At 33.0% G+C, this 121,896-nt stretch overlaps 2 protein-coding genes across 3 annotated transcripts; one reads left to right on the forward strand and one right to left on the reverse strand.

Annotated features, from left to right (window-relative positions):
* The first annotated feature begins 48,636 nt into the window (after positions 1-48,636).
* Pex16 (peroxisomal biogenesis factor 16) lies at positions 48,637-52,419 on the forward strand. The gene has a single exon (XM_088224371.1). It carries the CDS (start codon positions 48,969-48,971, stop codon positions 49,950-49,952), a length of 984 nt encoding a protein of 327 aa, XP_088080497.1. The 5' UTR covers positions 48,637-48,968; the 3' UTR covers positions 49,953-52,419.
* A 5,427-nt stretch (positions 52,420-57,846) lies between these two features.
* Positions 57,847-120,629, reverse strand: fry (microtubule binding protein furry). Of its 2 annotated transcripts, XM_088224382.1 has the most exons (51): positions 120,438-120,629; positions 114,603-114,698; positions 113,499-113,899; positions 113,215-113,411; positions 112,770-112,985; positions 112,552-112,675; positions 112,255-112,476; positions 111,928-112,162; positions 111,226-111,847; positions 110,946-111,129; positions 109,067-109,275; positions 108,414-108,610; positions 104,380-104,578; positions 99,178-99,354; positions 95,164-95,337; positions 94,555-94,725; positions 94,308-94,457; positions 94,056-94,219; positions 93,781-93,956; positions 93,581-93,691; positions 93,164-93,318; positions 91,942-92,105; positions 90,926-91,048; positions 90,708-90,841; positions 90,355-90,459; positions 90,113-90,247; positions 88,772-89,061; positions 87,726-87,870; positions 86,145-86,320; positions 85,853-85,969; positions 83,842-84,011; positions 81,925-82,005; positions 81,027-81,296; positions 76,689-76,855; positions 76,130-76,379; positions 75,929-76,048; positions 75,733-75,836; positions 74,309-74,524; positions 73,325-73,522; positions 71,216-71,524; positions 70,654-70,785; positions 68,510-68,854; positions 67,660-67,734; positions 64,528-64,710; positions 62,469-62,633; positions 61,833-62,150; positions 60,916-61,152; positions 60,220-60,360; positions 59,973-60,124; positions 59,139-59,269; positions 57,847-58,112 (listed from the first exon to the last, which is right to left on the reverse strand). In XM_088224382.1, the coding sequence occupies exons 2-51, from the start codon at positions 114,688-114,690 to the stop codon at positions 57,988-57,990; spliced, it is 9,450 nt and encodes a 3,149-aa protein (XP_088080508.1). In that variant the 5' UTR covers positions 114,691-114,698; positions 120,438-120,629; the 3' UTR covers positions 57,847-57,987. The 2 variants fall into 2 exon arrangements, with proteins under 2 accessions (XP_088080508.1, XP_088080509.1); XM_088224383.1 differs by lacking the exon at positions 95,164-95,337 and having other exon boundaries at positions 75,929-76,379.
* Between the last annotated feature and the right edge of the window lie 1,267 nt (positions 120,630-121,896).

Below are 121,896 nucleotides of genomic sequence, written 5' to 3' on the forward strand. Positions count from 1 at the left end.
TGGTAAAAGGTAACCTTGACAGAACAAGAAATCCAAACATCATTTTTTATGGTTCTTTATGGAGGTAAGATACCTCAGCGGGCACCTGGACAAGACAGGTTTGTTTCTGGCGCACGCAAAACCAATTTCCACGAAAGCTTTCTCCCTGTTCATGAAAGTAAGAAGGATAAACAGAGTGAATTGGGGGTATTGGGGGTGCTGAAATCCGTACGCTCTATAGAAGAACCTACGAAGCGCAGCTGACATACGCAGCTCCGAGTCTCTTCTAGGGATGTGCAAAGAACCCTTCTGAGTGGGCTACCTCTGTTAGCTACGACGAGTGCCTACATAACCGTATCCACTAACGTTCTACCGGTTTTAGCTGAAAAACTTCCGCATATTTTTAGATGATGGAGTCAACGTCGGTGAAATTACTAAAAAAGGGTTAGGTGGTGGATTACTTTGACACAACTTTACAGTTTCGAGAGGCAGAAAGACTAACATCCTAGTTTCAACGAATCAAGATGAAGACGATGGAGGTCTGGCAGAATAGGTAGGACGCTGCGATCACGGAAAGGTGGACATACTTCTTTTTCTCGGACATCTCAATGAGACTGAAGTTGGGTATGAGTTGCTTGAACCACAACATGGTTCAGATGCTATCGGTACACGGCAAGTTTGGCAAAAAACTTTTTGATTTGGGACTAGTACATTGTGCAGCGTGTGCTTGCGGTGAACCCAGTTAAAGAGCGTCCCATATTATGTGGAATTGCCCACTCCTGGTCTGATATGATGGTTTGTAGTCTAAGTAAGGTGCTGAGACCTGATTAGTGTACCGAGCTAGTGGCAAATATGTGCAACTTGAGGGCATTTTTTGCATTTGTGGAAGGGTGATTTCAAAGGTTGGACATGTTGGGGGCCTTTCAATCTTGACCGAGGTAACCCCCTGGCCTATTGGGCCTGTAGATACCAGATATATTTAGGAATGGATCCATGCTGGTTGAGGTGCGGAGCTCATGTCCATGCCGGTGGGGTAATTATCCTTTACTAAACAGAGTCACCGGACGTGTCTGGAACCTGAGGTTTTTTATTGCGGGTGCCCCTCTCAGTGGACATCTTTTGCTGAGAACTTCCCTGAGAAATAAATATACGTCTCCTTTACCGATTTCGCTTGATGAGGTAAAATTTTTCAACAATCACAGTTTGAGTAGGTATGAGTGGTGGTAAAAGTTGGTTTGCAACCAGTAGTCTTTGGGTGAGTCTGTTTCTTTTGGGTGGGACGCTGGTGACCAGCCTTGAGGGTCATCTGGGGGTATTCTGGTGCTTCAAAAAGTAGATACTAATATTTTCTATCATTTTTTACATAAAAGGGTTTGAACTGGGTAATGAATTTATTTATTTTATTTATACTTCCCCTTTTCCCTACCTTGTAGACGATGAGGGGCGCTTTAGAGCGACAGTGAAAGGGACATTGAAAGTTGTCAGTGTAAATATGTGTTCGCGGTTTTTCTTCATGAATTTGGTCAGTAGAGGAAAAAACATAATCAATTCGAAGTTAAAAAAAAATAAAAAATTCTTGCTTGTATGAGTGAATCCGAAGAAAGGAAAAAAGAGAAAATGGGTTTACTGATGCGGGTGAGATTCATATGGCCAATTTTTTCACCTTTTATGATTCTTTTTATACCAGTAAGTGTAATCAAAAATATTTTGAGTATGTCGAAATGATTGTAGATAAGGCTGTATTTCATTCTCTCAGGAATTCGAATTTTCCCAAAGGAGTGAAATGTATAATATGTTGAGAGAAATGCCGTTTTTGTGATCTACATTATTTTCAGAAGGTGATTATTACAGTTTTTTTTTGTATGTCTGTTTTTAGCAGAACACAGAATCGACCTTACTGCACCCGATAACACTAATATCTATTTTTTTCCAAATTGTTTACTAGCTGCTTTCTGCATAACTACGTTCAATTACAGGTTACCGACGAAGGTACATTAAATTCTCTTACGAATTTCCTTTTCAGACATAAATATCGATTTTACTTTATACCGTCTCGATATGTACCCGTGAAGATAGGGTATGTAATCGCGACCCTGATCACATATTCCTCATCATACACATAGTAACATAGTACACATAACAAAATTATTTTTTTATTGATATATATTACGTTCAAGCTCTTTTTACCCACCAAAAATAAATATGCTAATTTCATCATCATCATCATCATTCACTTTCTGCACCCAATGGTGCATGGGGCACTGCATTGGTACACTAATTGCAGCGTATCTTAATCATTTTGTTTAATTAAGGTAAGAGGATCAGTGTTACGCTTCAGGTACCAGTCCTGGAACTATGAAATATTTTTAGCGGAAAAACATCCTTTTAAATAAATATTTTATCAACCATGTCTGGAATCGAACCTGAGACCTCTTGCATGACAAATGCGCTCACCATTACACCACGAGGCCGACAAGCTAATTTAAGTTTTTTTTTTTTAAATTATAGTACAAATTTTGACAAATTTCTTTGACCAGGCTGTTTTTTAGTTGGCTGGAATATATTTATTTTAGCAATAAGCCCGCAAAAGTGCTTGTAATTTGTATTTTAAGTTCAATAAACACATTATGCAGCGAATACAATAATTATTTAAAAATTCCAAAAATAAATATATCTTTAAATGTCACTTTTCTCCTATCCTCACTTACCCCCGAAGTGACTCATCATATAGGAAAATTTCCGAGTGAGATTGGTGTGAACTTTTATTTTTATTCATTTATTTAACTTTTTGCACATAATGTTAATTGTACGAGTGCATTAACAATCCCAGTCTACATAAAATTATTCACGTGGATAGCAGAAATCATCCTTCATAGGGTGAATTGCCAATAATAATTTATTTATTTTTTTAAAGAAGTGTAAGTAACTCTCCAAGCACAAGAGCTAGTCTCTTTTTTGGAGAGTTACAGATATAACATTTACTAGATGTATAAAAGTAGATTTGTATTAGAATTTAAAAACACGTACGTAGGTACTATTTATAAAAATATATTGATTGATAAAATAAAAAATGATTAACATGATGAGGAATCTACCTAACTTAATCATTATAGAGGCGTATGAGTTCATTTTTTGCGCTCAAATTAAGCACGATTAAAAATACTTGATCAATAAATAACTCAGATTGCTCAATTTACATTAATATTGGTAGATAATCAATACATGTGTAATTTGTGTTGATGAGTTGGTCCAAATTTTTGTAGACAATAACTGGATTCAACCCCCTAGGGAGTTTTCAATATGAATTCATTACGGAAGAGATTATAGAAGAATGCGCATTTATAGGGCTTATGACCTTTCTGAAAAAATGCTTACTTGTTTATTTTTATTACCTTATACTTGTTTTGTTGTATTGGCAAATAAGCATTTCAAATAGACATATTTTTATTTCTTCTTTTTTCGCGAAAATATATGCTTGCTTGATTATTAATTTAACTAAAATTCTTCTTTCTTGCCTACCGTAACACTTTATTTACTTTGTTTGCTTTACATAATTTATTTTATAAGCTTATATCTTTGCATTTTTTGTTTATATGCTAACTGTTTTTTCTTGCATACCTTTGTTATTTTTGTTTTTTTTTTTACTTCGTATAACTTTTTATTATATCCTTTCTAACTAATTTTACATATTTTTTCTGTGTATTCTGTTTATTCTTTAGTATGTTAGCTTGTATTTTTTTATTTTTTTTTTGTAAATGCCCTTTGGGCATTAATGAACAAAATAAATAAAATAAAAAAAATTGTCTGGTTTGAGTAACCACTTTACACTCTGCGAAACATTCACCATTCTTCCAATCTTTGAACATCTATATTCATTTATTCTTCCATCGGTTGATCTTTGTGAAGTTAAGGAGCTAAAACCTTTATTTATGCGGATGATGTGAGAATCTGACTGAATTGTTCTTCATCTCTGTTGTAATACTTTAATATTATTCACTCCCAAGGAGATTGAATTCTTGCTTACAAAAATTCTGACAAACTCTAAATGTTGATAGTAAAACTAGCTGGTCCAAATAGAAGTATAAAAATGAAAAACATTTTTAGGCGTTGCATAGTATGTAGGTGAAATAATTCAGTCAAAATCTAACCCGCATCAATAAAAGTGTCAGCTTCTGAACATCATAAAGATAAAAAAATTGAAGAAATATAGATGTTCAAACAACAAAATTATGAATGTTACACGGTGTGTAAAGTGGCCAATTAAACCAGCCAATAACATGCCATGTAAATGCCTAGATTTCTTTATTCCCTTTTACAAAATATTCTTCATCCCTGTTGTAATAAATGAATAATATATTCAACAATGTTTGAGTATGTCCAAATGCTTGCAGACTGGCTGGATTTTCTCCTTAGGGAGTTGTTCATATTTAAATTTATTTCAACAGAGAGGGAAAACGTTTTTGAGAAGGGAATATGGAAGTCTAGGCATTTACAGGGCTTATGACCTGTCATTGGCTGGTTTAAGTGGCCACTTTACACACTGTGTAACATTCACCATTCTGCCCATGTTTGAACATCCACATTTCCTCAACTCTTCCATCTGTTGACTTTTGTGAAGTAAAGGAGCTGAAACCTTTATGATGTTGGTGAGATTCATCCGGCTGAACCAAATCACCTACTAGGCAACGCCTGAAAACAATTTTCCAATTTTTATACTTCTTCTTTTACCAGGTAGTAAGTAATTCAACAATGTTTGAGTATGTCCAAATGCTTGTTCTACCGCAAAAATGTGGATGTTCAAACATAGGCAGAATGGTGAATGTTACACAGTGTGTAAAGTGGCCACTTAAACCAGCCAATGACAGGTCATAAGCCCTGTAAATGCCTAGACCTCAAAAACGTTTTCCCTTTCTGTTGAAATGAATTTGAATAATATATTATTTACAACTCAATAATAAGAAGATCAGCAAATGTTATGTTATCAAATATTTTTTTATGCGTATTCACTTGAGAATAAAGCTATTATCCTATTTCATATTTTTAATACTTTTTAGTACTCGTAAAAAATATGTTTTTCTGAAAATTTCTCTGTATATTCCTACATAATCCATACAATATTTTATAAGGTATATTTCAGTGAGATGTTTTCCGACCTTTAAATTAATAACAATATTTTAGGTTCTTCTAATTTTTGTGAACAAGAACTGGATTTAACCGTCTAGTGATTTTATTCAACAAATGTTTGCGTTTTTATGATTTACACAAACATTTCAATTTCGAATGCCATTTTTAACGTATTGTGCATAACTTACTTTTAGAAAATGGGAACCAAGTTGCGGTAGAGGGCCTGCGAACCTCGTACCTTTGATTCGTGGATCCGCGATACTAGCCACAAAACCACAACCTGATTTGATTAAGATTAACTCATTACAACATAAATGAGACTAACATTTTTGAGAATGTAAAATGGATGTCTGACTATGGTTGAATATCCACATTTCTTAAATTCTTCCAAGCGTTGATTGTTGAATGGTGAATGTTACACGGTATGTACAGTGGTCACACAAACCAGCAAAACACAAGTCATTACCTCTGTATATGCCTGGACTTCCATATTTCTTTTTTAAAATGTTATCAATCTCTGTTTTAATATTTTTTTGACGACTAAAAAAGTATTGATCGATTTAAAGTTTTTTTTTATATTCAACACAACAGGAAAAGGGTGCTTATCATATTGGTGAATTCAACAGATCTCACCGGAATCGAACCCAAAATCCTTATGCCAGAAATTATTTTTCTAATTTTATTTTGTTTTCTCTTTACATTGTATTGTATCTAATTATGTACTCTAACTCTAATGTATGGGAGCGAAATATGGAATTGGAAAAATGGTGATGAAATTAGGTTAAATGATGTCGAAATGCGATCCCTCAGGCGAATGTGTGGTAAAAAGATGCATGATAATGTCGACAAATGTCGACATCCGTGAACTGTGTAAGGCTGAGACATGCATTATCGACAGAATCGAGAAAGGGGTGCTGCGTTGGTTTGGACATGTAGAGCGAATGGACAGCGAAAGAACGGCTAAAACGATCTACAATGCGAATGTTGATGGATGCAGAAAACGAGGAAGACCGAGAAGACATGGCACGATCAAGTCCATCAAATACTTGAAGATGGACATGTCAAGAGTAGGAATAATCGGCGTGCGTGCGTGAGAAGATGTATGAAAGTATAGGAAGCGAGGTCTGTATGCAAATATAGAGTGATATGGCGGCGTTCTATCCTCTCTGAAACGGCGTGATGGTTTGTTTCTTGTTTTTTATTTGTCTATACCTACTTCATCATCATTTTTCTCCTTTACGCACCTGATGGTCCATAGGGCATTGCATTGGTACACCAATCGCAAATTATCTTAATCATTTTCTTGTCACGTGAAGCTGGATGATCACCTATTTAAATCAATATTTCATGCCGACCATGCCGGGAATCAAACCCCAGACCTCTTGCATGGCAGGCAAACGTGCTTATCACTACACCGCGAGGCCGACAAACTGGTGCACTTACTTTGTGGTTATCATAGAATAAAGTGGAAACACTTTGTTTTTGGACCTTAGAGCTATAACGCGGTTTCGCTATAGAGCCGCCCATCCAGACAAAAATCATTCTAGTATTATCAATCACGAAGTTAGTTATAGCTTACAGCGAAACAGTGGGCCGTAGGTACTAAGGTCGAGAATTAAAAGCACAGTGACGAAACCGTCAACGGACGGTATACGGACGATACGTCTGTTGTTAAACCGAACTTGTCTGTTGATTCTAGATTTAGTATACCCACGCACAGGCCAAGCCCCATGTGAGTTTTTTTTATTTTCATAAATAAAGTGATAATTATTATTAATATGTGGGCCTCATGGTGTAATGGTCAGCGCGTTTGCCTACCATGCAAGAGGTCTCGGGTTCGATTCCCGACATGGTTGAAATGAAATATTTATTTATTTGAATCGGGTTGTGGTCCTGTGGCTAGTGTCTCGGACTCACGGACCTATAGTTCGTGGTTCGATCGACTCTACTCCAACTTTATTTCCATTTTCTTTATTATTTATTTGAGCTTGAGTTATTTACAACTCGTTGAAAATGGCCTTAAAAATGGAATATTTGGGTAAATCATAAGAACGCAAATATTTCTTTTTTTCAACAAAAAAAGGGTGTTTTCACATCAAAATATTTCATGATCCCTGGACTGGTACCTGAAGCGTAAGACTGATCACATTATCTATGTGTAACAAAAACGATCAAGATACGCTGTGATAAGTGTACCAATGCAGTGCCCTTTGCACCATTAAGTGCGGAAAAGGAAGATGATGATGATGATATTATGTTTAAAAAATGTAAACAAAATAAAATGTAAATATATAAATAAACCGAAAATTTGCAAAGCTTTCGTTCTATGCAATAGAGCGAAATGGCATCTCTATAGCTGAAACACATTACTCTGAGTTTAAGACTGAGTGTTTTTTTTTAATTTAAATTTTCCATCTTAATTTTGATTTCCCTAATATCGTATTCGAATATTTAATGTAATTTGTTTATTTACATCACTTAAAACCAAGGTATATTAATTTTTTGTAGTCATATATTTTGTTAAAGGCATTAAGCAGTGTATAATAAAAAAAATAGCAATTTGCTTGTTGTAATAAATGAATTTACCCGTGTTTTATCTGTTTATTTGACATTTTGACTAACAACTACTTATACCAGCCATATCCACGCGATCATTCTGCACGCATATTATTAAATTTATTAATCATATAATGATTATTTATTTTATCCCTATCATAATAAATATCCTGTTGACATTTTCTTTTCAGTTCGTATTTCGTGTCGACAAATATAAAATAATAATGCATTTTATCAAAGTTAGTAAACAAATATAACTACATATCGCCGACGTAAATTTAAATATATAAATGGCATTTTTTAAAAAGAGAAATTAGGTTAAAAACAATTATATATCATTTCTTTTTATGTAAATATAAACGAAAAAATATTGTACAATGAGAATCGGTATAAATATACTATTTACATCGAGAAAAATGTTTTCCTCGTCTTGAATTAACTTTTTGCCTATTATTATATTTAAAATTACGATTTTTTTATTTATAATTACTGTTTTTATATTTTGTAAATAATGGTACACCCTTATGTGATTGTACACATTTCAAAGGCAATTTAATTTTTAATTATTGTCGAAAACAAAATCACACATTTTAAATAACATTCAACACACGAGTAATTATTAAATCAGTTTGTAATATCTGTTATGTAATAATCTGCCTGAGGCATTAGTAAGAATATCAATTATATCCCTTATCTGAATACAAAAATATTTATTAATTTACTTTTGAGAAATTACCTTGGGTGGACGCCCGCCATTTTTTCCATTGGCTTTGTTTTGGTAACTTTCTAGGAGAATCTTGGATCCGAATCTCTGCAGTGTTTTTTTCTTTTTTGGCGGTTTTTTCCCTTCTTCCGAACTCATTTCACAAATTAACAGAAGTTTTAACAGAAGAAGCTAGTTAACTTTTATATTTTTGCATTGTAACACATCACATACGGGTTGTTAGGATTATTAGTTCGTTCATCATGGCACATTAGGGTGGCCCAACATAGTAACGACACTTATTGACATAATGGTGTTGATGGCGTCTCCACTTTTGATTGGCGGAATTATTTCAGTGAAAACGTGGTGGACTATTTATTCCAATTCCACGCATTCATTTATAGCTTTGAGTTTGGGATTATTAATAATATACATCCGCAATTAAAACATTCAACGTTTATCTTTAAAACATTTTACATACAACCGGATTACCTACATATAATGTTTATAAATTATTACAGTAAAAAAAGTATCTTTTTTTTTTTAAAGTTTTTTTTTATGATATTGAAAACATATTATACATAATTATATACAATATTCCCAAGGAGATTTTTTTTTAAAAAACTCATTTAGGGACATACAGATAACAATTTTTTTTAAAGACGTTTTTAAATTTTAAACTATTATATTATTTACAAAAGCAGAAAAATTAAAAATTATGATATACTACAAATTAAAAAGGGTATGAAAAATACTTGAAAATAACAAAATAAACAGAATACTAGGCATGGAAATAAATTCAAAATAATGTTTACATTATGCAATCTGGGAAAGAAAATTGAAAAAGTTTAAAAATTACATGTATGTATATATACATACTGAACTAGTACAAAATAAAATCATTTTTTTAAATTAATTTTTAATCAAATTGATACGAAAAAAGTATGCGACAGGTGTAATTTTTTAATTAACGTTTGTGATCGTCATAAAGAGATCGAAATATGGAAATCTTCATAAAAAAATTGTTCACATTTTTATTAAATATGGGTAAATCAATTATAGTAGGTTTGACTTGTGAAATCATAATACCATTGATGCAAATGTTATTTTTTAGCGCATTCGTATTTATTATATATTTTCTATAATTTGGATTATTAACATATATTTGCCTTGGGATAATGTGCATAACTTCATTTTTGTATGCCTCAATGTTAAATGCCCAAAGGCAGTACCTTGTGCACCAATTAAGTGAACTATACATACACGAATATTTAAAACGTAAAATACATATCTTAATTTCTTGCAACAGAGAGGGAAAATATTTTGAGAAGAAAATATGCATTTACAGGGCTTGGCTGATTTAAGCGGCCACTTTATACACAATGTATATTCACCGTTTCTAATATAAATAAGCATAAGCATGTAAACGTAGTATGTATATTGTATATGTATGTGTATGTGTTTGTGTGTATATGAGTATGCGTTTTTTGTAAGTAAGGTCATTTATAGTGAAAAATGCACACGTTTGTGGATGAACAATAACAATATAGGTATTAACATAAAAACTTTTTTTAAAACCGTGTTTTTATGAAAAAATCAAGGTAATTTCTAAAACAAATTAAGTATTTATGTTTCGTTGTATTTTTAATGCCGTTATTTTACCATTCTGAAACGTTTAAACGTGATTTTTTTTACATGCATGTACATATGCACCTAAAATGTTATTTTTCAAATATATTTACCCTTTGATAAAAACATATCATGTTTGAATATCCATATGTGGTCAGTTCTTTTAAATGTTGATTTTTGTGAAGTTTAAGAGATGAAAAGTCAAAAGTTGGAATAATCGGCGTGCGTGCATGAGAATATGTATGAATGTAGAGAAAGCGAGGTATGTATGCAAAGACAGAGTGATATGGCGTTCTTTCCTCTCTGCCTACCCCTACAGAGAAATGGTGTGATGTTTTGTTTATTTTAAAAAGATGAAAGCTTTATTGATAAATCTGAGATTTTTTAAAAATTAATTCATAAGCAAAGGTAAAGTAAAGGTTTTTTTTATTCTAATACAAAATTACGTATATACATCTAGTAAATGTTATAAATGTTACTCTCCAAAAAAAGAACTAACTAGCTCCTGTGCTTAGAGAGTGACTTGCACTGTTATGGTTGTTTATTTATTAGAATTTATACGAGTTTAATTTTAAATATATGAGTACCTACATGAGAAAAAAAAACTTGCGATGCGATATAAAAAGAAAAACTGTAAATAATAATACATTAATGATAAATAAAATAGAATACAGTTTTTACACGGGTTCAAAAAAAATCTTTAAATTTAAATTGAATTTATTTTTTTATATATATGTTTTAATAGTTTTTAGTTCATTAGGGAGACTATTGTAAGTTTTGATACCATTGAAGACAAAGCTTTTTCACCATGACTTGTATAGAATTTAGGGATTTAAATATTATTTTGGTATCTGAGTGACTTATTCATCTCAAATTCTTTTATTTTCTAACAGAATTATGTCTACTACATGATAGAAAATATTTATCAAATTTTATTTCTTGGACCTGTAGGTGTTTTAAGTTTGAGTTTCAGACCATATTTTGAGTTAATCCTAATTTTTATAGACAAGGATTCGACTTAACCTCCTAAGGAATTATTAATATTAATATAACAAAACAAAAAGCTTTACATTCCAGGATTTTGTGTTTCATTATCTATTCTTTGTCACCTGGTAATAATTTTCATGATTAAGACATTCATTGTGTCTTCTCCAGCGTCTTTTTATCATTCAACATGTCAGAAATCAATGAAATGATTAAAAAATTTAGCCCATTTCCATGTGTTATAGCAAATGTGTCCAAAGAACCTAAAATCAAATTGTTAGAAAAATAGTCCATCAAAATATTCTCTCTCATTATTCAGCTCATGGTCCTGCTATATATCCTTGAATGATTTAGGAATTGTAATTTTATATGAATATATACCGAAAGATATCGATAAATATACCCATCACTATACTTTGAAAAACTATACTCATCATGGTGGAGTTGTTGTTTTCATTAAAACTCAAATGTCATATACTTTATATACTTCATCTCAGAACAGGCTGAGCCATGTAAAATGGAGACTATCCTAACATGAGAACGCTCAATATTCAGTTTCTATTCACTAGTTTTATAAAGATTCCCTGGTAGTAATAAGCCAAGAATAATGTAAGAGCTAAAGGATGAGACAATTCGGCAGAGAACCTCAATTGAACGTAGTTATGCAGAAAGCAGCCAGCTTTAGAAAAGTGAAACTGAGATAATATGACCTTTGTGAAAAGAGTGAATAAACAAATCTCCACAACAGTTGGAATGTTTTTGACTTTAACAAATGATAAACAAGGAATATATAAGTGTTTTTTTTTACATTACAAACAAGAATTTAATTATGTATTTGACCAGTTTTAATGATTTTTAAATTCGTTAAGATTTTCTAGTGCTGTGAGTGTTTTCTGCAAATTGAGAAATACCGTTTTTGTGATTGATACCATTTTCAGAAGGTGATTAAAACAATTTTTTGTATACAAGCGGTCTGGCTGTTTTTAGCAGAACATAGAATTGACCTTACCGCACCCGATAATATCAATATCTCATTTTTTCAAAATTGTGGACTGCTTTCTGCTTTCTGCATAACTACGTTCAATTATGCCTTAGCGTCATTGGAAATATGGACCATCGGATAGGGGTATGCCACTGAAGCCGAGGCGAGCATTTGGCCGATATTTTTTTCACACATAATTGTCATAGATCTTTCTATCATAATAAAAAAATTTAGATAATTCTCTGAAAACTTTCTGTTTTATTTACAATTAACATCGTGTGTTATGGTTGGACCACCCTATACGAATATATGCAATAAATTTATAAAATAAAAAAAAAATAAAAACGAAATATCAATTGTGCAATCAAACTGTTTGTTGATTCGACAAAATTATTTGCTTTATACAGATCTCCGATTAATTCAAATGATACTCTATTCTTAGAAAGTCTCAATCTTATTCTACTAAAAAAATAATATTTAAAAAATATCATAGTAATGAGAGACATTTACAAAAGTATTATAAATAATATACACTCACAAGAAAATTAATACCTCAATATGCTTTATTTTCATGGGCTTTCTTCCTCTATTAAAGTTCCCGCCCGGGAAGTAAAATTGTCTTCTAGTTGTTAGCACTAGCGGTTACGAACCTACTACCTTCCGCGGTCCGGGGAGAATCTGTCAGCTGCTCATAGAGGAAAATTAGTCCTTTGATTTTAACTGAAATCTACTCAATTGAAATCTACTCATGTCTCAAATAGGAAACTAACATCTCCACCCATCAGGTCATAAACCATGTACATGCCTAGAGATTTATATTTCCCTCTAAAATAAGTTTTCCGTCTATTAAAAAAAATATATTTGTTAATCTTGATAAAATCTTGTCTACAAACATTTGCGAATTATCAAAATATCATCATCACCCATTGGTGCATAGGGCAGTAAATTGGTATACAAAATGCAGCATATTTCTATCTTTTACATGAAGTTAACGTCACCAGCGTCCCGCTCCATGGTCCGTATTCTAAAAGGAAGTTAAAATCTGTACCTCAAAGGCAGACGGATGCAAATCCAAACGTCAAATGTTTAACACAAGCTTAAAGAATCTACTTTCTCTATGTGATGTTTAAATAATGTATAACATTAATTTGTATATTCAGAATCTTAACACATTGATTCATTCATTATAAGACTTAGATTTCTTCAAAATCAATGGACACGATCATAAACAGAAGACAAAAATTGAAATGTCATTTCATCGAATTCTGGATTTGCATCCGTCTGCCTCTGAGGTGCAGAAATGTATCTTTATTATATCCACAAAGTAAAATTAAGTTTTCGGTATGAAAAATAATAAATTTACATTTTTTTTTCCAAACATGTTCAATTACGGGTTATGAATGTTTATACATTTTTTTTTTTCAGTTCACAAACAGTAAAAGATGTCACAATAGAAATACAATTTATAAAATAAAAAATAATAACACTAAATATATTTCACTAATTATATGTGAACACCAATAGTCACAAAAGAAAAATTAAAAATTATGCATAGACTAAAATTTAGTTTTCATTATACTCGTATGTTGTTAAAGCAGTTATTAGAATTTATGTAAGATTAATTTTAATAAAATTTAATTTAAGATAGATGCAACTTATACAATCGAATATAATTTTACTAGATTATTAATAAAGTTTTAAGGTAGTAATAAGTTTTTTTAAATGTATATCAATGAATTATAGTGATAATAGTCACAATAAAATAACATAAATAAAAAACAATACGTACTCTTATTTAGTATATCCGTTTAATTATTGTTGTACATGTTCGTTAGGGTGAGTATATATATTTAGGGTGTGTGAGGGTGTGTGTATATGTGTATGGGTGTGTGAGTATTGTGTGCATGCGAGAGTGTGTAGTGAATATAAGTGGACTTATTGATCAATGATTATAAAAAAAATGACTGTTTTTTTTTTAAAAAAAACCTTGTTGTTATATGTTGTTTTTATTATAACAAATATTCCATTAAGAATTCTCGGTGGAACCATATGTTTTAGGAAAATAACATTAACACAAGGTGAATGAGGAAACGAAGAAAAAAACTTAATAAGAACGCTCCGGCCTAAAATCATACATTTAGGTGCGTTAATATTGATGTTAGTTTATACCGTCTCGATATGTACCGTTAAAGATGGCATTTATAATCGCGGCGCAGAAACAATGAAATATTGCAGTTCGTACAATTTTTTAAATCAATATTTTAGATCCACCCTGGCAGGAATCGAACCCAGGACCTCAACTTAAAATATTGACTATGCATTTATCATTTATTTTAAATATTAAAGTGGTGTACTTATAATATAATCTTAGGTTCGATCTAATCATAACATTAATCATGTTAAAAATATATTTTAATCCATAATGCTGAATATTTCATTGGTGGGGTAGTATTTGGCATTATAAAGATTTAAAATTAAATGCCAGTATAAGGTTTGTACGAGTATATAAGGTTATATATACTTCTTGCTACTTGCTACACGCCATTGCTCTAGTATTGATCAAACAAGTTGCTGGAATGGCATTCCTTAGTTACTTGAAGAGTGGGTATCTAAAGGAGGATAATGTTCTGATCCAACAAAGTTTTTATATTCCGGTAGAATATAAATTATAATACAGTATCGGAATCTTAACTATCTTTTTCATTCTGATTCGATGTAAAATATATGATTATTAAACCTTTATACACATATGTATAAAAACGTGCATATTGCCTTAGAGCAATTTCTTTCTATCTACCCAAACTGTTCAGTTTGAAAAAAAAATGGTAGCCATGGGGATGTATTCTAGGTTTATTAATAAATATATATATTCTCTTTTTTTGTCAAAACCGAAATTGACTAAAAATCTACACTTAACTTTGAAAAGACTTAAAAAATTTAATGAATTTTCTACGCAAGTAAATATGTATACTTCTTTTATGAATAAATGATATGAATATCAACATTATTTTGAGTTTGTCCTAATGTTTATAGACAAGGACTGGATTTCAGCCCCCGGGGAGTTATTTAGATTAAAATTTTATAATAGAGATGGAGGACACTCTAGAAAAGGAAATATAAAAGTCTAGCCATTTATAGGGTGATATGTCAAATATAGACAGAACTCTGAATGTTACTCAGTATGTAAATTAGCAATTTTAGCCAGCCAATGATAGAACATAAGCCCTGTAAATGCCCAAACTATCATATTTCCTTCTATCAAGTGTTCTCCGTTATTCAAATTATGAATCTTTTATTGCTACTCAATCACAATGGCCCCTCTTTTAGGTAATTATCGACGCGATAAAAAAATGTTATGCATAAGTGATGGTTAAGGACTTTTAATTGACGTATTAAACATTGTGATAAACATATCACAACACAGATGAAGAATATTTTAGAGAAAGGAATATGGAAGTCTAGGCATCTACAGGGCTTATGACCTGTCATTGGCTGGTATAAGTGGCCACTTAAAAGACTTCCATATTCCCTTCTCAAAAATATTCTCCAAGTCTAGGCATCTACAGGGCTTATGACCTGTCATTGGCAGTGTGTAAAGTGGCCACAAAAACCAGCCGCAGACTTCTATATTCCATTCTCTAAAATGTTCTTCATCTCTGTTGTAATATGTTAATATCAACAGCTCACTCAGGGGATGAACATCTTAAGGGGTTCAAAATGTCATAAGATCGCAGTGAGTCAAATTTGCTGGAGGGTGCGATTTTATAAAACAATGCGAACGCCCAGCATTCCACCGGAAACACTACTGACTAGTCCAACTCTTTAGCGTCCGCGTCGCAAACCCTGAACAATGGGATCACACTCATAACGGTGTGATCATAGCAGATAGCGGGAGGGTGAAAGGCGAGTTTCTGGTGCCTCGAAACCAGAACCAACCAGCTAAGGGAAGGTAACCCCGACATAAAAATCCACCAGAGAAGGCAACGAGAAACCACTCTGGTCATCTTTTCCCAGGAAGAACATCAATTAACAGTCGTCCTGGCTGCAATATAAAAATACAGAAATGAAAAAAGGACAGAAATGCTTTCGCTGCGGTGATCACCAATGTCGGGGAGACCCGAACAGACACCGGATGAAGAAAAAGGGGGTTGAATCCAACCCTTGTCTACAAACAATTGGACAAAATTAAAATATTGTTGATCGAGACAAACATCTTTAATTGACCACTAGGGGTGGAATTCTGAACCGCCCTCGCGGCCATAGAAAACACTTTATCTCGTGTATTTTGTATGTAAATATACGAGATAAATGGATTTTCTACGGCCGGGGGAATGTTTGTAATACCAGCCCAGGTGGTTTTTAATTAAAGTTTTACAACTTAAATTATTGTTTTTCTGCTGTATAAGAATGTACAATTGTACATATATGTATGTAACTCGGAGTAATAATTCTCTAGAGAAGCCCTTAAGCTCTATTGCATAGAACAAAAGCGTTCCAAATTTTAGGTTTGGTTTTTAGTTTAACAACAAACGTGTAACGGACGTTTTCGGTTAGCGCGTGCAATTTCCAACCAAAATACTTACGGCCCGTTGTATTGCTGTAATCTGTAGCTAACTTTGTGGTCAATAATCATAGAATAATTATATACTTTTTAAATTTATTCAAAATTGTAAATTTAATATGGGATTGCCCTGAATTATTATCTCTCATCAACTTCAGGGTGCCTGGAAAAATGACTAGACAGGTGCCACCGTTTTGTAGCAACAATTCACGGACAGTGTATACATGTAATGCCGTATTAAATAAACTTCATGAACTCGGCAATAGTTATTCCCACGTATCTGATATATTTAGTGTAGGGTATTGTTTCTATAGAATAAACCTTTTGAACTTTTTTAAAGATGGCGAATGGTAATTATATTTATTTATTCATGAATTTCATAATATTCACAGTTTTTTGTTCGCTTTGCCCAGCTGTATGAAACAGTATTTATGATTTTCTTGTTGTATTACTGTAGAATGTTTTATTATTTAAACTTTCTACTAAATATGCTGAATAATTTTTAGGTTAATTTTTTTAATATAAATCTTGGATAATTTTTAGGTTTATTTTATTTTTTATAAAACTTGAAAGAAAAAAAAAATTTTTTCAGAAAATTAAGCCAAATATGTAGTATTATAAATGTTTGTAAAAGGCAGATTTGCCGTTTATGTTAATAAAATAAAACAAAAATAAAATGAAAAATAAAAAACAGTTTTTCTCCATATGGCTGACTCTATTAGGTTAATACTCTAAGGTATGTACCTACATTAGTTATAATATTATAACATTAGTAACTCTACATGTTGATGTTTTAACTAATTATATTTATTTTCTTCACAGTTTTACGTTATTATTATTATTATGGAAAACTTATATGGCGCCATTTTCGTAATAAAATACCTCAAGGGCGCTTTACATAGTGATTCTTTTAAATTTGTAATTTAATTAAAATAATTTATTTTGTTGTCACATGCTACGGATTTATTCAAATGATTTAGAGAACAAGTGGGTTTTAAGTTTTTTCCGAAACATCACTTCACTTTCACAGCCTCGCACCTCTGCTGGAAAAGCATTCCATGCCATAGGGCCTGCGACTGCAAATGCGCGTTCACTAAATTTAGTGCGCTGTTTGCGTAGAGGTATAATAACTTTTCCTCTCGCCGTAGACGTAGCTGATCTAATCGTGAGACGCCTGTCAGCTAGTTCATCTGGAATTCATTTATCATTTATTTATTCATATATATGTACATTACAAAATAAAATATCTTAATTCATACATATAGAAATAATTAGGTAAAATTAGGTATATATAAAAAAAAACACATTAGTATACATAATATCCAAAGAATAATATGTTAAAAAAGTAAGAGAATCTTATAACGAAAAACTCCCTCAGAGACGTTAAAAATGTCAATGTCCAAAGTGATATTGTTCAACATAGAGATATAATGGAATGGAATGCATAGTTCCCTTAGATATTCCGGAGCAGAGTTGTGCAGTGACTTATACATAAGCCAACAGAGTTTGTATTCGACCCTCTGTGGAAAACGTAACCAGTGTAGTTCTCGAAGTAGTGGAGTGATATGACTGAACTTAGAGATTCCGAAAATAAGTCTCGCTGCGGCATTCAATACAGATTGTAGGCGAGTCATTTTTTCAGGTCATCATATATCATCACTCACCTATTCGCAACTAGTAGTGCGAAGAGCACGGCATTAGTAAAGCAAATGCAGCGTAGTTTGATTATCCGTTACATGAAGGTAAGGTGGTCAATCTCACGCATCAGTTATCAGTCTAGGACAGTGAAACATTACACCTTTTAAATAAATATTTCACAAGGACCCTTCCAAAAATTGACCCGCTTCAAAAAGGTTGATGAGACAAAGTTATCTCCACCCGATTCCTTTTTCAGGATGTTTACCTGAGAGCAACCATCGTGGCGAAAACACTTGTCCGGGACTCTGGTTCAATTTTGCACAGCGAAGGATTTATAAATGCACGTCCAAAATATATTTAGCTACGTACCCTTGCGTTGACGATGTGGAAAAAAAATACTAATACAATACTATTATATTAACAAATACGGGTATACTCCTATGCTATAATCACAAACAAACATACGCCGTGTTATAGGCAGAGACGACAGAACGCCATATAACTCTGTCTTTGCAAACACACCTCGCTTCCTCTACATTTTCTTATGCATGCGCACTGATTATTCTGACTTTCTTCCGATTCTTCAAGTATGCCATGTTATTTTTGGTCTTTCTCCATTTCTGCATCCATAAAAATCGCATTTTAAATCTTTTTAGCCGTTCTTTCGCTGTCCATGCGCTCAACACGTCCATACCAACTCCTTTCTTGATTTTGTTGGTAATTTTTATCTCAGCTTTACATAATGCACGGATCTAAACATTAGTGCACCTATCGTATTTAGTTTTACTACTCATTCGCCTGAGAGATCGCATTTCGACAGCATACAGCCTACTTTCATCTATGTTTTTCCGATTTTTACGTTTTTTCCGATTCCATACTTCCCTCCCATACATGAGAGTTAGCATCAAATCGCGAAGTTTTATTTGTTAATTATGTCTTCAAAAATCATTTTTTTAATGTTCATATACTCGTAGATACAGGTAAACCGAAAATAATTTTCTTTTGCTACATGGATTTTTTTTCTTATATTAATGAAAGTCTTACGAAAACACGCAGACTTTGTATCCAGTTAGGGCCGTGTGTTAGTTCTTCAGCAATATTTTATAAACAAACACGAACAAACTTTGAAAACAAACGAACTTTGAAAGTGCTTTTTAATAATTTATTAAGGGAACAGAAATACTCATTTCTAATCATTATTAACTTATTTTTCAACACTATTCGGAAATATGATAAAATAATCACGAAATTTTATTGTACTTGGTAATAAATCATCGTTTCCCAATCAAATTTCGTCCTATTGGTTTATTAAACAAAATAAAACCTTTGTTTTTTTACATTAACATTCTATGCTGCGACTTTACATCTAAGGTTTGGTCGGAGGACTCCAAGATCACCAGTCTGCTGGACGAATAAGCGAGAGCATCTGCCAGATCACCTGTTTCGTCTAGGTCAACATCTTTTTGTGTAGCTCGCCCGACCTGCACCGTCTGCGGCAAGTGTCCAGTCCACAGCGTTCTTAATACATCGTTAGAAGTGAGGGTTCCTGCAACGGTTTGTAGGAGCCCTAAGAACTGCGACGGTTGCCTGTCTCCAATTTCTTCATGCTCCAGCAGTCAGCGAGTTTTTTGTTCCTGGGTGGAACTGAGGCAACGGATTAGTTCCGTCTTCAACAGCTTGTATGCCCCGTTGTCTGAAGGTGAGTTGATGATGTCACGAACTTCTACTGCTCTAATGCTCTTAGGATGTATCCGAACTTCGTCCTATCGGTCGAGATCTCTCGCCAAAGCTCGATTCTGCTATACTAAACTACATCTCTGCTTGAATCGCGGCGCTATACTGTTTCAGAGGTCCGCGTCATTGGTCCAGCCCCTGTCGTTTATTTGAACATGTTATCGATGATTAAGAAAAAATCACGTTTAAATCAGTGTGTTTTAATCAAGTCAGAGTTATCAATGTAGGGTTTATACATGTAGATAAAGCACGGGAGCTGATACCCAGTTGGAGGTGATTGAAGAAAACGATGTCATGTTTTGAGTGTATTTATTACATGTCAAATAAACAGAATAACTGAGAGAGTAACTGCGTTAACTTTTCACTTGATTAAGCGAGTAACCGTATGAACTGACTGACTACTATATAATTACTATCCATTGTTTACTTTACTTCCTAGTGGGGACTTGAGGTTGTATACTATTTTTCTATTTGTCAGCAATTTGTCATCAGTAATTTGGATGTTTTGATAATCTATTGTTTACACTCAAGAAATGTACAGTTCACCTTCTGCACTGTCTTCCAGATGATTTAACATCATAATTATCATTTCTTTTTCATACATAATGGTGCATAGGGCACTGTATTGGTTTACCAACCGCAGTGTATATTGTTTTTTATATATTTTATGATAAGAAGAGGAAAAGTTTTACGCTTCCGGTGGCCTATCCAGGGACTATGAAATATTCTAGTGTAAAAACCACATTTTGCTAGTGGATGCGATGCTATAAAATGCTGCGAACTAACAGTTGCATTCCACTGGCAACACTACTGACTAGTTCAACTCGTTAGTGTCTAAGTTGTAAACCCTGGGCAATGGAATCACTATCATAACGGTGTGATCACAGGAGATAACGAAAGGATGAAAGGCGAGCAGAACCAACCAGCTAAAGGAAGGTAACCCCGACAAAAAAATCTACCAGAAAAGGCAATAGGAAACTACTCTGCTTATATTTTCCTAGTCGAGAGGCAATCGTCCTGTGTATAGCTGTGGAATATAAAAGTAGCGCAGGACAGAAATGCTTTTGCTGCAGTGATTTAAACAAATAGTTCGTCGACCATGTCAGAAATATTACTGAAATAGGTACGTGCTAATTAAAACATTTTTTTTGTTATCTTAAGACCAAGTAGAGAGACTTAGTAGATATATTTTTTTTAATTAATATTTGTTCCTGACCAGAGCCGGAGCGCCGCTCCGCTCAGATAAAAAGTACTGGAGCGCCGCTCCGGTGCGCTCCGGCCCGACTACACCACTGTGTAAAAGGTACTTGTACCGTATACGTTGGGGAAAATAAAACCAGAATCATTAAAATCCGCTCTAAATATACATTATTTTTTTAACGTTATTCCCGACATGCGAGAATATTCTATTCAACTTAATACAGTACTTCGGTCTACAGACCAGGATGCAACGTCCCAAGTGCTTTTAAAGTATTACGTTCGTACAAGATAAATGTCATGTGTCGTGTTACAGCCGGAAAGCAATTAAGAAACTGGGAGAAAGTTTACTACGCTGAACTTCACAAGAGGATTACGTTGAAAAATAAAATAAATCTTTTGTCTGTCCCCTTTTCCTGTTTCATTTAATATTTTATCTGTATTCGATTTGACGTTGACGGCTTGATTTTGACGAATTAATGAGTTATAAATTTATTGCAACCGAAAGAGACCACGAGAAGGGAATGTGTCTGGACATTTCCAGGGCTTATGACCTGTCATTGCCTGCTTTAAGAGGCCACTTCACACACTGTAAAATTCACCATACTTATGTTTGAACATCCAAATTTCCTCAACTCCATCTGTTGACTTTTGTGAAGTTAAATAACGGAAACCTTTATTTTTGTGGGTAACATTAGTTTGGCTGAATAAGGAAATTCAGTACAACGAAGAATTGGAAATGAAAGTGTTTTCTTACGCGCGGTAAAAAATATTGCATTTAATTGTAATTGTTTGAACGACTGCGACGTCACTAGTTCTCCGGAATCAATAAATAACAGAGTACTGTGACATTTCCGGTTACCGGGAAGCAAACCCACAAGTCACTCTCTTATGATAGAGAAAATCCAGAAGATGTTTCTGAGATATCTCTACATGAGAGAGTGCGGGTATTATCCTTGGCTCTACCCGACCGAGTTTCTCCAGGGTATGCTTGGCAACACAGTTTAGACACTAGAAGGAATGTGTATTTGACTACACATTTTTATTAATTAATTTTATTTTTTTTATTATTTTTTTTTATTTTATATTATTATTTTTTAGCACCACAACAGGCCAGGAGGCCCAATTATAGTGGTAAATTACATCACGGTACACCCAGGTTTGAGAAAAACTGTATTTGAATTTTTATGTTCTCACCGAGAATCGAACCCGGAACCTGTGTGTGAGTCAAGCGTCTTGACTACTGCACCACGGAGGCCACCGCTTATCGATTGTTGCGCGGTATTGTCGATAATCCTGAGATTATGGTGATCATTGGTTTGTATGTTCCTGATAATTACCTAAGAGAGCGTCAGAATAGATTGTTTCATATTCCGAAATACAGGACCAACCTGCCGATCGTTATGTTTATTGGAAGGGCTACCGCTATGCTGAACAACATCGCTCTGGATTGATCTGTTCCATGTATCCGAAGGGGTTTTCCGGAGCAGGATTCTCCTACTACTTTGACATGAGTCTCTTTCGTGTATTTTTTTATTTTATAAAATGTACGTATTAAATGTATGTTTGTAATGTATATGTTATATTTGAATTGACAAATCAGAACAAATCACCGTAAAGAAATTGTGACGTCACAAGCGGAGAAATTTAAAAATCACTAAACTTAAAAATATTAAGCAGATAATACGAAACACATTTTTTTTAATTGGCTTAATTTGATAGTCTATTTATTAACAAATAAGAATTAAAAAACAACTCAACCCTCTCGTTATTTTACCTACTACTGAAAATACTTTTCAATATCTATACTTCTTTTTTACCAGTTATTTGAATCAACATTATTTTGGGGATGTCGAAATGTTTGTAAAAAAGGTTGGATTTTACTCTCTTTGTTTTTTCTAGACTTCCCAATTAATAATCTCAAATATTTCAACATTGGGGCAATTTTCAACTCGTTGAAAATGGAAATCGATTTGGAGTAGGGTGGGATTCGAACCTCGATCCTCTGATCTGTAAGCCCGCGATACTAGTCACGGGACCACAACCCGATTGTGAATTTCAATGGACCCAGAAAACGAAGACCAACATGGCATGATCATATTCAACGGATACATAAAAAATGGACATGTCAAAAGTCGGAATAATCAGCTTGCGTGCGTGAGAAGATACAGATATGTTTGTGAACATAGAGCGGTGTGGCGTTCTATCTCTACCTCTATGGGGAAATAGCATAATGGTTTGGTATTGTCATATTTATTTATTTTATGTTATTTGGGATTTTTACAGCTAATACATAAAAAATAAATAGAAAAATATGAACAATACTAAAGCCAATAAAAAAAACCACTGTAAATGTAAAAATACATAATATATAAGAAAAGAGTTTACGTAATTGTATGTATGTCACGTTTTTATTCATGTGTGCGTATGTGAATGAGTGTATGTGTTTGTGAATGTGTATGTGAATGTGTATGTGAATGTGTGAATGAATGAGGGAGGGTGCGTGTGTGTGGGTGTGTAACTATAAAAAAAATCTGTTAATATTTAAAGCATTTACTTTGTGGTCAATCATTTTACTAAATGTTATTAAATATTTGCATATAACCACTTACCGACTTTTCTATGTCTACCGGTTTCGAGACGTATCCATCTCTTCGTCAGGACACCAATTAAACCGGTAAGTAGAACCGACTAAACCGGTAAATATAAAAGTTGGTTATATACAAAATAATTCCTTTAATTTAATTTTAAAAATCATTTAAAACTTGTATTTATATTGAAAACGGTACAGGAAAGATCTTGGTAAGAAGTTTAATTAAATAAAAAAAGAAAAAAAGATCTGACCTACCTACTTTTGAAACCTTTTTGAAAATATTTTAGTCATGTAATATGAAAAATTGTATTTTTAAGAAGTATGGTAAATTTCAAAACTTTACTCTGAAAAAAAAAGTTTTTTTAAATTTAATTGATGAACACACACACACTAAATGAATAATGTGCAACGAACCCCATATAATACGTTAGGTAACCACAAAATGCAGTATACAGTGTAATTCCAACAATAAAACAAGGTAGGTACGACAATACGCGTACGTCGGTTTAAAACGAACATACAAATACATATTATATACACCTATAAAACATATCAATAAGAATAACATATATATATATATTATGGCGTTAGATTCATTGTTTCATTTAAATTTGTTAGGGAGGAAATCCATCCATTTGCAAGCATTTGGACAAATCAAATCTCTTTGTTTTTTTTTGCATTCATATTTTTTTTCCCAAAAAAATAAATATTTGCGTTCTTATGATTTACCCAAACATTTCAATGTTGGGGACATTTTAAACGAGTTGTAAATAACTCACTATTGGAAAATGGAAACCAAGTTGTGATAGAGCAGGGTGTGAACACTGCTAACCTCTGATCCGTAAGTCCGCGACCACAACCTGATTCTTTTTTAAAACTTCAAGGGGTAGTATTTAAATTATCGAATATAAATTCAAACTAAGGGTGTCAAAAATACTGAATATGGCGTACTGAAATACTAAGTGGGCGAAAGACTAAGGGCGAAAACAAATATTGAGAAAACCTAACATATATTATTTTCACCCACTCAGTATTTTTTCGCCCACTCAGTATTTTTTTCGCCCAATTCATTATTTAAATTTGGACACTTAGAATTTTAATTACATATACATGTGCACTTTGGCGGACTTATCGCTAAAATAAATATCTTCCAACTAACCAAAGAACCGACTGGTAAAAATAAATTGGTCAAAATTTGTACTTTAAAAAAACTTCTGTATGCATACATGTACTTGTATTGTGTCCGGCAGGATGTCCGCCGGAAGACTAATAAAAACTAATAATACAATATTAAATTCATTACAGTTTTAATTTAGTGGTCAGATACAGCATGTACATATAAACAAAACAAAACGAACAAACAAACCATCGCCGTTTCCCCGTAAGGGTAGGCAATGAGGATAGAACTCCATATCACTCTGTCTTTGTATACAGATCTAGCTCTGAATTCTGACATGTCCATCTACAAGTATTTGTTGGATTTGGTCATTCTATGTCTTTTTCGTTCTTCATCGATCTCTGCATCCAACATTCGCATCTTAAATCTTTTTAGACGCGCGCCGTCCATTCGCTCTACTCGTACATGTCCAAACCAACACAGAACGCATTTTTTTTATTTTGTCCATAATGCCTACCTCGGCCTTACATAATATATGGATCTTGATGTGCACCTATCGAACACAGTTATACAACTCGCATTTCCATTGCATTCATCCCACTTCCATCTTTGTTTTTCCAATTCCATACTTCGCTCACATAAACTTATAAAAATACTTATGCCATACACATAATATGATGAAGAAAGCGGGATTAGGTAAAGAATTTAAATGGACACAAACATAGGATCTAGGAATGAGAAGGAACAATAAAGTTCGTGGAAGTTAGGGTTCTAAGAAAATGTAACAACATTTCAGGCGTTTCTTAAAAGTAGTCAATGAAGACGTATGTACGAGTAACTCTTTCCGATGTCTTGCACCCTGAACACAAAAGATATTGCTAAGGACTGATGTGGTATGTCAAGAATTGGAACAAGCTCTCTTCTGAGAAAAGCGAAGCTATAGACCATGACCAGAAAGCTAAAATATAGGTACAAAAAAATATATTTTTTGTTAAATTTTAATATGGTATTTATTCACCGTGATCCTAAATTAACATATGAGACTATCATTGGCTGTAGTAATTAGATTTCATAAATTAATAATTCTCAAGCTGTCTCAAGTTTCAATACGTGAAATATTTTTTTTCTCATCACCTAACTCTCCAGGGTTGATTCTTCTACTAATCCACATTTGAACATACTCTAAACATTGCACGGACTTGTGGGTCAGAGGTCCAAAGCTAGAATCCTTCTCAATATATCAAAACTTTATTTCCATTTTTCTAGCAATTATTTACGAGTTACAGAATTGTGTTTTTTTTTAAATAAATTAACATTTTTTTTATCGGCGTACACGGCACAAATGCCCTCAAATATTTCAAATTGGGGTAAACACACTAGGTTAGAATACAAATTATATTCCATTTTTATTAACAACATGCATTTATTTATTTATTTGTTCGTTAACAAATTATTATTGATTTATTTACATTTATTGAGACACAAGTTTCAACACCATGGGCCCTTCGTAAAGGATAAGACAAGTAGTATACTTAAATAAAATCTAAGTAGTACAATAATAATATTATATATAACATCATTAAAAATAGCACATAAGTATAGAAAAACAAATTAAGACAAATATTTTATTTACGTAAAACAACCACCTCAAATTATTGAAAAATCATTAAGGGGTTTCCAACTCAAATCCCTCCCCCTAAAGAAAATCTAGTCCCGAATCTCTCTCTCGAAAATTCATTTTGTCCTTGAGAGCTAGGCTCTTACAAAATATTCCATACTCTCGGTGCGATAAAAGAGAGGTGCCTTTGAGCAAAAGTGGTGCGGGTTTTGGGTATTACATAATGAGGAACTTCAGCCCTAAGAAAAATTGGAAGCAAAAAATGTTTTCACCGAATCATTAAATTGTACGGCAAAGTTTCTTGAAAATGTACGAAAAATATTTTGATAAAATCGAACTACTTTGAACGACGTCACTAGTTCATATGAATCAAACAATAATAAGAGCGCTGTGAAAGATATCCAGTTTACTTACCGTCTACGGACCAATCGACAGAACTGACCGATAATAAGCGGAAGAGAACCTCTAACGTCACACGCGGAGTAATTTCAGAAATACAAAACATAAAAAAACCATCGCGCTGATGTACGATTTATATTTTTTAATGGCTTAGTTTATTAGTATATTAAGAAATAATAAAAAAAATAAAAAAACTGAATTTACTCATTCATATTATGTTGAAACCTCGTTGGAACATTTTGCTGAGACCTCTCCTTATTGTTGGACCAGAAGTGTGTCAATGCTTATTTCAGGAAAAAAATGTTTACATCCTGTTCCTTCATACACTAGGCTAACTGTTCTGGTGGATATGTTGGAGAGCAGCGAATTCGATCATTAGCAATAATTTCTGTCAAATTATGAGAGGGTTTATGATAGGCGCCGCAGCCAACTATTCCATGGGGTTCAGTGGATTGAAACTGAGCAAAACACACGCTACAGAGAATGCTAACCTCTGGAGTGTCTTTAAAAAGGCAGAATACATGACATATTATCTCTGTCAACCTAGAAGCCAGTTACTGGACCTGAGCCTCCCAGCGAACGCAGATTCCTATTAATGATAACGCCGAGGTATTTTATGGAATCTGCCCGTTGCAGAAGTTGGTATGCTTTACCAGAGTAAATGACTAGATTGAGCGTATTGCTTGGTAGTTTACTGTTATTAATACAAAATATCAGATATTTCGTTTTATCGATAGTTTTAGAAGATTATCATCTTACCATTGTTTATATGCCTATGCTTATGAATTATTTGAAATGATTTTCTTTTTAATTCATTTTATCACTCACTAGTTACTTAATTATCCGCGACCTAATCTTAAATTGTATTAATTTATTTACGCATAAAAAACCAAACGCATTTCATTAATAATATTATATGGAGTGTCATTGTATCGCGAGTATATGATTGCGTGGGTGTATGTACGTGTGTTATATGTGTTTGTATGTGACAATGCGTAATTAATAAATAAGTGGACTTTTTGCCAACTATAATCGACGGTTATCAGATATAAATGACCTTTACGAGGAAACTACCTTATCAATCTAAAAATAAAAAAATGTATTAATGTGAAAATTGTTATGGTCCAAAATCCCAAAATAAAATAACAAAAATAGTAAATACCTTTCGGTAATGTGTACAACAAATGATAAATACAAAGCTACCCTCAACGTCTGTCATAACTGGTGTCTATTATCAAGGTTTATCCGTAGGCGTTGCTCATTTTCTGTAATATAAATGTGATTGTAATTGATGAATTCTTCGCAACATTTGATAATAACACTGTCAGTCCTGGTTAGTAAACATACCTCTTACATAAACACAATTAAAATTAACTTTATGCAAAGAATAAAGCATTTCTTCACCTGCGATGTGTTAGGACATAAGTTTAGGTACATTAGATATCTGATAGGAAAGCAATGTATCGATGAGATGCTAGATGAAGTTAGTAATGGTAAGTCTTCTGACCTTATTGAGCTCATCTTCAGTGGTTTGGTTCGTCTGCAAAGTGGGCTCCGGACTAGTCATCGCGCAGAATCTTCTCGACGACTACGCTATACAGCAAAATCACTACCACTAGGTTGTGCAGTAGCAAGATGCGATTACAGGAATGTGTGTTTAATAAACATGTTACGAACAGGATCAGTTCAAAACTACATCGAGGTTCTTCTGTCGGCGAATTTACGGGTCATGGCTTTGGAGGTAATAAAATATCGTTATGGTTTCTATATTTTGTTGACTAGATTAGCAATTTATTTGCGGCAAATTCCTCCCTTCCTTCATATACAAACATTCGCGTTCACTGGCGTGCATTGAGGGAATTTTCCACACATTTTTATTCCTTCAAATTACTCCTTTTATCGCTTTTCTACGTTTATGTTCCGCAAAACATTGGTATTGAAAAAGTCGCTAATAATAACACTAAATCATGTCATGTTTTATTGTTTTGCTTAACCAGCTCATTTAAATCATGCAAAATGTATATAAAAAAAAAAATTGAATAAATAAAAACAAAAATGTATTAATGAAATAATTTGTTTCGAGGATGTCTTTTGATTATATTATTTCATTTTAGATATTAATATTTTTTTGGATAAGCATTTACATTACTTCCACTTTTGACGTATATATGTTTACACAAAATAACATAATAAACTTTGAAATTTGCTTATTTTAAATAAGATAAAATGAGATCAAACAGCCAAAATACACATTACTTTATATTTAATGTTTATTGTTAAAATATTTCTTTAAATACGAGGTAAAATAAATTTATATCCTCAGTTTATCATTTTTTTGTTAAATTTTCACCCGCCTAAACGAGATAATCAAATTTTGTATAAAGTTTCTAGAATCCCAAACAATTCGATATTCCTTTCATCGAAATAATATTATGTTATTTTGAACCATTTTAATAAATAATACAGGTTGTGGCGTGGCAAGCAGGCACGGCACTACTCAAGAAATCTGTTTTCCTTTAATTTTGCATATGTTTTTTCTTTAAAATGATCATATGAACCTTGTAACATCTTCAAAATTATTGTTTGTGTGCGCAAAAGTTCACCATTCAAATGATGTCTAGTTTTGTTGGTGCAAAATTGAAGCCGTTGACGAAAATTTCCCCCGATCTCTCCAACATGTCTGTTGATTCCGGCGATGATTGACGAATTTCAATCTTCAATACATTCTATGTGCGAGGTTTTGTCTCATACACATGTTCCTAGTATCTTCTTGAAAATAAGATACGAGTGGATAAATCAGGTGACCTCAGGGGCCGTTGAAATAATCGAGCCTTTGAAGATGGCGGCTAAACACGAGTACTGTTTTTTTACAGAAACTTCTCGCGCTCCACCCTGTGTGAGATATTTTAGAACCAAAGCTTTTTCTTAATGCCACCTTATCAAAATTCGATTGAATATTTAATACCTTGTTTGCTCGCAAGGTAATTTGACACTGTAGACACTGTTCTTATGTTTTGTTTCTTTTTAATATTCACACTTGAATTGTAAACGCATGTAAAGCATTCAGAATTATCTTAAAATGATTGGTTATTAATTTATTTTAATTATGAAGTTATAAATTAGAGGAGGCAAATGTTGATTTACCAATTTATTAAAAACATATTCCGAATGAATATGTTTATAGTATTTTCGTTAGTTATTTTTATCCAATTATTACGATTGAATCGCCTTGTTTATTGCAACATAGATAGTGTGGATATAATGCAACAAATGCATATTTCTTGTAGTAAAAACTACTTTGTTTTTAACAACTGGTTTTTAATTTTTCTACCTATCGGTTTCAAAGCTACACAAACTTCTTTATCACAATATAATTAACTGATAAAACATTGATAAAGAATCTTGTGTAGCTTTGAAACCGGTCACTAGAAAAAAAATAAAAAATTAGTCGTTAAAAACAAAGTTGTTGTATATTTATTTTATTATAATGTATAACCCTTTCTTATTTTAGTAGTAAGATTCCACTTATAAGCAGTACTGCATTCGTTATATCAAAATAATGCCTTTTTATTTCTAATCATCACTAAAAAAACGTTATTTAGTATTAAACACGAATAAACTTGAAATTCGCAAATGATTGAAAACATGTTTTTCTAATTTCTTTAGCCATTCGAAAATGTTCTTATAACGGATTAATTTTTATATCAAATTTACTTAGATATTTATAACGTTTCTTTTTAAAAAACAGACAACTATGTTCCAACTCCATAAAAAACATTATTTCGTGTCAAGTTAAAACAAAAATACGTAAAATTAATGATTATAAACAATCGAATTCAAAGAAAATTAGATAACTTAAAAATACAATTAAAATACAAAACTTAGATTTGTTAACTTACCAAAACTAAGGATAATAATTATTTATTTTATATACATTATAGCATACAATTTACTGCGAGGAAAATCGTGCTTAAAAGTTGTCTAAATACTAAATACTAGCAAAAACTGATAATATTATGAAACTCTGAAGTTTTGGAAATATGAAATAGAAAATAAAGGATAATTGAATTAGACGAAATCGGAACATCCACCACTGATATCCCTAATCTAAACACAACGACCCAAAGTTTATACAACCAAGACATGCAATCTGTATTAGTAACTTTTAATTGAATAAAACATAGATAAAACATATCGTTTGGATTTTATTGATTTCTACCTGGCGTATCTATGCACTGTATTATAGGGAACGCAGACGGGGAAGCGTGGTAACTTATTATGTTGAATGTAGGTATTTTGGATTAATTTATTTTCTTAAATGATATGTAAATATAGCAACTAAACCAGTTGCTTTTTGTTAACAACGCTATACTATTTAAATTGTATTCATGTCTCCGTATTGCAAGAGAACTACATGATTTTTTTTGCCGATGAACACCGTATTTTGCCAGTAAAACTGAACATAAAAATCGAATGATACCAGAACCCTGGATGAGTATTCCAACTCGATAGATACTCTCAGGTAAAAATGCCATAAAATGAAAAAAATGGAGATAAGTCCACCTCGTAGTGTAGTAGTAGGCACATTCGCCTACCATGCTTGAGGTCCCGGGTTTGATTCCTGGCAGCGCCGACGTGAAGTTTTTTTTTTAATGTGGTGTAAAACCCCAATATTTCATTATCTTTGTACTGATACCTGAAGCGTAAGGCTGATCACCTTATCTTCGTGTAACAGATGATTAAGGTACGCTGCATTTGGTGTTCTATTATAGTGCCCTATGTACCTATATAAAATTTTTTAAAGTTAGTAGTTTTCGTTAACAATTTTATAGTTTTAGCACAGATTTTATTTTGAATTATATTTTTGTACTATTTTTGGAAATAAACCACGTATTTTGGCACTGAAACTGAACCGAAAAGTCAAGTGATACTTATATTTCAATTTTTGAGAAGGGAATATGGAAGTCTATCCATTCACAGGGCTTATGCCCTATCATTGGGTGGTTTAAGTGGCCACTTTACACGCTGTGTAACATCCACCATTCTGCCTATGTTTGAACATCCACATTTCCTCAACTCTTCCGTCTGTTGACTTTTGTGAAGTCAAAGAGCTGAAACCTTTATCATCTGGGTGAGATTCATCCGGCTGAACCAATTCACCTACTAGGCAACACCTGAAAACGATTTTCCAATTTTATACTTCCTCTTTTACCAGGTTAAATATGAATAACTCCAGATGATGAAATCCAGACAGTCTGCAAGCATTTAGACATCTTCAAAACACTGTTGAAGTGATACTTATATCAAAATTACCAGTGACTGGTTTCATCGCATTTTTTATTATTTTTTTTATTTTGTCTTTAAATAGTACAAACATAATAAATGAATGCCCTAATATTAACATTTAAGACATCTTTGAGATCAAAACTAGTATTTATGTGTCCGGTTGGATGAAAAATACAAATACTCGATGGGTGTTTTCGACACGATGGCTGAAAATATTAAAAAATGGAGATGAGTCCACCTTTGTACTCACAAATTGTTGGCGCATTCACCTATCGACGTGAATATTTTTTAAGGCTAATCTACAGCCCAATTATGTATAGTTCGATACCTTGTAGTTAGAGAATGCAATGCCCTATATATTACTGAGTGTTGATATTATGAAGATAAGTATAACTTACTCTTAATAATATAACACCAATTTAATGAAGATATTATGTATATATGTATAAAAATAAATGTAAAGCGAACTACGAGTTTACACTGTATAAGAGAGGTAGAAACGTTATAATTAAAATTAATATCGATGTTTTTTGTTGATATTTCTTGATAAAACTCCATAGTTAATGATTTTGATAAAATTATAAATAAACTTATCAATGAAACTTCTTGGTTTAGTTTTACTTTTTATTATTTTGACCAACGAGCGCTTTCGCCTAAGTGGGCATCTTCAAGACTGGACACTAGTCTTGTCAAAATAATAAAAAGTAAAACTAAACCAAGAAGTTTCATTGAAAGGTTAATTTATAATTTTATCATAATCATAATTAATTATGTATGTAGTAACCATTTTGTAATTTTATACTTATTTTATCAAAAAATATAGAAATATTATTGTTTGAAGGAAACTCTTGTATTTTCGCACTAACAAAATGGTCCTTCAAACCAAAATATTTCAATCCAATTTCTATTATACAATTATTGATATTGAAAAAGTATAATATATTACAATTTATAATAAATTTCATGTTTCGTTTATTTCGGTTATATTTAAATGCCGATTAAAAAGTTTTAAAAAAATACGTATAAATACTTTAAAACAGGACCATGAGAATGGTATATAATAAAATAATTACAATCAGGAATTAAAAAATTAGAAAACAAATTAAATAGATATTGGATAAAGACGATAAATATATTTAAGATTTAATTTTTAACACTTTAAAATATAATTTTTATATTACAAAAAATATTAATGAAAAAAGACTAACATCTAAATATACAAAATAATAGATAAATGGAAATATATTAATGAAAATGTATGATGCAATGCCTGAAAGTATAAAAAATAAAAAAAATATGAAAAAATGTAAGAAAACGTGACATGTTTACTGTTGTAATTTAGAAGATTAAAATATTAGTGTAAATTGTATTCTTGTAAATTGTAAATTGTATTGTGTATTCTTTAAATTTGTTGCAACAGAGGGAGAAAATATATTTGAGAAGGGAATATGGATGTCTAGGCATTTACAGGGCTTATGACTTGTCATTGGCTGGTATAAATGGCCACTTTAAACACTGTGTAATATTCACCATTCTGCCTATGTTTGAACATCCACTTTTCCTCAACTCTTCCATCTGTTGACTAAACCAGCAAATGACCTGTACGTTTTAAAATTTACTTTTTAATATAATATATCGTCGTTGCACATCAAATATGGGCCATGTGACTCGGAGCACATTCTAAGAAAATCGATAAAAACGATGTAAAAAAAAAACTAAGCCGAAAATAGCACTTCTTTGTATGAAAAAAGTAGGAAAAATACAGTGCTTTTCAATAAAATAATATGTTTATTTAAAATACTAATTGTTTGATGCCAAAAAGTCGCATTTTTATGATTTACTCAGAATATGCTCCTAGTCACATGGCCCATATTTAACGTGCAAGTAGTATAATTTTTTATTAAAATATTATTTTTTTATTTATATCCCTACAGAGATGAGGTAGAATTTTTTCAAATTCAGGATTATGGATATTCGAGCGTTTACAGGGCTTATGACCTGTCATTGGCTGGGTTAAGTGGCCACTTTAAGTACTACAACATTCTCCATTCCGCTTATTAGCGAATATCCACACCAGGTAACATTTTTGATTTTTGTATTTATGTTACGAATTGAGAAACCATCCACAAGCGAGTTGGAGCGCCATCTATGTATTGATATTGAAGTTAAGTATTTTAATTAAGCAGATTACTTTATTTTATGTAGTTAAGACTCTTCCGAGTTAAATTAAGTACTAGTAATCGCCTGCAGATCGCCTGTAGGGATATAAATAAAAATATATACCTACTCCCCCTTGGGAGAAAATCCAGATTTGTGTGTGTACAAGTACACGTACCAAAAATAATGATATTTTTTATTGTTTAATCGTAACTGCTTTTAATCTTTTCCCTAACAACCTATTTATTTTGTCCGTTTTCTTAGTATAATTGAAGAAATATTTTAATTTACTCCTATAGAAAGCAGTTTTATTAATCTTAATTCATTTTAGTTACATTATTTCTCACTAATTCATATTATTTTTCATTTGATTTATTTGTAGGAGTATTTTTCCATCTTTTAAAAAACTTATCTCTTTTTTGTATTTCTTCTAATAAATCATTTGTGACCCATTCTTTAATAGCATAAGGTCTAGTCTTGGGCTTAAATGTTTTGTTTTACTTTTGTTATAAATTTAATTAAAACAAACAAATACTTTATTATCTACAAAACAATTTAATTCTTCTTTCAGAGAGTTCCACTTATATTTCCTTATTTCATTTTTAAATAAATTAGATAAACGATTAACATTGTTTTTTTGAGGCGCAGATTTATTTTTAGCAAACATAATTATAATTGCTAAATTTGAATTAAACTTTACAGTAGATACTAACCTACTCAATAAAATATAAATAAATGCGGGATTGAGAACACTCAGTCATCGAGACATATTTTAACTGCCTTTGTTTTTTAAGCAATGCAACAAACCACGCACCTTTAGCCCGCATGTGTCGGGAATATAACATGTACTGCCGAAATAACCAAAACGACATATTTCATGATGAAAATTCATTTGAGATTCACTCGCAGTGAAATATTGAAAAAATCGAAAAAACTATAAAGATTATCAAAAGATATGGAACACGACTTATACGATGTATAAAGAAAAGTGTGGAAGTTTCTTAAGAATCAAAGAAAACCAGTGAACGAATACACACAGACAAACACAATTCCAACGACTCAGGAGGAACAATACTTTGAAAACTTATACGCAAATACAACTAGACAAGAAAATCAAGCCATCGAAGCGACTACAGAAGAGACATTTATAGGAACTGAATCTCTAGCTTTTATAAAGGAACTTACAAATAGAAAGGCTCCAGGAATTGACAACCTTACCAACGAACTAATTAAGTACTCTGGCCAAGAATTGGGGAAGGAAATACATAAATTGTTCAATAAATTTTTGTTTGACTGCACCATACCACAAGAGTGGAGAACAAGCATCGCAACACCAACTTTCAAGAAAGGCTAAAGGATTTTTCCATTCTACTATTTAGGTGTATCCTTATTGTGCACAATGCTTAAGCTGTTTACAGGTATTATTAAAACAAAACTGAAACGAACGATTAATAACAGAGAAACTCAACAGGGTTTTAGGCGAAATCGATCCACTATCGACGCGATCTTCATTCTAAGACAACTAAAGAAGAAATCAATTGAATATAACAAAGAAGCATAAATATGTTTTGTCGTTCTCACTAAGGCCTTAGATAGGGTGTTGATAAAAGATGTTGTGAGGATACTTCTGGAAAGAGATATATCTGATACATTAACTAAGATCATTCAAGATCTGTATACCAACTGTTGAACGCTTGATTCCTTCGACCTCGGGACTATAAACAAGGCCTGACCTCTAAAGCTCGAAGAAAATAAGGAACGTTTAATTTTATGTAAACTAATTGACGTTACTGTTTTAAGGGTCAATCCTGGAATGAATGAAAGGGGTAAGGACTTAAGATTTCCTCCCTTTGGCACTGGCCCAGAAAAACACCATTTTCGTTTGCACAAATAACTTTTTACGTTTTGTGTAAGTTTTTGATGATTCGAATCACTGTTGCGCTCGTGGTACGTTTTTCGTTGTGTGTCCGCGCGTATTGCTTTCTTGACTCGCCGTCAGGGAGGGAGGTATATTGGAATTCAAAAACAAGGACCACCGGAATCAAAGGAAGGAATGGCTTGACACTAGAATAAAAAAATAATTAATCCGAAACACCAACTTTAAAACAAAAGACAAAGCTAATAATGAATTGTCTAAAGAAAAAGCACAATCAGTGGTATTAAGCAGGGAGATAGAGATAGGATATAAGTCCTTTTCTTTTCAACCTCATAATGGATAAAATCATAGAAGAAGTAGCCGGCTTGGGACTGGGTTACAAAATGGGTTACAAGATCATCAATCTAGTAGGTTATGCAAATGATGCGGAAATAGTGGCTGAATCTGAGACAACTTACAACTTACTTGTTATACAAATTCCATATTGTATCACAAAGGTTCAATATGTCTATTTTAGTTTCTAAAACAAAAAAGTTTAGCTATAGCAAGATATAAAAGATGTAAACTGCTTATTGACAATGAATCGATAAAACAAGTGGCAAGCTTCAGATATTTAGGAATTGATATAACCAGAAATTTGTGCAACGAAGTCTGAAATTAAATCAACAAAGCCTCTCAAGTGTCAGGATGTCTAAAAGAGATCACATAGCCAAAAAAATTTGCGAATTGACAGCAAAGTTAGAATATATAAGACATGCGTGAGACCCATCTTGACATATTCCATAGAAACACGAGCGGACACCACGAGAACGAAAAACCTGCTAAGAACATCAGAGGTGAGAGTCCTGAGATCAATTACCGGGAACGCTCCGTGCGACCGGGTCAGAAATGACTTTTTAAGGGAAACGTGCGAAATCGAAGATATGGTGCAATTGGGCAGATCCCAGTAGAAGAGTATGAAGAGATCACATAAATGGAATGAGCAGCGATAGACCAGTGTCCATAGCAGCTAAAGAATTGCCTTCCGGACAGCGCCCACCCCGAAGGGTAGTTGGACCTCATCACAGGAGACTGAGTTGCGTAAGTAGAACAGATCGTCAGATCTACAAGAAGACAAAGAAGATGAAGAAAAAAATATTTTTACACACTAGTACATATTTTGCGCTTTGTTAAAATAAGCAAAACAAAAGTTTTAAAAATATTTCATGTTTCTTTGGCAATTGAGAATACTTTGAGGCATATATCACATTCCAATTTTCTACTGTATTTTTATTATATTATGAAAATTTTGAAAAACTAAAAACTACGTGATTTGTTATTTGCAGGAATTTATCAAAATACCTTGTAATTTTTTTAAAGAGGGTGAGTTATAAAGGGTTAATGTAACCGTGCTGTAATTATATTTCTGAGTTCTGTCCATTAAGGTAATGGTTTTGTCTATATTTTGATATCTTTTTTCTCTCTACCTATTACCATATAATATTATGTCTTTTTTACACCATATAGTGTATTATTAAAGTCTTTATAAATGCCCGTTGGGTGAATATACATATAAATAATAAAAAATAAAATAAAATTGGTCAAATGGGTTTTTATTACACAATTTCTTGCGCAAAAAATATTGAGTTGTGAAAAAAAAAAATACTTGATGTAATCCAACATTGATGTATATCCATAAATACCCATACATCATACTTTAATATCATCGTTTCAATGAAAAATATCTTTATTATATATGTACATTTATAATCACTTTAAAAACATTTTCATATGCTTGATACATATCACAACAGAGATGGAAAACCTTTTTGAGAGTGCCGGAAAAAAAAAATACATACGTAAAATATCATTATTATATTCGCAGTTGTTTTTCTACTTCGTACACGATAAAAAGCCATCAATATTTGATACTTAGCCATTTGCAAATTAACTCATGTTAACTCGAATCAGACCTTCGAATAAAGCACAATATTTTAATTGTGAAATTTTTAACATACCTTTTAATTCCGTCGGGTTGTGGTCCCGTGGTAGTGTTGCAGATTTCAGATCAGAAATCCGAGGTTTGCTCTCCACTCTGTCCAAACTTGATTTCCAATTTGTATCGCAATTATTTTTGGAATTAAGTATATGATTACAATTTCAATACTTTATTGAGATTAATTAAATGAAAAAATTTAATTTGTTTTTGATTATCACACATCATTCAGTTATGTCACTAAACACTGTTATATGAAAGTTCTTATAGTAATTAAGTTTAAAATGAAGATAATGTTTCATTCATATTTTAACCATTAAAACTGTATTTTGATCTTGGATCTTAAGACAATATATTGTAGACAAACAATAAATTAATAAAAGACAAAACAATAAAATAATAAAGTAAAAGTTAAGTAAATGCTCGTTGTGTTTGATAATCATCAATCGAATATTTATCTATTTAAATATAATTATATGCTGAACATTATTGAATTACATTCAAAATAATGATATTCATGCTCGATCAGCAGAAAAATTTAGACTACCTATGTGTTGAACTGGTAAAATAAATTAATGTTTCAGTATAGTCAAAAATATTTGAGCTTTTCCATGGTTTTCTATTTTTTAAATCAGGATGTAGAACTAGCGGTGTATATTTCCCACAAATTTCCCAATACTGAATTGCATTATTCAATCTTGAAAAGCTTTCATTTCTCACACTCTCCTGAGCTGGAGTGTGAATTTCACAATCCAGTACCAGTCGCCACCAGCCTATATCGCCATTGGCCTTAGATTACTGCATCGTTCTAAATCTAAACTTTACTTTAGAAACTACTTAACTTACTATTTTTAGAATTGTGTTAGTTTAGCGATAACTGTTAGAGAAACCTTTAGTGGAACTGCTGCGGTGTGAAAATATGACCGAGTATGTTCCGTCAGATCCAGTATTTTGTCCACTCAGGACGGTTTTGTCTATTCCGGGTAATTTTGTCTGGAGGAATAAACTAAACTGACAAAACAGATCAACACACATTATTTCATCATTTGTTTTATTAGATAAACGGCATAAACTATTTTTTTATTTTTTTAAACTAACACAATCATATTAATAAAAAAACGTAATAAATAACAACAAATAACAACACCAATTATGGACTTCATATAGAAACAAAAATATAAAGAAACAAAACGTACAGCTCGCTAGGGGTGAAAAGAAGCGGGATGGGAAAATAGGGAAGGAAGAGACGAAGAAAAAATAGTAAGTAAATTTAAAACGATGAAAAAATAAATAAAAATGCATTTAAATGTACATATACAACATACATACATACATATACATACACACACACATCCATATATATACATGCATACATACAAACAGGGCGTTTTTTAAACCCTGTCACATTCGAAACCACGATGATCAGTATGAGCAAGAACATATATTGGCACATTAAAATTAATTTTTAGAACAAATAAAATTTAAAAAAATGAAATATTTAAAAAAACAAATGGTTGTTTAATTCTGCAGGGGAGAAGCGAAGGGGGCGCAGCCGCGTGGTTAACGGTGTGACAGACTCCTCCCTCCTCGTTTCTCTTCTGCAGAAGTTAGCAACCATAAGTTTTTTTTAATATATATTTTTTTAAATTTTATTCGTTCTAAAAAAATATTTTAATGTGCCAATATGTCTTCTTGCTCATACTGATCATCGTGGTTTCAGATGTGACAAGGTTTAAAGAACACCCTGTATACATATACATACATACATACACATACATACATACATTTACACACATAAACATGCATATATATACATATATACACATACATACATACATGAACATATACGCATACACTAAAGCACATACATACTTTCGCGTGCATATTTATAATTAATAATAAAATAATGAATACTAATAAGTAAAACGATAAAAAAAAAATAATACCTAAAAATGTTGCTCTTATGACGTCTCTATCGCAATTTTGATATATTTTTTAAAACAGTATTTTTTTTCGTTAAAAAGATCAATGGCGCTAAGTTTTCTTTCATATGACTAGCATACTTGATAAATGTATTCATTTTTACCCAGATTCGATTGTCGAAGAGATGTTGAAACAAGATGACTGAGTTTACTATTAAACCTGGGAATTCTAAATTTTATTAGTGATGATAGTTCAGCAGAATCAATTTCGTTATTTAGGATTTTATATAAATACGCCTGCTCTTGAACAATTCTTCGATCTTTAAGAGAGCTAATTCCAAAGTGTTTTGCTGCATCTACATTATTAGGAAAATCATTGTTTGTTTTGTCATTTAAATGTTTAATAAATTTGTTTTGGATTTTTACAACACTTTCGTGAAGAAACATATTTATGTACAAGAAACCGAACAAACGAAACATCAATACATGCAGCAGATACAAAAAAGGCCAATGAAATAATGGTAGGTATGAAGTATATTCAAAAACACGATCTACTCGTATATATAAGACTTCGAGCCATGCGTATCCTTCTTCATATCACACTGTGTTAGTGGTGGTGAAGAGATTTATGAAAACCAGAAAGATATGTCCCGAGCATTCCAAGTTGTGCGACGAATTGACTTATCTACACTCCTGAGCCTCGATTACGAACGCTATTTTCATCGGTACATATCGAGACGGTATAAACTAACATGGATATTTATGTGCGAAAATGTGCATATTTCTATGAAAATTCAAGGTATCTTCGTCGATAACCTGTAATTGAAAACATTTAGAAAAAAAATGCAAACAGATTCAATTTTTCATACAAAAACTCAATTTTACTTTGTACTTCCTGGTAAAAATAAAAATTAAACATTCACTATGGAACAGATGCAAAAGATTACCAAAAACTAAACTTTTAAAAGGGAATACAAAACATATAGAAATAAATTAAACAAATATGTGCTCAAAGCAAAGAAAAACTATTATAATAACAGGTTCTATGGTTGCGGCTCCGACATAAAATCTACTTGGAACGAAATCAATAAAGTATTGGGACGAAAAAATAAAACTGATTATGACGCAGTTATTAAAAAATATTTCTTACAGAAAAAAATGAATCTTTTTAATTAATAATTTGCTGCGCAAATGCATTATTAAAACCAGTGAAATTGAGTTTACAACACAACACTTTCTAAAAAAACAAAGCTAAAACTTGACAAATAGTAAAAATTATAAGCACAATGAAGAATTCTAAAACAATCGGTATAGACAATTTAAGAATATGCAATATCAAAAAATATGTCTCGGTTTTAAGTCATATTTACACACATTCAAAATATTATTTTACAGACTGGTGTGGTTCCGAAGATGTCTTAACATAGTATAATCAGACCAATTTACAAAGGGGTGATCACTCCATTGTAAACAATTATAGACCGATTTCACTTTTACCTGGCAGTAAAAAAAAAATAGAAAAATATGGATGCATTTAGATATTCGTTTTTTTTAAATATACGTCATTGATCCTTATCAATTCTTTTTTTTTAAACAGTTGCCATGACTTGCTATAGGATTTCGCAGATTACACAAATAACAGATTAAATATTTTATATCTTATATTTTATATCATGTCACAATACATTTTACCGATTTTTCAAAAGATTTTAAGACTATGTCATTCAAAATAAATGTGTATATTAGAGTCAATTGGTATAGGGGAAATTTACTAACCATTTTTTTTTTATATTTAAAGGAGGAAAATGAGCATAATGAAGAATACGTTAAGTTCACCGAGGGAATATTTATCAGGAGTGCCTCAAGGATCCATTTGGGTCCTAAACTATAATTTACGTGTCTATAATTTGTATTGTGAAGTAAGGTGATTATTTGCAAGTGACCCCGCACTAGTCATTTCTAGTAAAAAAACCTTTTAGAATCTCAAGATATACTGCAAAATGATTTTAACAAATTGCTAAAGTAGACTCATGACTATGGTCTTATTATAAATGCAAAAAAAAACTAAATGCTTCTACATTTAATTTCTACAAGAATATGTTTTGCCTTATATTATTGCTCATTGCACAAATTCCTTACATGATGGTATCTCTAACCCGTGTAATTGCGAACTTATAACATTTGTAAAGAAGTACCTACAAGTATTTAGGTATTTTATAGATTATAATTTTGAATGGGATTGTAAAATATTTCAACTTTGTGATCGATTGCGGACTCTTGTGAGTACTTTTTATAAGATATATTTTTTTTGCCTAAAAGAACTTTTATTTTTTTTTCCTTAGTAGAATCAAATACATATTATAAGATATAGATATCTCCTATCAACCTATACAATAGTTACTGTTACAATTTAATACATTTCTTAGGTTTTCATGGCCGTCCATGTGCACGATAAGTTTTTCTGGGTTATTCTTTTGGTCGGTGTACTTTTGATCAATCCTCAGGTGGACGCTGTAATGCGTTCCAAAACGTGGGAAAGGAGTGTGAACGATACTCGGCATCGTAACACAAAATAACTCACTGTGCAAGTGTTACAATTAAAAAAAAATATAATTTTAAAAAAGGAACTGACAAAATTTACTATTCTAAAAATTAATCTACTCACCTTTTCAAATATCTTAGTGAATTATTTAGTCATTTTTTAGGACAAAGAGGTAATAAAATAGGTATCCATTCTTATCCAAATAATAGCGATGAAACTAAATGTATTTAAAAATGTTTTATTGTCTGAAAAGCTTTTATGTATATTATTTTCCTTAATTAAGTCATAATATTGAATATGAACCAACTCACCCCAAAATAATTTTAGCTTAAAAAATTGAAGACTCGGTACACCCATTAATTATTTGAAACTGATTTTTATTACCCCAATCAGCCTAACTATTAGCCGTTACTATTTATGACTTCGATTTTGATCAAATCATTTCATTTGCGTGAGCATGCGATGCAAACACATTTAATAATCTGAAGTCTGGAAGTTCGGCGCTACGGGAAATTGAATATGAAAAATGTTTTCTTACGCGCGGTAAAAATTAGATCATTTAATTGTACTGCGAAGTTTCTCTAAAATGTACGAAAAATTTAGTAAAAATGAACTACTTTCATAGATGTCACAAGTTCTTCTAAATCAACCAATGATAGTGTTGTGATAAATTTTTGATTTCCGGGAAGACAACCCAACAATCAGGACAACTCACCGAAGGTAACTAGTGACGTCACGCGAGGAGTAATTATAATAATAAAAAAATGCAAAATTAAAAAAAATCGTAGCGATGATAATACGATACTCAAAAATCAAAAATAAGAATTTTTGGCTTATATTGATAGTCAATTAACCAGCAAAAAATATTTTAAAAATCACTGATCTTCCTCATTGTAGGATTCGGAAACTGACTTGTTCTTCGTATCATAAATTGGATCACCCGATAGGATATATATTTTTTTGTTTTAAAAAAAAAAAATGTGCATCTTGTGATCTACGCAAATATTTCAATTGGACCACAACCCGGTTCCGATTCTTGGTTCAGGACTGTAATTTTGGAAATGAAAGATTTTATATTCATAAATATATATATATTTTTTTTTATAGTAGCTCTGTTGTTACCGCTATTACATACATAATATTGTGAATAATGTTATAGATTGTTCTTTAATTATTTTTACATACCTTTTTTTTTATATGGGAGATGCATTCTTTTTTACCTTGCTTATAATATACAATGTTTATATTTCAAAGGCGGATTTTTCTGCAATTATATTTCTTTAAATTAATCTAAACTGTTGGGATCAGGAAGGCTATACCAACGGGGCTAATCTGGAACTTCTCAGAATTTGCTCATGTGGAGAGGAAACCACTTAATACTCTTCAGGAGAAGCCGGCCTGTTGGCAGTAGTCAACAGACCTTCCGTTCCACTAGAAGAGTGTTCGATATTTTGTTCCCTACTTTGGTTTATTAAACCAATTGCCTGCACTATTTTGACCATGTATGATACTACCTCTAGTGTGAGTTCTTTATTACCTATCACCGATGGGATGTCGCGTAGATCTTTACCCAGGCTTCTGCATCGCACCTCCAGCTGTTGTCTCTGAAAGCTAAAAAGGGGGCAATGCATCATTAGGTGAAGGACTTCTTGAGGAGTTTCATCGTCGCATGGGCAGCTGTCGATATCGGAAAGCTTGAAACAATGCAGGTAGCTCATGAACCCACCATGACCCGTAAGCATTTGGGTGAGTTCGTGGCCAGCATTCTGCATTCTCCTGAAATCATTGGCATGGAAAATGGTAGGAAAAATACCTCCGGTAGTCTCACTCAAATAACGATCGTTCCAGAGTTGAAGGATCCTGCTTCTTATTTTCCTTTTGGCAAAGCTGAGCAGAAAATCGGTGAAATCGGGGGCTGTCTTCTTGAGCATAGACTCCCGAGCTTTTTCGTCAGCCGTTTCGTGGCCAAAGGTTCCGCAGTGTCCCCGTATCCAGCCGATGTACACGTCCTGGTGTCTGCATCGTGGCTTCTGGATATCTGTTATGATGTCCATTACAATAGGGTTGACCGAATTTCGGTCAGTTATTCCATGGACGCCAGACGTTATTTTCTTCCATCTGTTTAGTGGCTTCTTCAAAACATAGACCAGGGCTTCTATGATCGCAAAGAGTTCCGCCTGAAACACGGAGCAGAAATCACCAAAAAATATCATTATAACACAAATGTAAGGTAAAAAAAAAGCAATCTGTTAATTTCTCTAAAATTTTATTGTGCACTCGGAAATATTGACACAACAGAGTAGATAAGTAAAATGTGATTTAATAAAAGTAATTGAATTAATGAACTTTGAACTTAAAATGTAAAACAAATTTTATTTTACATAAAACGGATATTTTTATATCATGTTTAATAATATTTGATGTTTTAAAAATAATTTCGGTCAAATGTCCACGATAGAGTTATTTAATCCGAGATCCAATTTTCATTATTTCTCTCATTAGATGAGCAAATTGGGTAAAAAAATTTACTACCCTGGCAACACTAACGAAATGTTCATTTTGTTTCTTCGACAATCTGACAGATGGAAAAATAATTAAATATTTAAGTAATGCATTTGTTACATACACATTCATTTGCTAATTACACATGAAATGTGAGTGCATCCTGTTTCTTTAAGATCCTAGTAGTATTTCTACACTTTAAAAGGACACAACGCGGCATAGTTGAATTCAAATCAGGAGTTGCGTACTGCGTACTGAGCGACGTCTAAAAAGAAACTTCTGAGTCAAAACGTAAACCTACTCATTTATGAGTAGTTTAGTCGTCTTCTGTTTGATGTGCGTATGCGGTTTCTGGACTATTCTTAATTCTATGCCATCAATCATAGAATTAAGAATAGTTGCATGAATCGTAGAATTAATTTAATTATATGGCATAAATATAAAAATAACAAACAAAGGCAAACATTTGATTTCCGTGAAAGAAATTCAAATATTTGAAAAATCATCAGTTATCTCAAATCCCTCCCGCCGAGAAAAATCCAATAGGTACCGGAACCCTCTTTTGAAAACGGGTTTTGTCTTTTGCTTGGTAAATGTAAGATGGCCTTTTTACACTAAATCCTTTCAAACAAATTATGCTCAGGGGTGCTATTCTGAATCTTCTCGCCGGGATAGAGAAGATTTCTAAGTGGGGTTTTTTTGCACGCGACTACACTTTAGGTCATAAACGTAATGACAGATCGCAAGGCCTGTAAACACCTAGACTTCTGTATTCCCTAATCATTCCTTTGTCCCCGTTGTCTATTTAGAGATTCCGTGGTACACAGTGCAGGTACTCGTAGGTAGGTACGACAGTTGTTTGCTCTGCATTAGTATTTTGTTAAAGGTTTAAACAACGAACATTCTTAATAAGACAAATAAAAGTGTGAAAATTTACAGAACAGTATCATTTCATTTCTGGAGTTTCGGATACGAGCCGCGTTCAAAATTTCGCAAAATTCAGTAAATTGTGTGGTGTTCTTTAAAAATGGATTCCGCTAGAGACAGTGAGGCGTCTTCAGATTGCGAAGCCGCCGTAGATGTGGATCTGGACAGTCCCAATCAAGACAGCGTCGAGATGCCAACAAAAGTAGTCAGTAGAAGACGACCGAAGACGCTTCCGAAGGTCATCGGAGCGCGAAGAAGGAGGTCACGGAGGTCCAGGTCACGGAGGTCCAGGTCGAGGAGGAGAAGGCGGTCCCGAAGACCTCGTCGGCGTAGGAGAGTTATGTTTCCCGACGAATAACATTTTTAAATTTCCGATGTATCCATTTTATTTATTGGACAAGTGTTCGCAATGAAATTGTTATTTATCTAAGTCCGCATAATAATAATTATATGTGAAGGAATGATTCCATTTTAAATTGTGACATGTTTTATTAACTATGTAGATAAGCATTTCAAAAGAATGTTGTCAAATTTTTGTGTTCCGTTTACGTTCCGCGGTTAATAAAAAAAAAGCTTTCATATTAATAAAATTGTTCGATTAAAAAAAAATGTATTTCATTCCACAGTTTTGTGGTAGGTATTATTGCTGCTTGGAGAAGGTCGTATAACTTTTTGAATCATTTTAGTCGGGTACCAAAATAAAATAAAATATCCAAATCCAAACATTAAATATTACAAATTCATAAAGATGAACGGAAGAAAAACATTGAATCGTCGAGATACCGTAATATATTGATATATACATACGTATATATTGTATACGTGTAGGTATTAGAGGGTGTTCGCTGATCCAGAGTTGATTAAATCCAAAAAGTAAAATCCAGCCTTGTCTACAAAAATTTCAACACACTCAAAATAAAGTGAAAGAAGTATAATTATTCATAAATATTTTCAGTAATAGGTGAAATAATGAGAGGGTTCGGTGGTTTTTTTATTTTTTTCTTATTTCTTAATACTATCAAATCAAGCCAATTAAAAACAAATTGTATCGAATTTTTAGCGCTATGATTTTTAAAGTTTAGAAACTACTCCGATTGTGACGTCACAAGTTTTCTACGTTGACTTCTGCTGATTGATGAATTAGCTTCCCGTGAACTGGAAATCTATCTCAACTCTCTATCATTGGTTGATTCACAAGAACTATTGACGTTATTAAAAGTCGTTCATTTTTATTCTTATTTCGTACATTCTGGAGAAACTTCACCGTACAATTAATTTCTCTAATGTTACCTATGTTATGTTGTAAAAATACCATTTTTTGCAATAGCTATTGCTACTACTAGTTAGCCATAAATTTTAGCATGGTGCTAGAATGAAATGGATTCGGCGACGAAACACAAAATCAGCGTTTCTTGCTTTACATCAGGTCAGAAAGTTCAATTACAATGCGGTAAATGAACGGACACTTAGGCTGGAGGAATATAAATTTTATTTTTTGTGATCTCACCGGGAATCAAACCCTCCGTACGTAAGACAAGCGTATTAGCCATTACAACTATAGACCACGGGGACCGTAATTATTTTATTACGTTTAGTGTAAGTCTGCAGTACATACTTTTTTATTATTGATTTATTTAAAATCGTAAAATATTACCAACCTACCCCATTAATTTATTTAGACAAGTACCATTTATTTATGAGCGGCTTTTTAATATTTTTTTGCTGCCAGTGAAGAAGTCACGTCGATCGCCTGTAGTTTTAAAATATTTATAAAATTGAAAAAAATAACCTCAAATCTGCTTATTGGGAAAACAAAATACAATTGTACCAAAAAGTAAAATCCTGTTTCGTTTTTATATCGAGCTTTATTCATAGTACAATAAATTACGTAAAGAAATGTCACGTATTAGGTACTGTGTATTTTATTAATTCTTGATAAGAATAATTACGAAAAAAAAGGTAACACACAATTTTTAACTAGTGTTTTTCAGTATACCTGCGTTAAATAATGTTAATATTTCAAATTTATTAAAAAGACTTGTAGTGAACAATGATTTTAGACAATTTTTACAAAAAAAAAATCTTGGAATCCTGATTTGGGTTTTGGGGTTTTTTAAATAACTTTAATAGGGCGTTTTCGCAAAACATGATAAAAGGCACTAATAGAGGAGAAAGAACCCCAAAAACCCTTCCATGGGTTAAAAAAATTAAATAGAATGTACCTCAAAAAAAACAAAATACATTACTGCAGTATTTTAGATTTAAATCCAATAAATAAATACCTACTTCTATTGATTGTAATTTTTTGCCGTAATAGATTTTGCCACTGTTTTACTCCATCCTATTTATTTAAATCGTTGTAATCGTTGTTGGATTAATAAAACGTGAATAATAGCAGAAAATATTCATGGGTTAAAAAAAGCGAGGTATAAAAATAATGTCACTCGAGAATTTTGACAAATCATAAATATAAATGATATCATGCAACACCGATCTACATATGTAGATCGGTGTTGTATCATGTCCCGCAGAATCGAGGGGGCTGGGGCATATTTTCATGCTTTTTGTCTATGGTTTTATGGTTTTTCGTTCGAAATAACTTTAGTCTATGGTCAATATATTAATCTATGTCTGTTGGTCAAAAGTCAAAATTGTACTATATAATCTGTGAGTCAAAAGTCAAAATCGGTCAAAATAATCGGGGGAAGAAAGACAAAAGAGACAAGAGACCAAAAAACAAGTATACAGTATGTATAATGTATAATCCGTGGACCAAAATACTTTCTTTCTCCCTAGTATTTGTATGACTAGTGTATTATATTTTTAATCTGTAAATCTTGAGTGGCAGTCGCTAGTATATATATATATTTAAATATAAATGCCTGGCGGAAAGTCTGGTTTAAAGTGCACGTCAGATACACGAAGTTCGAACACCGCCGTTTTTCGATAGTTAAGTCATTTTCAATCATGTCGACGATAAATGTCATTAAAGAACTATTGAACTCATATAAACAATGGGTCATCGCTAATCCTAACATCATTACCGACGTAGAATCTGTTACAAAATGGGTTTCCTATTTCCTAGCAGGAAAAGTTAACAAATCACCTATAGTGTCGGAACTCATGTACTCCTTATCTAATTTATTCGTTTTGTACAATGACACACTCATCCTTAAATCGCGACCCGAATATGGAGGGAATAAAAAGAGAGCAGCTCTGAAATACTGGATGACAGTTCTCCACTATAGTGAAGTATTTATTGAAATGATAGCGCGTCACAAATGGGGAGTTCGAGGTAAATGGAGCGCAGCTACTACAGTACAAGTTGTGAAATGTATTGCTAATTTGGTATTAATCTATTTTTACAAAGAAGTACCAGTACAGCATCCTCCGATGCCTGGTTTGATAAGGAAGAACTTTAACGAAGGAAATGTACCTCAAGAAAACAGTGGATTTAAGTTGAAGAGAAGTGGCAGAGTATTACGTAAAGTGCAAGATGCTCCTGTTGCTCAGTTGAGAGACTGGAAACCTTTGAGTGACAACCTCTGGATACAGGTTGATGCCACCACAGCGAATGTGCATTCCCAGCGGCTAGCCGAAACTTTGTACGTCCTGAAGCCTCTTCTCCACCTTATTTCTGTCGCATCCTTTGGCAGTGAGTCCTGGAAGCAGTGGATGAGTTCTCTCGCTCTCGACATGACCAGCATGTCCATGTATTCCGAGGAACTCAAGTCTCTAAACTACGAACAACGTGTAGAAATTAACCGAAGAAAACTATGCCTCCTTTATTACTTGCTCAGATCACCCATGTACAACAAATACAGCGGAAATATTGATAACTTTTTACATAGTGCAGCGAAAAATGTACCATTAGCTAGTATAATTTGCAACCCTATTTTGCAGTACATTTCTATATGGCAAGATACTTACTTTTATATGTGGTCCAACTAACTTGTTTGCAAGTACAGTAGGGCCTTGACAATCCGAACAGGCAAAAAACAGTACCGAGGCGTCCGGATTGTGGTCTGCAATACTTTAACGGTAATAAAACTTATGCTTAACTTTAGAAATTTCTTTAATTATCAAATGACAACCTTGACAATATTAACAATAATGAATAATAAACATGTAGGAACGCTGCGCGTTTGAAATGAAGCTAAAAATACAGAAGCATAAGGAGTTGTCTTAAAAACGTCTGTAATACTCTTCTGCTTATGTTTTTCCAACTTAATTTCAAAAGTACTGTCTCTTAGTCGACAAAGAAATATATCTTTGTGGCTATCTAATTCCTTATCTTCAGCCCATTTCAAAGTAGTAATTAATGTTCCCGCCGCTTCTGAAGGTAAAACTTTTTGGAAGCGACAGCTTCATGCTTTCATCATCGTCTTGCTCATTGTTTTTGTACATTGCTGCTTGCACGATTTCCCACTCCATCCGTCAGGATTACTGCGATCACAGGATAAGCGGGGGCCCGGATTAGCGAGGCCCTACTGTAATTATTTTTAAAAATCTTATTTAGCAGGTGTTGGTTTTATTGACATTACTCATTAATATTGCGGCGATGATCTTAAAACAGATATGAAACTCTATTGCGAAAACCCTCAAAGCGAACAAACAAAAAATATTTGAATGCGATTTTTGCTTTATGTCAATCATGTTTATTCATTTTGGAAAGGACACACACACAAAATACCTTTCTTTCATACTTTGCAAACACAAACGAGAAGGGAACTTAGTGTTGGTAAGAATGTACATAAAATTAATATTGGCCAACTACAAAATGAACGCCGAAAACATCCTGTGTTCTTCTATAAGTAATAAATAATATGAGTAAACTTAGATCAGCTGAATCCTAACATGGTGTTGTGTAAATTATATGTATTGTATTTTACACTTTCATCGGGTTACATTTGGTGATATTATTTTATGTATAATTGAGATCCCTATTAAAGGATCCAGCTGTTAATTTATGTTGCAAAAAATCAAGTTGTAGTCCCGTGATAGTATCATGGATTCTTATATCAAAGGTCCGAACCCCGATCTACTGCCACCCGATTTACATTTTCCAGCACAGTTAAGCATTTACTACTAGTTAAAAACGGCTCCTGAATTGAAATATTTGTTTAAAACATTTTGGCACTGGGCAATTTTAATTTTATCATTGAAAAACACTTCCTTCAAGTATACATTTTTATTTTCTACTTTTACTTAATGAGCTCTTGTATGAGTATACTGCAATATACTTCTTGTTTGACATTCCATACATTTATGCCATATTTGTTTTTTTTCCATATAAAATTCAAGGATGTTCAAATCAAACGTGTAAAGGTATTGAAACTAGAGCAATTGGAAAATTTACTATTTTATCTTCATAAATTTAAATCAGTTTAGAATCATATTATTAACTCTAGGAAATACTGTGACATATTACAAAATTGACTTATACTTGCATTTTATAATATAGAATATAAGATAATTTTTTTATTCAAAAGCTTTAGTACCATTAACTTTTATATTTAAACATCCTTAACCAATTTAATAAATTATTTATAGTAAATACTTCTATGTTATTATTTATATCACTACAGAGATGGGTAGAATTTTTGTTTCAAGATTATGGATATGTTATATACTTCTATGTTATTTATAAATTCTACTAACATGAATAAGGAAAATGTGTTTTTTTTTAAATTAAATTTCATTCCTGTGTTATTTATTAACTAAGCCAAAACATTTTTTTAAAACTTTTATGTGACTTTTTCAAAAATATAACTTTTTTATCATAAAACTAGATTTTTTTACTGTGGTCAAAAGGACATTTATGAATGGTGAAATAATTGATAAATAATTATGATGATATAGTTTTATGAATCGGGTGGTGGTCCTGTGGCTACGGTGTTGCGGACTCATGGATCAGAGGTACAAGGTTCGATCCTCACTCTACCCCAACTCTGTTTCCATTTACTAATAGCGAGTTATTTACAGCTCGTTGAAAATGGCCCAAAAATTGAAACGTTTGGATAAATCAAAAGAACAAAAATATTTATTTTACATTTAAAAAATGTGTTAAATTTTTCACCATTGGTTTTTTTTTATATATTTGAGAAGTTCCGCTGTACAATTATATTTATTTTAGAAATAAGAGACCAGTTAAACACATATTGACTGCGTGTATTAAGTACTATGTGTCTTGTATTACTACAATAAATCATGCCGAACTCCACCAAGAACTTTCACTTAAAAATTAGAATATTTTATACAATTTCTATTAAAACTTAAGTTCCTTATACTTATCTTATTTATCTAGCGCCATGGGAAATATTGTAACATATGTGATGTTATGTGCATTTATAAAAATATCTGTATTTAGAAAATATTTTTATATTCAAATAATAAAGTATGTAAAATGTTCTCATGAGATTGTTTTATTTTTTTATTTATAATTTATACTGAACGTTTTTGATTTTTTAATACCTACTATAATTTTTTATTATCATTAATTCCTTCTTACCCGCAGCAATTATTGATTATTAAAATAAAATAAAATGTTAAAACATGCAATAGTGTTTTGTGCTGTTAGCACGTTTCAGATAGCATTGCAGCATCCGTCTTCTGTGTTGATAGTGGATGCTACAATGCTTTTAGAGCAATCGGTAAGTTTATGTATAAATGAATTTTATCCGGCCAAAAGGAGCTGTGTATTTGTGGAAAAGGGGATAACGAAAGTGCTTAAAAAAAGTCTGAATTTAGCTATTTAAAGGATATAATAAAATTTATTTGTTCCATATGATTTCTGAAAAACTTAAATTAAAGGTAATATTAATAATAGGAAAGTTTATGTTTTCAAAATTAAAACGGAATCAGTTTTTCAGTCATGGTCATTGTGATTGCACTCACCTACCTTCCTTCGGGAAATATATTATTATTAGAGGTGAAATCAGACACCACAAGAAAGATGGTCAAATTGTTAACCTAATAACCTGTATTAGGATCGATATCAGAGGGGTGAAGAATTAGCTTCTGAATAAGATTTTCATACTAAAATTCCATCTTAAAATGCACGCACGTGCATAATATGCTAGACTCGTTAGGCAAATAGCCTTTCCACCGTTGATAAGTATTATAAGTACTTATCAGCAACCAACATATTAAATACATACTCCGAAAACCATATTGGGAACCCGTCCACATATGATTTTTTATAATTCATTTTTGTTCAATATAATAAAAGCAAAATATACAAACTTCAGCACTGATATGAAATTGAATATTTTATTTATTTATCAAAATTTATGTAGATGAGAATATTTATTACGACAGAGATAGAATATTTTTGAGAAAGGAATGTGGAAGTTTTGGCATTTGCAGGGTTTATGACCTATTATTGGCTGACTTAAGTGATCACTTTACTCAATTTTCCCTTCTCAAAAATGTTATCCGTCTTTATTGTAATTTATGTCGATCTTGATAACTCCTAGTTCCTGGAAAATAAGATGCCATATTAGAAAGATAAGAGATAATAAGATTTTCAATAAGAAACTTCGCTGGTCTGTCTTTATACCTTATCTTTATGTAATTTAATCATTGTTGACTGTATGTTTCTGTAAAATAAATATCAGTATCAGATTGTAATCAAAATGATGTTGCAGTTACTGTCATATGGTTAAATATGATAATATAAACATGCAAACTTCCATAAAAAATAAGACTAGAGGCATTTTCAGAAGTGCCGTTTATGCAGTTTGACCACATTTTTTTTCTCTTAGGTATCTTGATTTTTTTGAGTGAGATATAATAAAAACTTCGATGTTCTTTAAAATCAATTGAGTTAAATATGGAGAAGAACACTGCATTATGATGCTACAGTGTTCTTATATTTTAACTGTCAAATGATCAAATACCTAAAGAAATACTGGGCATTATATTGTTAATATACATTAAGCTACGAGCATTAATAAATTTAAAAAAGTTTGTTTTTGCTCTCCTGCAAAATGGGCGATTTAGACCATACCACAGTGTACTGTGGGGGTGAGAATTATTATCAAGTTATGTATGGTTCCAGTAGTTCGGGTGATGAAGATTTGCAAAACATCAACTTCATAGACATGATAATACATTCATAATAGTAACATCCTACAGCGGCGGGTGGTGGGGTGCGAGCAGCATCAATCATGAGTGGGCCTCAACATCGAAAGGGGACCATCCAACTGGGAGGACCGCTTCATCGGACAATTCCAGGAGCCGTTTCTGGGATTAGCGACAACTAAAATAATATGTGGTTAAAATATTTCTTATACCACAGGAATTAATTCAGGTCTGGTATTCTGAATCTTCTCTAGAGAGTTGTTAATATGGGGATTTTAATTTTTTTAATGCAACGACACTGCTTCATATAATGGCCACACTAATGATTAAACGTCAAATGATCTACAAAACTGTTTAAAAAACGGAAAAAAACTAATATGGTTTGGTCAATTCAACCTGACTTAGTGTTTTGAGTAATGCTTAAGGTCGCAATAATGTTCTAAATGAAAATCAACATGTTTGATTTGACGTTTAATCATCAGTGTGACCAGATATGAAGCAAAGTGTAAACGCATGCAAAAAATTGAAATCCCTAAATTAATCACTCTGTACGGGGGGGGTAGAGAAGATTCATGAATATTTTGATCATAATAAACTACATACACTTTTATCTTGTTAAAATGAAAACCAAAAATACTCATCTCTCTAATTTTGACCTTTTAACATTTATTATCAAACAGGCCAAATAAATAAATAAAACTTTACTTAATATGACAAAATGTATTATTTTTTAAATTAATAATTAAGTTATTACATATAAAGGTTCATTAATAAAACAATCATTTTAATCCAAATCTGTTTCATTATTAGTAAGAGTACATAACATTTTGTTCGTGAGCTTGGAAATAACATACATACACATAATATGAGATCCATTATGAAGAGGATAAAAAAAATATTTAAATCAAATTTTCACAAATTATAATATCAAAGACAAACCTTTGTTTTAAAACTTATTTCAATTTCTCTAACCCATTGTCTATGTTCATGTCAGAAAAATGTATTCATTTGAGGAATGGGTAACAATCTCAGGGTAATAATGCGTAACCTAGAGAGAAGCCCTATCACTATGTTTCATAAAACGCAAGCGATGTTGGTCTGTTGGTTAGCAACCAATTGGTGGCCATTTTGTTTTATTTGACAACATAAACATAACGGTTCGATCGGATGCTTTTGTAGCTATGCTTGGCTTTGTTTGTAAATAACTTGAATATTTACGTTATAATAAATAAAAACTGACTATGGTGAATTGCAGTATATTTGGTTGCAGGTTGGTTAAAGGAATCAGTTTTCACAGGTAATTGATTCCGAATATTTTCCCATGATTTACATTGATTTTTGGCATTTATTGTCCCGACATGTGTATTATGTTGCTTAAAAACTTTCCTTATATTTACTTCAGATACTATTTTTTCTCAATTTAGGGGATAAATTTTTGAATTAAAGTATATTTACTGTTGATAATGACAGTTGATTATGGGCAATATGTCAGGGCCGCACTAGGCAGCCATATAAAGTTTGAGTTTTTATCGAGTAGAGGTCGATTAAAATTTTACTAAAAAATAGCAACGTTAACCTTGAAATCGCTTCTAAAATGATGTGTCTATTCAGGCCGCTAGACTCGCCGTTTCGGAGATGTGACGGACAAACAAACAAACTCAACACAGGACTTTGATTCAATGGAGTTGGGATTTATATCTTAATAAATATAACATAAATATATTGTGAATAAAAAATAAACACAAACATGTATTTTCAGTTATATAAAATAAATATAGGCAAATTATTGAAAAATATATTGGAATAACCCTGCAATGATAAATACACAGGCACATATTTAAAGGAATTACAGTGCAAATTAATATCCATTTGGTAATTCTCGACCGGAGTATAGCCCATTGTTTTGCTGCGAACTGTAGCTAACTTAATACCCAATAGTCATAGAATGGTTTTCCTACGTTTGGGCTCCTCTCTAGGTTACGCATTATAACTCTGAGGTAACAATACATATTTACACAACTAGTATTTATAAATAATTCAATGCAATACATGTATTAAAAATTACTGAACACGTTTTGAATTTGGTGTGAAACATTGAGTTGTCTGTTTCTAATATAGTCTCCGTATTATGCAAGAACCCAAAAACTTCAAATATAACATTAAAATATGCTAAAATCATTTTATAACTGCACACAGGACTACAGGCATTAAATATTTTGGATATACATTTTGGAATTGACAAAAATATATGTATACCTACTTTATTTATCAGGTCTGGACTTTAGACCTTGCCACTCCAGTGAGCGGCGACAGATATGACCTTGTCAGTGAGTATACATGACCAAAAGAAAAAATCCCGCTTGTTAAGGTAACAGGTTATAGAAACAGACTGCTCATTTCAAGCATTATCGAGAACTCTGATAATGAAGACTTATTATAATAACAAATAGTAAAAATAAATTAAAACATAAATATTATGCAAAAACCTTGCAATACTTTGACGCAAGTAAATAATAAAAAAATATTTAAATAAAAATTCATACATTCCAAGCTTGCTTGCGTTTTGAGAATGATTACAATAGTATATTTTTAGAATAAACAGTTCTAGGGAAATTATTATAAAAAGTACCTTATGCTTTATTACAGCAGGGCAAATATTTATTGTTTCAAATGCGGTTTAAATTAAAATACAAAAACAAGATAACTGAAAACATTATGCTATCGATGAGGACTTTCTACATTGTAATGATTGAGAGCTACAAATCATAAGTAAAAAAAAAAATTTTTTGAAGTATGCATGTCCAAATGTTTCAGAATGACAAATGTTACACATGTGTAAAGTGATCACTTGAACCAGCCAATGATAGGTCATGAGCCCTGTAAATGCCTAGACTTCCATATTCCCTTCTCAAAAATATTTTCCCTCTCTGTTGCAATAAATTTTGAAAAATATATAACACCTTTTATCTCTTCTCGGTTGAAAATCAAATAGGTTTTAATATTACAATAGAGATGGCGACCATTTATGAGAAGGAAATAAGGAACTCGCAAGTATTTATAGGGCTTATAAACTATTGTTAGCTGGTTTAAGTGATTACTGTACACACGGTAACATTCCCCATTCTGCCTATGTTTGATATCCATATTGATGTGGATTATTTACCACTAAGCAATATCTTAAAATAATTTTATAGTTCTTGGACCAATTCTTTTTATCAATAAATGTCTTTGGACATACTCAAAATATTTATGGATTTATAATAAGCGACTGTAGTTAAGTAAGAGATGGGTGCTTAACAATTGTATTGGGATTCAAAATTCCTTAAGAATATGACAAAAATATAAAATTTGTAGATTAGTTCACCTAATAGTGTCGACAAGGATTCTGGAAGCACCTGTGCGTACAATATTTTCTTGACATTCCACTTTGTATGATTTAACATACATAAACTTGAACTGCGCTAGTTATTGAGTCTCAATTTCATACAAATTAGACACCAAGAAAGATTTGACTATTTCAAAAACCCTGCAATATTTGAAAACAAGAAGATTTATGTAGTTACGTGCATGGGCTAACATCACACTTGTTCTTTAATTTATTCCTAGCCTCTATTGATAACATAAATGAATGTACTTATATTTATTAAACTAATTCATTTTTATAAACTTTGTTGAATCTTTATTCACTTTTGCCCCTGAGTTATTATAAAAAAGGTGCTAAATACATTGTTATTTATTTAATAGTAATATTAACAAATAAAAATATTTTTTACTAAAATATTAAATATAATATACCCTGGACTGGCACCTCAGACATAAAACAATAATTTTGTTTGATATAGAATTAATACAACAAATTATTGTAAGTGCCGTCAGATGCAGGCAGAAATGGGTTTCTTTTTTAAACACTGTGGATTCGGTCTGTGTGTGGAGCTTTCAGAGCAGTGGAAACTTTAAACAGATTCTCCAGTAAATAGGATAGGTCCTCGGCCATGTCTGCAATCGGACGGGTGATCACAACCATATCTGGAATCAAAACGTCAAATTCAATACCTAACACTGACTTGATTTTTAATTTACAATTTGAATAGTGATTTTTAAAATGGTCCTAAGTCAAGATATATAAGTAAAAATACCATTGTAATCACAATAATTGATAATCGTTTTTTAAAACTCGACATTCACTTTGAACGTAATATTTCAGGAGAGGATTTTTGTGATTCTCGTCAAATCACGAGTACAATCTTTGTGTTAAAAAAATACACCTTACAACTAAGCCTGAAGGTAATTTATAAATAGTTTATAATTTTATTTTATGTTTCATTAGCACCCAATAAAATTATTGAAATTCGATACACAATAAAATATTGTGTTAAAAAAAAATCCACCATCAATTATAAGCTGCATAACCAGTAAGAAAATGTGTTCAATAACTGTCACTAAGTTCGAAACTATAAAGCTTCAAAATTTCACATAACTCAAAATCCCCTTAAAAATCCTTAATTCAATAAGCATTTATGATAGCAAATTACCAAAGTGTATTTAATTGATCTGATTTCATGACTCGAGTCTTAAATCACTTTGACGTGTCATATAAAAAAAACATCACTTGATCTGGTAAAAACGGACAAAACACAAATAACTGTTTTTCTCTGAACGATCTTTTTTGTTAAATTATATTTTTTTACTTGAAAATGAAAAATCACTCTTAAATTACATATTTGAAAAAAAAAACATCTTTTTGATTTTCTTGAATTGAAATAACAATCACTACAGACCATCACACCTTTTCCTCGAGGAAGTAGGCAGAGTGATTAAAGTGTGCTACATAAATGAACACCACACATACTCGGTGTCCTGTACATTCATGCATCTTCTTATGTATTTCGCCAATTATTAACATGGCCATTTTAAAGTATTTGTTGAATTTGGTCATGCCATGTATTCTACCTTCTTCATTTTCTCTGTCAATCAACATTCACATCAATTCAACATGAATCAAATTCAAGGTTGTTAACAACTAACTAATTTAGAAATGTGTGGTGTATTTACCGGGATGGTTTGTGAGTAAAGCTTTGCAATAAATATGGAGTAGACTTGTAATATCGTCTTCTAAAATCTCTCCTTTTTCTAAAATACGTTCAGCGTTCCGTTCTCTAATGAAGTTGAGAGCAGCATTCCACCTAAAATATTAACATACAACAATACATAATAAACACAATGGATTAATGACTTTAAAGAAGAGATATTATAATATTTTAGGGAAACAATAATAAGTGACAGTTTATGCAACACGCTTGGGGGTACAAATTTGGCCTCAATTGAGGCCTGTGAAAATTGGTTGTCCGAGTTTTTTGCCAATATAGACAAAAGCTTCTACGAGAGGGGCATTATGAAGTTGGATTCTCGTTGGCAACAAGTTATCGGACAAAACGGCGCATATTTGACTTAAATCAGATGATTGTAACACTTTTTATAAAGCATTTATAGAAAGCGAAAAATACAAAATTACTTTGTCCCCAACCTTATATAAAGTTACTTACTTAACTATATATAGGTCACATTAATACGGTATTTATTGTGAATTAATACGGGCTAAATGTGTCATAAATTTGTAGCAATTTCATCATTTACTATAGATATTTCGTGTCAAATACCTATAGAATTTATTTGTATTTTAAATGTGAGTTTGAAACCTGAATACAGGGTATTTTATAAACTTATTCTATGTAGATTATATTTTGTTCTAATACATTTGATATTGCGGGCTACATACACATGAGACATACTCAAGATTACTATGAATCAGACACAATATGTATACAGGAATTCAAGTGTTGCACAGATATGGTGGTAAGTAGACAAATGTTGCCATTGCAAACTTACCTTTGTTGGTTAAGCAGCAAAACCAATGTGGAGTCATCACACGGGTGAGAAAGGGTTATTGGAGGTGGTTCACTCCCCCAAAATCCTTCAGCTCTAACACAGTTGATTAGAGCTTCTCTTACAGATACTACAACTCCGCTACCATCTGCTGCCTGTAAAAATAATCAAAAATTTAAAACAACAATACTTGTTAATACTGCTATGTTTTATTCTCAAAGTTTAAAAGTTAATTTCGTGCATCACTTACATTTTTAGAAATCGCCGAATTGTATATTGCGAGAATCATTTTACTATTTGTCTCCAGTAAGAGAAGAAGTTGGAAGACCAACTTGTAAAGTCCTTTGCCCACTTCGTCACATAGAACAGAGCCTCTAGCACTCTCCACACACTAAAGTAAAACAAAATACATTGGTGAATTTTAAAAAACAAAACCATAATTAGGTACGTCATTGCTGAAATCAGATTTAAACTCTTACTAAAATTTTACAACTTACAGAAGGAAAAAAAATAAAATATTTTAATATAAATAATAAAAAAAAGTTCAAAATGCATGTATTACATTTTTAATGATGCAATATGAAACAGAAATTTAAAAAAGAAACGCCTGGATTCTAGAGATATACGAAAATTAGTATCCTCTACTGGTATCAAAAAGCTGCAGTGTAAGTAAATGATGAATTGACATTGGATATAGACATACGTCATGGAATTTGGTAATGTATCCAAAATAAAACAAGTTTATTGGATTATAATTCTACTTTATTTTTTATAAAATATACAAAGGGTATATTGTGACGCGTTTCGTCTTGTTAGGACATTTTCAAACAAACTCTATGTTTCCTGTTGTCCTGATTTATGTTATGATTTAATTTTCCTAAATAATTTATATTTAGCAACATTTAATATCGTCACATGTAACATAAATAAATATTATTAAAATTACCTCATGTGCGTGATCTTTTCTATCAAAGTATGTCTCCAAGTGTTCGTCCATCTCTAGGGTGGCAAACCGCAAAGTATCGTACAGTTTAGAATCTTCCACCATCTTGGAACCAGCCCAGATCAGGGGAGGCTCTTCAGCATTTAACAGCTCTACAACAGCAATCAATGCGCTGCCAACGCCCACCGACAAATATCCGCTTCCTTCTTCGCAGAGCGATACGGTTTTATTTATTACTTCCTGTGAATACAATAATATTTGCATAAATAATTTGTATACATATTTGTATAATTACAAAAATCGAAATGAAATCTGTCCCACAACAACTGACATACTTCCATCTTATTCAGCCGGCCTTAATGCAGTGTATTTTGATCATCTGTTACATGAAGGTAAGGTGATCATCCTCACGCATCAGATGCCAGGTGTCCAGGAATAGTGAAATATTGGAGTGAACCACCATTAAAATAAATATTTCGCATTGACTCTGTCAGCAATCGAGGTTAGCGAACGTCCCAACCACTGTACCAGAATATTTCATAATCCCCTGGACTGACACCTGAGCCCCGATTGCGATGAGAAATTCACATAGTCTACAAAGCTACAAAGTAAAAATCTAATTTTCTGTATGAAAAATAGAATATTCCAATTTAAAAGATAAATAAACAAGTTTAATTACAGGTTACTGACAAAAATACTTTAAATTACCGTACAAATACAAATTTTCAAACAGAAAATTAGATTTTACTTTATAGACAATTGAAGATAACTCTATTAACTTCCCATTGTAATCAGGGCCCTGAAGTGTAAGACTGGCCATCTTACCTTTGTGTAAAAAGGGTATCAAGATATGCTGCGGTTGGAGTACAGATGCAGTACCTTGATAAAGTTTACTTCGGAAAACAAAATGAGGAAAATACCTTGAGAAGAGTGTTGAGTCTGTGCATGAGCGCGGTGGGCTGTGCTTGAGTGGAGCTGCGAATGAGGGAGGTGACGGCCTGTTTCCAGGCCTCCTCCGCCGGGCTGCGGAAGGTCCCAGTGGATAGGGGTCTGCCTAACAGGCCTGGGGACACGGCATTACACGGGGTCACATCCCCGGCGCTGGAGCCACTAGACATGGAGTGAGTCCGCGTCCGGAGGGCCAACATCCCGTGGGGTGCGGACTCTTGCAGATACTTCTCGTACAGATGAGACTCTGAACCAACTTCCTCGTCTGATGATTCTTCACCGCCCACAATCTACAAAAGCAGAAATGAAAATACAAATTTACAGTAAACCTCGTTTTTACATTCCTCTATTTTACGTGTTCCCGCTTTTTACACCGAAATATTTCGATCCCATTTTTTTCGATACATTATTATTCAAATATTCCCCCCAATTAACGTTTTTTACGTTTTTCATAACCCCGGTTTTACATACATTTTCAAGGAACTTTGCCGTACAATTTAATGCTCTAATTTTTACCGCGGGTAAGAAAATATTTTTTATGTCCAATTTCACATAGGGCTGAACGTTTCTCATTGTATAGTATACTACATTAACATGAAGCAACTAACCTTTGACTTGGGTGTCAGCAACTGTGCCGGTGGCTGCTGCGGTGGTGGGGGGTGAGTGGGTGTGGTGGATCCGCCTCCTCCCTCAGCCTCCCCCCCACTGGGCTCCCCGACACTGCCGACGGGCTGGCGACGGACACCCCAGTTGAAGTTATCTGAACCCTCACCCTAAGTATTAAAAAAAACATTTTCACTTATTACAGATATACAAATAAATTCAAATATCTTATTAAGAAACAAATAAATGCGACAGAGAGAATACAGACTTTCCACACGAGACATGTGCTTTCGAGAAACAACTATGGAAAGAATCCAATAATTTACATGCAGATTATTTTCTATTATTTTATTAATTGTTCACACCCATAAGGCTTTTACATACATGGAAGTTATATAAAACATGAGTATATTATAAACAACATAAAATTTAAAAAATACAATATAAAGCAATAAAAGATAGAACAGTGTTTAGAAGTAAAGTTGGTATAAAAAAAGAAGATGAGTATATAAACAACATGAGTAAATTGAGTTTTGTCTATGAGACTCAGACACGAAACAAGTTGGTATAAAAAAAGAAGATGAATATATAAACAACATGAGTAAATTGAGTCTTGAGTTTTGTCTATGAGACTCAGACACGAAACAAAACTGCATGCTTGTAGCATGCTACGGCACGCTACGGCATGCACAAATTTTCTTTGTTTTTCATGAGCAAACATCCTTTGGATGGATACTTTTCCCTTTTTTTTTAAATGCAGAATCTGTATCTCTCTGGCAACCTCTCTACACCTCTCCACACATCTTCCCAATGATCAGTGTCAATGCAAAAAGCCTTCCTAGTGTTGGTGCCGCTCGCAATTGACCAGTCGGACCACCGCAATTCCATCAAGAATGAACTAGGTTAGTGGCATCCATTCCTATTCCATCTCATTCGTTGGGGTTGTGACCGATTGACACTGTATACCACATATCGAGGATATTTACTTATTTCATTAAAATTTAAATACAGTCCACTCCGCTAAATAATATCGTAGAAGCCCTAGGGCTTTGCCCCCCGCTATTTTTCTCGCCCCGCATCCGCGTGGGAATTTGTTTTCCCACCATAATGTCCTTTGGTATTCAGCTGTCCTCCGTGTGACTCACATGACCGATACATCGTAGGCGTCTCTTTTTAAAGATCGCCATCGCCGAAAACACCTGAGTGTGGGTTAGTACATCCGCATTTGTAACTTTGTCCTGCCATATCACACCAAGAATATACCGCAAACATCTTAAAAAGGCATTAATTTTCTTTTAATAGTAATCACTAGCAAATGCTGGTACAGGTATTTTCACATTCATTCTCACGTGCACCAAAGTCCGCAAAAAAAGGTCTGTGAAGAATCTGCTAATGGAACACAGAGATAATCCCAACTTCTTCCAATTTCTTACATCTTGCCAATGGCTGTCTTTAGGTTATGCAGAGTTTTAATATGACAAGATTAAAAGATTAAAATTTTATTGATGTCGTTAACCCTTTCAAGCCTCGTGTTTATTAAAATATAAACTAATTTTATGATTTTTTTACTCCTTTACCTAGAGATATTAAAAAGCAGCAAACTTATTTTATTCTAGTCGGCATTACACAGAAAAGGTTCTTTTTTGTTTGACAGCTGGCAGCTAACTTTTTTGTTTTGGATCGAATTCCTGTGGTCCTTCTAAATGATAATTAAAGCAAGTTAGAAATATATTTCACTAAAATTAAATTATTTGATCAAATAAACATGCATTATAAGAAAATAATACATGTTTCATGAACTTATTTGATTTATCATCAGTTTGACACCCAGTATTCATTGAAAATTAATGTTAAATCATTTAAAAAATGGGAAATAAATAAATTAAAAATTACCAAAAAAATTTTTTTTTTTTCAATACACACATTACATAAGATATTTTTTTATATCCACAGGAAATAATTCAGATATAAAAGGGTAATAACACTGGTCATTTTTTAAAGAAAAGGCTGTTAATATAAACTAATTATAAAATAATAGAAATCTGAATATAATCCCGAACAAACCTCAATGCTTTCACTCTCGTACTCCAGAAAGTCAAAGTCTTTAAAGACTCCGAAATGGTCAGGAGGTGCATCGTGGCTGCGTGATCCTCCGCTGAAGTCTCCGTGAGCTCCAGACACTTCCTCCAAGCTGGATGCCATTGAAGACTCTCGCTCCAGCAATTCTGAACTTTGGCTAAATATTACCTGGAATTCAATTACATTAGTCAATAGACTGAATACAACTAGTAAAAAACTTTTATAGATTTATAGAGCCAGTTTTACAAAACTTTAAACTAATATCTCAAAATGATGTTTTTGTAGATTTCTATTTTGGCATTCACTAAATTTGGCAAATTAGCAGTGATAACATCTTTAATTTTATTTAAGGAAAGATATCAGCTTTAAATTTATTCATTTTATATAATACAATTAATAAAACACTGCCACAAGTTAGTAGTGAAGTAGATGAATGAACAAGATCAAAACGTGTTTTTTTTTAATGTATTTTTATTTATTAATATATATTATTTTTGTACAATATACATAAGAGGTAAAACAGAATATTAAAAAAATTAAGAATAATTACATAGCAATGAAAAACATATTAACAGTAAGAATAGTAAATGAAAAAATCCCACAAAGACATGGCCTGTTCGTGGGTATACAAGTAATGTATATGAATTTTTTGCTCCCATAATAAATAGACAGGTATAATATTTTTGTAAAATATAAGAAAGAGAAAAGAAAATATTCGGTAAAAGATAGGAGGTACTTTTTAATTTGTAGTAATTAAAAAAGGAAATAAAAAATACAAAAAACAAAAATATTCCTAATTACTGAAGGGCAACAAAATACACATGTTTTCATCATCAGGTCGTAGACACATACAATAATATGATGAATACGTGTATTTTTTTAAAAAGCAGTTATTAGTAAATAAAATAAATTCAAAATAAGTATAAGTACGACCATCACACCGTTTCTCAGTAGAGATAGAGAAGCAGAATGGAACTCCATATGCGTCTATCTTGACATACATTCCTGGCTTCTTCTTCTGCTTGTATCTGCTTTTGACATGACCAAACAAGAAATTTTGATTGTGCCTCACTTTTCTTGGGCGTCCTTGTCCTATATTACCATTTATTCTCGCTATATTTATATATTTCTTTTACCATTCTTTTGTTATCGATTAGTTCCACATGACCTAACCATCGTAGTAATCCTTTATTTTAAGAATTATATAAGTTTCAGATACGCATTTTTGTCTAATTTCATCATTCGTAATTGTCATACATTGATTTCCCGCACATTCATTTGAGACAGTGGTCGGCAAACAAATTAGTCAAAAGAGACAAAGATCAGCAGTACAACCGGTATAACAATTAGGATTTCTTTTGAGAGCCAAATTTCTTTTCATTTTAAAGCGTTTCCTCTTAGACCCAACGTACCTTCTTACGCAGTAGAAGATCTGCGATCTCGTTACATTGTGTTGACAATATTGATCACCAATTCCATAACATTGAAGAAAAAAAAACTGGAAATGTCTGCGTACAAAGCGCTTTTTAATGAATGATGGAATGGTAGTTTATCTTGTGATTAATTTTTGCCTTCAAAATTAAACCGAAACCTTTTTTTGAAATTGAAACAATTTTAGAAGTTTAATATGATGTTTCTCCGTGCATTTAATGACAGCATTTGCAGTATCCGAACCATGTGTTTGATATTTCAGTGGCAATAATCCTGAAAGTATTTTCTTCAGGAGCCGTAGACAAAAACAACCTAGCAAAAAGTTAAACTTGCACTGTGTGAGATGTGAGCCGCACTCAGTGGCTAAACAGCCGAATGTAGCTCGCTAGCCGCGGATTGCCGACCACCGGTTCAAGGGATCACAATTCAACCGCATTTACTCGTGTTCATCCTTCCACTGCCAGTTGCACGTTTCACATCCATAATATATACATCTCCAGGATTAAAACTCAATCGGTCTAGCTTTAATTGAAATATGTATTTTTATTAGCAATCGCTGTACTTGTACGCAAGCTAAATGTCTTATTTATTTTATAACAGAGTTTATTATATTTTTAAATACATTACTTTTGACATTATGGATGCGATTGTTTATTGGCCTGTTTCTCGGGGGTGATTAAATGTGAGTGAAATAGCTTTGAAGAATTTAACTTATTACATTTATATTACAATAACATTCAATAAATGTACATACATATAAACCTGTGCAATACAAGTGATATAATATAATGTTACATAAAATAACGATATATTGTAAAATGTGCCATTGGCTGGTAAAAAAAAGTGTATTTTAAAGCGTGAATAGTGTGTTAGTAAACATGTATAGTGGTATGTGGATAGTATAGTCACAAAGACAAGTCACTCAGTGCAGCGTAACTTCATAAAATAATATTTATGAATAGGTAATCATTATCATGGAAGCAAGTTTAGCTGTCCACTGTATGAGTTTCCAGTAATAGGATACATTTTTTGGTGATTGAAAAGACGGTTCATTCTATTATACCAAACAAACTGAAGTGATTTTAGTGCAGATAAACTATACATTAAATACAGGACAAATTACATGGCGTTGCCAGAATGTTAAAACTAATTATTGCGTTGGTGAATATAAAAACATACATCTCTTAAATTTTACATTAAATTTGATAAGTTGAGTTATTTGATTAAATTAAGCTGTTCTATAACCGAATTATTAATCAATTTCGTAGTAGATTTTTATTTTCTAATTTTTATAATAATTTTCAACGGGTATTTGTAATATATTCATTTACTAAGTATTAAAAAAAATCCTAACGCAACTTAAACCGATACTTTTAGACAATTCCAAAAAAAAAAGGTAATAAAACAGACAGACATTACTTCATATTTTTTTTCTTTATACATCTTTAAAAGAAATATGTTTTTCTATAGTGACAGATAATTTGTGGATCTATCTATGTAAATGATTAATTTCTCCTTTTGACGTGTTTACCTTTGAATATATAGTGGATATAAGGTCATCCTATGGAGCAGCACCAAGTGTAAAAGATATGTTAACAAAGAAATACATATGGTCATCACAAAACTCACAAGACACATGGGTACAAACATTGCTACATATATAAATAAAATAATATTTGAACTTACAGATGGACTCTTTGGTAATCCGACTCTTTGGCCACAAGTAGTCAAAAGGTTAACTAAGCACTCTCTGACACGTGCCTGAAATCAAAATGAAAAATAATATTTTATCAAATAAAAATTATAGGTGATATTTATCTTGATCAGTTGTTACTTGTAGGCAAGATAATTAGACTTAGCTTAGTATAAAAATATCGCAATTAAAAAAAACATTACTTTTCATCAGTCCGAATCATTAAATATAAAAATTATTTAAAAGTACCTGTCTAGGCATTTGGGGGGCTTATAGTTTGTTCAAATGATCACTTCACCATTCTGTCTATGTTTAAACATTTTAATTTCTTCAAATCTTTATTCAATTAATTAATGTGATTTTTAAAACAATTTTTTTTACCCATAATCTTAACTCAAGTACACCATATTTTTATAAATTACTTTAATAAACTGCTTAAAAGCATTTTTTGTAACACAACAGGACAGGGGGCCCAATTACAGTACAGAACCTTGAGAAAAGTCATATAACAATTTTAATTACCTCATCAGGAATTGAACCCGGATCCCTCCGTGCGTGAATTCAGTCTTAGCCACATGGCCGCCAATCTTAGTCCTTTAATATTCTATATTTGTTTAAATAACCTTGCTAAACTGTTTTAAAGCAATTTATTGAATCAGAGAGGGGAAACATTCATGAGAAGGGAATATGGAAGTCTAGGCATTTACAGGGCTTATGAACTGTCATTGCCACTCTTAGCTTGTCTACAAACATTGTTTTGTTCAAGCAGTTTTCTTATGTAAGATGTTGATTTTTGTTTAAAAAAAAGACAGCTGCTTTATTTGATGTAGTATGATGACTAACCTGAGACATCCACGGTCTTTTCCATCCGCTAATATTTGTTGTGTCAGCCGGAGACAGTGACATAGATCTCCTGGGAGATTGGCAGAGAACACTTTCCAATGGGGCAGTCTCCCCCGAGTCTGTTTGCTCATTGCAGCCACTGATCGAGCTGTTGGGACCCTCGTCTGTGGCAGTGCTCACCGAGCTAGGGCCACTTCCGGCATTCGATCTGTCTCCCCCACTCTTCTCTGGCGTAAGACTGGCGAGGGAATTAGGACCGGTACCTCCCTTGGCCAAGTACTTGCGACCAATCACAGGAGTTTGAGAGAGATCGAAAGTGAAGTCCATCGTTCTGCCTGGCAACTCCTGAAAAAAATTAATAAAATAAGAAATTAAGATCTTACATACTAATTTGAAATGAACAAGTCATAAAAGGGATTGTGAGGGTGAAACTCCGTTAATAAATGGTGTACATCAATAATATCACATCAATAAATAAAAAATGCCAGAGAAAATTCTATTATATAAGAAGCAAAGCGCTTTGTAGTATTGGTATGCAAAGAGTTTGACAAAACTATTTGTTTTTATTTTATTTTTTAACTGAACCCTTAAAAGGTCCTCATTGCCTTTAGCACGTAATTTTCCAGCAAGGAAAATAATATAAATTTTATTATATTAATTTCCTATAAAAAAAGGCATTTTATAAATTGACCATAATTTTACCTTTTTTATATAGTTATCTAAAAATGTTGAATTACTTATGCTACATTATTTTTATTACCTGATTTAAAAAATAAATAAAAATAAGAAAATATTTTATATTTCAGATTTGACTCATTGGCACTTGACCAAATTGGTGAGTTGTCAACTTAATGGCGAAATGTTCTTGTGATTAAATTCATCATCATACCCTTACCCACATTTAATGGTCCATAGGACACTGCTTTCGTAAACCAAATGCAGTGTATCTCAATCATCTGTCACATAATGATCAGTATTACGCTTCAAGTGCTAATCCAGAAACAATTAAATATAGCAGTGTAAAACCACCTTTTATATCAACATTTCATATCAACCTTGCCAGGACCAAAAGCATTTTAGGTCAATGCGCCAACCACTACACTAAATGGCGCATTGAATGGTGGAATTATCTCTGCACCATTTCCCTTTTGCTTGCCAGTTTGTTTATAAAATAATTAATCATACATTGGCAAAAGCATCAAATGTGTTATGCAACGCCATTTTATTAAAAAAAAACACCATCAAGTTGAAAACACCTGTTCATAATTCTGGTTATATTTCACGCAGAACTGAATTCTTCATCCCCTCAGTGACAAAGTTATTAAGTTAGTCAAAAATAATATGATACAAAACAAACAAACCATCACACCCTTTCCCCGTAGGCAGAGAGGATAGAATGCCATATCACTCTGTCTTTGCATACAAACCTCGCTTCCTCTACACTCATACATCTTTTCATGCGTGCATGCCGATTATTCCGACATGTCCATCTTAAAATATTTGTTGAGTCTTTCTCGGTCTTCTTCGTTTTCTACATCCATTAACATCCGCATCGTAAATCCCTTTAGACGTTCTTTCATCGTCCATTTGTTCTACATGTCCGAACCAACGCACATTAACTGAACTACTACCAATGACTTACTAGGGAAAGCCATTCCATTTCTCCACAACTCGGTTTGTCGGGAAGTTCTTCCTGGGGTTGGATGAGAAGGAGATAGTGTTTAGTTTCAATGTAAGATGGCGGTTTTCATTCATAGTGAACATTGATTCTAACTTGGGTACATTATATTGCTCAGTTAAGATTTTGAACGTTTCAATCACCACGCTGCCTGCTCTCTTCCAGTGAACTTAACCCGAGCTCCCTTAAGCGGTCCTCATATGATTTATTTATTAGAGAAACTACCATTTAATTGCTGTTCTCTGGACTTTCTAACAACTCTATGTCTCCAGGAGTGGACAAACATGTTTTATAAATTTTGAGGAACAAAACAAATTTGAACACCTTTATACATAGTTTTACCACATATTCGCATTTAATATCATATTGAATCAATTTATGGCTAACAGTGTTCTAACACTCAATATTTTGAACTGTTAATGTTTGAATTGCTAATCTTTAAACTATGAATGTTCCCAGTATGTACCTTCTTGATCTGTAGCTCTGTATCCATAATAGAAGTGGAATTGGTGTCCCAATGAGGTGGTACAACAAGCGTGGAGCATCGAGTCACCACCAGTTTGAGTATTTTCATTGCCTCCTTGTAATTATTGCCACCCTAGAAAACAAAACATATAAAATAATCATGAGGCATTAGGGAGCAAAAAAAGACAAAATAATTACACTGTTGAGTAATACATTCATAGGAATTGTTATGTTAAGTTAATAAGCCATTATTCTTTTATTATACATAGAAATAGTTGAATTTTTATGATTTACCCAAATATTTAAATTTTTTGGTAATTTTTTTTTTTATTGAAAAGGAAATATTTGTGTTCTTATGATTTACTCAAATATATCAAATTTGGGGCCATTGTCAACGAGTTGTAAATAACTCACTATTAAAAAAGGAAAATCAAGTTGGGTAGAGTGGGGTCCGAACCTAGGATCTCTGATCCAAGAGTCCACAACACTAGCCATGGGATCACAACCCGATTATTGAGCTATATTTTTTTATTCAAAATATGACTATGTAAAATTCGACTTACGTCAACAAATTTAGCTATGACGCGCAACAGATCAGCATTGATTGGTTGGGCGGTGCCAGAATTGAGATCCATGTAATGCAGCATACAGTGCAGGACTGACAGCACAGGTAACTGGAGGCACGGAGCCCCCCTCTCCAGCACCTCGACCAGGAAGGCTAGCATCTGCAGACTGAGGTGGGCGTACGTATCCCATAGGTACTTCACCACACACTTGGTCCACTGGAAGCTCTCTTTGCTGAAGGTACGCCGGCTGTACAGCGTCATAACAGTGGCCAGATTCTCCAGTTTTTTGCTCTTCTCAAGTGACACCTAAACAAAAACGTTTGATAAAAACATGTAAAATTATTATTTCATTGGAGTATTAAATCAAGATTGACAGATACATCATCGGAGATAGAGAACCAGGGAATTTACTTGGCTTATGAAGTACGAGGTGTATTCGGAAAATAACAGGAATTTTCATTTTTGGAAAAATGAATTTATTTATTCATTTACATTAACGTTGTCGCCTTCAAAATAGTCCCCATTAGATATTATGCACTTGTACCAGCGCTTCTTCCAATCCTCGAAACACTTCTTAAACTCGATCTTTGAGATAGCCTGTAGCTCTTTCAGCCATGCGCTTTTAATGTCATCTATGCTTGTAAAATGACGGCCCTTTAAGGTTCTCTTTATTTTTGGAAATAAGAAAAAGTCACACAGAGCCATATCTGAAGAATATGGATACTGAAATATCGTTACAGTATGGTTTTTGACCAAAAATTCACAAACTAGCAATGAAGTGTGAGCAGGTGCATTATCATGGTGCAAAAGCCATGACTTTTTTTGCCACGAATCCGGGCGTTTTTTTCAGGTTGCTTCACACAAATATTGTTGAACTTGTAGGTAGTACTCCTTATTGACCGTTTAACCTCTTGACAAATGCACTATGTCATTAAAATCGAAGAACACAGTAAGCATCACCTTCACGTTCGACCCCACTTGTCGAGCCTTTTTAGGTCTTGGCGATCCAGAATGCCTCCACTGGGACGATTGAGCCTTAGTTTCGACGTCACATCCGACTGTTATAACATGTTTCAGTAATTCTACATCGTCGTTGACTTCATTTAGTGATGCCTGAGCAATTTATATTTGCCGCTGTTTTTGTTCAGACTTCACCAATTTTGTAACAAATTTTGCATAAATTCTCGTATGTATTAGTTTATAATTTTTTTAAAATTATATATACCCAGGTTTATCATTCCTTTTCCACATATAATGGTGCATAGGGCATTGCATTGTTACACCAATCACAGCGTATCTTGATCATATATTTTTTGTTACATTAATTATTTATTTATTTAATAATACACAGAATATGCAATTCCATGCTTGCACAATTATTCACTTTCATGTCCCAACTTGCTAAAAAACTGCGTATCGGGACTCATATACTAAGATTAATAAAAAGATAGATCTATAAATATTGTGACAGATATCAAAATACAAAATACATAATTAAAATTAATATATACCAAAAAAATATAATACAGATAAGTTATTTAATAATACTTGGTATATCAAAATGAAGATAATGTATCTAAAATGTAATTTAATTCTTTTAAAATTTATGACGGTAAGCTAATCAGTCTTACGCTCAAATGCCAATCCAGGGGCTATAAAATATTCCAGTGTAAAAACATCTTTTCAAACAAATATTTCATGTCAACCATATTGGGAATCGAAACCCGAGACCTCTTGCACGGTAGGTAAATGCGCTAACCACTACACCACGAAGCGGACAATACTTGTCGCATTTAATTATTGTAATATCACTGGGAATCGAACTAGGAACCACCGTGCTAGAGGCAAATGTCTAAACATTGCATTGTGGGATTGCCAAATATGTTTGTCCAAATATTTGCTGTAGTATCTCAGAATATTTTTTATCAAGATGGGTAGGCATTTCAACAGACGAACAGGGATGTTTAAACACGGACAGAATGGTGAATGCTACCCAGTTCATAAAACTAATAACATGAACCAGTTTATGACGGGACATTCAAATTCCTTTTTAAAAATATCTGTCATTTTTAATTGAGATATCCTTTATTATAGTGAGTCGCGAACCTGGGCAATGTGGTGAGCTGCCCTAACACAAGTTTCATTGGCATCTTCGTAATGAAGCAGCATGTACGGTAGGAGAGCTACCACATTCATGGGAAAGGCAAGGCACTGGGTCGGGTCGATCACACTCAGTTCTAGCAGAGGAGTCAACTCTGTCAGTAGTCCAACCACTGGCTCGTATGTTGTAGGGTGTGTGCAGCCCTAAAAATAAAAATGTACGATAAATAAATATAATCATTCTCCAAATCACAATTTCTATACTAAATTAACATAGCTCATGTTAATTCAAAATCCCTGCCCTGTATCTACTAAAACCACCAACAGGAAATAAAGGAGATACTTAAACACTATTTTTTTATTCCAAAATCCACGTCATAAATATTTTATAACTGATTTTGATTTTGAACTATAAATTACAAATTGTAGAAATTGGTCACATGTGAAGATGCCGGATATCAAAAACGGGCAACTTAACTATCATAATTAATTTTGTATAATTTATACAGCACCATTTTTGTGAAAATCACCACAAAGGCATTGTAGGCATATTTCCTCTACAGAGTGTATGGATAGTTAGAATTCTAGCCATCGTTTACTTTTTTTTATATATTTGACTATGAACTATTTAAATAAAAATATAGATATCGATGGCAGAAATCTGTTATGAACGTTAAGTTAAGTAGGCTTTTCACTGTCAATATAATAATTGTTTACAGATAGGAGCTAGACAACAACACGTCTTGCAGCTACAGAGTGCATGGGCGGTTGAAATTTCTAGAATTCAGTTAAAAATTAGGAATGAAATAATTTGACAGTAAATTTTATTTACATAACATGGAAGCCAGATTATCAAATGTCTTACCGAATGAACGAATGGAATTCTAGCAACTTAAAAAAGATTTCAATAAATTTATAAAAAATATACATTGAATAGTAAGTTTGTTTAGATACATTTGCTTCACTTCTTTTTGCTAGAAATATTTATACCTTGAGGAGCAGGGCGTGGAGCCCGGGGAAGTTTTGCCAACGCAATTGTGATTGTAGGCGGTCAACGCGATCGCGAGCATCAGGACGGTCGAGGGGGAGACGGTGCATCACTCGTGTTAGAAGACCAACACCGAGCAAGAACTCATGTTCATAGTCAGACTCCAACAATGACACTCCAACCCAGAAGAGGGTCGAAAGGATTGTTAACTTATCATCCTGAAAATACAAACAAAATATATGAATTCAATAAATTATGCACTGGATGGCATCCACCATTCAAATGCTATCAACATATTATATAGTATTGTGTTTTCCTACTACCATTTTTTGGTGGAACAGCATTTTAACTGAATCTATGTTCAGTACATATATTATATGACTGAATCTAGTATAGTACAAATGTCTCTTAATCCAATCCACCCGGGCGACTCACTAGTGAGTCGCGAGTTTCTCCTGCGATAGCTGAATGAAAACATACTAGCCGAAAGTGAAACTTTGTCTCTAAAAAATCTCAAATCATCACACTACTGATATCTTGCATCATTTATCTAAAATACAGTTCCCAGCTGATCAAACAAAAGTTATAAGACAAGCCATAATTCTGATTTAATCGATGGCAGTTTTAAATCTTCCCGCGCCATTGCGAAAGTGGTGACATAAGGGCGTGTTTTAGTCTGATAAGCAGCGGCCTGCAACGACTCCCAATCAAAGTATTCTTTGCTTTTTTGTGTATGTGAAGAACTACATATAATTAATCGGTTCCATTTTATTATTGAGTTTATTTTATTCAGAGACGTTATAATAAATATAATATGCAAACAATAATAATGTGGAGCCTGTTTTTAGTGTAACATGCTTTTACCTAGTGAGATATTTTAGTATATCAGTAAACTTCTATTATTGTGTTTTAAACTTTTTAAATTTTATTTATTTATATTTCCTCGTAAATACAAAGTTTGCTTTTTAGTGTCGCGTAGTAAAAAAACTGAACATTGAAATAATATCTTTAATAAGGTATGGTGTTTTTTAAAAACTGTTTTTTTAAGTCCCAAAATTTAAAATGTCGGGTCCCGATCTTAACAGTGATGAAGTTTTGAATAATCTAGAGTCAATAGACTCAGATTTCAAAATGAGTGAGGGTGAAAATAGTACTGAAGCTGTTAAACCCGATAACTATGATTCCGATACAATCACTGTCAAAGAAAGTTATGACGCCTCGTGGATTGCAGGCCCTTTTATACCCATAATACACGAATTTGATGATTTCATATCAGATTGTACAACAAAGCTGTGTAATTTTGATACCTTAATACCAATATTTTTAGAAATTTATCATAAGTCACAGGGCATTATCCAAACTCAGATATTTTATATTGAAGAAATAAATTTTGTATAATTTCTACTAATTTCATACAAAAAATTACCTGAGTAGCGGAATCTCCTAACATCTTCAGTGACTGAGCTGAACGAGAGCGACAAAGATTGGGACAAATTTTATTTGAAATCTCCGCACAACCTCTGCCTCTTTCTGTGAAAATGAAATTTTTTTAAAAAAGGATAAATAATTTATAATAACACATGCACATATAGATAATATCAAACAATTATATTATTTGTTACCTCCTTTAGTATCATTTGTTGAAGATTGCGTATTCTTTCTCATACAGTAAGACACGGAATAACTAGTGCTTCTTGTATGGTTTGTCATACAACCACCACAACCTCCAGGCGAACGTTTCCCTACAAAATATTGAATATTATTAATATTGTAAATAACCATACAACACCAAATAAAAAACCATTTTTGAAAATAATTCTCACCCCCAGATGACAGCATATTTCCCTGTGCATCTTTATTGTTGAGGTTCGGAGTTGACTTGAATATCTCCCTCATAAAATCTAAAGGTCTGAAGTTCGATTCGAGGGAATCAACGGCCGCTTCGAGGGTCAAGAGAAGTTCAGTTACATATCCTTGCATGTCCTCTCCCTGTTCAGCTACTGTCTCCACAAGACGAGAGAGGATATCGGACACCATGCGACCTGTCATAGCGACACCAATAAACCGGAACACCTGGAAATATATATCATGTTTAATTTAATCACTAAACTTATTGCAAGAACCAACGTACACTATTATATTTTACAATAGACCTTCTCAGGTCGCAGTGACACCGGTAGCTCATGGAGAACTCTCACCTCAAACAATATAAAATATGATATACGCTTTATATTTATACGCAATAATTGTACACTTATGCAACGCTTAATTCAGTATTATACATTACGCAAAATTGCTAAAATACACATTAATATTTATGAATTAATTTTTTGTAATTAATTGTGTTACAGTTAGTTGTTTCGTAATAGTGTTGATCCATACCTGCAGAGATCGGCCAGCATAGTGTCTCGAGGAGCAGGAAAGTCCCAACTGCAGAGCAGTCTGAGCCCAGCGTTCGCTAACGAGGGCATGAGGAAGTGACTCTCTGAATACTTTCAATACATGCTGTAGCAATGTGTTCAGTTGACAACAACTGCGCACACTCCAAACTGAAAAATTCATTATCCTGTAATTAATAATATCCATAAAGGCCAAAACAGCCTACAAAATTTTTATATATTTATTTTAAAAATTATTTTTAGATCATAAAAAGATTTAACATTAAACAAATTTGAATGAACGAATATAATTTACACGGCGCAGAATTTAACATTGATATTTTTTAGAACAATATTGTTACTGTGAGCATTTACGAATGCTTATGTCGAGGATCTAGCAGAGCAAAAGCCGTAATATTCAACCCTTTTTCTTTTTGAATATTGTCAAAAAAGATCAATGTTATCAAACCAATTTTTTTTATAAAGAATCATATTAACCCTTACCGATCCAATGTCGATTGTCATTCGACATAATTTTTTTTCCATATATCATACTTTAGAAAATTATAGAAACTAATTTATTCATCAAAAAAAAAAAAACTTGATTTGTAGTAAAAACGAGATTTATTTTTGAAATGTACATAGTAATGGCCTTACTATCTATATTTTATAATTTTCCAAAATATGATATTTGGAAAAAATCTATGTCGATTGAGATTCGACATTGGACCGGTAAGGGTTAAAAAAAATATTTTTATTGCACATTTTGAAAAGATTAAAAAAAATATAACAATTTATTAGCAAAAAATATCAAAAGTAAATTTAAACAGTGTGATAAGTAAATTTTGCGACATTTAGAACTCTGGGATAATGCAGCAATTTCATTTCAGCACAGAACTCTATGCACCATCGAGTGGATGTGAGGGAAAGGGGCAGGAAATTATGAGGTTTAATAAAGTGTGTGCAGTGCATCGTGTAAGGCTGCTGTCAATATCTTTAATATGACTATCTAAATCAATTACTCTTTTAGAAAAAATAAAAATGAGTATTACGTAAATACAAAATCTGTGCTTATGAATATTTCAGTTATGAGCCATACCAAAGATATCTTCAGCTAAATAATTGTATAGAAATAATGCATACAGTACAATAGATAATAAATACATGAAGTTTTTTTTGTCAAGAGGAAATTTCAAAGCGTTCGCAAATCACATAATATCCTCATTGCAAATCCATGATTCCATATGCCAAATTTGTAGAATGAAATTGATATTATTATTTTTCTAATGCACAGTAAAACTACTAGACTAAAAATGTTTGCACACTTACCCTAGAATATATGTTTAAAAAAATATATATTCTAGAAAATGAGAGATGGATTTGCTGTGATGACATTTAAATTTATCTTAAAAATATTGACATTGATAATTATTAAAACAGCAAAATGAACTAATCAACCATCGTAGAAATTCTCCAAATAAAACTAATATATCTTTTAGAAAGAACTGAGCCACGAAATAAAAAGGTGACTAGTTAAAAAAAAATACATGTTTCCGTCATGGTACTGACATTTATTCAGCTAGGTTAATAAAATTTAAATAAAGTATTAATTACCAGATACATACGAGTATGTATGCTACAATTTTTAAAAGAAAAAGTTTAAAACTAAAAGAAATATTAGGTATTTTTCACTAAGTATTTCTACCACTAAGATGATTTTATGATGAAAATGAATATATTAAATTGATATATGAATTTTATACTTTTAATGCACAATAACTCAACTAGATAAACTTAATATATATGATTCAACAATGTTTTGAGTATGTCCAAATGGGACGTACACAAAATATTGTTGAATCAACTAACTGGTATAAGAAGAAGTATAAAAATTGGGACATTGTTTTCAGGCGTTGCCTAGTGAGTGAATTGGTTCAGTTGGATGAATCTCACCCACGTGATTAAGTTTTCAAATCTTTTACTTCACAAAAGTCAACAGATGAAAGAGTTGAAGAAATATGGATGTTCAAACATAGGCAGAATGGTGAATGTTACAGTGCGTAAAGTGGCCACTTAAACCAGCGAATGACAAGTCATAAGCCTTTTAAATGCCTAGACTTCCATATTCCCTTCTCAAAAATGTTTTCCCTCTCTGTTACAAAAAATTTAGATTAATATATATGATTTACAAAATTAATTATTCAATTTCTGTTGCCTAGTATGTGTTTTAAAAATGATTTAATTTGCCTTAGTATTTAGAAATATATTATTTTAGGTACTAGTTAACCTAGATATATAATTCGTATAGTGTAAATGAGCATTTTATACAATGATTTATTTATGTGTGTACATACATAGTACCTACTTTTTTTTTCTTCTAAATGAACACAACGGGCTGGGCACAACGGGACCACTTTGAACAAATTTATTTTTAACCGGTTAAGTGCCATAAGCGTGTTAATGCACTCTCCGTTTCTATGCTAAGAAGGCCGGCTACGCTAAAATAGCACGTAAAGACTTGCGCAATTGACACGAGGAATTATTAAAATTATCAACATGACAGCGGTTCAAATGGGAGCTATGTTTGACGTTTAACTAGCATCAATAAACCCGGATTGGCACTTAATTTTGGGAATCCCATTTTTAGTATTGCGTATTGTTTTTTGACGACAAACTTAGTTTGTTGTAATATCAGATGGTTTTATTTTATTATTTTGCTGCAGTTTTATTTTATATTTATTTTCTTTGTATTGTAAATCTATTATTTGTGTTTAAAAGAAAGTGCGTTTTATATTATTTCTCAATTTACAAGAACATTTATTTCGATTTTATAGTGGAATGCGCTAGTTTGTGTTTGCTTATTAAAAATGTTAATTTTTTTATCGGGACCTGAATACGATGTGATAACGGTTTATTGCCAGTTTTTAAAAATAGTTTCCCGTACTTAAATAATAATTATGTATTGCTCAAATTTAACTTAGTTAAAAATCTTGTTTTCTTCTTTAATTACGGACTCAAAACGGAAGGCGAATATGAATGTGTGTATAAAATGTATGAAGATATCATATACGAAATAAATAATTAATGTATGAGGCAAGTGACAATCCTGACATTATGTGAAAAATTTAATTGTGTTTTTCTGAGGCAATGGTGTCTTAAATGACACATTGTCTATTTATTTCGTAAGTTTTAAAAATCTTTTTTTTGCCATACACGTTTTTAAAACAATTATTGTGGGTTTTATCTTTTCTAAGATGCTTAAAATTTTGCAGCCTGCTGGGAACTGCCATAACAATACCTAGAAGCGCAGAAAAGGTTAAATACTCCAAATATAACAATAAATCGGCATTTAAGACGACTCAAAAATATAATTTTTCATTCATCAGTCATTATTTTAATATATTTTATTTATATGTAGATCTCAGACGCATTTATTAGCATATATAAAATTTAAAATAAATACACTGGAATCTCTTTTTCTCATTCCACACTGTACCATGTAAAAAAAATGTATACTAAACAAAGAAATATAATAATAGTAATGATAGTTTATTAACAAAATTACAATATCATTATCTACTACAATTTTTATGATAATAGATATCTCTGGATTATGTGTAGCCTGCCTAACTAGGTACAACCTGTTTAAATGCATCTTTTTGTGTAGAGCTAAATAAACAAGACATGAGTACCTCTAGGGAATTTAGTTTACGATTTTACAATTTAAATTTCCTTTTCTTTTTTCTGATTTTTTAAAAATTAAATATATTTTAACAAATGTTCTGACTTCCCTCTACCGAAGTCCAGTAACCAATTGTTTTTAAATGTGTTAATAATAATAATACTATGGTAAATAAGTTTCCTTGCATAAAAATCAATTCAGTATTTCAAAAAACTGAAATCGTTTACTATTTAACATTAATTTTATTCAAACATGACAATAAAATACTAAAAGTAACAAACATTTTTTTATATCGTCCCAAGTTAGTAAAAGAATGATGTAAATAATTCCAAAAATGAATAGCATTATTATATTACTATTACACATTGTTTAATTAATGTTCAATAATATTTTTTATTGAAATTTTGTAGTGTTATTTTAAAACTATTATTTTGTTAAAAAGAAGTTCCGGTTCATACAGATAAAATAAGCGCAAAAAAAATATTTAGAGCAAGTACATAAATACGCTTTTATAAAATAGCATCGTTAGATTTTCTGCTTAAAATTGTCATGTTTACATATTATATTTAAACAATTTTTCTTGCACCACAACAAGTAAAATAGGCTTGATTTTCATTGAGCACTAGTTACTAAGAAACAATTCCAAAAACAAGTACTCACCTTTGGCTGTGATATCCTCGTAGTTCCAAAGCGGAGTGTTGTGTGGGCGGGTGGCAAGGAAGTGGATGAGAGACTTGATGACGTCGGCAGTGGGCATGTCAGGGCCGGGCTGGGGGGCAGAGCCTGGGGCAGGGCGCACCTTGCCTACCTCTATCTCCGTGGCAATACTATCTGAGGACTTATGCACCTCCACACTGGGCGCACCCTTAGCCTGCTCCGGGTCTGCTGTCACTATCACAGGAGGTAGAGAAGGATACCCAGAACCCTCGCCTGTTAATACAAACATTCAGAAGTTAATATTATAAAATAAAACTTATTTGCGTAATGTGGGTAATTGAAAGGAGGGTGGTAAGCGCCGGGAACAGGGTTGATGTGCACTGAAATCAACTTTGCCAAATAAATATTTGTCCAGGAGGCGAAATTAGGCATTCACAATGGAGTCCCGGTGCCGACCCTTATGTATGGAATTGTAAAAACAAGGATGAAAGTAGGCTGAATGCTGTCGAAATGCAATCTGCATGTGGTAAAACTATGTATAGGAGCACAGATGTCGAGATCCGTACATTATGTGAGTAAGGCATTATCGACAAAACCAAGAAAGGAGTTCTGCGTTGGTTTGGATATGTAGTACAAATGGACAGCGAAAGAACGGATAAAAGATTTACAATAAAAATGTTGATGGTGTTACTAATATTTTTAAATTCTAGAAGTCAAGTACTTCGATTCATTGCCAAGGTTAGTAAAATTTGTCATTTATCCAACTTGAGATAGTGGACTGCCACACCTAGCAACAATTTGCTAAACTACAACTAGTTTCCTTTTTGGAAATGCGACATCTGACAGTTAGCGGCAAGGTCAAAATAAGATAAAAATTAAAAAACAAAATAAAAACATTTACCTTCTGATTTCTCTTGTCCATTATTACAATTAGTATTGGCTAGATTTCCTTGAAGGTAGCTATCAAACACAATGTCAGGCTCTGAGGAAAAATTAACTTAAATTAGTAATGCAACACGATAAATAAACAAATTTATAAAAACAACGCAAAAAAACAATAAATTATTGTTACAACCTAAATTCAGATTATACATGTTATTGTTTTAGTATTTTTATATTTTTTATAAAAATAGGAAGGGAATGTAGAAATCTATGTTCATGATCTGTCACTGACTGATTAAGCGATGGCTTTATATGCTGTAAAATATTTACCATTCTGCCCAAGATTGAGTATGTCCATTTTTGTCAACATTTCTACGATCAAACTTTAAATGACAAACTGATATCTTAATTAGAGATGTCTTTCTTAACAGATACCTTTTGTTACTATCCGGTATCCGGCTTACCCGGCTCTTTTTTATTACAGCACAGTTTAATGGATGTGACAACCGCTGGTTCTGATATCCCTTATCCCTACTGATCCTTTAATGCAATCGGTGCATGTTTGAGGTAGTTGTCGCATCCCTTGAACCGGGCATGTTATACAATGGTGGATGATTGTGAAAATGACAGTGTACGTATTTTAGTATTTGCATGTTAATGTAGCGTAAACAGGTATGTCTCGAAACCAATAGACATTCAAAAGTCAATAAGTGGTTTATAACATAACAATCCCTACAATCTACTACATTTTTGTGGTAATAGATTTCTCTGGATAGTGTATAGTCTGCCAAACTAGGTACAGCCTGTTTTAAAGCAGACATTTTTATATGGAGTGCAATATTTTAATAAAACATAACTACGTACTAGTGTATTTATCATACAAGTTTAATTATCCATACAATTATTTATCAATATGTTTAAGTAATTCTTCTGACCTCTCTCCTTTAGAAGAGACCCAAACCCACTAGGACAATTTTTTTTTATATTTCTATATATCATATTATTAGCACTATGATTTTTTCAAGTTTTGTATTTCTGAAATTACTCCCCATGTGATGTCTCGAGTTATCTTTTGCTTCTTCTCAGTCAGTTCTGCCGATTGATCGGTTGACGGTAATAAAAAACCGAAAATATTTCATAATTCTCTTATCGTTGGTCGATTCTTAAAATAATAATAATAATTAAACATATGTTTTATTATTTTGTACATTTTTAAGAACTTTGGCAGCACAATTTAATGGTCTTGTTTTTATCTTGTGTTCCGGACGCGTAAAAGTCGAATAATTTAAAATAATACAATAACTAGAAAGGATCCCCGGTAAATGTATAGAACTGATGGCTGGGCTCTCAATAAAGATAAAATGGTCACTTTCGAGCCTGGCCTCAGTATTACCGGGGAAAAATAGCTAGGTTAAAATGGATAAAATGTATAAAAATATATTATGTAAATGTCATGTTGCGCGCGTCGCGGCTGCCGACGAAATGGCCCGTACGGGCATTGAGCGCCCGTATTTACGCCACCTGCGGCCGGCGGCATGTAGCGAGTGGCGGGGAAAGATTACCCCCACCACTCCGAGGCAGCCGGCGCGGGTGGGATGGCCGACTCACGGAGCCCGACGCGCACCGCTTTATAAGGCGGTCAATTGGAAATATTAAATCAGTTGAGTTCCTAACTCTGAACAGTTCACACGTGTTTTATTCCGTTCTCCGTTCTCTTGCGTAAGAAAACATTTTTTGTATCCAATTTCCCGTAGGGCTGAAGTTCCTCATTAAATCCGGGTCATGGTTTTACAATGTTCAGGAAATACATGGAATATTTTGGGTATACTAACATTTAAAAACTTAAGTTGAAATATTTAACTACGAAGATAATGCTTTAAATATAAATAATACAATTTATTGTTGGTTAATTTATTATGCATATGAAAAAAATTACCTGTGAATGTGTGCACCACTATAGGCAGAGTGGGGATGGGTAATCCCAGACCCAACCGTGAGGTGTGGCTGTTGAGGAGAAGTCTGGCAACCGTGAGGTGATCGTTGTGAGCCGCCACAGCAATAAGAAGGTTCAGTAGGAGTTGGCGACAGTGATCGTGAACAAGGGCTCTAGAATTTTAATAACTCAATTACTCATCATCATCTCCCTATCCACACCCAGTGGTGTGTACAACACTGCATGAGCACTTCGATTACCTTACATCCGAGGTAAGGTGATCAGGCTCAGAGTGAAATATTATAGTGTAGAATATAGTTTACACAAATATTTAACTTACACTTAATCAGGAATTAAACCTGACACCCTAAGCATGGTAGGCTAACACGACACTCGCTACACTACGAAGAAAACTTATCTCTAATGAATTTTATTTTTAGAATTTTTACCAGTGAGTAGTCAGCGGTCTAAGTCCAGGCTCTATATAAAAATTTGCAATTATTATTAAAATAAAAACTTCGTCATAAATAATTACATCATCCTCCTGCATCCACAAATACACACATTTATGTAACAGCTAATGCCTTCAACAAAAATAATAATACACACTAAATACAGCTATGCGAAAAAACAAAATGTCAATTTTTTTTTTTTTTTTAAATACCTCAAAACAGTAGCAGATATAGATATAATAAAAGAAACTATAAATATTTATAAATGAAACTTAAGTATACATAATGTATCAGGTCATGTTACCTGTTACTTTTCAAATGCATATTTTTTTGTTGATAATTATGACGTCTAGTTTTGTCGTTTTTCCGATCGAAGAACGATCATCATAACTAGTCACTCGTTTGCCTGTGATTTCCAACCAATGGGAGAGTTGGAACTCGCGCTCCTATTGGCCTAGATACATGACATAGCTACTGAATCAAGTCCAGAAACGTCACTTTGGGTAGACAGACACGGACGGAGGGCATTTTACGTCATGTAATGTTATGATATATATTTTATAAATAAGATATTGAATTGACAGAGGCAGAATATCATACTGTTTTCCACCTTCCAGCTTGAAAAGTTTCAATTTTCATTTTTAAAAGGATAATTTAAATATTTAAAAATTTCCATAATAAAAATGTTATATTTGAAGCACGAACTTTGTGGTTATTCATTATAATAAAATAAATAACAACTTTGTTTTTAACCACTTTTTTTTATACCGACCGGTTTCAAAGCTATACAAGCTTCTTTATCAAGGTTTACTTAACTAATGAATTCTATCCGATCTTATTTTATCAGTATTATGCTGTGTATGGAACTAATAACTCGAGTCTTTTTGTTTAGTAATGTGAGATGGATACGCTCAAAACTAGACAGGAGTGGACTAACGGAAATATTGTTTATTTGGTTATTTATTAACAAATTACAACAGGGATGGAGAATACCTTAAATAAGGGAATATGGAAGTCTAGGCATTTACAGGGCTTATGACCAGTCATTGGCTGGTTTAAGTGGCCACTTTACACACTGTGTAACATTCACCATTTTGCCTATGTTTGAACATCCATATTTCTTCAATTCTTCCATTTGTTGATTTTAGTGAAGTTAAAGAGCTGAAACCTTTATTGTTGCAAAGAGATTCATCTGACTGAATTATTTCTAAGCAACGCCTGAAAACAATTTTTCAATTTTTAAACTTCTTCTTGGACCAGTTGGTTGCAAAAATGCACACAGAAAAAAAACATTTTCAGTCAAAAAATTTTTGAATTGATGTTTCATACCAACCAAACCGGTAATCGATCCCGAGACTTATTGATGGTAGGCAAAACCATAATTTATTTAGCGCCGTTTTCGTGAAAAATCACCTCAAGGGCGCTTTACAATTGTATACTTAAACTTACATTCTAACTTAACTAATTAAGTATGCGTAATCCATAAACATAAGTGAACCATGGAATTATATTTGTTTATTCTTTTGCATTTTTTTTTTTACTAAAAATAATATTCCATTTACCTGGTGTGATCAAGACCAAGGAAGATAATATGGAGCATAAGTGGTACATGAATGGACCAATCTAATTCAACTCCATCTAACACCACATCGCAAAGTAACATGACTGCCACGTTGCATCTGAAAACAGAAAATATTTTTTTACATTAAAATGTCATTTTTACATTTTCCTACTTTCAATGCCTGATTTTAATGAATGATTTCAGGAATGTCAAAAATATTCCTTGTAGAGTTTTGGGGGACTGGATAAATATTTTCATACACTGAAATGCAATATATCAATAAAATATTTTACCTGTGGAACCCGGAAATAGGTTGAGCACTGTCGGGAAGATATTCAGTAAGGGGTGCAAAGTAGCCCCCAAACTCTGGCATAGGAAGGGGATGAGGTTGAGGAACATCGAACTTCCCATCCATCATCAGACTATGCACGGGAGTGCGCTGGCTAGGGAAGTCTTCAGATGACTGGTTCTACAAAGAAATATACAAATTTCAAGTTTAATTTAAAACATTTTTTGCGCCAAAACAAGCTGAGGCGTTATGTAATTCACCAAACCCAAGCAGCCAAACAGTGGTTACAGAACACTCAGGTTTAAGAATAATCACATGTGAATTATTGGGATCTCACCGGGAATCGAATACTCTTGTGCATGAGGCAAATCTTTGCCATTTAACCAAGGAGCCATTCGTATGTTTATATTTGCTGTAATTCATTATTACAATTATTGAAACTTTAAAATTGTAGCATTGCTAGTAGTCAAAATGGCAAATATTGTCATTGGAGGCCATATTTGGAGGGTACGAACTATAAGGACAACTCCACCAAGAGTACAAGAGTAGTAGTACCTCAAAGAAGATATAAACTACCAAAAGACCGAAATAAATTGAGAAGGAGTAAGAGTGTTACTAACCAATCCTGGGTTACTATTCTGAATCTTCTCTATCCCCTATAGAGTAGTTAATTTGGGGATTTTTATTTTTTTGCATGTGACAACACTTTGCTTCATATGGCCCCACACTGATGATTAAAGGTCAAATGATGTTTAAAACTATTTAAAAAATTGAAAAAAAACTAATACAGTTTGGTCAATTTAACCTTATTGTGTTGTTTAGTGTTTTCAGTAATGCTAAAGGTTGCAGTATTATTTTTTTATGAAAATCATTATGTTTGGTTTCACATGGTCATATTTATTTATTAAACTTTTTGTACATAATATAAATTGTTCATTGGTAGGCTTATTGCTTAATGGCAATTTTTTCCAACGAACCAATAAAATAAAAGTTTTATTTTGTGTTGCGAGTACAATAGGACAAACTTCACCCACCATTCTCCCCTCCCCTCCCCTAGTGAGCATCCACAGAACAGCTAATAATTATGCTGAGCTGTTGGACTTGCTCCAGACCACTCCTGATGCAATTAAATTAGCTATCCTTTCCATTGAATGGCCATCCCCTCAATTCTCCTTTTTTAGATTTCTATTCATCTTTACTTTATTTCTTTTTTCTTTTTTAAAATTATTGACATATTAGTGAAATAATTATTATTTTATTTTATGTCAATTGCTATAATACTTTATGTACTATTTAACTAAATATTGTTAGAGTCCTCTGGGTGTTATAATAAAATTTAAATTATTAAAATCTAAAGATATCCATAGAATATCCATAAAAAAGATATCCGTAATATTTATTTAACGTTTAATCATCGCCACCCTGATGTCACCCATGTAGCAAAGTGTAGTCACACGCAGAAATCCACAAATTAATCACTCTCTAGATGATAGAGAAGATTCAGAATAGCACACCTGGGGATTGAATCAAGAAAAAATAATTATTTTGACTGTTTTAATGTAATGAATAATATGCAAATACTTACTAAAGTGGCATCTCTGTCAGAATTAGGTGAGCTGGGTTCTTCTACAGTCCTCTGTATGACTGGAGTGAGGGAAGTACGAGCTGGCTTCTCTGCCACTGCAGCATCACACGGGCGAACTGCCGATCTCAAGACACCCTCTTTAGACCTACAAGAGTAATAGAAAACACATAATCAATATAATCTTTCCCGAAATTATAATTGTGTTCGATAGAATAACAGAATGTTAGCAACCCATAAAATTAAGTTTTTCATTTTATAATAAATTATTACCAACCATTTCTTGAAAGAAAAGAAGGTATGATATTGTTACGATGATTTAATATGATTTTTTTATCATTACGAAGCAATAAATCCATTCTTAAAAGTTTAGATTATATCTCCAAATAAGCAAACAATAGTATGAAAATAAGGGGGAGAAAATTAAGAAATTTCAGAAAAAAAAGCTTAATTTCGCCATTATTCTTTATTTCTGAATAAGCATAACACTGAAATTTAAAAAAAAATTGTTGCAACAGAGAGGAAAAACATTTTTGAGAAGGTAATATGGAAGGCTAGGCATTTACAGGGCTGATGACCTGTCATTGGCATAAGTGGCCACTTTACACACTGTGTAACATTCACCATTCTGCCTATGTCACATCACATCCATATTTCCCTTAAATAACTCCCAAGGGAGGAAATTTAGTCTGTCTATAAACATTTGGACATACTCAAAACATTGTTGACTGAGATTTTTGTCTATATGTTACAAATATATCAGCATACTCAATCAACGATTCAAACACATTATATATTTTAATATTACATAGCAACTTTACAATACAGCTCTTTGTGGCTATACAGTTAAGAATTCAAATAAAATTATACATAAAAGGATTGGTTTTATTATATTTAATGAGTAAAAATTTCCTGGAGTCCCTACAATTCAAAATGTTATTACTGTTTTGAAAAAAAAAAAAATATTCTTTGATCCTGTAAAAATACAATACTCTTACGAAAATCAGCCTATAACCAACACATTTTAAAATAACAAAACATTATCTTACGTCTGCTTAATAGGATCTTCTCCGCTGTGCCTCTTTGTGTGGATAGTTCCTTTTTCTACAGTGAGATCGCCGCGGGCGCCATTGTCCCCACCCGCCCCCCCTCCACCGTTGGCCGCACCACCGTCCGAGTGGGAGGAGGCCTTGCGCATGCTCGTCAAGCGGTAGAAAGGCGGTGTCTCTGTCCGCTCTATCAAGCAGTTCAACGTCTCCACCGTCTGTAGCTCTGTCATCATCTCATCCAGAAGGCGTTCGGAGCGGGAACGAGCCAAGTATAGGACAACCCGCTTTGCCTGGAAAGAAAAAACATAACATCGATATTTGTTTATAAATTTTTACAACCCACATTAATTTATATAGTGTAAAATGTCATACCGCAAAATGAAAAATGTTTTTGATTTTAAAAATATACCACCAACTTGTTGGAGCGGTCTGATTCAAATTCTGGCAACCTCATATTGCATAATCGTCATTATCATTTCCCTATCCACACCCGGTGGTGCATAGGGCATTGCATTGGAAGTCAAACAGTGTATCTAGAACATTTTTGCTACACGGAAAGTAAGGTGATCAGTCCTACGCTTCCAGTGCCAGTCCAGGAACAATGAAATACAGCAGTACAGTGCAATGCAGCACCTTTAAAATCAACATTTCACGTCCGCCCTGCCAAGAATCAAGCCCAGAACCTCAATCATGGTAGGCAAATGAACCAACCACTACAGAACGAGGTGGACTTATATCCACTCGATTTCCTTTTTCAGGATTTTTACCCCAGAGTAGCTATTGAGTCAAAACACTTTTCTAGGGTTCTGTTTTTTTTCACGGTTCTTTTTTACAGAACTGTATTATTCATCCGCTTGGAAACATTTTGTGTTATATATTTATCATATTTAATCAATCTTGCCTAAGTAAATCCTATAAAAATAATTCATATTGTGTGCACAAATACATTTTTTGTCAATAAAAGATAAATGGGAAAACGCATTATTTTGGCTGAGCACACAATGCTTTCACCAGCACAAATTTCAGAGTTTTCCATTTAATTTTTTTTTGGTAAAATTAACATAGGGCAATATTCTCGTACTTATTGAATAACAGATTTGAAATTTTACCATGCTTTCTTATTATTCATTGAAGAAACCACAAGATGGCATTAATGTGTTCTTTGTTCTTTGTAATACAAAGCACTGCCTAGCAATCTGATGCAGTGTCAACTGTAGTAAAATGTATGTTTATGATAATCTATAATATAATAAAGTAGGTACTTCTTATTTGCCTATATGAAATGTACGCCACTGTTTCATGCTATAGAATTATAACTAAGCAAAATGACTTTTTACTCACATAAGGCAGAAGCTCATTTGGTGCCATTCCGGAGATGATAATAAGGTATCTCATAATAACCTTGAGATTGTTAGGCCAGCATGCACATAATGTGGCCCAGAGTTCTTCAATTTCTTTAGGGTGGTAATCTGAAAACTGTCGACAAAATATTGTTACAATATATAATTAATTTAAAATTAAACTCTAGTGAATGATTGTTGAAGCTACAAATTAATGTTGATGAATATTAAAATAAAAAATACCTTAGCTGTGATATAAAATAAGTTATTTAAAACCATTTCTGTGGCTTCAGCAGAACCCATTCCTTCTCTACGACTTCCTGTTCTTGCTGGTTCAGATGTATAATACTGAAAATAAAGATTATAAATTTATAAAGTATCACTATTACTTAATTGCACACAAGCTAGAAGATAAGTCTGGTGAAAAAGTTACAATAAAAATTGAACATAAAAAGTTAGAGGCCAATAATCAACCCTATGAGATTTTTCCCACCAATTGAGGCCGGGCTGCTGATTGGCTCCAAAGTATTAGTAACGTTAATAAAAAGTTTATTTTAGAACTAGTTGACTAGATCAAATGAAACATTTGTGATTACCTGAAAGTAGGACAGTGGATTGGCAGGTGGGACATTCGGATCCACGAGTTCAATATTGACCAGCCAAGGAAGCATGTATTGGGGCAGAAGTTGCCTTACTTCAGACCTCGCTGTTTGGAATCTATGAGTGATTTCTGTCAATGAAACAACGTCATATCATTATATTGTCATTCGTCGGAGAGAAATTACAAAGTAGATTTAGACTGGTACCAACAGACCTGAGAACATCGGCATGGTCAACTCGGGATGAAGTTGAGACAGTTGCCGGGAAAGGTAAAGCTGGGATCGGCAATAAGTTGTCGACAGCAAAACATCCAATGTTCCTTTTGATTGATCTGAACCTGTCCACAAAAATATGTACATTTAAGATGGAAAATTATCACTTAAAAAGAGCATTATGTATAATATTTTATGATTTAGGTAATGATTAACACAAATTTTAAATTATTACTTGCAAAGCAAGCGTGTTTGAATCTAAAAGTACAAGAAAACGAAACTAATTTTTAAAAACACTCCAATTTGTTAGTGAAAGCCTTTGATGGAAGTTCATTGTAATTTATTTTAGAAATAAAAGTCGAGTAATACTTAAATACACTGATTTTTATAGTAAAGATACCACTCTTGAAAATGTTTTGAAAGAAAATAAACTGATCACTGGTTATTCCAAATTTGTAAATTTGTGACTGGTTTATTCACATTCGAGACATCTTTTGCTTATAACAAATTAATTTTTAAGGTTGATTTTTCATTTGGCTGCTACATAAATACATTTAATTCTAAAAACAGTATTGAAGACTAAAAACGTAAACATTATTATTTTTTTAAATTAATACAGTTTTATAGCCAAGTTATTTTCTATTTAACTAATTTTAAAACATCAAATCAATTTCAAAATCATAACAATGGAGGTATGCAATTCATGAAAAATTATTTTTCTGGGAGATAAAATAAAAGTTTGATATTTTCATCATTTATAAATATGAATTCAGCCATTGAAAAAAATATGAAATCATATTGAAATGATATAAGCTTACATAATACCCATATCACCAAACAAAAGTTTTAAAACAGTCCACATCATCTGTTAAAAAAAATTCTCACACTTTCTTTAAACTATGACTTGTATAAGCTAATATCGTTAGTAATTACAAGATTACTTAAATTTATAATATTTATAATCCGATAAATTGAAACACAAATAAAATTGTAAGTAGATGTAACTGTATTAATTTACCTGTAGGATCCCCATCGCTGGGAAGTGGGTTAATGTTACCAAAGAACCTCTTGTCTAACAGCTGGAGGAGTTGTAGTGCCGTCTCGTGGACTAAATCCCTAGGGCAACCAGTGCACATGAGAGTAACGTTTATTACTGCTGTGTAGTGGTCACAAGGATACTCCCTGAATGGACAAAATAACAAGTTCATGAATTAATCACTCGATATAAATAAAGCCCAAGAGCAACAAAAAATGTATAAAAAGTCGTTATATATAAAATATTTATTTATTTAAACACTTTATATACATATACAGTTTACTTGTGCTAGAAAAATGGAAATCGAGTTGTGGTAGAGTGGGATTTGAGCCTGGGACCTTTGGTCCGTGAGTCCACAATGTTGTGATATATTAGAAGATTAGTTAATTTGTAAACCCTTTCCTGGTAAGACCACATCCACTGAAATTTTTAATATAAAAGACAGTTTTTTGAAGAAAACGACATAACGTGGAATACAGTAATCCCCCCTATAACGTTGAGATAGGTACCACATTACCGGGGGGAACATTATAGGGGGTTAATGTTTTTAAATTGTATTTTTACATTTTAACCAGCACAAATGACTTGACTTGCGTGACGATTTTGGGTGACGTAATCTTCCCGAAACTTGCGTTAATTACGAGACCGAGATACGAGTGGCACTCTCCACATTGCTCCCAAGATTTGATAAACTTTGTGCCAATAAATAACAACAACTCTCGCATTCAATTTTTAGATTATGTACCATCCTCCAAAATTAATATACGTGAACGCATATGTTATAGCATAACCTTGTTAGTATTCTGTAAATTGTAATTTACAGTTTTTTAGTTGTAATAAAGTTTTTATTATTTAAAACCTGTCTATATTATTTTAACTATAAAAAAAGATAGGGAGGCGCGGAAAAAAAAAAAAATCGGAGAGGCGTAGTAGCACAAAAGTTGGAAACGGCTGCCTTAAGGCAATTTCTTCCTACCTACCCAAACCAATCTGAGAAAATCGGTGGTATGTGAACATATTGTAGGCATATTATAATATTTTCATTATAAAACAAAACATTGATGTACATTTATATTTTTTTTAAATATTATGTGTTAAATTAAATTAATGTGTGTCAAGGAATATTATTTTAAAATATAATTTTGGGTACCGCCGAACTTCCTTATTGAATTGTTCTATATCAGAAATATATGAATTTTTATACCTAGTACTGAAAATTGTTGCAAGAGCAAGGAAAGCACCGTCAGCTACTCTAGCCTCTCCAGTGTAACACTTGTCGATAACCCAATCCAGCAATAGTCCTACATCGTGGTTCATGTCTAGCAGGAGAATTATTGTCTCCTTTCCCAACTCATATATCTAAAAAAATACCATAATATGAAATAAACATTCGCAGATATTTAAAAAAACATGTAGTTTTCAAAGATTGCTTTCATCTAGTGACATTTTTTAATAAAACTTCATTCATTTTAATTATGAGTAAAATAGAATTATTAGTTTTAAAGTGCTCAAAACTAAAAAATGTACTTTACTTATAAATTTAATATACTTTTCGATTAAATGCTTTGCTCTTAAAAGATAACCAAGTCAAAGAAAAATTATAGTAAAGCACGGTTCATACCTTTTCATCTTCTGAAGCGAGAAGTTGATGCAGCCAAGGATAGAAAGAACCGTCTTCAACCAAACTATTTGGAGCAAAACACGGTCCACAATAAAGAAGAGCACTCATTGCCTAAAATGTACAAAAATACAATAATTTATAAAATTGTATTTTAAAAAGAGTAAATATAGAAGATATAAGTAAGATTATGTTTTATTAACCTGTAATGCAGCAAACTGTAAGGTCTTATCTGTATCGGTGATGGCGATAGATTGCATCACATGAGGAGCCGGAGAAAGGGGACCAAAAAATTTGGCAAAGTTGCCTGACCAACTAGCAAATAGTAGAAACAGATTCTTCCGCAAATCTTTCTTTAGTAGTGTAGTATACTTCTCCACTAAAATACAGAACAAACCATAATGTTTTTAATGGCTGAAATATTTATTATAAATTTACTTAATTAAAGTTTTCATGTCTAATTATAATTAACACTCACGTGGGAAACTTCTGATGGTTTTAGTTACAAAATGACAGAAAATCAGCTTGATTTCCTGGACAGCTGGTGCATCTTTTTCAGTTTCAGCTTCCAAACAAAGGCGAGCCCCTTCAATATATTCTACAAAGGAAGGGTGTAGGGATCCATTCTCCAACACATTAGGACTGAAACCGAACCATATCCAATTAAATAACTTTTAATACAGACAGAAATAAAAAGCGATTTTGGAATGTGTATTTTATTTTGCTATACCTGTTGGCAAAGGTTCCATTCTCTGCAATTATTTGTAAAACACGTCCTAAATGTAGTCGAAGAGCATCTCGTCTACGTCGACGCCTCATGTTTTCCTGTTTCCTATCGACTGCCTCGCGTATCAAACTCAATAGCTCTTCCATTAGGTCTCTGTTTTGGAAAAAAAAACTAGTTTGTTAAAGTAACCGACAGTATGATTTACTAAATTAATGCATTGCATATATATATATATAAATGTTTGACTTACTTCAGTGCATCAGAGTTTATGTGTCCTATGGCATGAACGGCAACATCACGCACATCTGATAACTCACATTTGAGTAATGGTACGGCAAGCTTGTAAAGGGCGCAAGGAGAAGCACCTCCTCCGGGAGATTTGCTATCACTTCTCTCTCCACTCAGACTGTCAGGAGATGAGCTGTAATGCAACTCGGAATAATAAGACCTCGGTATTATTACACTTCAGAAAGCTCACTAGACTATTCTAAAATATAGTAGAAGTAAATATTACACTGCCCATTCATTTATTTACAAATTATAAAATTATACTTGGAAAGCCTCCATGTATTTTTGTAGAGACAATATTTAATTTGATCAAAGTCATCTTATTGATTCGTTCATTTAATTTGATTACAAATAAGACAGTAAAAAAAACTCAACTCAACATAATTTTTAAATTAATATCTAATAAGCTTTAATTACAGCATTATCAGGTTTTATAAATATTAATATATTAAATTTTACTACGTATATGTTTATAGAAGACTACAACACATAAATAAATAAAAAAGTTACATGCATCTAGATTAATCATCCCCATTATTAATTATGTCGGTAAGAATGAACATGCGTTTACCTCGTCCGTTTGTGTTGTTTGTCTTTGCGTCCGTAAGAGAGGGGAAGTGTAAACCGGCCCATTGTAGTGTTTTGAATGCTCAAGTTTTCCAGAGAAGTGCTGAGTGACTGTCCAGTATTGTTACTTCGGGAGGAACCATTCTCCGACCAGGTTTCACCTGACTCTGCTGTACCACTGATTCCGAATGCATGCAAAATATCTTAAATCATATACCTACTGTTGTTAGACACCTCCCCTTATCTCATAACCACTAACCCGAAGTGTTACTGAGGAAGGTGGTGATTATTTTATACAGCTTCAAAGGAGTACCTACTCTTATTTAGATTGCAAGTATTATAAAATTAAATACATACATATTTAGGTGTTCATCGTCCGATTCAAAATTTTGGTTGGGGAATTTAGGAAAGCCAGATTAATTTATGTCTTACTATAACTTTACAACACAATTAAATATCAAAATTAAATTTTAAATGCCAATAAACCAATTACATGCAAATTTACACCAATCAATATTGTTAAAATATTATCATGATTATTTATAGGTATTTCAACTGTTGAAACTTTTTAAAAACACCATTGTAAATTGAATTATTGTAATAACAAATTGTCGGAAAAATCACTGAGAAGGAATCAGATGTGTAACTATGTAATAATGTCTCTAAATATTATGAGTAGGATATTATTGACCAAAACCACTTGCAGAAATATATTAAAACTGAATTTATTTATGCAAACATCTATGCTTAGTCAGTAAGGCTCCAAAACTTGAGCAATGGGGGACTACAATTGGGCTATTTCGATTTTTTTATTTGAAAAAAAAAATCTTTTTATTTATTTATCAACTGCAAGATACATTATACACTTATAATATTTCAATTATAAACAACTTAAATCCCACCAAGCCACTTTTTGTGGCATGAAATTCATCACTCATTCCCCTTTTATCTTGATCACTTATTAGATGATCAGTCTCTCGCTTCAGGTGCCGGTTCAGAGACTATGAAATATTCTAGTGTAAAAACACCTCGTTAAATATAAACATTTCAAATCAACCATGTCGGGAATCGAACCCGAGACCTCTTGCATGGTAGGAGAACATAGGCTAAGCAAAACCATTTTCTAGATAAAGTTGAAATTCCACATTCTTATATGATCTTATATATCTTATATGAAATTATCTCCTTAAATTTAATTTTTACTAGATACATTACATAGGGTGATTTTCACTGCAAAATTTCATAGTCCTTGGACGTAAAGCGTTGCCGTTTGAAACCCTTTTTTTAATCAGCAATCGCCCCCCTAGACCGCCTCAACACCCCCCAATTTTCTATGGGCCTTCTAACGCCCCCAGAAGGCCTTCAGCGCCCACAAGGGGGCGTTGCCGCCCCCTTTGAGAAAAACTGAAGCGTAAGACTTCATCTTGCTTTTATTTTAAAAATGATCAAGATACGCACCAAATGGATGTGGGTAGGGAAATGATGATTACAAGGAAGTTGAGATTGTTTTTTTTTTATTATTTGTTTTTAATCACAGCACACAGATGATGACCCGAAATGCTTCGAGTTGACCAGTTGAGCTGATGTGTATGCATTGTGTAGCCTAAAATGCTAAAGTGTTAAGTACAGAGTGAACATTCGAAAAACTCAACTGTTTAGTTACAACTGGGCACAGACCACTGCAAAATGTTGATCAGTGCTAAAATGCTCCAGCACACAAGGCGTTAGTGTTGATGGTTGCTATTCACAAATCTGGGTTTGAATTGGTAGAGCACCTCCCATATTCACCTGACATAGCCCCCAGTGAATTTGTATTTGTTCTTAAAAAATCATACTTCTCAATGAATTTCCTACATATTTTGGTTTGATTCTACACTTTGAAATAATACAGCAGAGTGCTGTATTATTTTAAAATACAGTGTAATACCCGATTGATTATTTTTACATCAAAATTACTGGAAAAATACAACTACACATGTAGCATATAATAATTTGCTGTCCGTATATAAGTTTACAAACTTCAATTTTTTTTCAATGACGCAATACACCCCTTGAAAATAAATTCAATATATTACAATTAACTCGCAGAATTTGTTTGCATTATGATAGAAAAATTGAAAAAAATATATGATGAGGATTTCATTGATGTTGAGTATGTATAATGAAATTTGAAAATAATGTGGACATTTACATAAAGCCAATAAGAAACAAAAACTTTGCACACAATTTGTAGTTAAAAATCAACAAAATGTACTGTGAAAATGTGGGTGATGACTACATATTATATTAAGTACAAGTAAACGTTGTTTTGCGCCGGTTCGATTTACAACTACGTGGGATTCCCCGTTTCGGCCGACACCAGACGACAGTAGGCGCTGCGATTCTAATAGCAGACACACTTTTACACATTGTTTTTATTATGTTACCGTGTACGCGAACAGCCTGTTGTGTGTGTGAAATTGTTTCCGAGTTAGTTTTCGTTTTTTTTAAGAAGAATAAAAGGTATGATTATATTTATTTTATTATTATAAAAATTAATAGAATATTCAAATAAAAAAGAAATCAACAATCAAAGCAAATGAAATTGGATGCTTTTTAAAAAAAAATAGGTACCTAACCTAACCTTATATCTTCCATTATATTTGTGTTCATTTTACGCCGATTTTTTAAGACGGTGTCTCTCGGAACATAACCCCGGTGTAAAACAACGTTTACCTGTATTTGTAAAATTGGTATTTATTATAAGAATCGTGTTGTAGCCCCGTGGTAATATTACGGACTCACAGATTAGAGATCTGAGGTTTGAGCCCTGCTCTAACACAATGAGGAAGTTCAGTGGTTTTTTTTTTTTTAAATATTTGTTAATAGACTGTTGAACTAAGTCAAAAATTAATTTTTATATATCGTATTATCGGGGCTACGATTTTTAAAAGTTTTGTATTTCTGAAATAACTCCGCGTGTAACAACAGAGGTTCATTTCCGCTTATTCTCATTCAGTTCTTCCCATTGGTCCAGAAGCGACAAGCAGACCGAAAATCTTCCATAGCTCTCAGATCATAGGTTGATTCACATGAACCAGTGACGTCATTTAAAGTAGTGCGTTTTTATCAAAATATTTTTTATTATTTTTTCTGTACATTTTCAAGAAACTTTGCGGTACAATTTAATGGTCTAATTTTTACCCCGCGTAAGAAAACATTTTTTGTATCCAATTTCTCGTAGGGCTGAAGTTCCTCATTCGATTCCCATTTTCAATAATTCAAATATTTGGTTAAGAATGTGAGTCTATTTTTTTTAATGCCATGTTCTGATTTTATCAGGTTTCAATTAATAAATACAATAAATAAATGCAGTGAATTAATTATTAAACAATTATATAGTATAAATAATAGAAGATGAGCTTGTGGAAACTGGCAAATTTATTGCCATTAAGGTAATTCCAGTGATTAATGCATTACGTGTAATTATTGATAGTATACATTTTAAATCATGATAAGTAATAATAATAATAATGTATTATGTGGATAACAGTATGAACCAACTAAAGCATTCCGTTAATACATGCATTATGTTAGACAATGTACTAAATAGTGAGCTTACAGTGAATTTTATACTGACACATCACAAAAGGTTTTATTTTAAAAGAATATCATTAAATTATTGTGGCGCTATTTCGAATTATTTGGTAAACGAATATTCTTCTACATTTACGTTTGAAAAAATATATTAACTAGAATAGTGTTTTTTATTAAATTAAAAATGCAATAATTTTACATTCACATACTTTAAGACATCTAAAAATATTAGTACTGCAAAACACATTTTCACATTTGACCGAAAAAAAGATAAAAAGTAGATAACTTTGTTTCAGAAACTTTAAAATTATTACTAGGAAGCCTCTGTGTAGTGCCGTAAATTGAAAAAAATTACTAACATGAAATTATGATTAGCTGTTATTATTATCAAGCGATGGAAGCCGTTAATTCACAACAGCTAATAACTTTCGATAAAACATACCTGAGACTTAGATCTGGACTTGCGCAGCGGACAACGGAACTCGGAGTAGCAGGAACAACGCGAAATGCCAAGGTTAAGTAATTCTTCCATACATGCATATACATGTCCCTTTCGTTGGCCGGCTTACGTGGCGCCGTTGCACTACGTAGAAGTGAGGCACGATTGTCACTTACAGGTCTAAAAAAAGCACAAATAATTTACAATTCCGATACAACATAATTTAAATGGTAAATTTAAGCAATATGTCTAGAAAAAACATATTTTTAAAATAGTGTAACGTCACCCGTGAAATATTTTACATATTTTGTCGCGTTGGGGAAACAAGGTTCTATCTGACAAAATAAGTATTTTTACATTGAACTTGTATTATATTTATATTTAAATATCGGTTCTATCTGCATAAAATTTTTAAAGAAAACTTAAATCAATTTTTAATTGAACATAATTATGCAGAAAGCATCCAACCCTCAAAATGAGTTTAATTCCGGTTTCGATAGCATACTACGATATCTTTATGTGCTGAAAACCTCCAAACTCCAAGTGCTATACTTTTTTGCCAATTAACGAAATTTTAAAAATATATATAAAAAGAGCCGCAGAAAACAGTCAAACCACTTGAACGTTTTTAAAGTTAATATAGCAGTTAAAGCCGTGATGTGGGTTAGAAATTTCTTTAATTGGCAAAAAAAGTATAGCACTTGGAGTTTGGAAGTTTTCAGCACATTAAAATAGCATAGTAGTATGCTATCGAAACCGGCATTATTCATTTTTAGCATTTTGAGTGTTGGACGCTTTCTGCATAACTATATCCAATTACTTTAAGTTTATTAAGACAATATTAATAAAAAATATTAGATAAAACAATGTCTTCATTTCAAACTTTCATGTCTCAGAAAAATTATGAATCTACATAGGACCTTGTTTCCCCAACGCGGCGATTTGTCTTGTCTTTTAAAAGCAATACTACCTATTACAAAATATTTATTTTTTTTAATTTATGCCAGTGTTTTTCAGTGTAAAAGTAAAAGATGAAAACTGGCAATCTGGCGCTACCCCCCTAGGACCTTAATCGACCTTCCATAACAGGGCAAAGTTGGTCCTGTAAATATTTAAAACAATGTCTTATTCTATTATTTATTGAATATATAAGATTATTTCTGTTTCCGGGCGAATGAAGAATACAATTGTGTGTAAAATAGAACCAGAATCCTGAATGAGTGATTTTGACTCAATGAAATCGAGTGGTAATAAGTTCGCCTAGTAGTGCAGTGGTTAGCGCATTCGCCTTGCATGCGTGAGGTCCCAGGTTCGATTCCTTTCGATTTGCCAGATGATAAAAATACACTGCGTTTGGAATTCCAATACAGTGCCCTATGCACCATTGGGTGATTGCACTGCATATATCAAAGTTTAAACTTTAGATTTGTTTATATGTCATTTACCAAAAGACTGCTGGCATATTTGAACATCGTACTAGTGAAACCTGTCAAAATTTACTTTCAAAGAATGTAAGATCTGCTAATGTAGAATAAAATATTTAGCAGACGGAAGAATGAAGGAATTGTCTCAGTTTAAATCTTATTAAAAAAAGTGTTATGTAAAACGTGAAATAAAAAAATTAAAAATTAGTAACATTAATATCCTTTTTTCTTATAGTATATGTTATGCGTGCATAGTAAACAGTTAGCAAAGTTATTCATGTCTGTAGTACAAACATTATAAATCAAAATGATGTCTCCGAGAATGTTTTAGTATATTTTTATTTTTTGTTATTATTTTTTTTAAATTTTGATTTCAAGCAAGAATATTGCTTGGCAGTTTTCTGATCTAAGATGTAATTAAAAGCTTTTTTTACTTAATTTTTTAATGATAAAATATTTTTGAAAAAGTGCAAATGTAGACAAAACGAATTACTGTAAATTTTAACTTAACACATTCATGGACACTTTTTTCTAGAAGAATTCACTTATATGGACACATAAATCAGGTTGTGGTCCCGTGGCTAGTGTTGCGGACTCACGGATCAGAGGTCCGAGGTTCGAACCCAACTCTACCCCAACTTGATTTCCATTTTCTAATAGTGAGTTATTTACAACTCGTTGAAAATGGCCCAGAAATCGAAATATTTGGGTAAATGAAAAAAAACGCAAATATTTCCTTTCTAAAAAAAAATATCATAAAAATTCCCGTTGTTTGGAATGTTTCACATCTGATTGGACCGTAGTAGATGGTTAGAAATAAATCTTTTTTGACCATACTGAGACACTTTTGTTGCTGACTGTTTCTTATAGTTCAGTTTCACGTAAGCTTTAGCTGATTTTTAACTTCTTAACCTATTCGACGCGACAAAAATATCCCCGGCTACGTTCACACGCGGCAGTCCTTTTGCCTAATCTTATTTATGACTTTAAACAATAATAACGCTCATATTTTAACATCTTGTGTTAATGAAATCATCACAAAGATTCTAAAGTACGTTTCTAAATGTAAATAAACACCTCAAACGTTACTAAAACTCGATAAATCATCGAAAATAATCTCCCATACAAGGCCAGCGTCGCCATAGCTAGACTACATAAGTAGATGCGTGCATATATCATATAATAATACGTACCGCATAACAGAGCCATGCGCGGGTACCGCAGCAGACTACACCGCCGGGCGCCGTTATAGTTTTTATAGTAAACACTTGAAAAGGTCTTAGATTAAAAATAAAACACTTAAAAATACATAAACAACGAAATGTCTTCTATTATAACTGTCAGAGAAATCAGTATTTTTTTTTGTCATGATATATTTGAAAACATTTGTCAACGCACAGCGGCACATTACACTCCGCACACAAAAATTTGGTTTGTTTTCTCATTTTCGGTTTTAGTTTAGAAGTGGCACAGACACGACATCTTCGACGGGGGTTTGGCACTTTTTCTGTTGGAAGAATTTTAACGAGTATATGTTTATTCGTTATTGATGAGGATGCTCGAAGTGGGTTATCGCTTGATGTTGTAGGATGGAAAATATGGGGTACAACTTTGTGATATTTTTTCACTAATTGTTCAATTACTGCCAATTGGAAATCGGCCAAGCTAATTTTTTTTGATTTTATTGTTTGAAACATAATATGTGCATTTAACAAATAAAGGTCGATAATATGAAAAGCAACTTTTTTTTACCACTTAACTGATTTTCTCATGCAATTCAAGTTGCTAAGCATCATGTCTGCTTTGTCAACCAGCCCCATGTTTTTATTGTAATCTAATACACATTGCGGTTTTAAAAAAGGTTCTCCTGTTGTCCTATTGGTTTTCCCCGATGACGCCATAGATTCATCGTGAAGTGTTGTAAGCATGTGTACTTCGCGTTTATCGTGCCATTTTTTGCTAGTAATGGAGACTGAGACTTTGATTGCACTTCTCCTTTTTTCAGTTTTTCGAAAATTGGCATATCTTTTCTGTGTTTTCGGACGGTGCCACAGGGGTTAGCTTTTTGGTCGTGAAGATACTTAAATAACTGGGGACTGGTATACCAGTTATCGCACCATAAATTATGACCATTTTCAAAATAGTCCGATAACACTGTGGTTACTACAGCACCCGTAATACCGAGACCGTGCGTATTATCGATTTCAGTTTCAGCTCCGACGTATATAATAAAATCGAGAATAAAACCCGTTGTGACGTCGCACAAAACAAACATTTTTATGACAAACCTGTGACGTTTCGAAGGGATGTATTGTTTAAATAATAAACGACCTTTGAAAACAATAATGCTTTCGTCGATACATAGATTTTCAAAGGGCATCATGGTTGCTTTAAAAAATGTTCTGGTATGGTCAAGAAGAAATCTAATTTTATAAAGTTTGTCAGTCGGTGTTTGGACATTACTGTCACTAAAATGGAGCATTTGCAACAATAATTGGTACCTGTCTCTGGGCATCGTCATTTCAAAAAACGGAGTGTGAAGTATAAAGTTTGTACTCCAATATTCTTCTATCGTCAAACGCTTAATCCTCGTCATTGCGAAAGTTATAGCAATGAAAACATACATTTCCGAAACTGTTGTGTCCACCCATTTGTGAATTCTCGCCTTTTCCGTAAAATCAACAGTGCCCATTTTGTACTGATAAAACTTATTGGATTCGTTAACTATTTTTGTCATAATTTCTCTATTAAAAAAATGTTCAAAAAAGTCTAGTTCTACGGAATCTTCAGTTAACATTGTATTAGGATTAATACCTGATGCGAAATCATCGAATTCGTGTATTATAGGTACAAAAGGGCCCGCAATCCACGAGGCGTCATCACTTTCCTCGACAGTGATTTCAGTATCGGAATCATAGTTATCGGGTTCAACAGCTTCAGTACTATTTTCACTCTCAGTCATTTCAAAATCTGAGTCTATTGATTCTAAATTATTCAAAATTTCATCGCTGCTAAGACCGGGACCCGACATTTTAAATTTTGGGAACTAAAAAAAAACACTTAAAAAATCAATTTCTAAAAAACACGCACCATAACTTATTAAATATATTATTTCAATGTTCAGTTTTTTTACTACGCGATACTAAAAAAAACACTTATAAATAAATAAATACGAGAAATAAAAATCAAAAAATTTTTTAACGCGATAATAGAAGTTTACTGATATATACTAAAATATTTCACTATGTTAAAGCATGTTACACTAAAAACAGGATGCACATTATTACTCTTTGCTTATTATATTTACTATCACATCACCGAATGAAATAAACTCACTAATAAAACGGAACCGATTAATTATATGTAGTTCTTCACATACGCAAAAAAGCAAAGAATACTTCGATTGGGAGTCGTTGCAGGCCGCCGCTTATCTGAACTAAATACCCACTTACGTCACCACGTTCTCAACGGCGCGGGAAGATTTAAAACTGCTGTCGATCAAATCAAAATTAGGGTTCGTCTTAAAACTGTTGCCTGATTAGCTGGGAACCATATTTTGGATAAAAGACGCAAGATGTCAGTAGTGTGATGATTCGAGATTTTTTAGAGACAAAGTTTCGACTCCAGTTAGTATGTTTTCATTCAGATATCGCGTGAGAAACTCGCGACTCACCAGTGAGTCGCCCGCGTACAGGGCAAGTTCACGGTGGCTCACCGGTGAGTCGCCCGCGTGGATTGGGTTAATCTGATCTGAAATAAGTACATGTAATGTTCAACTTACGTGGGGTCAATGACGACGTAGAGCGCATTGATTCTTGCATACAGTATGGGCCAAGCATGGTGTACTGCAGTGGGACATTTAGATGGTAGTCTAGTCCTATCCATGAACCCGAACAACAGAGTTCCCCAGGGATCGGAATTCAGAGGAGGATTGGTAGAAGCTCCTGCTCCAATTTTACCATTATTCTCATCATACAGTCCTGTAAATCAAAATATTCAGCTAAAATATGTTTTTTTTAAACATTAATTTATTTATGATTTATTAATCTCTTGGGCGTGGATAACACACTGCGGTGTTTTGCCTATTTTTCCTTTCCACGTGGCAAATACACCGCTGTGTTTCGGAGGAGACTTTCGACCTTATTTTCACTGTAGTGAAGGCCAGAATCTGTCTGAGATATAGATTAAAATTACAAGGGCGGAGGATTGATAATGAAGCTACCTAGCGCTAGACGGCAGCACAAACACAAAAAAGATTAATTTTTTTCCAAATTGGGATCTGTCAAATAGCAGCTGTTAAAATGTGACCCTAATTCATCGATTAGTTTATTTGTTGTAGTCGTTTGAAGTAAACAACTTTTGTGTTTCTTGAAAAATGGAAAAAAAGCAAATTTTGTTCAGTGATTAAACACTATTATTTGAAAGGGAAAACGGCAAAAGAGACAAAAGAAAAGCTCGATAAACATTACGGTGAGTCTGCTTCGTCAGATTACATGGTAAAATATTGGATTACTGAATTTAAACGCGGCCGAACAAGCACTGCAACAATACCATCAACAGGAAGGCTAAAAGAGGTAGTTACTGAAGAAAATATCAAGAAAATCCTCGATATAGTTATGAATGATCGCCGAGTGAAGTTGCGTGAGATTGTTGAAATGGTAAACACCTCATATGAACGTGTGTTCAACATTTTGCATGAACATTTGCATATGAAAAAGCTATCGGCCAGATGCGTGCCACGTTTGCTCAGTGTCGAACAAAAACGAGTTCGAGAGACCACTTCACAGCAGTGTTTGGACATGATAAAGCGTAATCCTGTTGATTTTTGGCGTCGATTAATAACTGTTGATGAAACTTGGGTGCACCACTCTATACACCTGAAACCAAAAATCAATCGAAACAATGGGTGGAAGCTGGTAGAAGTGCTCCGAAGAAGGCAAAGGCAATGAAATCAGCTGGCAAGGTTATGGCCACTGTATTTTGGGATGCACTCGGAATATTGCTCATCGATTATCTTGAAAAGTACAGGAAAGTATTACCGTGCATTATTGGATCAATTGAATGATGCAATCAAGGAAAAACGACCACATTTTAAGAAGAAAAAAGTGCTCTTTCTTCAAGACAACGTACCGGTTCACAAAGCATTAGATACGATTCTAAAATTACGTGAAATACACTTCGAATTGGTTGATCGTCCACCTTATAGTCCAGATTTAGTTCCTAGTGGCTTTTTCCTGTTTCCAAACTTGAAAAAACGGCTCGCAGGAAAAAGATTCAGCTCAAACGAAGAAGTGATTACCGAAACTAACGCGTATTTTGAGAGGTTAGAGAGAATATCGTCTTACTAGTGTGTCGAAGTAAAAGGAGACTTTGTTGAATGTCGAATTGTCGAAGGTCAAAGTTATTCATTTCCTTGTATTTCAATGTAAATGATTTAATTAAAACTGGGTCTTTGACACATTTAAAACAATCCACAATACCATCAAAATGTCTCAACAAGGTAACTTTATATGAGGTAGTTAGGTCATTGTTTATATCTTTGTTAGGTTAATGCATCAGATTGATTTTTCCTATGTCATTGGCATACATTTGTTCTGTAAAATTGTACAATGATAAGTCATTAATACAACAGTGGACCAAAAATTAATGCTAACTTGTGGTACTCAGAAATTTAATTTTTGTATGGACTTTGCCTTTTTTTATTTTGTATTTGTATATTGTTCCGATCTATTAGGTACTCGTATGATTTGATAACTTTTACCCGGATATTATTTAATTTTAACCATGGTTTCAATATCTAGGTACAGTATCAAAAGCTTTATAATAGCCGTAGCAAAAATTGTTGCGCGGCTTCAAAAAACAAAACAGACGGACTGACGTACTCGGCAGTATTCGGAGAGGTTCAGACGTTTTCCTTCACACGTGCCTTCCTACATACACAGGCACACACTGGAAAACGTTTGTGTATTGGCTATTCTATCCCCGATTTTTCTACAAATTATTTATTTTCGTCGCTGCAAATGAATAACTATATTACATAATATAATACTTTTATGTAATACGTAATTATGGTACAGAGGAATACAAACATTCTGAGCCCATTTTCTTCAATATCATTATTTTTTGTGCAATTTATTTAACATTACATGCTTGAATTTTATTGAACGTGTACAATATTTTACACATCCGAAAAATCATTAAAATTAATTACCATTGCTTCCAAAATGTCATGTCAGACAGAACTCATCAAATGCATTTCCCAAAAAGCGCTTTCAAATTATTATTTGTCGAAATATTAACTTAGCCCGAGTAATCTTTTCCTATTAATCTCTCGAGAAACCATTCCGAATGAATTCTCTCGAAATGTCAAGTACGAATTCATATCTTTACTGTCTCGGAATCCATTCCGAATTCATGTTTCATGAAAAGGCCATAAAACCATACGCATACGGCAGATGCAGCAGCGGCGCGGCTTTGAAATTGCGAATAATATTTTCATATTTTAAAATTTTTTCATTTTGTTATAAATTTACGTAAATGTATTGGAATTTTTTCGTATGGGACAAAAATGATTTCTCTATACATATTAACGGAATTTCGTTACATAAATGCATTTTTGTATAAAAAGTTGGTTTTAGGAAATAAATTTCATTTATTTTTTCGATATATGTCATTTTTCGCTATATCGCGTTTTGTTATATCGCGGTTTTACTGTAGTAAGTTTATTCTGTTTTGTCACCTCCTGTTTTTTCAAGCCACCCGATTTCTGTACTGAAAACTATATTGTATTTTCATAAAAACATAAACCCAAAAACATCAATTTACTCTGCCTTTCTATTTTAATCCCACGTGAGTTAAATCCAAACCCTTTTTTTTTAACGAATATTTTAATATATCCAAAAGTCAACAATATTTTGAGTACGTCCAAACATTTTTAGACAAAATCAAAAATTATTTTTAGGCATTGCCTAGTAAATGAAATGAAGAAGAGTCATATTCGAGAGTAGAGTCCGAGTTAAATTTTGCTATAAAACCGCAATGCTGATTTGAAAATGGCATTTTACAAGTTGATTCCAAATTTTGCATTTCCACAACTTACCGTTGAAATTCGAGTCAAATTTGGTTTTTAAAAAAACATCGCAGTTCATTCGTAAATGGCATTTTACACGTTGATTCCAAATTTCATGTCTCCATAATTCACCATTATAAAGTTTAAGTGAGTGTCGAGTAGAAGCTGAGTTAAATTTTCCTCTAAATGAAAATTGTATTTTACATTTTTTGTTTGAATTTAACATTTCTGTAATTTACCGTTAAAAAGAGTTTGAGTCTTTATCGAGTAGAGGTTGAATCGAGTTTAGCTCGAAAATAGCACAGTTGACTAACAAATTGTATTTCAAACTCTCAAAACACTCATATTGGATTCGAATTAAACTTTAAAAAAATATATATACAATAGCGTATAATGTGACGTGTTGTCTTGATAATTTAAAAAATAAAGTATTTACATATGAGAAGGGAATATGATTGTGTAAAGTGGCCACTTAAACCAGCCAATGACAGGTCATAAGCCCTGTAAATGCCTAGACTCACATATTCTTTTCACAAAAATGTTTTCCCTCTCTGTTGCAACAAATTTAAATATGAACAACTCCCTAGAGAGAAAATCCAGCCAGTCTGCAAGCATTTGGAATACTCAAAACATTATTGAGATTACATGTACTCGTATAATGAATTGTTTTTAAATTCGGTTCATGCTCACAGTATTACAAACATCTCTACTATTACAAATATTGAAACTACATCCATTCTAAATACCTGGAGTCCAAACAGTATGAGTTCGGTCACAGAACCACTGCAGGTCGAGTTGTGAAGCAGTCATCAGGGCCTGTTTCTCGGCTGGTGGAAGAAGAGGAAGGCAATGCTCAGCAAGAATAGGACAACAAGCGTCCATGGCATCCACAGCACATGATTCTTCTGTACTACCGAGTTTCTCAAGTAGTAACTTTGCTTCCCTAATCGCAAAAATAGGACTTATTAAAAAATAAAGATAAATAATATCTGTCCTGATGAAGTAGTTAATTTTTGTTATTTATTTCCAAAAAAATGGGCAGGGCAGGGAGAGTACCTTGGAAATTTACTCTGAAGTTTGCGACACTACCATAGGACCTTGATTTAACACTGAGAGTTACAATTCAATTTTAAATAATTATAAAATATTACCAGACAAGGAGTTATTTAATTATCGAGAATATTTTTTTTTTTTAATTGAAAAATGATCAATTATTTAACACATTTATATGAAGTTGTAGTTTTAAACTTTTGCTTTGATTTGTAAAATGTAAAACATAAAAATTATGTAGCTTTTCAACAAACTGATAATGTCGAATACAATGAAACAGGGTCATTGATTAATAATAAAAAAACGGTCAAAGCTGTTTGTTTCATTTAATGCTAAAAAATGTGTTTACCTAAGAATGTGAACAGCCAGCTTTCTTGGGTAGAGTCTGCACTGACAGAGCATGGAGAGAGCAAGGGCCTCTACAATCCTCACTACGGCAGCCGCTGGATCCGCTGTTAGTGCGACCCCCACTGCAGAAGCTGTTACACTATTCTTCCAACTTGTAACTAACTGTAATAACATCCGTAAACCATTGTCCACCAACTGTGGAAAGGTGTCCTGAAAACATAACATACAGTTATTAGATTATTAATGACATGATATATGTCAGGCACAGGAATGATATCACCTTAGTAAACTGATAACATAACATGTGACCCATTTTTCAGAACCTGAATAACTCATAATATACATACGTCTGCTTTCATGAACATGGCAATATATGTTTTACTTTTAATCCAGGCTGGAGCGGTGTAAATCACCTAGGAACAGTGGGAAATACTGGGATATCAGTTGATAGGCTGCCTAGAAAAGTATTCAAAACGGAATTCCCGCTAGACTTGTCCTTACTTATCCCTTGTTAATGCCAACGGCTTCATTATCATTAACTGTATTATTAATAACAGTATTAAAGTATCAGTCTGCATCATAACAGTAACATTGTGAACAACTCGTTATTTCTCTGCTCTGTCTTCTTCCCTGTGTCATGCTACTCTTACTATCTTGAGACCTGGATTCTACAGCATCAACATCAACCACCGCGGATTACTCCACATGACTACACAAATCTCACTCGACTATGTCTGATTAAGACAGTCAAACCATAGTGACTTTCAATCCAAATCACCCACTCAACTCAGCAGGGATCACGTCCTCAAATCATCCGATCTAATCTCAACATAAAAGAATTTCCGGGAATTATAAATGACATTTTGTTTAGTTTATTGAATATTTTTAAAAATTAAAATGGCGCTTTAAAAGAAAATATTATACTGTTACCAGTGTCATTTTTATCTATTTATAATTTTAATATGACCTTTTACAAGATGACTTTTTACATTACAAAAAAATATTAATATGAAGTCCAATCTAAGGAGGTTATGATATGTAATAATAACAAAGGGATTATAATATATATTGGGGACTTCAATAAGTTCTCGCTGGTTTTTTTTTTAGAAAATTAGTAAAGAACATGTCATTGAAAGTATTGTCCATCTTTCTGGCAGCATACGAATACCATTTTGAAAGAACGACAGAAAGAACGTTTTTTGGCATCTTCTTAAGAATGGAAGTGCTGCTCGGCCAGGCCATGAGTCATCGATCGGAACAAATGGTAATCAGAAGGAGCAATGTCCGGTGAATACGACAGCTGGGGTAGGATTTCCTATTTGAGCGTATCCATGTATGTTTTGACTGGCCACGCAACATGTGGCCGAGCGATTTCATGCTGCAAAATTACTTTGACGTGTGTCTCGTATTGCGGCTGTCAATTGTAATCAATAACGATCTCCCGTGATGGTTTCGTTAGGTTTGAGAAGCTCGTAATACTCTAGACCACTGTAAGTCTCCACAAGAATTCTATGTGCTTCAGCTGCAGATTAAAAAAAAAAAGTAATGCAGTAAAATTTCCCACAAATGCTCTTTTTTTGGCATGAAATTTGACAAGTTTAACACTATGAAAAAATATATTGTTTACACTTTGGCGGAATATCTACTGTCATTTCAAGCCTAATGGAGTTTCACAATAAAATTGGCTGTAGTATTGCCCAATGTAAAAACGCTAAGATAACATCATGTGTCGGGAAACAGCGAGAACTTATACAAGTCCCTAATACATATACTTCGCTGTTGTGTGGGCAATAAATATAATATTATTTTTGTATAAGTTTAAGGTGCATGGTAGGTGAAATTATATGTGGATTCTACTACTTTTTCGTTTACATAATTACCTGAACTTCTTTTGCTAGAAATTGGGTAAATCCACCCAAGACATCCTGGCGCCAGTCTGGAAAGTCAACAACAAGAGTTTGCAAGCTCTGGTAAGCCAATCCCCTCAGTTCTTCATCCATGTGAACTGTTAGACGAGATAACATCTCAACCAATTCAGATCCACTCATCCCATCAGGGATCAACCTAAATAAAAAAAAATACATTTTTCTATTAGCTGATACTTTTTTGTAAATAAAGAAACTTGCGCATCAACAAAGTGTTTAATAAATGGCTACTTACCGTGGAACCGCAGCAACACATGTACGAAATAGATCAATACGTGGTTTTCTATCACCGGTGTTGATTTCTTGCTCTTTAGTTATATTTTGTGTATTTGTCATTATCAGAGGTCGACCATAATGCAAATCTAATGCCCTCAAAATATCCACAAGAATTCTTCTAACATAGGGAAAGTAAGCGCTCATGCCTATGGAGCGAGCAGTTTCATCCGTAAGAACTTTGTTCAAGAATGTTTTCTTTACACGGAGTGTGTTTCCTGATGGCATTGTGCCTGTGGTTCTGGGCATTGGTGGCTCTCCTTCCTTCTGTTGCAAACTATCTGCCACTACAAGGAAGGCCCTTAGACCGATAGACATCCTTTCTGGAGTCAGAATCATCTTGATAGTGCGACCGACCATCAGCAAATCAAATACTATCTCCCTCATAGCAAAATCCAACCTCTCTTGAGCGATGAATTGAATGATTTTTACAAAAATATTCAACGGGGTATCCCTCGGAACCACCCCCTTGGATCCTTTAGGAAATAATGAATTGACAATGCTTTGTAAACGTGATTGAGTGGCAGAATTACTTTCACATTTGATTCTGATCATATAAACCCATAGAAGGCGATAAAGTGACTCTGAAAACATAACAAGTCAAAACGTATTAAGAATAACTATTTTTAGATTAATTCATTATGATTTTTGAGATAAAACTTACCAAGGGCCACTCGGCACATTTTAGGATCTCTGTTTTTCAAATTATGCAAGCACATGGCTAGGAAGTAATACCAGTTAGCAAGGAAGAATGTCTTCTGAGACACGCACAGTAGACAAGTAACCAGGGGAAACAGCGCCAACCTATGCTTTGACTTAATGCTGTAGTCTACAGTTTGACTGTATAACATTTCAACAAAATTCTTCAAGCAGGGAACATTTACTTCATTTTTGACAGACTGAAAATCAAATGTAATAAAACATGTATTAAACCAAATGAAATATAATAATTTAACAATGATTGATTTGTGCAAAATGCAATATTACTCACAGATGCCACTGGTACCAATATTTCTACAAATAGACCAGCGAGTGCATGTTTGACATCTTTATCTTTGACATCCAAAAAATATTGGGCACATTCTTGTAAAAACTGAAATGAAGCCTCAAATTCTTCAATTGGGACCATCTTAACACGAAAAAACTTCATCCCCATCAAAAGTGAAATGATACTTTGTGTGGTATGTGTTGAAGGCTCGCGGCTCTTTAATTCCTGGAATTTAAAAATACAATAGTTTGTTTTTTTCACCTTATAAACTAACCATAAATAATATGCAAAATAATAAACCTTGAGTTCGGCTGTAAACCGTTTGCGTACAGCCATAAACCTTGACTGAGCTAGCACTCCAATTACTTCGGCATAAAGATCAGCTATTATGTGGATATTGGCTGCATTTGGGCTGGATTGAATACTGCAAAAGAATATGGTTCAAAGTCACAAAAATTATAAAATATAAGCTCAAGAAATAAATTAAAAATAATAAAATAAATTATTGGAATACGCACCCTTCTTTATAATTAAAATGTTTAAAAGCTAAGTTCTCAATATACTGAACAAGATCTTCATGTCCTGGGTGAAAAGGCAGCTGTTTCAGGACCTCGATCAACCCCAAACAGAATAAAAACTCCACAGCAAGATCTCTCCTCTCGGCTTGCAATTCTTCTGGACTACGTTCTATAGTTTCTGCTACTGGAGCACTTCCAGAAACTATGTACATAATACTGAAAATAAAATTGAAATCAGTAATTTTAAAGATAAACCACTACCAACCACATAAAAACAGGTACACATATTTTGCAATCATCTATCATAATTCTATAATATGTAAGTACTATAAAATAAAAAGTAATACAATATCTTTTTCTGGTTTAATACATTTAAAAAAAGTAGGGAGTCAAATAAGGTAGATAACATTTTGAAAGTTACAAAAACAATTCTAATTGTACATACCTTTTATTTTTCTCTTGCTGCGGCTTCTTGGTTTGATCACTAACATGCAGAGAGTGTTGCATTTGGCGCTCCAGCCAACCAAACAAGGCCCGAAGTAAGGATGGAAGACAATGTTCCGCCACTGTCCCAAAAGCGCATAAAATTTGATCTAATTGTGGATCTTCTCCTCTCTGTAATGTTTTAGAGAGCGGCTTTTCCTAAAATCATCAAAATAAGATATTAAAAAATGCATTCATCATTAAAGATAAGTCTGTACAATAACAGTTGTGATGTAAAATAGTCACCAATGGTTCAGTCATCACAATTTCCATTTTCCTTTCAGCTTGAATTGTGAATTCTACAAAAAGAGTTCTCATCACGAACTCTCCAGGTTTAAGATCTGTATCCACGGCAGCCTGTGGATGACTCGGTCTCTCTTTATGAGCTCCCCAAGGGAGCATCGTTCCTCTGGTTGGAAGACTAGAAATCATTCCACTCAAATCGGAAGCAAAGTGTGAACCATCTACTTCATCATTCAAAAATTTGAGTGTTTTAACATTTTGCAGTGGTACAAGTGTACCAGTTGAATCATTCTGTACTTCTGAGCCAGAATGGCTCTCGGATATGGATGGATGGCCAGAAGACAGAACAATGGTTGACTCAGAGTCAGTTTCACTAGAAACTGTTGAAGACAAATCTTCCATCCCTAAAAGAACAAACCAAGTTAATAGTTGATTATACATAAAGTATTTTTAATAAACATGCGCAAAGTATAAGTTTTGATTAACAAATTACAACAGAGTTGGAGAATACCTTAAAGAAAGAAATATGGAAGTCTAGGCATTTACGGGGCTTATGACCTGTCATTGGCTAGTCACAAACAAACTCAAATATTGTATAAGTTTTGGTTTGAATTCTGATTACAAGTATTTTTATAACCTATATTTTTGTTAAACAGAGCTGTTATTTTAGTCTTTCCCAAGACAATTTAATTTTTTTATTGAGCGGTGGTTATATCTATGGTCTAACAAATCACAGTTTATCATGTGATTTACTGTTGATTCCTGATTGAATTGTTATTAACAATTGAGGGGGATAGAAGCAAAAAACGCCACTGTCCATGATCGCTGTTTTTAGGAAGACCAACTAAACCAGTAAATAAAAGACTATTTCTTTTATGTTCAATGTGCAACTTGTGCAACTTGTGCGTAACAAGGAGCTAAAAGACTATTCATTTTAAGTTCAATGTGCTCATTGGCCTTAAAAGAAAAAGTCCTTTCGCTACTGGTTTTGTTGATCTTCCCCAAAACGGTGATCATGGACACTGGCATTTTTGCTTTTAACCCTCTCAATTAGTGGTTAGTTTTACTATTAATTTTGTATTGAGATCAAATAAAAGGAAAGAACACCTGTAGAATCATCATTTATGTCTCTTTGTGAATTATGTGCTTCGGATTCTGGGGGGGTAACCCCATCTTCATTTTGCGAAACCAACATATCTGTTGCTGAAAAATAAATAATTAATTTTTAACACTAGATCTCTTATATGTTCTAAATCAAGGTGCGAAAATTGAGGCAATCATTATGTCTTTCCTTCCCCTTCAGAGAAATATATAGATTCTATAGATTTTTAGTTTAATTATATGATAAATTACTGTTTTTATTGATATATTGTTCCATATTATGATTGAATAATAATTGGCTCATTTTTATAGCGGCATTTTTGTAAAAAATTACCTCAAGGGCGCTTTACAATTCTGTACTTATAATAAAACCTACATTCTAACTAAGCTAACACTAATATTAAACTACCTGATTTTAAAATTGAGGGCACGATAAACTAAAAATGTGCTATTCCAGTTGAGATCTGTCATTTGGTTCCAGCCAGAGTGCTGACCACAGCAAAAACACAATCTCCGAACCTAGTGTTTCGGGTGTGCCAGAGTTTGACAAGTTTTCCTTTGCCTGAATCAAATGTAGTAGATTTTCTTTAAAATGTAACCTTTGTATTTTCCCTTAATACCTTTGTCTGATAGATACATTGGGGCCAAATGATTGGAATACTGTCTAACAAAGCTGATGTTTACTTCTCTCAGAATTTTAACCAGTGCAAATCTCGAAGATGCTGTTGTATGTGAGAATATTTTTTTCTGTACAAAAACAAATGTTGATAAAAAATAAAATAACATACCATGTTTACGGCGCCTTTTAAAGCGCCTACGGTTTGAGAAAAATGAACGAAAATTCATAGTAGTTTACTATTCGCTGTTTCTTAGCTGACTAAACTTACACTAGATTATAGTAGCATAAGACACGCTAGAGTTTTACGGGTGCGGTTTTTAAAATGCACACGTTTTAATATCAAATTTCACCATCATATACGAAATGATGTTTCATGGGTCAAATAACAATGTGACTTATTATAAATAAATGGCATTTCAGGGCGGGACTATGAAAACTCATACTACTACTTATCACAATACAAGAAAAAATCCTAATGAAATGATACAAATGGTAAATAATACTGTTTGTGATTACAAAAAAATTAGTGAAGAGTTAGTGTAAAATTATGAGTGAAACTGAAACGGCCGATTTTGAAACAACAAATACTCGAAGACTGCTGACCGTGGACAGAAGACTACTCAGAAAAATCTAACGGTTCTACATAATAAAATGTTGGCTAAAATACATTTTTGATTTCACCGGCCAAACAGATATTTTCACAAAAACCTCTATACTCATCCATTTTGAAAAAAAATAATTAAGAATCTTTTGGCCCGCTCCTAAAAAAGTTTGACCATCTCTAGTGTAGACGATGCACTCAATTTGATCATATGACTTAATTGACAAGGTTCCTAAAAGGTGTTCCGCGGAACCCTGGGGTTTCGTGGAAGGGTCACAGGGGTTCATAGAGTTGAAATTTTTACTAAGTAAAATAACTAGTCATATTTAATAATAGGTTGTTCAAAAATTAATTTTGTATTTTTCAAGTTATTTCAAATGTATTTTTTTATTTGTTCAAATAAACAGAATCAATCCAAATACTGTCCATTATTATCTATAGTCTTTTGCCATTTTTCTGGTAGAGCCATGATCCCATTTTCAGAGAACTTCTGTGGTTTATGGTCAAAAAACTGGGACAAGTGATTTTCACAGTCAATTCTTGAATTCAATTTCTTTCCCTGTAGAGTTTTGAAGAGACCGGAACAAATGATAATCTGAAAGCTCAAGGTCAGGGCTATACAAGGGGTTGGTCAAAACGTCCTAGCCAAGCTCCTTCAGTTTTTGTCGGATGACCAAAGATGTGTGTGGTCTCGCGTTGTCCTGCTGGAAGAAGACGCCACGGGATTTGTCAATTCTGGTCGCTTTTTCTTAATTGCTTTGCTTATACCCGTATGCAGAGACAAACCTTAAGGTGAGGAGAGTACATTCTATTGTTTTCACCTGCGGGTTATTTTCTGCATTTGAAATTAGAATGTACTTTCCTCACCTTAAGTTTTGTCGCTGCATACGGGTATTAGTCTCATAAGTTGTTGACAGTAGTGATCTGAATCAATAGTTTTGCCAGGCTGGAGCAGCTCATAGTGGATGATACCCTTGTGGTCCCACCACACGCATAGCATCACCTTATTTGTCAATCCTGGCTTTGCGACTGTTTCTGGAGCTTCTGATCGCTTCTTCCACGACCGTTTCCGCTGCACATTGTCGTACGTGATTTATTTGTTATCTCCAGTGACCACTCGTTTCAACAATTGCTTGTTTTTGAACTTTTTCAGCAGCTCATTGCATGCGGAAATTCGGTCTATGAAATTTTTTGCACTCAGTTCATGCGGCACCTACTTATCGAACTTCTTGACCAATCCAGCAGAATGCAAATGGTTTGAAACAGTTACATAGCCAATGCTTAACTCCTGGGCAATCTCATGAGTGGTCACATATGGATTTTCAGACTTCTTCCATTATTTTGTCGACATTTTCCGTGATGGGCCGCCCAAAGCGAGGTACATCTTTCACATTGAAATTTCCCAAACGAAACCGCTTGAACCATTGTTGTTCTACACGTGTTCTTAGAGCATCATCACCATAAACTGCACATTTTTTTCACGGGTCTACAACGTATTTTTGTCTTCTAGGAAGTAAAACTTCAAAATACCACAAATTTCCTCGCTCGACACATTCATTTTGAAAATGGAATGTTTTTTAACGCCAGCCTATTTGTCAAAATTGGTACTGTGTTGCCAAAGCAAATTAAGTTCAACCCCATCTTGCGACAAAATACGAAACTGCTTTTTGAACAACCTATTATAATTATTGACTTAAGAACTTTTACCCCGCGGCCACAAAATTGGGAATTTTATTATTATTATTAATTTTAAGCGAGCAGCTTAAAGCTGATATGATTAAATCTATTTAAACGAAAGTTAGTTGTTGGTGCATTTTAAATTTTCAAAAAAAATATGTGGTCCATTTTTAAACCCATTGAGACTACACATTGAGATCAGCTCTTGTGGCAGCTTATTCCAACCATCAACAACCCTATAGCTCAGGAAATGCTTCCGTGGATTTAGATTGAATCTCGTTTTCTCCAGCCTGAGACTGTGGGCTCGAAGACGAGCATCTTGTTTAAGCTTGAACATGGGATCCAAATTTGGGCAGCTATAGTGACTGTTGAGTATCTTGTATGTCTCTATCAGGTCACCCCTTTCTCACCGTTTCTGCAGCGTTGTGAGACCGAGTGTTTCCAGTCTCTCCACATATGGAAGCCGTTTTACGGTAGGCGACAACTTTGTAGCTCGTCTTTGGACTCTTTCCAACAAGTTGATTTCAAGGTCTTTTTGTTGTTTCACAGTTTTCAAATCTACACCATTTAGACTTTATTTAAGTTTGGGGTTTTTCGAGCGGATGTGAAGAACTGTAGATTTATTAACATTGAGTGTTAGAAGCTATTTCTTGGTACATTCATGAATACTGTCCAGGTCTTACTGTAGTTGAGTTGAGTGAGTGAGAGGGTTTGCATACAGCTTTGTATCATCTGCAAAAATTTTGGACTTTGATTGTATGATTGCTGGTAAATCTATAATATAGAGTATGAAGAGAACCGGACCAAGTACGGATCCCTGTGGAACGCCGCTTAATACTGGTTCTTCACGCGATAGTCAATTACCAACTCTAACTTGGTAGGTTCGTCCTGTAAGGAAGTCTTCAGTCCAGTTGTAAACCTTTCCCCGGATTCCTATATGGTACAGTTTGGCTAACAATCTTTTAGTTGGTACTCTGTCAAAAGCCTTTTCGAAGTCTAGATAGATAATATCAAATGGGTTATTTTCATTATGTTCCATGGTCCGTTCATTCAGACACTCGAGGAGATTAGATATTGTGGATCTTCCTGGCATGAATCCGTGTTGCTCATTGTTAATTATATTGTTTTCCAGTAAGAACTTTCAAAGTTTTTGAACAATTAACTTTTCCATGCATTTACACAGTATACTTGTCAAGCTTATCTGTCTGTAGTTACTCGGGTCCAGTCAGTTACTTTTCTTATAAATTGGTGTGACTACAGCTTTCTTCCAGTCGCTCGGTAGTCTTCCAGTGTCAAATGAGCATTGCATAAGAAAAGACACGTGTTTGCTTATATTTGAAGCACATTTTTTCAAGACAATTGATGGAAGGTTATCTAGGCCCATTGATGTTTCATCTTGTAGGTTATTAAGGACATTTTTGACATCTTCCTCAGAAAAATATATATCGCAAATGGGGTTTGGCACCCATTCCATTGAATCTATCCTTGAAAGTGGTCCATCGGGTTCCTTGACATGTATTTTATTAAATTCCACAGAGAAAGCATCGGCTATATTTATTTGATTTGATATGGTTGTGCCAGCTGAGTTTATTAAATATGGCGGTATAGTTGTTTTTGAGGATAATTGTTTGTTTATATGACTGTAAAAAGGTTTGTTTCCACTATTAATTAGGTTTTTTTCAAAACATATTCGGGATGCTCTTATTCTTGCTGTTGTTACATTACTTGTGTGCCGGTAAGATAGGTAATCCGTGTATGTTCCGCTTTTTTTATATTTATCCCAAAATTTTCTTTCGTTGTGTATCAATTTTAAAATATCGGCACTTATCCAAGGTTTATAGCTTCTACTACCTTTTCTTGAAATGGGAGTGTTGGCGTCAAGGACTGAGTAAATGTAGTTTTTGAACAATTTCCAGTTTTCGTCAATGTCAGTGTCATGAAGCTGGATAGATCCTTGTGACAACGGTTTATTTATATTTTCGTAGTTGGATTTATAGTAATTTTTATGGTAATGTGCAGATGAATGCTTGTACCCATAGATATGTTAATTATATATCAGAGATTATATTCTACTAATAGCATACAAAATGAGGATCCACATGTCACAAATAATAGTTTGACAATATTTATTGTTAAAGGGCATATACATATAGATTATGAATATTTCCTTAATTAGCTTTATTCTTCAGCTAAATATTACGGGGAAAAATCGTCGGCTTACTGCCAGAAGTCATTAAGAATCATTTTTACTAATGTTATTTAGAAGTCATAATCTACCTATTTTATAATGCTTTATCCAGTAAAGAAGTCAATATGTTGGATAAAACGTTGCTTATAATAGGAATGCTCTGCCAGAAGAGGTGCAAAACTGTAAGAGTGTGTATCATCACATGCTAAATAAATTGTCAACATGACATTTCAAGTACGAAAGAATGAACTTTTAGAACTACCGCGGTTATGTTTCTGGAAGGTTATTTTTATAAAAATATAGCACGTACCTAATCATTTGTCAGAAATTAAGGGCTACTCAATAATTTACCGTGATTATAATGTCAATGACGTGGAGTAAAATACGCGCAGGATATGTAGTAATTGAGAAGAGTGTACATAAATTGGGTATCTACTCGCGACCAACAAAAGAAAAATTAGCATTCAAGTGAAAAACAACTCCGTAACAGTTAATCGAACTCTCGATCAGCTGTTTGTGAATCATCGGCAAGATATTGGCAAATAGTTCACTGTTACGTTGTAATATTACCGTATTACAATTGCATTTGAAATATTCGACTATTTGATAATGGAAATCGATACGATAAACAACGCTGTTGTTTATGTCTGGTACAAATGTTTGACTTCGAAATGACTTCATGCGTATGTTACTAATGTGATAAAATATGATTCAGTTGAAGACAGTTTTAGAGAAATAATAGCATAATTAACATACCATAGAATTGGTGTTCTCTTTGAATTAATAAAACGCTAATACTAACATTATTTCATTATAAAATTTATTAATATTATGCCAGTATTATTTGATCAGGCCACCGCTAAATTGAGTCGAAACAAATGTCACGATAAAACAGAAAATACATTATTCTATGGTCAAAATAATACCATAGGAAAAACCACTTTTTTCCACTTACTTACTTCTAAAATATAGGTAGGTACTTTTTTATTTAAATGTATTTACAATCACTGTTAGTTGTTGACTGTAGGTGTTACACAATACATAAACAATATATGTTACGAATATAAATACGAAGAAAATAAATTGAATGTTTATTTTTTAAAAGCTTTAGATAAAAATGTAAGATCATCTTTATAAAAATGAGAATGAAATGAAATGAAATGAAGTTCAGTCTTACAAGAAATTGGAAATAAAAATTGTTTTTTTACGTGCGGTAAAAATTAAAGCATTTAAATGTATGGCAAAGTTGTTTGAAAATCTACGATTTTTTTTATTTTAATTAAGTAATAAAAAAAAAACAACTGAACTTCCACATTCATGATGACCCTTTAATGGTAGCCGAAACAAATGAAACAAGTCCCATCTCCTCACACACGGGATCACCCAAAAATGATCATACATACATTGATAACAGTGACCGCGTGAAAATCTAAGCACCTATTTATTGCTATTAATTTTAATTTTACTTTACCACGTTTTTTAGTAGTTTATTTGAATCACATATGTTTAATAATTGTCTTCGAGGATCATCTTATATTACATCCCCACGCTGACTTTAATTATACATCATTAGTTGCCCTCAAGAATTCGAAATAAAAAGATAGCAAATCACAATTAATACACTTGCAAACATTTATACGAGAAAAAGCTGTACCTATATATTTCCTTAGTTCGTGTTTTTATGTACCTCGTCTCAGTTACGACACTCACTGTCAGTGTTATAATTTATAAATATTTGAAAATTGTGACAAATGTACTTATAAATCTAACTATTTATTTACTTATTCAATAAATTTAACTGTGTTTTTTACTAATTGAAAGACTTTTTCAATTTAATACTTCTTTTACCAGTTAGTTAAATCAATAATCTTTTGAGTACGTCCAAATATTTGTAAACAGGCCATATTTCCTCCCTAGGGAGTTATTGAGATCTAAATTTATTGGAACAGAGAGGGTTTCAGCTTTGTTACTTCACTAAAGTCAACAGATGGAAGAGTTGAGAAAATATGGATGTTTAAACATAGGCAGAATGGTGAATATTACAGTGTGTCAAGTGGCCACTCAAACAAGCCAATAACAGGTCATAAGCCCTGTACATGCCTAGACCTCCATATTCCCTTAGAAAAATGGTTTCCCTCTCTGTTGCAACCACAAATATATTAACTATTCAGTGGTTGCAACCAATGCTCAATAATTTGTGAAAATATATTTTAAC

This window comes from Micrasema longulum, unplaced genomic scaffold (genome assembly GCF_059751315.1).
Source record: "Micrasema longulum isolate JH-2025_06_02 unplaced genomic scaffold, ASM5975131v1 h1tg000281l, whole genome shotgun sequence".
Lineage (NCBI taxonomy): Eukaryota > Metazoa > Arthropoda > Insecta > Trichoptera > Brachycentridae > Micrasema > Micrasema longulum.

Bases quoted from the DNA above. Each gene is read 5' to 3' on its own strand.
- Pex16 (XM_088224371.1), top strand. From the start codon at position 48,969: ATGTCGACGATAAATGTCATTAAAGAACTATTGAACTCATATAAACAA.
- fry (XM_088224382.1), bottom strand. From the start codon at position 114,690: ATGTTGGTTTCGCAAAATGAAGATGGGGTTACCCCCCCAGAATCCGAA. The intron at 112,163-112,254 runs GTGAGTAATATT...TTTGATTTTCAG, and splicing joins TATTGGTACCAGTGGCATCT to TCTGTCAAAAATGAAGTAAA. The intron at 87,871-88,771 runs GTAAGATAATGT...TTACTCTTGTAG, and splicing joins GAAGATCCTATTAAGCAGAC to GTCTAAAGAGGGTGTCTTGA.